Source organism: Phaethon aethereus, assembly GCF_964289735.1.
Source record: "Phaethon aethereus genome assembly, chromosome: 1".
NCBI classification, from domain to species: domain Eukaryota; kingdom Metazoa; phylum Chordata; class Aves; order Phaethontiformes; family Phaethontidae; genus Phaethon; species Phaethon aethereus.
Window position 1 is genome coordinate 189,728,745 of NC_138575.1, and position 114,894 is coordinate 189,843,638.

Sequence of the window (114,894 nt, forward strand, 5' to 3'; positions counted from 1 at the left end):
TTCATGGGCTGAGTCTGTCCACTCCCATCTGCACAGAGGCACCGTATGTGTTTCACCACCAGAGCAAGAGGCCATAAGGTCCTGGCTGCTAACCCACTGTGTGTCAAAACCTGTTCTTCAAACAGTCTTGCAGAAGGCTGACAAGAAATCAATGGTGGAATGAGAATCCGGCAGAGAAGTCAAAGGTGAGGACCTAAGCAGACCATCCATAACACTAACCCAACATGACCAGTCTACAAGTTCGGGAAGGGATGGGAGTTAGCTTCAGCCGCTATCTAAAGAAATGGTGATGAGTGAGTTTATACAAGCGAAATTAGTAATTCCTCAAAGCGCATAAAGCAGAAACTATTTTACTGCCAGAAACGGGGAGAAAAGCCCCGTTGAAGCGAAAAAAACCCCACGAACAGGGAAGATCCACGTATCTGGGAGGCAGGCTCCAGTATGGCCACCGACTGATGGAACTGCACCCCGACGGCAGGAAGGCCGTCACCGCTAGCCACGAACCCGCGGTCCCAAGGCGGGCCGCCCCCAGCCCCATCGCCCCCCGGCCAGGGCGGGGCGGGAGGAAAGGGGCCCCCTCCCCCTTCTCCTCCCCTCACGGCCCTCCCTTCCCCCGCCCTCCACGCCCCCCGGCCGCACCGCCGCACTCACCTGCTCCTTCCGCTGCCGCGCCGCTCCCCGCCGCCTCCTCCGCCGCCGCCCGGGGCGGAGAGGGTGGGAGGGGGCGAGGGGGGAGTCCGTCCTCCCGGGCCTGAGCGCGGAGCGACACGGAGAGGAAGACGAGGAGCGCCACCCGCTCCCGCAGCCCAACGGCCCCCGCCGCTCCGGCCCCCGCGCGCCAGGGCCGCTGGGTAACCGCCGCCACCGCCGCGCGCGCGCCCTTCCCAACAGCCCTCGCGCCGCCGTTGGTGATGACGTCAGCGGGGGGGCTCAGCGGCGGAGGGTCGGGCGGAAGCGGCGGCGCTGCCGCCGTCCTGGAGGAGGGCGGGGAAGGTGGGCCGGCCTGCGGGCGGGGATGTGCCTGCCTGCCTGCCTGCCTGCGCCGCGCCTCTTCACGGGCATCGGTCGGACTGGCAGCTCGCTGGGTTGGCGTTCTCCGGCAGCTTTGGGCGTGACCCAGGCATTTGCCCCGACTCTGTGGTTTTGCCAGTCCAGTTTCCTGGCTTGGGCCGATCGGGATTGTGGGGATGGATGCACAGTGGGCCTGAGGTGCAGAAAACTATCACAGACGGTTAGGGTCAGAAGGGACCTTTAAAGGTCATCTAGTCCAACCCCTCGCCAAGGAGCAGGGACGTCTTCAACTAGATCAGGTTGCTCAGAACCCCGTCCAACCTGACCTTCAGTGTTGCCAGGAATGGGGCATCTACCACCTCTCTGGGCAACCTGTGCAAGGGTTTCACCACCCACATTATCAAAAATTTCTTCCTTATAACTAGTCTAAATCTACCCTCTTTTAGTTTAAAACCATTATGCCTTATCCTGTCACAACTGGTACTGCTAAAAAGTCTGTCCCCATCTTTCTTATAAGCCCCCTGGAAGTACTGGAAGGATGGAATAAGGTCTCCATGGAGCCTTCTCTTCTCCAGGCTGAACAACCCCAACTCTCTCAGCCTGTCTTCACAGGAGAGGTGTCCCATCCCTCGGATCATTTTGGTGTCCCTCCTCTGGACCTGGTCCAACAGGTCCATGTCTTTCCTGTGCTGAGGGCTCCAGAGCTGGACACAGGACTCCAGGTGGGTCTCCCCAGAGTGGAGTAGAGGGTCAGCATCACCTCCCTCAACCTGCTGGCCACACCAACCAGGATGTGGTTGGCCTGGGCTGCGAGTGCACACTGCCAGCTCTTGTCCAGCTTTTAGTCCACCAGTACCCCCAAGTCCTTCTCGGCAGGGCTGCTCTCGATCCTTTCATCCCCCAGCCTGTATTGGTACTGGGGGTTGCCCTGACGCAGATGCAGGACCTTGCACTTGGCCTTGTTGAACCTCATGAGTTCTGCAAGGTCCCACTCCTCGAGCCTGTCAAGGTCCATCTGGATGACATCCCTTCCCTCTAGTGAGAGTCTCTTTCTGGGTCTCATCTTCAGCGCCATTCTTGCATTTAATGAGTGTGCCAGCATGACAACAACTTGTCTTTAAACTTGTATTGCTCCTGACCAAGAGATGACTGTACGTGGAGGAGTTGGCGATCCAGGTGAACCTGAGTAGACCCCAGCTGGTCCTGTGCTGTGCCACATGGGCAAACCTGGTCTTCAGACCTACATTGTGCTGCACAAACCCTTGGCTGCAAGATAAACAAACTTAGCCAGCTAGTTGTAGCGGAGGAGCCTGTGGGCAGCTCCCACTTGGTATCAGTGATTTGGCTACCTGTGTGTTCTTGCCTTTATCTAAATGTGCAGCAAGAAGTTCTCATGTGACCATCCTTTCTGTTTGACAGTGGAAACAACAAATAGGGTAAGGAAATCCTATAATAGCTCGGATGACTGAAATGGGGGAATTTCTTCTAAGGATGGGGTCTGCCCAGCATTCCACGTGTCAATTGGAGGCCCATTCGATGCACCATCTGGTGTTCCCATCATGTAGAGACATAAGATTGTCTATGCTATTTTCCCCCTATAGTGTTATCGCTAATAATAACATTTTAAATGACACCTTACAGAGTCTGAGTGCCTTTCTTACAGGGATTGTAATGGACCAACACCTCCTGGTGCAGGATAACTTTTTCCATGCAGTTTTTTAATGTGTATTTGAGTATTAAGTGCTGGGAAATTGTATTCACAGCGCTGTTGCCATCTGTGGTGCTGTCCTCATAGGAAGCTACAGTTGTAGGTATAGCTATGTAAATGTGGTTGAAAAAAATTGAAGTATTCTAAAATGAAATATAGAGGGTGTAGTCATCCTTTTTTTTGCCTATATAAAAATAATTTTAATAACGCAACAAGCTTTTTTGTTATTATTATTTGAGCTAACTGAATGCAGTCATGCTGAAATAAATTCTATTCAACATCACAAATTTTGAAGAACATGTTGAGCTATCTCTTTGACAGCAGAAAGTGCTTCTAAGCAAGTTGGTTTAATTTCTTGAGGAGGAAGCAAAAATCCGTAAGTTCCTGTGTCTCGAAGCTCCATGGTAAAAGAGTATTTAATGCCAAGATCGTAAGCCCAGTCGTCTGACCCTCCAGGAGCTAAATCTATGTGAGGAAGGGAAAATAGGTAACAGTTATCTGAAACCAGAACTTCAGTTTTCTGTTCAAAAGCTTTCTTTAGTGCTGGCAAGGATACGCTACCGTGCCTGTTGTAGTAAAAATCATACTTACAAATTGTTTGTGCACCAGCACCAGGTTTGTATGTTTTCTTTGTTGTCCTCTTTATAGCTTTAGCTGCTTTCTTTGCCAGACTTTCCTGAAATTAAGTAAAACATTATTAGCTTTATAGCCTTGTGATAATAGTTAATATGCATTCAGTTAGGATTTATCTACACTGTGCTCTGAATCGTGTATTAGTTAAATATATATATAAAGGGCTCTAGAAAACCCACAGAATGTGGTTAAAATTTTCAGCATATGTCCATGCTACAGATTGCATTTCTGCTGTAGCTGGACAAAAAATAAAGATGGGACCCTTACCACACACTTCAGGTATCAAACTGTTGTCAAACCATTTGTTCCCACTTATCTTGTATTTTTCCTTTTCCAACACAGTATTTAAGTCACTGTTGATTTATGCAGTATTGGCAAAAACAGCAGAAAAAGATTTTCACTGAGAGAATTCTACTTTTCAGCCATGAAGAAGACTTATATGCACAGAATTAGTGCATCTCTTTCTGCTTTACAGGGAAGAAGTCACAAATGCATTATTACTGTTCACTCACAACTGCATATTTTTTTAATGCAGTATGTAAAATAGTTTGTTTCAGGAAATTAAACAGTAACTAAGACAGCATAAGAATATATATTGTTTGAGGTTAGTTTGTTCTGTGTTTACATTGCTGGGTTTTTTTAATTTCTTCTTCTGAACACACTGGCACTAGGTACCAATGGAAATACTATATTGGACTGTCAGGGTTTTAATCTAACAGAGTAGGATGCTTCCAATGCATTAATTGTGTACTTTTTGCAGTCCTCTTAACTACACAACATTTACTTTTTAAAATAAAATGTTTTTTTAAAATATGATTTTAAAAAATAAAATATGTTACGTGACGTGTGAGATGCATGAGGTTGAAAGGCAGTAAAAATGACTACAGTGTGTGCAAATGTCAATCCTGTATCTTGATAAACTCTCTTACTGTCTGTCCTTATATCTTATAATATATGAAATGACCTGTCCACCTCAGACATCCACTGTCTTCCCATATGGCAAATCCGAAAGCCTGCAAACCTGCTTTCTGGTCCCCTTTACATGGTTCCTGCTCCTTTCTTACTGCTAGGCAGGAGCCCTTGCTGTAAATAAAAGAATTTCTTGCCTCAGCACTTGGGAGATTAGGAAACACCAAAAGTGCAGGAGGGAGACTTCCTTGCTCTAGGGGATTTGATGTCTTTACATAAGGAAAATATTACTAAGCTGTCCACCTACTCTTGCAGCTTAGTTGCTCTGTGTTAGCAAATCCTGTTTAGCATGGATATTCTTTACAGATCCAGACAAACACAGAGTTTTCTGGTCAGTGGGAAAAAGCAGTGGCTACTTTTTCTGTTTTGAATTCTGTCTTCTAGGAGAGTTTTTTCTGTGTAATTTCATGGCTCAAAAATTCTACATAAGCAGGATATGTTTTTCATCCTAACACTCGGACCATTTTAAGTAAGTATCCCTAGCAAAACTTTTCAATAAAAATAGCAAGTGTCCACCAGAGTAGCTCACTACTTAGATATGTGGAGGGTATTTTTCAGTTACACACCCAGGTAATTTCAGCATTTGAGTAAACCATACAACGTGATCAGGAATTTGCACAAATATATTTTCAAAGTGTCCAAAAAACCAAGACTCTGCTCTTTTAGCAGCGACTTCAGAGCATCAGAGGTTGATGATGTGCTATCATTCTGGAACAACTATTTCCATTTTTCCATAGTCTTCAGAAGATATTTGCTGTGCTAGACCAGCCCAGACTTCTTTTAAGTTCTTAAGAACATCAGGAGAAATCTCGTTTCCTAATTCTTGATCTTCAGAGCACTGTGACTCCCTCATTACAAGCCTAACCAAGCAGGGGAAGAAGTTCTGAAATAAATGTGAAACTTAAAGAGGTGGGAAGACTTGCCAGCTCATCATGGTCTTTGCTTTTGTCCGTAGTGTAAGAATATGGAAACAATACCATCTGGGAGTAAGAGTGCATGGTTATGTATGCTTTAATGGTGTCTTTGTGATGTCTGATAAAGCGAGCCACTGCTTTCACTTCAGGTTCAGACTCTGGGTAGGGTCCACAGTATATCTCCTGACATTCATAGGGAGATGCTCCTTCCTCTGTAACAAAAGAGCGCACAAAAGTGTTAGTCCTTCACTTCTTCACTTCTGCATTTCTGTTTGTCTAATGAAAAAGCAGAGTGTGATGCTAATGCAGAAAAAACTGTGGACTCTGCCATGCGAGGAAATAAGTGTGAGCCTACTAGGATTTCTCACCTACTATATTCTTGGAAAAAAATTGAGAAGATGAAGAAAAAAGAGATTCAAAGACTGGATAAAAAGTCTTAGAGGAGAGGATGAAAATGCTCCATTTAAATTCATCAAGAACAAGACTGTGAGATCCCTTCTTAAAATCTAGAAGTGCTACAGAAAAAAAGGTAGTTCTAAGTGATTATCTCAGGGGAAAGCCAAACTGCCAATTGGAAACCGAAGAAACACAACTCAATTTGAAAATAATATACCAGTTTTTTAAGAATGAGAAAGACTAGGCACTGGAACAAGTTACTAGGGAGACAACTAAGATTCACAATTTTCCAAAGAACTTTCTGGAAGCAGACAGGATCTTTAGTGTTAAATGTTTTAATAAATTGTGTAAATTTACCGCTTTGCTACTATCTGTATTTTAAATGGACATTTTTTCTTTAAATCTTATGCGGGAATAAAGCTCACTGAGTACTTTAACACCCACAAGACTTTCTTCATCCCTGGGCACTGGGACACTTTAACAGATGTCCATCTTCCAGAAACCAGTAATGCCAGTACATCTGCAGAGTAGCAGCCATGTAGAAGCAACGCAAGCTGTTGTCATATGATACAGGAGAGAAGGAAATGTCTTCTGATGCCAGTGATATCTAGGGCAAATCTACAGCATGCCACACAGTAGTGGGGAGCATATCTGGACCCCAAAAACACTTAAAAATTTTGATATATATATATGCATTAGTTAAGTAAAATTTTAAGGGCTCTCTACAGGTGTATTTGGGTGAGAATTAACTGTGACAGAAAGGAGTAGGCGATATGGTGGTCTCTGGCTGTCAATGTTAGGAATAAACCTGTATTTTCATGCATTCAACTGTTCCACAGCTACTGCAAGACCCTTTATAATATCAATGGCTGAAAATAAATCCTCAGGTGACCTACACTCTTGTATGACACAGCTGAAGAAGCAGAAATACATAGTGAAGAGGGCAGAGTATGGGGGAGAAGCGCCAACAGAGGCACAGAGTCTGGAAGACGGAGTCTGGGAGGTCAAAAACAAGGGTACTGGGGCACAGAAGGATGTGGTACGTTTTATGTTCTGGGATTTATGTATAGTCCTTAATGTTGCTGAATCGAAGGGGATTTCACAGTCCATGAAAATTCATCCACATGGAAGTACAAGCAATTCCTGGCATCTATGCGAAATCATGCAAAAATGGCAAAATGGAAGTTTTACACTCTTCTGTTTTGCACGGAAGTGAGTACTGTCCAAGGAAAAAGGTAATGAAGGATCTGTTGGCTGGTAATCTTGGGTTAATGTTCTGTCTGCTTTCCTAAATCCTTGGTCATACTGACAACAGCCAGCTGAGGAAATTACATGGAAAACATGGATAAAACTGGATTCCAGTAAAATTTAGTTCCACAGAGTGAGTGGATTGGTTTTAATGGAGTAATTTTGCTTTCTATTAGTATAAAAGAAACGTGTAATGTTTCAGTGCGTTTAGTATACTTTGCTCTTCATAAAAACCGTGAGGGCTTTGAACCTGTTCATAAAGTTATCTGAGCAGCTGTAGAGGAAGAACAGATAAACGTGGCAGTACAGCTCTGATTAAATGCAATTATATAAACCCTGGAATTTTGTGATGGTGCCAAGTGTATTCAGAAGCAAATCTGAAGACAGTGGAAGTCTGAGCAATTTGGCACCCCTGACAAGAACTATTATATGTTTAAAAGTATGTGAGTAAAAATTAAATTGCAGGTTCCTGTGAATTTGTGTTCATTTCCCATGGACACAGTTGTGTTATTGTATTCAATTGACACTACTAATAATAATTACAACGTTATTATAAACAGGTGAAAGTCCAGCTTGAGTCTCTTGAGGATCCTGGTGAACTGGTGTTTTGCACAGCTGTCGTGGTTTAGCCCCAGCCGGCAACTAAGCACCACGCAGCCGCTCGCTCACTCTCCCTCCCACAGCGGGATGGGGGAGAGAATGAGCGAGCGGCTGCGTGGTGCTTAGTTGCTATTATTACTATATTACTATATATTGCTATATTACAGCTAACAGTAATAATGGAGATTCTACATTTACTATGTTCTGGATCCAAGCTGTTCAATCATTGCTGTCAGTTGCCAAGCAAAGATGTATCTCATTCAGCATGAGCAATATTTTAATGCTAATTAAGAAAAACAATTTTGTTTTTCAGCATTTTGCTGACTGTATAACTAAAAGGAGTAGAAACCTAGGGAGATGCTTAGAGTCATGTGCTTAAGTTATTGGAAGAACCTGACTTTGGTGCTTAGATTCATGTGTACAAACTTCTTTTTTGCTCCTTGCAAGGCGCTGAGGCTTCTCTCTTCTATGTTTTCAACCATGTTTACGAGAAGAGCATACCATGGCTGAAAACAGTAGGAGTATCTCCCTGGTTACTAAAGAAAGATGTTCTGCTTTTGCCCTATAAGAAGGGTATACATTTTGTCCAAAGACATCTTCAGAGAAGAGGCACTTTCTAATCTACCTGTATTCTTCCACTTTTTGTAAAGTAACATAATTTCTCTGCTTCAGAAGTTGTTTACCACCAACAGTGCTTGACAAATTAAATGCATTACATTACATAACCTTTACCTGAAACTAATACCTGTATCACATAGGTTTTTTTCTGTTATTTCTTCAGACTTCTCTAAGTTCTGTTTTTATGACAAATTTATACTGAATATCACTTTTAAATCTATGTATCTGGTCCCCATCTTCATAATTTTGTGCCTGAAAAAATGTATGTTTTTCTCCATATAATAGCCACAGATGGTAAACGAACATCTTTATTCCCATTTTAGCAATGGACTAAAATGACTGAAAGTCATACCAGACATTAGTGTCAGTACTGAGTGAAGCCAGATCTGATCTATAGGGCAACATTTTAAGATAGCTATTCTACAGACTATTAAAAACCTGTCAAGTACTAAAGTGCCCGCAGGTAAGTAAACGTGATGTAGCCTTGACAACAAACACTGAGAGCCGAGAAATCTTGGTCAGCTGGGCATTACTGAAGAATGACTGAGGTCATCAGTTCATACAACACAGTGGAGCATCTACTCAACTGGGTGGTGCAACAGGCATTGGGTGACATGGCAAGGGCTACCTCTTCCCTCTTTCCTCTGTCCTCTCCCCAACCTGCACCTGGTGTGTCATGGTGTGATGCAAGTGGTGGGATCCAGGGTCCTGGTCCTTCTCTCTCTTGTCATCATGCTGGGAAGAGGTTAGTCCCTCATGTGGAGGACTTCCTTGGGAGGAAAAATCCTGGGTTCCATCAAAAAGTATCTCAAGCTGGGGAAATGTTCACCAGTTCATAAGAGATATTCAGCTGCTTTTGTCTTGATATTAACTTTGTGAAATGGTAAATGAAAATGTTTTCAAAATAAACAGTTTTAAAGTCTAAAAGTGAGGCAGGGGTACAATAAGAAGGAAATGATGTCATACCACACCAGTGCGCATCAAAATTTCTGTTCATGTCAGTGCCAATGCACTTGCTGTTACCGTGAGATGAGCGGCTCTTTCTCCACAGCCGATTCTATGGAAACAGACACACAAAGCCATGTTCAGGGAAAAAGCTGAGAAAAACAATGCACCATCTCACTGGTAAGTTAAATGTGACTTCCTACTTGTGCCTCTACAGGTCATATGCCAATGAAGAGGCAAAAGACCAAGAAAGATTATAAAACCACAATCTCATTGCCACTGAGTCTGAATGATAAAAGGAAAGGTTGGGTAGGATTAGAAGTGGTCACATCTGGTCTGATTTCAATGGATTCGGACTGTGGAAGGAGGGCAGAAGACATACTGTTTGGCCAGTAATGTGAGTTTAGGAGTCCAAATCCAACCTTTCTGCAGGACTTGCTGACAGCATGTGGAAAGTTGGAAATTTGCTGTGCAGCTGTTGAGGTCTATATGCGTAGTTATCCAAATGTGAGCCAAGCTGCGTTAAGGATTGAACGAGTAAAAGAGTGGAGGAAATTTTTTTTTTTTTAACTTGAGCAAAGGATCTAAAAATCAAGGAACCATCTCAATGACTCAGAATTTCCAACCAATAAATAAAATCCTGGACAAAAGATACGTGTTGTACCTTCATTTATCTAAACTCAGAGAATGGCCTTCCTTGTGGGAGGAATAATCTCATGACCACTCATTAACAGTGTGTATCTGTATTGCGTACAGTGACTCCCGCTACCTCGCTATTTAGCAAGTTCTGTGCCTCTATCAGGAGGTAGACTGGTCCGATAATTGCAATTATTATACCATAGTTGAAGGTAAGAAAACCGTTATGAATGCTTTAGTGATGTTTTACAGGCAATCCATGTGCGTGAGAGAGATCAAAGCCATGACAACACTTCTGGAGCACTTTGATTTCTACGTCATGCCCGTGGTGAACGTGGATGGATATGAGTACACGTGGAGCCACCCCTCTGTACGTTCCAGGATGGAAATTATGCCCTAAGCATGCACACTGACAGTTCCCATAAATAGCACATGAGTATGTTGCACAGCCTGTCAGAAAATCTCTACGTACAGAGGGGTGGCTCCACGTGTACTCATATCCATCCACGTTCACCACGGGCATGACGTAGAAATCAAAGTGCTCCAGAAGTGTTGTCATGGTTTGATCTCTCTCACGCACATGGATTGCCTGTAAAGCACAGGGGAAACATTAAAAGCATTCATAACAGTGGTTTTCTTACCTTCCTAGAAAGGCATCTGATGGCGTATAATAATTATGCAATTATCGGACCAGTCTACCTCCTGATAGAGGCACAGAACTTGCTAAATAGCGAGGTAGCTCTTTGGTTAGAATTTCCAGGGACAGGGTAGGAGTCGAACTGATACAGTCAATCAGATACACAGCAGTCCTTTAATGTTAATGAGTGGTCATGAGAAAGAGTTGAAGCCTATTAATAGGAAGGTTTGAGATTTGCTGCTTGTATAAATGATAGGAGCCTTCCCTCCCACCCGAAATACCACAAAAATAACATAAATAAAGCAAGCCCAAAAATAACAAGTAACATTTCAAACGGCTGCTGTACATTACATTATTTCTTCTGGTTGCATTGTGAGTTCAATGCACTTGGATGTCAAGAGCCAGTAAGATCTACATTGCTAACTTTGCCTCACAGCCTATTTTGAAGGCTTTAGTGATACCTAACCTGATTGTTGGTCCACGACACAGGGATAAATTTTCACCTAGATAAGTGGTTTTGTTACTATTAGAATAGACTAAGTCCTTAATCATATCTTGTTCTTCTTTATGCCTTACTTAAACCACCTTCTTTCATTTTAAATTCTTCCTAGTTTTCCTCAGGCAATGGACTTCCTCTGACTAAATGAGAAATGTCAATCTTTCTACAATCTTAACAACAAAATTAAATGATAAAGAGTGGACCTATTATAAAGAATGCCTAGGATTTGCTAGAGAGAGCTAGTGATTTTAATGTGTGTGTGCAGATGTCTATTAATGTCAGATTTTAAAATGTTACTTCATGAAGTGATATAGAAATAAAATTTGAATTTAAAACACGTAAGTTAGACCAAGGGGATGGAGAACCTAAATGTTCAGCTTGTGACTTCTGAAAAATGCTGCAGGGACATGTCACTGGCAAAGTGACAGCACAGCTTGTAATTATTTGGAGCAACATGAAAAGGGCAAATGCATTTCTCTCCAAGGGAACCTTGAAGGCTGGGATTATCAGTGGGTCACAAGGTACATTCAGCTGTATCTGCCCCTAACTCCTGCAATCTCTTTTCAAATGTTATAGTCATTGAGGTTTTATAGTTGTGATTGAGGACAGAAATAAACACATTTCTCCTTATTATTATTAACATCATTATTTAGTTGTACCACGACCAAACCATAATTCGTGTTTCGAGGACTCATCTATGTTGTTTCTCTGGCTACAGTACTGGTGATTGTGAAGTCTCAATCTCACCTAGCTTTTTTTTTACTGTGAACTGTGCTTTTGTGAAAAAGTAACAATAAATAATGTCTCATGATATTAACTGAGCAAGCTGGACAACCTTGTCTAGGCCAGAAAGGCCTTAGGAGCCTTTTCCTGGACCATACTAGGAACTGGGCCAGCAGCTCAGCAGAATGAGTTGAACAGAGATGCCTTAAATTCAGAAAGACCAAGGCAACATATGTTAACATCCAGGTGTAAACCATGGATGTTGTATCTTTTGGCATACCTTTGTTCACTATCCTGAGCAGCCTAGGTATTAAAGGTATTAAAGATCAGATGTGACCATTGGTCTGCGACTGCTCATCAAGGCTGGCCAGGCTAAGCACATACTACAGTCTCACCCCATCAGTGATTTACTAGTTTTCATGAGCTGGTATTATGCATGTGGCTGGCAGCTGTTGGTCATGTTCTGGAGGTCTGAAATGAGGGTGTCTCTAGCAGGGATGCTACCTTCAGAAGAAGGTGGCTTGTGTGGCCTCATTCTCTGAATGAGGCAAATCCAGAAAAAAGCAGGACCACAAATAGAAAATGCAGAGGCAGGAGGCAGAGGAGCAGTAGCAGCAGGCACAGCAGCAGGTGCCACCACAGCAAGTGTTCAGTAGAGATTGCTGGTGTGCATGCTGGTGAGGAGCTATGCCATGCCTGGAGCAGGCAGATGTGGTGTACCTATTGCTCTAGGAAGGCATGTAGGGAAGAACAAGGTTGTAGGACAGCTTGAGCTCACTCTGTGTGTCCTCTGATCTACTCCAGTCAGTGCCAGCTGGAGTAATATGGGAGTAACATGGCCACCATGTGCTGCATGACTCGGAGCCAAGATCATTCCTTGGATCCATGTGGCAGTATAGACATAGTCCTAGTAGATTACCAAATACTTGCTTTTTCTGGCATGACCTCTCCACCCCTGACCATTTGTAATTGTAGATGTCTCTGTCGAATTTGCTGCACATACTTTGAAGTTTCTTTCATAGCTGAGGGTACATCTGAGCTCTTTTGCATTCGATCCATATGACTTTCTCTTTCACACACACCCCTCCATCTGCTGACATAGACGTACATGCACACACACTGACTGCTATCCATACAGCTTAGACACAAATCTCATGTGCCAGTGTTGTGGAAGTAATGGATTAAGACTTTACGGAGCTTAGAGTGCAACTGGACAGTGAAGGTATCTAGATTTTTTGCTTTGCTTTGAAAACAGTAATCAGATGTGATTATCTACTCACATGGCCTATGAACCACAGGCAAAAAGCAGGAGAAATCCATTCTCTAGCGTGGATACCGCAGTCAATCCATATGGCACTTTTGGAGTTTTCCTGGCTTTTAGAAAGCTGACAAAAGAGAAACTGTATTAAAATGTCACCGTTGTAAAGCATACCACATAAAAGTGGAAGTGAAAAGGGTAACCAAGATGGAAGAAGAAGTATCTGTCTTGTAGGGAGAGGTTAGACTGATCCTGGGCCAGGATACTGCTCTCAGTTACGTTCGCTTATAATCAGAGCGCCACATTCAGTCTGCTTGCAGCAAGCTCCTAAACATAGACACCAGGACAACAGCAAGACCTGAGGTCAAGAGAATAGATCACCAACTATGCAGGGCAACAAACTAAATTGGCTTTATAGTCAAGAGAGGAGAGTATCCACCGTGCCAGTATTTCATGCCTTTGGATGATGGCCTAGATGTGGTAACTTCTTTGTGACCCAACAAGGAACCTAATGTGGTCAAATGCCTTTGCAAAGGTAATGCGCCTTACTAGAAGAACTTGGAAAACTTCTAAAAACCACAAAAGTATGCCCATAAAAATAGATTTAAGAAAGTGTTCTGGCCAAACCCCATCACTTGCTTACATTAGTACTTGGAAAGATTTTGCAGTAAGTCACAGCTGTACCTTCAGAACATAAAGTGGTCGTTTTTCATATGATGTTCCAATATATATTTTCTGGAGCAGGTCAGAATGGACTTTCACTGTTTCTTCCATCCAATGATATATCTGCAAGGATGAAGCTAGTAAATACATCTTCTCCCTACTGTTCTCCTTCATCCCTGAAAGTGGTCTAGACTTAAATTCATTCTTCCTCCCCAAATCCTGCCTCTTTAGCTGATGGGAAAGAAAAACTATCAAATTCAGACCACTTACTACTTGCCTGTTTCTAATTTATCTTAAAACAATTGGTAAGATACAGTCACAACACAGTCACAGCATATCCCTGAAATTCCTCTTTAGTTCTATTTGGTTAAATTATTATTAATCTAAGTTTTAAATATTTATATGTTGTTTTGCGCCTTCATTTGGCTTCTGTGTTGGCTGCATTTGAATGGCAGTTTGAGGCAATACATGTATGAGAGATTTTGTCTGGTGCTTTGTTCTTCCGCTATGAAGGCATTACAGTAAACATGACTCTCAGTGGTTAAGCAATCCAATGGTAATTATTTACCTGTTCGTTATTTCTTTCCCTATCAACCATGAGACAAATTTCACCCCCTGGATCTACAGAGGTTTAAAACAAAACTCTCTTACTTCTTTCATTGAATGGTAGCTTTCATAATATGATGAAGATCTACGTGGGTTGACTGTGTCATTGACAGTCTGTTTTTCAATAAGTCCTTGAACATCGCTCATCGAGACTCTGAACAACAAAGAAAGAGCACAACGTCCAGTTAAGCAAACGATAAATGTCTTTGCAGAAACATTCATGACAAGAAATGAAAAATGCCTACTTGTGTTGGATGGTCAATTGCCTTAACTGAGCTTTTATGCTATTTATGCTGGATGCCCTGACATAGAAATGGACTTCTTTGTCCTTCTTGATATTTTCAACCACAACAGGTTGCCAGAGAATGACCTGCAAAGTTTCAAAAAACATTTTATTTTTTTACCAAGGTAAGGAAAGAAATTAACATTTAGTAAGTATTTTGAAAATAATCAAAGCATATTTTTCAGTTTAAGAGACCACTTGTAACAAGCAGTTTAATGTTCCCTATGTTGTGCTATAGCGTTCTGCTACTGCTGGGAATGAAACGTTTGTATTTAAGAAATGTTTATAATGACTTCTGCACATAAATTCATAAATCAAGAACAAAGACAGGAACATAACCTTTTCTGAGATAGTATTTCTAGTACAATAGATGTGTTTAGCCAGTGATTATGTTACATGTTTTCAAGTCTGCTGAGAGTTATTTTCCCTGAGGGTGTTTAGAGAATTAATGAAGATCAGACCAGTCTTTGTAGTTATTGTATTCACTGATTACTTTGATCAGGCAGGAAATAAATGCCAGAAGCCGTTTGAATATAAGTCAAGTCAAAGCAGCAATACAGAGATTAGAAATGGGAGGAAAATAAGAAAATTAGATTCTTCTTGGTAAAATTAAATCTTTTAAAATAATAAAATCAGAAGCCAACATATTCAATAAAAGACTGAAACTTTAGAAGCAATAATACCTAAAGATGTAGCGGTGACTGTGAGCAGAAAATTAGGCATGAATTTACAATGTGAAAAAGGTCAACAAAATTCTTAAGTGCATTTTTTAAGAGATTCAGCATGGAGTCGCCAGGCAATAGGGTTTATTTTTTTCCTTCCTGGTGCAGTTGCACCAGGAATATTATATTCAACTTAGGGCACCGTGCTTGCAGGCAAGTATCAGCTGTCAACTATTTACCTCACTTACTTCTCAGAGAGAACATGTCTGCAAAATCATACAGAAAACTCTTCCATGCTTTTACCCAAGACTTTGGAACAATAAACAGTAGAGGATTTGAGCCCTGGATATATTACTGCAATGTGCTATACAAATGGCTGAGCTAGTCTCAGTGTAGCCATCTCAGACGTTATTGGCAGGGTAGCAACAGCATCGCATGGCTCAGCATTTTTTGGGAAACCCAAAGAAGCATGCTGGATGCTTAGCTCCCCAGCACTGATTTCCCTGTTGCCCTGGCTAGCCTGCTGTCTGCACTGGTGTGCACCAGCTCAGATTTAGTTTCTCTTTGGTATAGGCATTCTTTTAATTGAGGATAAGAAAAACTAAGGAACTCTGGATTGACGCAGCTGAGGTGGCAAAAGAGCAACAAATGGGGGTAGATGGGAAACTTCAATAATGTATATGATTATTGGTCTCTTTACCCGTCATCAGCACTGGTCAGTACTGCCTCAGGAGCAGCTGCAAAAGATGCTGTTGTAGGTGTTCCTGCATCTGAGTGTTCTGATGGATGCTACATGCAATGTGTGTGGAGTAAGAGCAAAGTATTTCCTTTGTTTTAGGCTTTTGCTTTACAACTTTTGCAGGAGTAGCACCTATAATTAGCCTGGTAATTCTTCTTGTAAGATGCTGATTTTCAATTGCTGCTTTTTTGCTATATTTTAACCATTAAAATTTGTTGTGAGGTAATTCTTTGCGTCTTCCCTTTCCCATTCCCTTTCCTTTTGCTTTCCTTCTCCCATTCCCTTTCCCTTTTCTTTTTATAACTTGCCCAGTTCATATCTGTGGAAAAAAAATGGCCAGTTTATAACCCTTGAAAATGTTCAGTTTGTGTATTCACATAAGGGACTTGGTAGAAACCACCGCATGCTCTCTCTGCACTCAATGTGCTGCAGTTGTTCTTCATGGCTTCTTGGGGCTCTTGTGCACAGGAAAGTGAAGAATGGCAGTGGTGAGGAAAAGATGGAGGAGGGGAAATTTATTTTTGTACAGTAGAGGACATGACATATGAAGGTCGAAAAGAGCAAGGAAGGTTATCAAAGTTTGTGTGAACTGAAGGGAGGATGCTAGGAAAGACAGCAGAAGACTAGTAGGGTTTTGGGGTGGACATAAAATGAATAGGAGCCAAGAAAGGCAGAGCAAGATCGGGCATAGGTACGGTTAACAGCTCTCAGTCATCTGAGACACATCCTGTAAATTATGTTGGTTGAGGGAATGGTTACTCCTTTGTTGCTGGGTGTTGGCTTCAAACTCTGTGTGATTGGAAAAATGCTTTTGAAGAGGAAGAGATGCCTCATTTTAATTAAATACTCTTTAATGACAGATAGAAGTAGTAAAAAAAAAGTATTGCTTAAGAGATTTTTATCTTCTAAATGCTGCTTTAAGAAAAATACCACAAAAGTCTGGTCCTGATCTTGAAAGCTGTTCAAGTCACATAGGTCCAGATTGCATTTGTCTAAAGTGCTGAGGTTCCATAGCAAAAGTGTTTCTACCTACTGTCTGTTGGTGCTTTGCCAATTTTGCAGTATCTTAGTACACAAAATCAGTGGCAGAAATCTGAGCTCTGATATAACGCAGTACTAGAGCATTATGAAGGAAGGGGCTCGTCATGAATATCAGAAGGTAGCGGAGCAATGAAAACCAAACATTTGCTGAGTTGCTGTATTAGAATAGATGAATGAAAGTGGGCTAAATCTTTCTCCGGGAGTAGAAGCAGTATTAGTGCACTTGGGGGCAGAATCTGGCCTAGAGACTGGAAAGACAGAGGGAACTGTTTACCTCAGTGGTGTTCAGCAAATCCTGAAGGGCTGCAACCTGTTTCTCTGTTTGTGGGAGAGCCCACAAAACTTCATCCCTGAAAAACAAGGGTATTTAGGTAAAGCACAGGTACTTGGAACTACTCTAGGACATGCAAAAGTAGAGAAGCAGGCTTGGCATTTCTTGTCTTCCCTGGCTTGCTGCCATGAACTCAAAGAACATTCAGTGGTGAAGATGCTGAGCCCCGCTCCAGGCTCTGCTTCTGCCAACCAGTAAAATCCGTGAAAGAGGTGGTGCAGAGCTTTGGTGCAAAGCCAATATCTGCTGCTGGACTCCGAGACTGCTCCTGGCAGCTGGCACCAGCGCAAGAGCTGCCAGCCCCAGCTAATCCGGCGTGCAGCAGCACCAGTGGAAAGCTGGCCTGGACCAGGAAGGCAGCGCTCCTGTTGTCCCCCGAGTTTCTTGGTCTCAGTCACTGTTCAGCAGAGACATGAGCCCTCCCAGTCTCCTGCAAAAGCCAAACATGATGTTTTGTAGATGTGCAGAGGCTACTACCATCATCATTCCTACTCCAGTCCAGTTGTTCTGATCTCCTCATTTCTGTCCCTTCTGACAGGTATGGTTTCAGTTGGTTTATACCACTGTCCTCCCCCTCTTTGCCCAGTAATTTATATTCCCCCTCTACTTGAAACCTATGGTCCAGACACGCTGTACATGAGATGATGCTTCCCAGCTGCTGCATGCCTGACTCTACCATCAGTGACAGAAGTTAAATTCACTTTCTGGAAAGGAAAAACACCGCTTTGCATTGTAAATCCAGCCCTGATCTTCAGTGCCCGGCAAGCCATGTAGTTCAAAATTGCATTGGGTAGATAATTAAAATAATTTGTGTGTGTAGAAGGAGGAGACTTGGGGAATGTCAGACCCCTATTTCCATTTTCTGAGCTGGGGTGGCTCCTGGCCCTCTAATCATGTGGAGTTGGTGGCAATGCATAAATCAGGCACTGTGGAAGTCCCTGCCAGCCCTGTCTGCAAAGACTGTCCTGAAAAGAAAACAGGCAGGGCTCTCAAAACTAGTGTTTTCAAGCTGCATAACATGATTGTCACAACTCGTTATTGTGACTGATTTCAAGCAGAGACCTGACAGCATCTGGCAACCGGGTGATTTATCTTTTCTACTTTTAGCTGGGCTCCAAGCAATCAGTTTTGTTTCTTATGTAGAGCCAACAACATGCCAGCCCTGTTTTTGCCCCCACCATCATTTGACAGAGCATCAAAAAGCAATCAGGGATAGGTATGTTTGGCAGTTTTCCTATTTCTTTAGGCACGTGCACTCCAAAGCTTGTGTTTGGGGCTACTTTAAAAGTGAATTTGTCTTCTCCTATCTGGGGGAGTCTGTTCACAGGTGACACCAGAAAAGGGCAGCTACATCTGTTTTCATCCTATGATTCCCACAGCCTGAGAGTGCCATAATGAAGAAGCTGGTATGTACTTGTACCCCATCATTTGTTGCAGAGCTGTTTCAGCTGAGGGTGGTAAGTACTGGACAGGTGGTAGCTAGCAGTGATACCTCTGTAGCTCTTGTTGGTAGGACCTGAATACACTGAACAAGCTAATCCAAGTTCTGCCCTTGCTCCTATAGTCAGGTTTAACATGAGAAGTATTAACACCTCCAGGGAGACCTTATTGTAACCTTTCAGTACTTAAAGGCGGCTGCACTTGCAGCCCAGAAGGCCAACTGTATCCTGGGCCACATCAAAATAAGCGTGGCCGGCAGGTTGAGGGAGGTGATGCTGCCCCTCTACTCCACTCTGGGGAGACCCCACCTGGAGTCCTGCATCCAGCTTTGGAGCCCTCAGCACAGGAAAGACATGGACCTGTTGGACCAGGTCCAGAGGAGGGACACCAAAATGATCCGAGGGATGGAACACCTCTCCTGTGAAGACAGGCTGAGAGAGTTGGGGTTGTTCAGCCTGGAGAAGAGAAGGCTCTGGGGAGACCTTATTGCAGCCTTCCAGTACTTCCAGGGGGCTTATAAGAAATATGGGGACAGACTTTTTAGCAGGACCAGTTGCGATAGGACAAAGGGTAATGGTTTTAAACTAAAAGAGGGTAGATTTAGACTAGATAGAAGGAAGAAATTTTTGACAATGCGGGTGGTGAAACCCTGGCCCAGGTTGCCCAGAGAGGTGGTAGATGCCCCATCCCTGGCAACATTGACAGTCAGGTTGGACGGGGCTCTGAGCAACCTGATCTAGTTGAAGATGTCCCTGCTTATTGCAGGGGGGTTGGACTAGATGACCTTTAAAGGTCAATTCCAACCCAAACTGTTCTATGATTCTATGAAATTGTGGTCATATGGCTTCTCAGTTCCTCTGCTTCAATTTGACATTATACACTTTTTCGTCTGTCTTCTGCCCCACTCCTGTTAGAAAATACCCAAACAAAAGCTTTGATTGTTGCCTTTATACCAATCTCAGAACCAACCCTCCACTCCAAGGCTTCCTTGCCCTGCCTGCTGCCCTGGTACAGCTGGGCATGTTCATCTTGAACACACCTCTTTTCTTGCACTTTCTGTCCTCATGCCTTGCTTCCCTGGTTGCTCATTGAGATTGTCCTTAAGAGGATCCCTCTCATTCCCCTCCTCCAACTTTCTGCCAGTGTCCCACTGGACTCTGTCTATGTTCCCCATCTCTTTTTCCTCTCCCTTTTATTTCTGGGTAAATAGAAGTCCAGCTGCCATCCCCATACTACAATGCTCAGGTCTTATCCTGTAGCTATGACAGAGTGAGTGGGATGTATCACAGTTCATTTTAGATGGTTTTAATATCTTCACCTGAGCTAGTCACTCATAAAAGAAACAGGTACTTTCAGGGTCCAGTTAACCTGAGCTAATTTAGATGTGTGCGCTAAACTGGAATGAATTATAACCTAAATAATACACATATTTTTCTCCACTAGCTGTACAGGAAGATGAAGGGGACTTGTTCCTATGCAGAACTGTGCAGAAAGCCTGCAGTCAGATGAATCCCATCCCAGAGCTCTGGCCACCATCTTACAGATAGACATAAATCAGTGCCAGTTGTCTGCAGGCATCTCAGTCTCTTCACATCTCCTCTCCATTGCATTTCTCAGTCAGTAGGAAGGCCGTTGGCATCACATACCACACAGGCCCACAAAAAGAAGGCATCAGTGTGGATGTGTCTCCCCGTCCTCATAACCTGGCTTCATTTAAACCTTGCATGTTCTTTCTAACATGTCCAGAAGAGAGGCTTCCCTACTTATTTCCAGCTGAACATCTTACCCTGGCTCTCAGCAGGTAACGTCGCTAGAAGAATGCTGCTAGCATCTTCTCCTGTCCTCTTGGACATCTTGCTCTGCCTGGAGCACAGACATCTGCCTGTGGGCTCTCTTTTTCTCCCACCTTGCTGACTCTGCAAGAGCCTCCAGTCTTGCCCTCTCCCTACAAGTGAGCTAGGTGTCTTTCCAGTGCCACCAGCTCTTTCACAAGTCTCACAATGTTCGGCATTTTTTTTAGAAGTTCAGATGCAGTAATCACACTATAACCTTGCAAAGGGAAGCTTTAATACATGACCGTTAAATCCTCCAACACTAGCACTCCAATGAAAGTAAAAAGTCAGATGTAATATATCTCCTTTAAAATATCATTATTTTAGCCATTTTCATAACCGTGGCTGGGAGGGTTAGACTCATGCTTTCCAATGTGAAATGCCATATTGTTCTGTAAGGGTCATATATTCAGTATTTTATTTAAACATGAAATAAATGAACCTTCAAGTAGCACAGAGCAATATTGCTCCGCTGAATTCACCTAAAAACTTGCTTAACTGTCCCGCTGCTATAACCCTCACACCTCTGTAGCAATCCACAACAAAATATGACCGCAACACAAACGGAGATGAAAGAGTCTCTTTTAAAGGCATGAACTCAGTGGTGTTCACCTGTCACAGGTCTGCCACTGGTGTGTGGTGTGGAGTCGCAGAAGTGCTACAAGACATAATTCACTATTATTTGTGTAGGTATTTCAGTCCTGCGAGCAGGTTGTGTTTAATCGTGATTCCTGGAGGTTGTTCAGCTTGTTTAATAACACCACATGAGGGGCTTATCCTTTTAGTTCTACCTATTAAAACCTTGCAGGTTTTTAAACCAGCTGTACATGTAGAAAATAAAAGCACTTTGCTGTCTTCATCTCTGACATATGTTCTCATGTTTTAAGAAAGCATTTGGTTTCAGGGCATTTCTGAAGTTTATCGATAGGTAACAATAAAGCTGCTTCTGAAACATTGTACAAATACCAAAATGGTTATTCAAAAATGATTTATGACTGGAAAAACAATCATAAAAGCTGCTTTAGAAAGAAAACAGATTGTTAGCACTTTCTGAAATGGTTTCTCTTTCTACCTCAAGAAGTAATTCATTTAAGAACTTGTTCTAAGGCAAATGAAGCAAATTATTTTTTCCCATTAAGTTTCAGAATGCCCTTTATTGGCATTCAAAAGCACTGAATGAACAGAATTGATTTGCACTTAGACCGAAAAGAATAGTTTTAATATGATTAAAAACATAGGATTTATGGATGCAAAGAAGACTCAGAATAATTTCATTTCCTCCACCATCTATATGTTAAATTGAACCACATATCCAATTACAAGAGCAATAAATAAATGTCAACCTTTGCCAAATGTTTTCTTATGCAACTTGGAGTTATTTTGCCTCAATACTTTCCCTGTCCCACTCACCACACACTAAAAGCCCAGTAGCACCAGCAGATATTTACCTTGGAAGACTGAAGACATGCTTCTCCTGAATCCAGATAAATAGGGTAAAAAAGAGCAGGTAAAACTTCATCTTCGCAGTATACACAATGAAACCAAATGCAACTGGAAAGCCGAGGGTTCAGGACCCACATTATTGATTTCAAAAATGTTATTTAAAGAGTGGTTAAAATTTAATACCGTCTCTCACCTCAACCCCAAGCTCCTGGCGGCTAAGTCAATATGACAGAGCTCCCTAGGGAGGTCCTGCTCATATTGATGTTGTCCATCTACAAAATGATAAAGTACATTTTGGACATTTTCATACTGACAAGTCACTTTGTCATCTCAGCCTTTGTGTCATTTCATTGCGGCTATGAACCACAGACATAAGAAAAAACACCAAGCACAAAGTTTTTGGGATCCTCTAATATTTACAGAGGTCCAGCAGCGTGCTCTGCATTCAGCACTCCTATAGCACATCACAGGCAAATGTGAAGCTGTGTGAGAGGAGTGGGAGTGAGGTTATTAAGTTCAAATGGAAAAATCCTGAGTAGGAAAGCTTCTTTTTCTGGCTTTTGCTAGCAGAGAAAACAAGGAGCAAATGGGATGTGACACCTACTTTTATTGAAGGCCATTCCTCTAGTTCAGGATGGAGCGCATCAGCTGGGTCTCCATCTTTTGCAGCTGGCTTCTACCTTTTTGGTTAATGCCTGATCCATCCAAGGATTTCAGATTGCTTGTGCTGCTCCATGTTCTCTTTTCTGTGATGTTCTGACATCCATGTATTTTCCATATGTCATACTGGGTTAGCTTTTCAAGAAAATGTACCAGTGACTCTTCATCTTACTATTATTCATTTTTACATGCCTCAAGATTTGCCTCACATATTTTTATCCACAGTTGTCCAGGCAGGACGTGCGGAAAAGCTGAATGAATTTGACATGTCCAGAATAGATGATCTCTATGTACATTATGTGCTTGAACAGTAAATCCAACTTGGCTAGGGCACAGCTTGTTATCATGGTCCAAGTCCTCTGCTTCCATGCACCAACAGTTCCAGGCACGATACTGGTTAGAGAAGACCTCAATGGCAGCCTTATGTGGAGGAGAACTGCTCTAGAATCAGATCCACACTAATGTTAGCTCTTGGCTGAGCGTATAATGTAGGTGCAGAATGAGGGAACCAAACCTGCTGTCTGATATAAAAGATTTTTCAGGTGACGGTTCCCCAGAAACACAACATGGCTTTCTTCCAGAGGGAATTCACAGAATCACAGAATCATTAAGGTTGGATAAGACCTTTAAGATTGTCAAGTCCAACCATCAACCCAACACCACCATGCCCACTAAACCATGTCCTGAAGTCTACACATTTTGTTAATACTTCCAGAGATGGTGACTCCACCATCTCCCTGGGCAGCCTGTTCCAATGCTTGACCACTCTCTCGGTGAAGAAATTTTTCCTAATATCTACTCTAAACCTCCCCTGGCGCAACTTGAAGCCATTTACGCTCGTCCTCTCACTAGTTACTTGGCAGAAGAGACCAACACCCTCGTCGCCACAACCCCCTTTCAGGTAGTTGTAGAGAACAATAAGGTCTCCCCTCAGCCTCCTCTTCTCCAGACTGAACAACCCCAGTTCTCTCAGCCGCTCCTCATAAGACTTGTGCTCCAGACCCCTCACCAGCTTCGTTGCCCTTCTCTGGACACACTCGAGCACTTCAACATTCTTCTTGTAGTGAGGGGCCCAAAACTGAACACAGTATTCGAGGTGCGGCCTCACCAGTGCCAAGTACAGGGGCACGATCACTTCCCTGCTCCTGCTGGCCACACTAGTTCTGATACAGGCCAGGACGCTGTTGGCCTTCTTGGCCACCTGGGCACACTGCCGGCTCATGTTCAGCTGGCTGTCAACCAGCACCCCCAGGTCCTTTTCTGCCAGGCAGCTCTCCAGACACTCTTCCCCAAGCCTGTAGCGTTGCATGGGGTTGTTGTGGCCAAAGTGCAGGACCCTGCACTTGGCCTTATTAAATCTTGTACCATATTAAACCACTGCCCATTGATCTAGCCTGTCCAGATCCCTCTGCAGAGCCCTTCTACCATCCAGCAGATCAACACTCCCACCCAACTTAGTGTTGTCTGCAAACTTACTGAGGGAGCACTCGATCCCCTCATCCAGGTCACCAGTAAAGGTATGGAACAAGACCAGGCCCATAACTGAGCCCTGGGGAACACCGCTTGTGACCGGCTGTCAGGCGGATTTAATTCCATTCACCACAACTCTCTGGGCTTGGCCATCCAGCCAGTTTTTTACCCAGTGAATTTTTTACTCAGATACATTCCAGAAGAAGACTGAGGAGTGAATCAACATACATGCAGTAGGGAGCCAAGTCCTGGGTGTGAATTGGAGAACTAAATTATTTGATACTCCTCACTACAAGAAGGTTGTTGAGGTGCTGGAGTGTGTCCAGAGAAGGGCAACGAAGCTAGTGAGGGGTCTGGAGCACAAGTCTTATGAGGAGCGGCTGAGGGAACTGGGGTTGTTTAGTCTGGAGGAGGCTGAGAGGAGACCTTATCGCTCTCTACAACTACCTGAAAGGGGGTTGTGGCGACGAGGGTGTTGGTCTCTTCTCCCAAGTAACCAGCGATAGGACAAGAGGAAATGGCTTCAAGTTGCGCCAGGGGAGGTTTAGACTAGATATTAGGAAAAATTTCTTCACCGAGAGAGTGGTCAGGCATTGGAACAGGCTGCCCAGGGAGGTGGTGGAGTCACCATCACTGGAAGTGTTCAAAAAACATGTGGATGTGGCACTTCAGGACATGGTTTAGGGGACATGGTAGTGCTGGATTAATGGTTGGACTTGATGATCTTGAAGGTCCTTTCCAACCTAGTGATTCTGTGATTCTGTGATACTGTAGGTGTAGCTTAGGGTTATAGCTATAGCTATACAATTGGGTGAAAAATGCCTGGGAGCAAGCTCTGGAGCTAAGGTTAGATAACATGGACTAGGTTGCATCCACCAAGCTCTGCTAAAACAGCTCTGGGGTGGTCCGGATCAGAGCCAGTGCTCCAGTCAGGCAGGCAATCAGGGCTTCAGAGCTCGAATCCAGTCCTGGCTCTTTTTATTTAGAAGGGCAGACCTGCCCTAAGCAGCCAGACAGCTACGTTTTAGATGGCTGAAGTCAGCAGAATCACGCTCCCCAGTGAGTACCATGGGGTTAACGTCTCTCTGAAAATACACCAACACTGGCGTTAGGCACATACAAAGGGAAAGAAAAAAAAAGGCTCATGGGAAGCTAAAGCACCAACACCTTCCCTAGATTTTGTAATTCCTATTTTATCTTTTCTAGATGTTGTTCAAACAAATAGGAAGTTCTGGTAAGGTACAGAGGCCGTTCCCGGCAAGGGCAGTGGGCAGTGCTCTCTCACGGGGGTTGATTTTTAAACCAGTGGTTCAGATGTTCTTTCCTCATGTAGGCAAAAGGAAGCACCAACAGAGGATAAAATACAGGAGGTGAAACTTGGTCATCCAGGCACACTTTCATCTGTAAATGTCTGATGCACAGATATGAACTTAAAGAAAAATTGGATTTACTGAGATAAGTGTAACAGAGGAGGTTGAAAAACCGACAGAGTGGGGTTGATGTTAACAAAGGAGAGAAAAGGATCATATTTCTCTATGTCTTAAAGTGTTAATTAAGTGGGAAAAGGGAACACTTTCTGCTATCTACCTAAGAAGAACGTTTTGGACAAATGGTAGGTGTCAGACAGTTTTGTGTGTTGGTTGCTTTTCCTGTGGGTTGTCCGGATTGTTGTAAAGAGATGGTTCACATGCTGTTTGAAAGCTGCTGTTTTCCTACCTTGCTTTTTGGTTTCTGGTATGCACTGGAAATATTTCACACACAAAAAAGGAAAAAATGGGTGTTTGAGGAAACTAAACGCACTGGAGGAAATTCTGAGGGAAGGACAAACTAGAGTCTTGTGATGGTTAAGGCCCTGCACAGTTTAAAACACAATAAACAGAAAAATAAATGTAGGATGAAAGATCAAAAAATAAACAAAAAATAAAATGGACGATGTGACTGACCAGGAGGCAAAAATATATATCCCCATGCCTCTTGCTTGTCTGAAAGCCTCAGAGATCTCACAACTCAAGGTAGGACACAAACCCGCTGCCTCTCAAGAGTGTACGGGAGATTGCTTATTTGGATCAGTCGTTTTTCTGCTTTTTTTTTTTGTCCCTTCCTCACCATTTTTGGTCACCAACCTTGGGGTACTAAATGGCAGCTCCACACCCGCTCCATCCCAGCACCACCACCCCACCAGCTGCAGCCAAACTGAATCTGGGTGCCTAAAATGAGATTCCTGGTCAGTAAGCACCTCCATTAAGTGGGCTGGAAAGCATGGAGATTCCCATTGCAAAGATATTTGTGCTGTGACATACGCCACACACGAAGACAATTTCTGTGACCATTCAGTCTCCGAGCAGGTCAGATTTTCTTTCCATATATGATCTATTTATACTGTGTTGCTGCAGTTTGCTCTAATGAGCAACCAGCTATATGTTGATTACCCCAAAGCCTCGTGAGTTGCCGAGGAGCGCTCTAGCCATACCCAGGCAGAACATCAGTAAAAAAACCCTACTGATGTAGTAGGAAAGGTTGGGAATGTATTTAGACACCAAACTTAAGCATTAACTTCTCTGCTTTTGCCCAGTTGTTAGGGGGTGTCTTTATCCTTTGACTTATGTTGATATTCCCGCATCTGCTCGTCTCATCCTCTTAGGAAGAGAGAAACATCTCTAACGTCAGCCCTTCCCAGTGCAGACCGCTATACCGGAGCGAGCCATCTCGTGCCACTTGCAGAGGCACTGCAGAGAAGCGGGCGCTTTTCTGGAGCAATTAATCTCCTGTAGACATCTCAGAGGGTGACGTAACGCCTGGGTCTATTCATGGCCACCGGAGCTGGGGTGACTCGCTTGGCGGTAGGAGGCTGCGTTCGTTCCGGTGAATCCCATGGATTCTGCCTATCTCCCTCCCTCAGGTTGGACACTTCAGGTTCTTGTTATGGTCAGAAGCAACATGTGGTGTTCCAGGCTGCAAAAATCATAAATTAAGATATACTTGCTCTACCTACAACAGTAAAGTGTTTATTAACCTGCAAGAATTTCTGAGAACCTGGGAAGTATTTCCCAGATAAGCTGGGAAGAAAATGCAGTCTTAAAAAACACTGTGAAGGGAAACTATAAAAACAATTGAGTTAATCAAAACATTTAATTTTGATAATTTCAACTGTTGTTTGATTTTTACTCAATTTCAAGGCTTTTTAATAGTTTTATGGAAATCTAACTCACATTTCTATGCTCTTTTTTTTAAGACCTGAAGGAAATAACATTGTATTTAAGAGCAGTTGCAAGGGGAGATTTCAGCCATTCCTTTCTTGAATAAATATATTTTTCTCTAATTGGGAAATTCATCAAAACTGATCCTTTCCAGCAACCTTTTTTGCTTCTGATGAATCAGCATTCCCTGATGAACAGCTGCTTGGTCGAAAATTGTGGCTGAGTTTAAAGGTTTTGCTGCACCTGTATTAGTTATTACTCCTACACTGGGTAGACCATGGGCTATGCTGAACTGGTGCCTGCAAGTGTTACCGTAGCAGATGCTTCCAGAATTCTTGCAGTTATTGGGGACAGTTTGTTCTGTGTTTGTTTCTGTTAACTTTTAGAGTAGCTTTGGGACATGCACAGGCTTTTATTTAAAAAGGGATTATCAGGTCCTAGTTTTCAGAGCAGATAATTAACAAAGTAGTCTCTTGATTTCTTTGTTGAGAACTACGCGTGTGGGAATTAGGACTGGCAGTATACAAAACTTCTTGGTGCCATTACTACATTGCTTTTTAAAGGACAATCATATTTTAAAGGCAATGCTAAAGCGGTATTTCCATTCTTTTGGCTGAATCTGCTGTCTCTCCCCTCCCTTGTCCACATTCACATGTAGTAACACCAATGGCCTCTGGAGGCTGCCGAGGTGTTGTACCTCACCCAGACCAGGCTCTGGCACATCCTCGTGTGGTGATTTAAGACGTCAGTGCCCAAAAAGGTGGCAGCAGAAGAGGCCAGGCACCCATGTTCCAGCTAAGTCAGGGTATCTGTCATTGCTCAAGCATCCTCTGCACCAGCATACGCTGAGATGCTGGGCCGTGCCTGGCCGTTGTGCTGGGCTCCTGCAGCTGCTCTTGCTGGTGAAAGAGAGCCAGACCTCAGAACGTGGTCAGATAAAACAAGCCAACTGCTTGAACTGCTGCAGCCAGACGGTCTCGAGCGGTTGCAGCAGTGCCACTGAGTAATCTCCAGTGGCTCCTATCAGTGGCACCCTTGGCTTTCAGCAACCAGGTGTCACAAGATTTCCTCTAAGCTCAGCCAGGACCTAAGTGTGGCTATCCTCTTTGATCCTGGAGCTTGCACAGTACCCAGCAGCAAGATTTTAAATAACAAGCCTCATCCTCGTATTGGGATTCTCGGATCGGAGTCTGTATTTCAGCATGTGCCAGAGCCCATGCTAGGTTGGCACTGTCTGTCACAATAAACCTGTTAACAAGCACACAGGAGGGGCAGGAGGAGGGAAGGTCAGCTGTTATCAGCAGCCACATCCCTCAGGTCCTTTTACCTGTTTGGGATTAGCATATTCTGCTATTGTTTTGATCCTCCAGAATCCTCTTGTTTCCAGTTAAGCAGCAACGAGTCCCTCCAGGGATGGGTAATCACGCCGATGGATCCATGTGACGGAAGAAGAACACAAAAACCAAATGAGTCCGTGCTGTCCTTCTTGGTTCTTTAAACTCAGATTCAAATGTGAAATTAATCTCCTGAAAAATACTTACAGGCTCTTGCCCTGTTTTTTTGTGTGTTATCACTACTGATGAGGCCAAAGGTAACCGGTTAACATCCTTCCTGCATGAGGCAAAGGATGACTAGAATCTAACTCAACTCTGATCTCTGTTGCTTGCTGTGCGACACAGCTGAGTGCCGTTGCTCATGAGCCACACAAGGATGCAATTAGTTTAACAGCTCTTTATTATGAATGCGGCAGAACAGAATTAGAACTCAATTTACAAGTCTCCCTTTCAAACCCATTCAGCTGTTAAGGCTGCATCATCTTTCAGTTTTCCAAGGCATATAATTGATAAATGATTTCTCCCTGCACACCTCAGCTCCTCATCTTTATTCATGAACCAATTAATCTCTGTAGGACACTGTGATCATTTACATACATGGCCAATGTCACCAACCTCTGTCATTTCATTCTGGAAATAATTTTGCAGCCCATGAAACCACCAGGAGGGGAAAATCTGGACTATGTCTACATTTCTGTGGTTCTGGCATTTCTCTCTCACATCATTTCCAGATATAAAAATCAGGTGCTACCTGTGCTAGAAAACGATGGGATAACCTGGGAGGAAGCAGACCTCTCGTCCCTGGGTAAGTGCTGTACAGGCAGTATGTTCAGTTGTGGCTGATACATACGAGCAGAGGCTGAAAATACATGTTCACTTTGCGTCTTTAAGTTATGCCAACCTACTTCATTAATTTTTTATTCTACTCTCCTTGCTGTTTAGCTTTCCAGGGTCAGCAGAGGGAAAGATGCTGTAGTGTATGTGCTGTTTTGGGGAGGTGAGGAGGTGTCTGTACTGGTTAAACGCTTTCTTCATGAGCTTTGTTTCCTGAAGGTCTATTATCAACTCCCACACAAACAACACATTGTCCAAGCGACTCATGTTTTCTTATTGCCAGTAGGTATTGATTTATTTGCCAGTATCTTGAAAAGGAGCACTTGCAAAGCAAGTTTAACTTTGTTAATCAAAGGACATCAAAGGGAGCCAGAGGAGCACTCCAGGCAGAACTTCTCAGCACTTGAGAAGGGTGCCCCAAGTACCACGTACAGAGAGCACACTTCGGCTAAGGTGCAAGCGAAGGGATGCACACCCGTCCCCCTCTCTATGTATATAGGTACGTATGTACGTATCAGGAACGCAGTTAGCCCTGGAGCACTGATGCGCTCTGCCTTCCTTTGGGCTTTTGGAGGATGCCAAGGCCTGTTTGAGGATGCTGGCGAAGAGAAGCTCCTGCCTGCTTTCATTCACCCGTCTCGGCTGGTGCAGCCCCCACCTCAGAGAGGCCCATCTCCACTCTCAGCCCGTGCCGACCGTCAGTCGGCGCAAGCGGATCCACGCTGCAGAGAGGCCCACCACCGCCCCAGCGGCACAGCTCTCGTACAAACGCATCCCAACAGGCGCTTGGCCTTTCTCCTGTCCCCCCGCGGGTGGGGAAGGGGAGGGCTGGGCTTTCCTCCAGCGCACTCTCAGCCTCGCGGCTGCGGACCCCCAGCAAAGCAGCGACACCGTCGTAGGGCTGCCCCGGCCCCGCGTGCTGCGGCTGCTCTGGCAGCTGAGGGCATCTGTGCTGAAAGCTTCTGCGGTCTTCATCCAAGGGCCACACGCTGAGAGCCCCGTGATTCCTGTTTGGGGTGCCATTTCCAAACCTTTAGGAGATCACTGTAGCCTAGAGGGGGATGTCTGTCACAGTCCTGGGTGTCCCCCTGCCCAGAGCTTCTATGAGAAGTGCGGAGTGAAACCACTTTACGAGAATTTGTTCCTCTGCTAAGATCAAAGCCTCCAGGGTGCTTCTGAATGGATGCCACCAGGCCAGCAGAGCCTGAACCTGTATTAGCAGGTTGTTCCCATGTGTTGTAAAGCTTGGCGAGTCAAGGAGGTTTCTGACAGTACAGGTCCTGTTAGCACCGTTCACAACCTCTACAATTACCAGAAACTATATTCCTAGAATTTGGCTCCAGCAGCGAATTTGGGAAGTTTCTACAGGCATTTGACTGTTCTGCAGGGTCTGATCACCACGTGGGCAGCATCACCACATGTTGGTCTGGGAAGGATTATGACTGAAGCTTTATGGGGTGCTGCGGCCACATTTCCCTAACATGAAATCTAATCTGACAGTGCAGCAATCAGTGGAGGTAGGGCTGGTGGTGAGGGCCTGCGTCCCTCCTCAGAGATGTTTTCACTGATGTGGCGGATTGAGCCTTTCACTGGCACGTTACTTGACCACAGGACTGTTTCACTAGTACCCAAGCAGATGCAGGTCTTGAGAAGGCATGGAGAGGTTGATGCACCTAAGGCTTATCCACCACCTCTCAGACGTGCGGGGCGTTCTGCTGCAGGGCTGCAAAATCAAGGGAGGACATCTTACTGAGGGGCTGGTCAGAAGACATCTCCCCACCTCAGTGACAAACCAACATGTGCTCTGAGGTGCCCGGTTTGCTTAACTGCAGTGAAGAGCCAGGGCAACTTCACAAGCTGCCAGAGGTGCCTGGCAATGGGACATTGCTTTTCTGCCTGCGTGAATCAAAGCAGCACTGTGCATGTCAGTCGCCTCCTAGGAGAATTCCTGGGTGGATGTGTGGGGTTTCTCTCCATGCTTTGTCTGTTTACAGGTATTCATTGCCGTATTCCTTTAGATCCTTAGCACGTGCACTAAATGAGTGCCTGCCCTGAGGGAGTTCAGTGCTTCTGTGCATGATCGGTAATGTAGCTTTCTGCCCTTTTCACAAATTTCAGACATATATCATTACCTGTGAGCACATGGCCTGTGGGAATTCTGGCCCTTCTCGACCCGGGAAAATTTATCATGGGTCTGTAATAGCAATAGTAGCTTGCACCCTGGGAGCAAATTAGGTTTTCTGTAAGATATTGTTGCCTTTAAAAAGTGATCAGGGCACAAAAGGTGAATAAGGTGCAATGAAAAACAATGCTTTAAAAATAGTAATTTTACTTCAGAGCTGTGTATTACTTTCTGAGCAGCAAATGAACCATCAGGAGAACAACATGGTTTTCCTGGTGGCAGAAGAGAACAGCCACTGATCACTGACATCTGTAAAAGATATGACCAAAATGAGAACGTTATTAAGTTATTTTGGTCCTAATTCAGAGTTTGCCTGCACTAAGCGGTATAAAGTCTATCACCTTACCGGCGCACAGAGCTCCCCTATTTACTGACTTATTTAATGAAGAGCTGCTTAGGTTTCTGTATAAATTTTAGCTCTGATGTTTCTCACCACACAGCAGGCAATGAGGCTCAGGCATTCAGTGACGCTACTCTTTGCTGCTCGCCTTGTCCGCTTGCCTGAAAAGTACTGGACTTAAAATGGCTGAGCAGCTTGGACTCCCAAATTCTTGACAAGTCCATTCTCCAGGTGGTGGATGGGGCTGCCAGAAGTGGCAGAAGATGGGGTGCTGGAGAGTCGCAGTAGCAACTCAACACATGGGTTCGCAAGAGGGGAGGCACCAGGATCCATTTCTCCATCAAGCTGAAAACAGTGATAGCCAAGTGCTTGCTGTAGCACCAGTGCTGCGTGTGGGTTTTTTGCAGCCATCTGCCAAAGACAGGGTCCTGTTTTCCAAATAGGAGCCAGACCGAAGCTGCTGCATGGTTAGGCAGCAATGAACACCAAGACCTGAAGTTTGTGATCAGGCTCGCATCAGAAGTAAGCTGCACTTGGAAAGAGGAGTGATGTCAGGTTGGTGCTTTGGTTCTGTTCTGTCTCTGGAGGGAGTAGAAATATGACTTTATCTGTACAAGAGCACAGCAGCCAGGCATACTGCTTGCTATCCCCTTTCTAAGGCCAGAACAGATGATTTCTAGCCAGGATAGATGATTTACAAGAAGGTGTAAAATCCTCATCATGCACCTAATTACGCTCTACTACACTATGGGGGAATATTTCCTTCTGAGTCCATCTGGTGATCAGACTGTACCCTGAAGCATGTGGATTGATTGCCCTCATGGTTTTTTCTCCTACTTAGTATAACTGCTGATGCTTTATTTTTATTCATATAAATGTCTAAGCCTTTCTGAAGCCTTGAAAATTATGATTAATTGTGCAATAAAAATCAATAATGGAAGTGCTTACAAAGCCAGCTTGATTTGGAAGTGAATCCCAAAGACAGCTGCTTTCTGTAAGAGTGGTGGAAAAAGTTGGATAAAAGCAAAAGCAAAATATTCCAGATCCTGGGGTGTTTCTTTTTGATGTTTGCCATGGGTTTAACCCTTTCAGCAGCTGCTGGGAGCTTTATCACAAGCTACTATTACCAGTTCATGAAAGCAAAGCCTCAAGTCCATCAAAAAACCAAGGCTATCCAATTAACCAGAATCACAGAATCATAGAATCACAGAAGCACAGAATCATTAAGGTTGGAAAAGATCTTTAAGATCATCAAGTCCAACCATCAACCCAACACCACCATGCCCACTAAACCATGTCTCAAAGTGCCACACATTTTTTGAACACTTCCAGAGATGGTGGCTCCACCACCTCCCTGGGCAGCCTGTTCCAATGCTTGACCACTCTCTCCATAAAGAACTTTTTCCTAATATCCAATCTAAACCTCCCCGGCGCTACTTGAGGCCAATTTCTCTTGTCCTATTGCTAGTTACTTGGGAGATGAGACCAACATCCATCTTGCCACAACCCCCTTTCAGGTAGTTGTAGAGAGTGATCAGATCTCCCCTCAGCCTCCTCTTCTCCAGACTGAACAACCCCAGTTCCCTCAGCCGCTCCTAAAGTGCATTGAAAATTGAAAATGTTTATACTGCTGTACCAGACAGTGGCTATTCCCACACCTTTGGGTCCATGACAGCTTTATTTTTCATTGGAGATTATAGAGATAGGGATGAAGATCTGGTAAGGCACATACTGTAGTATCCCTGCCAACAGCACCTACTCCCTTTTGCAGGAGCTAGCGTTTTGCCTAGGGTTATATATCCCAATTTTTCTCCATTTCCCAGAGGAGAGCATTTTCGGAGCGCACGCGTGCCTGTCTAAAACTCCAGATAGAGTGACTGCCATCTCGTGGTTAGCTCTTCCTTGCTGCACTGATGCCATGGCTGGTGCAAAGCTGCAGGTCGGGGCTCACAGGTAGTGTCCTAAAACGCAGCCTGGGGGTAGGGGACTAGCAACGGGGAGGGCTGTGTGGCAGGGTGCCTGGCTCCAGTGGTGGGATGCTGAGGAGGAGGAAAAGCAGCCCCTTTCACAAAACATGCTTCGAATAACATCGTACATCACCCGGCCACTCTCCAGAGCCTGAGCTAGAGGCAGGTTTTGATCTTGGGGGCCCCTGAAGTCTTAGGTCTTGCCTATGGGAAACGCATGATGTGTGAAAGACTCCCCTCCCTGCCTCTCTCAGCAGGCTCCTCTAAAAATCCTACCCCCGTGCAAAAAAAACTGAATTGCTAAGGGCTGATGAATGGGAAATGCCTGAAAATCCCTTCTTCTCCCTGGGGATAGCAAGTACCTAGCAATAGCAAGCATTCACTTGGGATCAAGGGAAAAGCACCCCCTCTCACCCCTCACAGTGCTGTGACCGTCTCCTCTGTCATCTACTTCATCCCTCACCTCTACCCCTGAGTCTGGGGTGAGGGCATCTCGCTGAAATGGGTAATATGGAGCAGGGCTGCCTTCAGGCAGGATTTCCTGGGCCTTCCAGATCTACACTGTCTACCCAGCTGAAAAAGCAGTTTGTGAACATACACGTATGCATGCAATACACACAAAATACAGGCTCATCCCACCCGAGAGAAGTGCTGTGGTCACGGCTTCCGCCTGCAGTTTTCTCTCTCTGGTTTACCTCTGCAGGACCCCCAAGTCAACATACGGGATGAGCAGCCACCTTTTCAGTGCCACCCCTCTTGTATGACAACGGTGGGTCCTACACCTGAAAAGAGGAGGAGCAGCGTAGGGGCCCTGCTCTGGTAACTTCCCCTTGCTGGGCAATAAGCTGGGGTGACGTCTCCACCATATAATGCTCGAGATGTTCTCCTCTGCCAGCACTGGGAAATATTATGACCAGGCGGAATGGGTCTTAGGCTGCTGTACCTTTCCCACCCTGTATTAAATATATATTAGTACAGAAACCAAGTAGCATATTTGCTTAAAAAAGCAAAGTTTATGGGTATATGAGCAAAGGGAGAGGATGACGGGTGTTGGGCTGAATGAGGAGAATCGTACTGGGTCAGGCAGCAGTTCCAGCCAGCACAGTGTCCCATCTTTGGCAGTACGTCAGAGTGGCATGTTCAGAAATAACCCAGGAAATAATTCTTCCTGCTTTCTGCAGTCTGTGTTTTCAATAACAATATGTGAGAGACATCTTTAGTGAGCCCACAGTTGTTTTCTTTTAAATCTGTCCCTATTTCACCTATATGATACACACTTCTCCATTACTAAAAGCAAAGACCACACATTTGGCTTTATAGAACATTTTATTTGGAGAGACTTCTCACATCATTGAATATTGGTTCTTTATTAAGGCAATTCTGAAGGGGCTAGAGGGGAGGGAGGGGGAGAGGGAGGGAACTGAGACTGTGTCAATGGGATTGCATTAAGGCAAAATTCCCTCCTTCTGCATTTCACCACAGTAGAATCCACATAAAGGCCAGAACAGTAAATGACTTATGCCAAGGAAGAGATTCAGTGCAAATATATCCCACTGACTATCCGTAGACAGGGCTAGGTCCTCGACTGAGGCAAATTGACAGCGCCTGGTCAGCCACAAAGCTATGCTGATTTAGCTCCACTGAGGATGCCAGCCTGGGTTCAGGGAAGCATTTTAGTATGTGTTTCATATGCAAGCACAGATTTAAATGCTCTCCTGAATCAGGGCCACAGCCCTTTGAGTGCAAGTCTGTGAAGTTAACAGAGTTTAATTTTTATTCGCTACATAAATGTGTCATTCTGTGTCCCTTTGGCTTACTTCTTATTGTATTGCTACTAAGTGAGTGTATCCCCTTAGTTTCTTTAACATGGTTTTCATTTCTATCATGCTTTGCAATTTGCTTGTGTTTTAGGCGAATGATGAGGTAAGAATGAATTATTCTTTGGAGATCACTTGCAAAGGTTCCAGAGTTGGGGTGTTCTTGGAGGACCAGGTTACGGTATGGTTTTTTCAGTGAGTAGTAATGTACTCTGTGAGTAATGCCACTGATGGCAGAGGCATAACTTTCTGGGAAAAGTACTGCTCAGTTCACATACCAGCAACACATCGCAGATCCCAAACACATCTCTGTTTCCACAAGAACTTACTAAGAGGATCCTACTGTCCCAAAAATATAGTCACTAATACTTGCATTGGCTTGGGGAAACCCCTTTTGTTATCCAGGTGCAAACCAAAGGAAAGTATGGCAGAAATGCTACCAAAAGCATGAAGACATTTTCAGGCAAAAGCAGTATATAACATTTCATAATCCTAAAAGCTGTCTGTACCTCCCAAGGCAAAGATCTCCAGGTGGCTTCTAGCAGAAAACCCTAGTATCCATTAATAAAAGGATATGTATTGGCCTCGCTGTTGAAAACTTGTTCAGGAATATGGAACACTTATATCTAGCAAAGTGGAAAAGAAGGCAAAGAAATCAAACACATATTACTGTTCAAACCAAAACATTTCCTGGATACACGTGGATACACAACTTTTGTATGATCCGGAACCGTGTATAACATTCATGCCTTAAAAGCATGAGCAACCTGCATATTTCCTTGATACGGAGAAGAGCATCCAGTTGGAGGGAATCAAAAGGGTGAATATGAGGCATCAGTACAAGTCTTTTGTGCTTTAAACTTTCTTCATGCCTTTTCCCATAAGGCAAGCAAACACTGTCATGACCATTTTGGGTTTTACTTCAACCAGGTCTTCTGGAAGGGCATAGACTCTTGCTCCAATTTTTCTTGCCATAGAGATGGCATATCTGCATTGCAGCAGTGAAAAAAAAAACACAAAAAAACAAATAAATAAATTAGGGCAGTAGCATTCACTTTCCCTCTGTTAAGAAGTTTTTTATATGATCAGTACGAGAATGGGTGGGGAACTTTCTTACTGTTTCATCACAATTAAACTTTTCTATAGGAATGTATGAGACAGGTTCATAGAGAACTACATTTCTAGTAAAAGGTGGAGTGTATTCGCCGATGGTTAGCACACTGATTATCTGCAGCATGGAAGACTGCAGGTCAAACTCTGGTATGAAACATTTAGTTTCCCATCCCCTGAAAAATTATCCTCATAACCAGCCATTCTGGTCTTGCTCCCCCTCGATCTCTGCAACTCAGTCTTTGCACATAAACAAATTCACAAGGATGGAAAGCAGAAGGCTGTTGTTGGTGATCAGTTCTGTTGGAAATCAACATTCAGGGACTTCTGCCTGAGTCATATGCAGAATTTGCAAGCTGGCCTTCCCATCTCCCTGCTCAGAATGCACTGTTGCACAGCTACTGGCTGTTCTCCAGTGGGTATGTCTCTTCTCTCTATTTTTTCATTAAAAAAGCTAGAAAATCCCAGGTTCTTCCCACTGCAGAGCACATACATTTGTGAAATTCTCCCCAAAATGCACAGAAACAAGTTGGGGGATGGGGGGAAGGGTGGGGAAAAGAGGAAAACATCAGCAGAGGAATGAAGAAATTAAGTATGGAGAGAAGCACATGTAGGATTGTGAGGAAAGAAAAAGAACAGATGGTAGGAAATGGAAGCGAAGAAGAACAGTGGGAAAAATCTTTATAAAAACGATGGCAGCTCTGCTGTACAGTCATCCTTTTCTCTGTTTTAGTTGCCACATAGCAAAGGAGAAGCTAAACTGATGATCAGACCAGGAGGTGATCTGTATAACTTTGAAAGGAAAGGGAGATGCCCCCGGGATTGGCTCTCTGCTAGGAAATGGTTTGCACTCAGGAAAAAAAAATCAATATCCATATCCATAAAACCAGTTTTTTAGGCATGAATCCTGTCCTCCCCCTTCTCTCTAAAATATGCCCTTGTTCCATCTGTATGTGACTAAAGAGGTATCATGACCTCTAATCACTGGTTTCCATGGCTTACTATTGTTGGCGTTGTTCCCTGATCTCTGAAAGAATTTTAAATTGAATAAGAGAAAATAGGAACTTGTGAAGCCAAGTGATTTTGATCCCTTCAAGGGAATTATAAGGCAGGAATTATAACATTACACACTTCATTTCCACTGATAGTCTTTTTTTACTGCCTAACTCCTAGCCTTCATGCTTCTAACTCTGGAGGTATTTCTCAGCTGAGAATGATAGCAGAGCATATTTCAAAGACAAAGTCAGGCAAGCCTGAGCAGATAACTTCTGTTAAGTGTCACTTGGCACAAACGTACTTAGCATTATTTAGTTTTTCCTCATCATTCAGGTCCTCTGTTTTCAAGAGGTCGTATTTGATTGATCCTGGTTGAATGGCATCAATGAGATCCAGAACTGGCATGCTGGTGCTGATTTTGCTATCCTGCATAGATAAAAAATACAATTAGATGCAAGAACAGGATGACAGATCTCCCACAAAGCCAGAATCTAGGCTGAAGAGCAGTGGACAGCTCAGTCAAATACCATTTAGATCTTCACAAAGGGCTGCTTAGCATCATTTTTCATCTAAGGCAGACTAAGAACCCTTTCAAGGATTTTTATTTTCCCCGATGGATGAGACATCATTAAAGGAAAAGATGGGGTGCTGGGCTAGTGAATTTGCTTCCTGTGGGGAGATGACACTGATACATGTCTACTGATGGGAGGTGCAAGGGGGACCAGCTGTGTGACTCCTGAGCTCACTACGTGAAGTCTGACGGATCTGTCCTCGTCTGGTGCAAACTGCTGATTTACACCCACTGAGTATTCCCCAGCTTGGGAAGTCGCACAGATGCGTTAGCACAATTGGAAGCTCTCTGGAATTGGTTTGTCTCTGTGTTTATATGGTACCTTGCAAAATAGGGCAAGGTACCCCTGAATGGTACTACCAGATTATAAAGGTATTGCTATTGTTCTTTTTAATACTGTAATTTGTAATTACTGTTGTTTAATAATCAGCAGCACAGCAGTTCTTGCTTAATTCCAATTCCTGGCTCCATACTTTGATTTCCTATGTCAAACTGGCATTCAAGGTGTTTCCTGTTACATTCGTATCATGTTTCTGTTACCCTTTCATAATAAAGCCTCTTGAATAAAATCTGTATATCTGAACATTCCTTTAAAAGGGAATGAAAAAAAATCAAACTACGTAGTTAATTATATCCTAATGTAGTGTGTGTATATGCATATATACATCTATATACAGGCAACGTATATAACATACACACAAACACACTGAATAAGAGATTCCTAAGCAGACACTTCTAACGAAAAACTATACCTTGAAACTGGAGATGGTTGAATCCTTCCCGGCTGCAGTCAGTGTCTCATTGACCCAGCTGACAATGATTTCATCATTGACCTTCTCTCCACCACCAATGTCTTCAAGGATACTCAGGGTGTACCTTAAGAGGGAAGCCAGGATACCTGCATTTGCTTAAAGTCTACTGTTACCTCAAAACCATCCTGTACGTGCGCAGCTTGGCTGGGATCACCCCAACAGTCCTCTTAGACCTGATATTCCCCTGCTTCCCACTCACTCATAGTGTATATGAATTATATTACAACATGGTAATTGATCTAGTGGGTCTAATTCATCCCCAATTCCCTAATCACTGTCTTGGGAGTGTCAAAAGTTTTTGATACTCAAAATTCCTAAAAGGTCCCTCTTAGTGGAGCTCAGTGTAAATGACTTATTCTCATGGTGCTTAAAAAAAATAATCACTGGCTTTAAGGCCAGAAGGGAATTTTTATGGTTATCTAAGATTATCTTTCTGCATAAACACAAGCGGGGAATATTTTGCTTATATATCAGCATATACCTTGGAAAGACATTCCAAACTGATGGCCATCCCTAGATTAATTACCTACCTGATAAACCTATACCTTGCTTTATAGACTGGTATTAGTCTGTATTCAGTTCCTAACCACTGGGTCTCTTTACACCCAATTATGGAGCTCTTAAACACACACACAAACACACACACACACACAGAATTCCATTAAAGTGGGGACAGCTACTGAGTTGCATCCACTTCAGGTAGCAGATCGCAAAACTTCTCCATCAATTCCTTGTTTCTTGATACAGAGACCTTTCAACTTCTTTTTCTCTCTTCCACGCAGTGAACATTTATTCATGCTATACAGATAGTGACAATAATAATCTTCTGCATGAGCCGACTGTAATGGCCTTGCCCACAAGGTAATGTGCTTTCTGATCGCATCCCTGACTAGGAGTGAGCAAAAGGTTACTCTGTCTTTGCATAAAAGTGCAAACAGAGGAGTCAGAACGCTGTAGCCTGTAGAGCTTTCTCATTGATAGCATCAGGAAACTATTACAATGCAAACTGAATATACCAAAACACTCTGAAGTTTGGGTCTGACTGCCATACCTTCTCATCAACTGCCAGATTAAGGCCAGCGTGAGCGTACGGTTTCCTTCATTCAGATCTTGCCCAGCGATGCCAACAAGGGAAAATTTGGCTTGATTCTTTCCCAGTTCCACTGCATAGTTGCAGTTTTCAAGCTGTTAATGACAGGGTCAATTAGTGAAGTTCAAAAATACAGGAAAAAAGAGACAAGACACTCTTACTTTAAATTGTTTGGATCGCTCAGCCCAGATCCTCCTGGGCAAACAGGAGCTTTGGGGCTCTGTGATAATGCAGCTATTTGACTGCCAGAAGCCAGTTCCATCACAAAAATACCATGGTAAACACTTAACATAGAAGGAAATATTATATGTCATCATCAGGGCCTGAAAAACAGATTACCCCGGAAGATACAAATCTATGGCTCATGGGTTCCTCCAGCATCTGGCATTGCAGTGAGACAACGGATTAGTGTCCCAGTCAATATTTTAGGTCAGTTCATCACTCTGGCCTAACTGGATGGAATTATTCATCTAGATAGCTGGGAGAAAGCTTTGTATTTAGCAGCAACTCTGTGATCGGTTCTTGAGGCATCTGATCAAGAATGTTTATCATCACTGTCTTTATTTGATGCGGAGGGCAGTGATCCAGACAGCTGCAATTAAGCTGGTGCCATATGACTCATAGTGAAGATGTATAATAATTGGTGACTACAACAGTAGTAAAAGTGGTCTGCAGACACAGTTTAAAAATATTGGCACAAAAGGTGTCAAATCTTTCTACTTTACAAATATTGTTCACCTGTCAACAGAGCCAGTGAGTCAAATGCATGTTCCTTTTTCAGGATGAAAAATTATTCACTGACTAGACAAAAAATCATTTAATGTGCTGTACTTGGAACTTCAGAGCGACATGAGTGCCCACATTGCTGTTTGAAATTATACTGACAGCCTTTGAGGATAAGGCATCGCTACCGGAGCTATTTCAGCTTTTTGTACCTTCTTCATGTTGCCACCCAGTTTAGGATATGGTGGTTTGTTCACTCTGTTCCAGTCTACTGGCACTTTGATCTTTTCATAGAGCTGGAAGATAACCAAGGCATCTGACAGGTCACTGGAAACAATTAAAAAGATATATCATTGTCCAAAGAACAGAGGAAAGGAACCAAACTAAACTATTCGTAGAGGTAGACTTAGTTTCCTAAAAACAACAGAGAGGCATATATTCTTACAGGGTCCAAAAGTTTTTATGGTTTTGTAATCAATTTGCTGGCTGTGTTTATCATCTGAAGGAAGTGTAATATCTTCTCTTACCTATATAAGTGATTTACACGTGGATTAACACCCAGGGAGTTCATCCAGTTCCTGAATGTCCTCTCCTCCCTTGTCTCACCTAAAACAACAGATACATCAATCAACAGGCCTGCAAAACACGACACTCCAGTAAAATCAGTGCCTTGTGATGAAACCATAACTCAGAATTTACAGCACGCTGAACCGTAAACAGGAGACACTGGTTGGCATGTGAAATAAGAGAGAACGGTGCAGCATGTAATATTTCTTAATGCCCTATATATTACAGTATTTAGGCAGATTGGCCTTGAAATGCCTTCAAAAATTCAAGAACAGCCTGTGCTCTAGCATGAACAGTTTCACTATGAGGCTGAGAAAGAAGGACCTGAAGCTCAGCAAATGATCCATGCAACGGTGGTCTTGACCCCAACCCAGAGCAGGCAGGCAGTAGATTCATGCAAGATCTGATTTTTAAATTATATTCTCAGTTAAGGGAATGCCAGATCAACTCTGATTTCAGCTAACAAGCATGCTCAATAATCCGTACTGGTTCAGACATCCCACAAACATTTTTGTCTTTTAACATGTGCTATCCACAGAGCAGACCCCCAAAATACCAGAAGCTACATGCAGGTAAAGAGCAGCCTTCCTTTCTCCAGGCTGCCTGTGCTAACGGTGCAGTGAATATATGTCTGAAGGACATAAGGTTAGATTAACGTATCATCAACTCAGAGCTGGGGATACTGGCATGGGTGGCCAGAAATACCCTTTATTTGCATTTTCCTTACCTTCAATAGAGCTCCAGTCAATGTCCTGGTTCTCTGGCTTATGCAGGGCAGGGTATTTGTTGAACAAGTTGGCGATGAAGGCCAAGTTTAGCTTTGGGTTCCCCCGGACAACATCGGTGGCCGTGACGAACTGCCGGCAACCCAGCCGCTCCGCCTGCTGCAGCATGCACTCTGCTCGCTGGACGTCGTCCTTCTCCTACGCCATCAGAAAATGGGGTCATCAGCCTCATCCCACCACCTGGTACTGCATGCAAGATCCACTCAGGGTCTCCGTGTGTGGAGCTAGGTGTGGGGCTGTTAAAGCAGGTGCTTGTCTGATTTATAGCTATTTCCTTTCCCACTTTTACTAACGGCAGGTCTGTGTTTTCAAATGGGCTTTGCCTACAATCCAGCCATCTGACCATATTGCTTTTACACTCATGTTCCATATAAAAGGGGATGGTTCCCAAATACGTATATAAATAATATAAATAACCATTTATTCCCAAATAAATGTATTTAAATATACTTGTTACATGTTAGTAGTTTAGCAGTGTTGTTCAATTGTTGTTAAGGTTTCAGTGATAACATCTAACTAAAGGCAAAACACATAATGTAATTCTTTGAAAGCTTTGATTTCTGAAATACAAGATCATGTTGCAATGCTAAAAAGAGTTTGCTTGTTCTGGCATCCTGGTGCAACCCTGTGTTGACCAGCAATGCAAGTAACAGACAGAAAATATTGGCATTTACTCTAGACTTATCTCATCTTACCCTTAATCCTGACATGTCAATAGTAATAGCCGGAATGCCTTCTTCATCTCCCTTGGGGGCAACTTGGTTCAGCAAATGGTAATAAGCTCTTGAGTCCTGTGACAGACAGAGAAATTAAAGAGAGGAAAAATTACATCTAAAGCTCAGGTTTTGCATGCCAGTGCTCCCCCTGAACAATGAGCCTGCATGCTTCGTTTTTATTACATCAATCATTGGGCTACATAATTAAATTAATTAAGCTGGAAGCATTTAGCAATTCCTACTTTATGCTGTATTTGCCAGATCGATTTCTTCCCTAAGCCAATATATATATGCTGCAGGGCACTCAACGCACGAGACAAAATGCTGTGTGTTGCACTCACAAAAAGGACAGCAACAATGAAGAGATATTAGAATTGACTTAATATGAACATTAGATTAGAGATAAGGAAAAGCATACCTTTATAATGCTGTAGAAGTCAGGCTGCTAAGCATTTAACAAAAGAAAATGCAGAAAGAGAAAGCAGATATTTAAAGCGGATTTCAAAGCAACGCTGGAACAGTCATGGAAGAGAAAGCATAGTTTTCAAGGACAAAAGTTAAAACTGACAACAATATCAGCATTTTTCAAGCAAAAGGGCAGGAACAAGACAAGAATTTAACATGTTGTGGCTTTAATCTTTTGTGAAATGTAATGTTGCTTCCATGTGTGGAAAATGTTAATGTCACTTCAGAAATAACTCAAAGAACTGAAAATAAAGCTACATGTTAGTGTCTAGGGAATTGACTAACTAACCCAACTAACACTCTTCAGAATACAAAGCAGATTACCTGAATTATTTTAAATCTTATACATCTGCATTACTACCGACCATATCTAGAAAGTGGTTATTTGTAACAGAAGTGAGGTGGGGAGACACACTTAATTAGAGAACGGCTGTAAAGGCTGAAGTCTTGGTCTCGGAGAGGTAAATGTGTGCCTTATTTTCCAACTGTAAATATGGTAAGTGTGATTTATCTTTCAGTTGCAGATAGGATTTAGTCAGTTGCATTATAGTCCTCTTGGCCAGCCTACAGAAAGACGGCAAAGACTTCATCCCCTTCCCTTTCCATGGATGTTCTCCAGTCACCTCCACCCAGTGAACCAAAAATCTGTTACAATAAAAATTGTATTGTTGAATGTGACTCTCAGACTCTCCTGTTGCCTTCCCTGATGTTTTTTTCTGTATGTCAAGTAAGACACAGTAAATGACTTCTCATCCTTCAGTCCCTGGTGAAGGCTGCAGCCAGGCTTCTCTGGAGTAGGGCTTTTCCCATGCTATGCTGGGGATGGGAGTTCAGGTTGTGGCTGGTGAGGCTGGTGTGCTGGCTAGCCCCTGCCTTGCCTGGAAGCCAGCTCAGACACCGTCTCCAATATACGCCCGACAGCCCTGTGCTGGCTGGACCTCACACTGCAGTGTTAGCATCTGAAGCTCATCCGTGTGCACCACTGAAGTTCAAATACACCTGTCTAGGAAAAACAAAGGTCCTACAGAGAAAGCTCTGCTGAAATCTCCACCCGCAAGCCCATGAACTCCCATGTACATGAAATACGCTGCATGGACTGGAGACCCCTCCTTGCAAGTGCCTCCCCATCTAGCTATATTATTTTGAATAGTCACACTGAATTAAAACTTGCAGGTAAGTGCATGCAGGGTTATAGCAAAGGTTGGGGCAGAGGAGCACATAACCCAGGTGCTGTACTGAGGGAAAGATCAAGTGGAGGAATTGGAAGAGCCCCATCCTCCTTACCTACACCTAGTTACATGTCTGGGTAAGGTCCAGCCTTTTCTAAACCAAAGCCAGGTCAAAAGGCATTTAAGGACATTTAGGAAGGAAGAGAGTAATAGAGGCTGGGAACTGAAAATACAGCAGTAGAGTCCATATGCCATGTCCAGAACCAGCAGCCATTCCTTTCCCGAGCATTTGGTATGCTGGGGCTGGCAATGGTGACTGGGAGGTTGGGAGGAGGAGGAGGACTACTACTGAGCAGAATGGTGAACCCTACTAAAATAATTTTATGTACCCAGCTCCATGTGTTCAGCAGAGCAGTCTCAGCTGCTTAGATTGTTTCAGTGCACAATCCCTGTTTGCAGGACAAGGAGTTAGGTGTGGAGCTGCTGTTTTGCTATTGTTGGTCAGTGTTTCTCATACCTTGATGTCTGAGCTGAAGTTGTTGACTTTGTTGCATCCTGCATTCTCCAGGTGATAATTTGCCCACCTCAGCAGCAGTTCTTCTGGAGACAACTTCATCAGATCCTCCAGGCTCTCTCCTTCTCTCAGAAGAGCGATCAAGGCTAAGCAGGGAAAAAAGTAAAAATTAATGATGTTGTGAATACTTGTAAAGAATGTATAACTATTACACATTTTGCTACCTTAGTTTCTAAAAGTGAGCAACCAAAGTTCAAAATTCAAAGCTGGGTTAGCATGACAGAGGACATAAACAGAAAAGGGGTCTCATCAATAAAATGAGGATAAGGCTGTTAGTTGTGAATCTAGTAGCGGATCATACAGAAATGCAGGACAATTTCAGTGTGGTCTCAGAACAACCTGATTTCCCTGCCTCAGATCTTAATGAAAAGATGATCATAGAACCAGAGAATCATAGAATCATAGAATAGTTTGGGTTGGAAGGGACCTTTAAAGGTCATCTAGTCCAACCCCTCTGCAAGGAGCTGGGACATCTTCAACTAGATCAGGTTGCTCAGAGCCCCGTCCAACCTGACCTTGAATGTTTCCAGGGATGAGGCATCTCCCACCTCTCTGGGCAACCTGTGCCAGTGGTTCACCACCATCATTGTGAAAAATTTCTTCCTTCTATCTAGTCTAAATCTACCCTCTTTTAGTTTAAAACCATTACATCTTGTCCTGTTGTAACTGGTCCTGCTAAAAAGTCTGTCCCCATCTTTCTTATAAGCCCCCTGGAAGTACTGGAAGGCTGCAATAAGGTCTCCCTGAAGACTTCTCTTCTCCAGGCTCAACGACCCCAACTCTCTCAGCCTGTCCTCACAGGAGAAGTGTTCCACCACCCTGATAATTTTTGTGGCCCTCCTCTGGACCCGCTCAAACAGGTCCATGTCTTTCCTGTGCTGAGGGCTCCAGAGCTGGACGCAGTGATATTGAGCACAGGGGAAAGATGAGAATGAAAAAATGAACACAGACTTTCTGCAGCTTAGATGAAAGAAATCTCAGTGACCTTCACACTGAAACTGGATGAACACAGGTATTCTGAAGAACTTATACATGATTGCATGGGCTCATGGGTCAGTAGGGTTAACTCATCTGTCAATTGGAGAAGATACCCTATTTATACAGAAGAATTAACATAGTGGTTACATTCATAAAAGAGGGAAGAGGCAGGAGGGAAGGATCAACCCTTGTAACTGCAGGATGTCCAGCTGATATCTGGACCATGAAAGGCTTTAGAACAAGTTTTGAAAAGAACAATTAATAACATAGAAATTAATTGTTGTTGTGATAAAAAGGGAGAGTGTGTCACACTACTCTGATCTCCTTCCAATATCTTTTGTCATTCCTTGAAGGAAATATAGATTTGCTACATAAAGGAAACAGTGGAGACCTACTATATCTGGAGTTCCATAGATAATTTGATATAGGGTGCTATAGGGTTAAACTGAACTAGAAGAAGATAATAGAAGCATTTGAAAGTAGACAGGGGATTTTATGAAGGGAGCAATGTTAACACTGAGAGAGGTAGACTGGAAGAAAGATTCTTGTGGAGTTGATCATGGATTGATTTTTGGATTAACGTTTTCATTTTTTTTGGCATCAATTATCTTGGCACAAATACTAAATGTGCTAAAAATTTGATGATGATACTCACTAGGTGGCATAGTCGATACAGAAGATGATCAGGAAATCAGCAGAAAGAACTAGATGACCGTAATAAAAATGGAATGTAATTTAATAGTGCCATGTTCAAAGACATTCCCTAGGGAATTTATATGAATAACTGCTATTAGCTAAAAACTTATACAAACAGAGGATGAGAACAACTTGAGTGTATTAGATGTCTTCTGAGGTACTCTGAGCCACCATGTGATATGACGAGGGGAAAATCAAACATGATATTACTGCATGTCAGGTATTTCCCATAGAGGTTGGGATGTATTACTGCCTTGATACCATGTCTTCATGAGAGCTCATTGGAAATACAGTGTCCCATATTCAAGAAAGGGGAATTTCACCTGGAACAGCTGCAGAGAAGGGCTATCAGGGAAAGAGAGAACCTGAAAAGAAATCAAAGTGATCTTGGTTTGTCTACCTGACAAACTGAAGTCTGAGATGAAAAGTGAAGGAGAAAATAGCAGAAAGGGAAAAAAAACTATTAAGCAGGGTAAGGCTACTTACAAAGGAATGGGAACTGGGAACTTGGAACTCTGGAAACTGGAGGCTCTGGCTATGAAAGGGATAGAAATGTGCAAGGGGTGAAGCAATGAAGGGAACACCTGCATGGTAACTGGAGGAAAGAAGTATCATTGTTGGTTGAGTGGACTGTCCAGAGGCTCAGGGAACAAAGCAGCAAGATGAGGTGCTGTGTGGACTGTGTGTACACACCCACAGCCTCACACTGAAGCCATTTCACACAGAACTTTGTCATCGGTGAGACACATCTGTAATGGTGTGTCCTGTTTGGGGCTCCCCAGTACAAGAGAGACATGGGCAAGTTTAGTGGAGAGAGACCAAGACGGCTGGGCTGGAGTATGTGATATATGAGAAGAGGATGAGAAAACTGGGTTTGTTTAGCCTGGAAAGAGGTCTGAGAGGGGAACAAGTGTTGTCTTCAACAATTACATAGGGGCCAGAGCTGCATTTTCCCAGTATGCACAGCAAAAGAATGAGAAGTTACAGTCACAAGGTGGAGGAAGGGAAATTCCAAGTAGCTATAAGAAAAAAAAAATCACAGCAAGAGTGGTTTGGCTCTGCAACAGGCTGCCCAGAAAGCACTGGAACAGGCCCTGAGCAACCTTATCTAACCTTGAGACCGGTACTGCTGTAAGTGGGTAGCTGGATGGCTGAACCAGAGGACCTCCAGGGTGGACTTACAGAGGTTCCTTCCAGCCTAAATTAGGCTGTGATTCTATAATTCTGATTTCACAAACAGGATATGTTTGGCAATAAAGAGTAAGAAAAGAGCAAAGCTTCCTGAATGCAGCGTAGCATTTCCTTATCCCAGATTTAGTGCCAAAACACCAATATACCTGGGCGTATACCATCATTCCTGACCCAAGGAGCATGAAACTGGCTCTGCACATACAAGCCTACACAGAGCCTTGGACGTTGGTGTGCTGGAACTTGTGAAGAGCAAGGGAAATTAGAGAAGTGAAGAAGACAGGCAACAAATATTTGAAGAAAAAATAGAATTAAAATTTTTTTGAGAGCACTTTATCCTAAAGGCTGTTCAGTGATAACAGTAGAGAACTGAAACAAAGATCCATACATACCTTCATTCCTGCTGATCTCTATATCAGCAAAGAGTCCAATTTTGATGACTTGCCATAAAAGACCCAAAACCAGGTAAGGTTTCCCTTCTTTTAAGTCTTCAGCTCCAATATTAACAACATGGCACCCTATGGCTGAAGCAGAGTTCAGGGCCAGGTTCAGATTTTCCTAGGGAAAGAAGAGAACTTCCAAATAAAGCAGTAACTGGAGAGTTGAGGATATGGGAGAGCACAGTGAAAACTAGTGAAATCTGTGAGCAGCTTCACTGTGAATGCATTTACGTAAATATAATCATAGAATCATAGAATTGTAGAACCGTAGAATCTTCAAATAGTTTGGGTTGGAAGGGACCTTTAAAGGTCATCTAGTCCAACTCCCCTGCAAGAAGAAGAGACATCTTCAACTAGATCAGGTTGCTCAGAGCCCCGTCCAACCTGACCTTGAATGTTACCACGGACGGGGCATCTCCCACCTCTCTGGGCAACCTGTGCCAGTGGTTCACCACCATCATTGAGAAAAATTTCTTCCTTCTATCTAGTCTAAATCTACCCTCTTTTAGTTTAAAACCATTACGCCTTGTCCTGTTGTAACTGGTCCTGCTAAAAAGTCTGTCCCCATCTTTCTTATAAGCCCCCTGGAAGTACTGGAAGGCTGCAATAAGGTCTCCCTGGAGCCTTCTCTTCTCCAGGCTCAATGACCCCAACTCTCTCAGCCTGTCCTCAGAGGAGAGTTGTTCCATGCCTCGGATCATTTTTGTGGCCCTACTCTGGACCCGCTCAACAGGTCCATTTGTTTGGACAGGTCTTTCCTGTGCTGAGGGCTCCAGAGCTGGATGCAGGACTCCAGATAGGGTCTGCCCAGAGTGGAGTAGAGGGGCAGAATCTCCTCCCTCGACTTGCTGCCCATGCTTCTTGCTATGCATTCCAGGATACATGTCTGGCCACTGGGAGCAGGGGAATGCAGAACCTCCTGGGATTACAGGTAAATTCTGTGTCCCAGTACAAAGAGAGAAAGGAGCTCTTTGGCAAAGGTGAAAGACACCACGTCACAGGGCAATGGAGCTTAGAGCATACGTCAGCACTCACAGTGACATCCTGGCTCAATCCGGGTTATCAAATCCAGGCTCTCCCTATAGCTAATGCACAAGCACATGTTCAAGTGCAGACTTAGCTTCAGCATGGGGCCAGCTCTCTTCCACTCAGTCTGGCATACATGAAGGAACGCAGGAGCTACAACCCAGTCCAACTGGCAGATATTCCAGGCTCGGCTCTCCCTAACCACTATGAATAAGTTCTAACACCTAAGACACAAATAAGTTGCTATCTGGCAATGTATACAAAAAGCACATGGTCATAGGAATTAATATGAATAAACCTGTTGAGTTTTTAACTTTGCAGTTTAGCCAAGGCCAGAACTGGTCAAGCCTGGATATTTTCTTTTTGAACTTTGGAGTATGGAGTCCTGGTCTGCGAGTGTTCAGTGGAAGCAGAGGGATTCTGTTATTCACAGTAAGGGCCAGAATGAAAGTGATGTTTCAGGAACGTTATGTTCCTTTGCCACTTCCTTCCCATTTAAAACAAAGGGTATAAGAAAATCTGACCCACAGAACTGCACTATTCAAAAAAGTGACTTGGTAAACAGAGGCCAAGTAAAGCAGGCAAAGAGCCTGGAAAATATAATTTAGCACACAGATTCACAATTTTTCACATGAATTTCATCACTGCTGGCATGACAGAGAGATTTGATTAGATACAAAATGCAGAGAGAGACATAGTGTAAATTCTCATAAAATAGAAAAATTGGAGCATTTCACATTAATTACCTATTCTCCACCAGACAGCTGTAAAAGGGTTACGTTAAAGTGGAAGCTATATTGATCAAATCATATCTATGTGTGACACAGATTGATCTGAGCTGCATCACTAAGCTATGCTGCTGACCAAAATGATTAGAACTGAAAAATGTGGTATACAGCATAAAAATCCAATTTAATGGCTTCTGAGCTTACTTGAGCCTCGCTAATGTTCCATCAAATCAGAGTAGCTGGGGGCTAAACTGAGTTAGGTTCATACCTATTCCATATATCTATTTATATTCTGTACCCAGTTACATAGATGCTGTTCATATAAAAAGATCTCCCTACATACTGCTGTGTGAGAAACGCAATAAACTTTAAATAGGTGAAAATTAGATTTTTTTGTCCAATTTTTAAATCATATATATGTGCATGTAATAGAAATAAAGAAGGGATTCAGCAGTCAAGATGAAATAAGATGGATTGTAAAAGGCAGGCAAAGGCTATGGTCCCACTTCAGGCATGTTGCACACCATGGTACTTCCTGGACCACAGTTAATATTTTGGTAAAGACATCAGATTGCAGCACAGCAGTTGTAAATTCAAGTCCATGGCCATGCCTGTGTGACCTTGGATGTGAGGTTCAGCCTTCTTGAGAGCTACTCCAACTGGAATTGGTCACTGTATTATCTGGTTGCTCTTGCATTTGTATGGCATCTACCACAAAGGTATTTAAAGCTTTGAACTGATAAACATTATACATTGGGTTAAGTGCAAATACAAACACAATTTGTTTAGTCAGATTGCTCGTATGTTTGGAAAGAAACAGAAATATAAGTCTTTATGTTTTTATGACATGGACCTGAGCATTTCACTTTGCCACAAACAACTTTGCCTGACTGTGTTGGGCAGGACCATGGTATCAGCAGCCTTTCCTCTAAGTGATTGTAACAAAGCATCTGAAGGTGAAAAGCAAAGAATCTCATTGTATTTTAGTACCTGTATTGTGAAGGGCGTGAGTTTCTTTTTGTTGATTGTTCTCTCATCAATGGTATCTGGCACTGAAAAGTTGATCATCTTACTGAAAATAAAAGAAAAAACAACAATAAATACACTACTAGCTATGTGTGCACAAAGTACAGATATAGCATTTGTCAAATTGCAAACCCAATACGCTATGCTGTAGGACAAGTCAAAGAGCTGGAGAGTTACTGAACAAATATAGGTAGTCAGCCTGTTTTTACACATACACACAGGCACACACTCAATAATCAAGCAATTCTTTTGGGCCACATGCAGATTGTACTACAGGTGTGAGGCCAAGAATGCCACAAGGTGAAGCTGTGCAAGAAGTTTATTGCGCAGAAAATTTCTGTGAATGCACTCACTATCTTCTGCTGCTTCGTGTGAACCCTCAAAAGTCCTTGGATAAAAATAAAACCGAGTAACTCCTCAAATTTCACTGACTTCATCCTATTGCAAGGGTCCAGAGGCAAGGAAATGCTCTCATTTAACATGCAAGCAGCTTTATATTTTTTAAGATAAAAGAAGGAAAAAACCTAGCATTATTAAGGCCCTGAATCTACAAAGATTCATGAGCTTCATGTAAAGTCAGCAGCTTCCATTTAAGCAGAAATGTGAGTTTCTGCAGACTCAAGGTTCCCATTTATGAGAAAGATAGGTATTATTTACCAAAGCACTATGCCATCACCGACCGCCTGGAAGAGGTCATCTGTTTCTGGATTCATAGGGACCACATGTTTACAGTCAGGGTCCTTCTCAAGGGCTTTGTTAATCCAGTTGACAAAGGCATACTTTTCTTCCTCTGTGGACACAACATCAAATTCATCAGTTTGCTGTGCAATGCCTCTACAATCATTTTTCTTACAAAAGCAGAACTCCTCAGGGAGAAGATTCTCCCACCAGTGTGACCGATCAACAAACCCCTACAGGGAAGAAGGCTCTGAGGAGACAAGCAAATGAGCTAAAGACAACAATGGGCTTGAGCTGGTTAATACTCCTTCCATACTCCTTCCCACTGACTAAGGTTTCCTGGTGTCATGAGGGCAGGCATATTATAGAGACTGGTAATGAAGTTCACATGATTCAACTGTATGCTGCAATTGCTGTGCCCTGCTAAGTAATTTGGATTTGCACCATAATTTGAATGTGTTGTTGTATCACTCTGCTAAATCAAAATCCCATGTAACTTCAATTAAGTTCAAATAAGTGAATTCTGTATTGTACATTACACCCTCCACATGTGGAATATCTAGAATAGCCTGACCAGGACTGGACTCTGACAAGGAGCATTCAGAGGGTAATGGACAAATGTTCCCTATAGTCCAATGGGGCTGTAACGTAGCTGTCCTGTACCAGCAGCAGGTCATACCACCCCCAGTAGCTCAGAAAAGGTGTCCTCTGTGCTGAGGTGGGTGGAGACCTTGGAAGCATCCTCCGCTCTCCCCTCCCCGGAGAGAGACAGTTCCCCACCCTTGTTCCTGGAGAAGACAGCCAAGGGTGGGACCTCCTCCCTGTGGAGCTCCTTCGGAGTGGAGCAGCAGAAGCAACCATGGCTGTCCCAAACCTTCAGCTTGGAGAAACAGGCTGGGAGAAGAGCCCTGATGGGGTCGTGCCCTCTTTAGAAAAAGGTCAGGAACCATTTGGTTACAGGTGAGTTGACAGAGACACTACCAGACTACTGGTGAAATGTGCAAGGAAATGGATTAGCAACAGCGGAGAACCCATGCCTTGCCTCATCAGTCAGCAGGGACAGCAACAGGCCAGGCTTTGTGGGGCTGCCGCTGTGCCGGGAGGCTGTTCTCCACCAGAGTGCAATGTACTTAAGGTAAGGGAAGCTAATCCAGCTGGAGCTTCGTCCTGTAACCACAGCTCTGTCCACCCCAGTAAACCGGCTCATGATATTTTTGACGAAGACTGGTGCTTTGTCACCTTCACAACTCTTTGCCTTGCACCAGCCTCGCCTGAACAGCCACCAAAGCTCACCAAGGCCAGAGCATCTGGGTTTGTACCGAGATAAGGTGCAGATGATCTCCAGGGGCAGACTTGTTCCTAGTTGCTATCCAGGTAGGACAGCTGTACCTACCTGAGTAAGAGTGTTGTGTGCCAGCACTGGACTGCTCGGACGTCCCACCGATAGCACAGATCCCCTCCTTTTTGTTGATTTGTTTTCGGAACGACTTAGCAACATCGTCACTCTTCAGGTTTTGGAAAATCTTTCAAGAACGAGAGGCAATTTTAAAATTTCAGCAAATTAAACCAAGCTAAAACATTGCGCTCTTGGACCAGGAGACACACCCTCTCTGCTTCATACATGGGGAAGGACAGCTTGCAGGTTATGTAGTGGGTTTCTGTGTAAAATCTGTGTATCTATCTATCTGCTGTGGTAGAACAGGATCATACATAGCTTTTATGTTTTCAAAGCAGCGAACAAAGACCAGCTAAGTAACAGAAATGTATGTGGTATGAAACCACGGAGCTAAAATATGCAGGAGGAGAGCCTTTAACAGTTTTGGATTGAAGAAAGGACAAGTAAAACTCTGTTTCTCCATCCAACAGGAAATTCCACTATTTCAGCATTTGGTTTTGTCCCAGTTCAGACCAGAAAAAGAAGAAGCTTTTTTAATAGAAAAAATGTCCCATAAAATTTTCAGTTTCAATCTGCTGAAATTTTTCATAGCCATCTAGCCAGAACGTAATCTTTCTGCAACTTACAACTGAAAAACTTCATCCTGCTGCATCAACCAAACTGAAAGATATTAAGTCTATTCAATAGGCAGCTGCATTCATGTAACTTGTCCCAGTTAATTGCAGGATTTCTAGTTTGGTTACCTCCTGCTCTCGTCTTTTCCAGCAAGGGGACTCCTTGGATTAACCAGGTGCCCATGAGACCATGTGCTTGTGCCTCTGCTGTGCCCCGGGGACCACCTTGAGTATCCCGCCTGGCATCTTACTGAAATAAATAACATCTTACTTACAGAAATAAATTCATCAAAACTGATCCTGCCATCCCCTGTGGTTGTCAAATTCTGAATGAGTTCTCTGGCTTTATAACCTGGGAGAGGTAGGTTGGCTGCCTTCAACACGTCTGTTAAATCATTGGCATGGATGAAGCCGTTCCCACTGATGTCTGCAAAGATTAAAGCCAACATTTAGATTCTACATCAGCCCAGTGAAATTTTATGCACACAAAGGCTGTTGTTCTTATTTTACCTGGGGAAGGGTACATTATATATAAAGATTTGGCATCCTGAATTTCAGTATTTTTAAACACTGTGTTGTCATTCACACACAAGAAAAAATTACAATCATCATTTAACAAACAAAAACTCAGTGATGTGAGTGTAGATGGATATAATTGATTTTCCAAGGTTTACATATAGACAAACATGTGATTTATAGAGGGAATATCTTGTCTACAGAACAGCTAAAGAAAATTAAGTCAATGCAATACAGAGTAACACCTTACACGTGCAGATATTCATAGATATAACTTGTGATTTTGGCCTGTTTTCTGCATCAAGTATCATCAGAAGTCATGAGTTTAGAGACTTGGAACTGCATATGGTCATCCTTAAAATAAAAACTTGGGTGTGTGTGATGGTGCTAATACGGATAGTCCTGCTGAGCCTGTTGCAAGATCTGGGGTAGGATTTTATGAGAAGATCACCAGTACAGGTTAAATAGTCCTTTCTTCTCCACCAGATAAAAAAGGAAACTGAATCTATTACGTGGAGAGGTTCTGTTAAAACACTATGGTTATGTACATAGTTTTATATATATAGTTACATATGGTTATATATTTATATATGGTTTTTATATATCTGTGTGTTTCTTGTTCCGCAGACTCGTTTTCCCCAGCCCAGAGGCTGAGGTGATTTCAAAGCAGCCTGTGGCGATTTCCTCCGTGGTAAGTTGCAATGTGAGTCACTTTTTGCATGCTGCAAAAAGGCACTCAGCTCTCAGCATCACTAGCACGGACTAATAGAGATTGCAAAGAGCATCCTATCCATTTCTGAAGTCATACAACAAAAGGATCTGGACTGGGAGAAGGAAATGTCTGTGAGAGGAACGAGAGCTTCCTTCCAGCGTTTGCCTTGTCGGTGCATTGGGTGTACGGGGCACACGTGGTGACCAGACGTTTAAGATTGCCAGCCTGGACTACTGTGTGCTCAGAAATCAAAGAACAATCACCTGAAGAAGCAAGGTCAACTGATTAACACTTAATCCAGTGAGGCTGACAGTTCTGCTAATAAAAGTTAAGCGAGCTGTGAGAAGCGCAAGGACCTTTTCTCAGAATTTGGGTAGGCAGTGATGGGTCTGCATGACTTTAAAGGAGAAAAATCAGATGAGACCTTTAAAAGCTTGGAAAGGAAACACACACTTCAAAAATATACGGGGCTTGAAAGGTCATAGTAAAGAGATTACAAATTTTGCAGCCATTTGCACATTTGTCCTCTCCAGACTCTTCCCCCCCAGAGGGAGTACTCAATTTACATTAAAATACAAATTTTTTGCCTTCCAAATAATTCGTCAGGAACAAACAATATTCTTAGGAAAACTCTTCAGCGTATTTCCAACATGGCTTTCAGTACAGCTTTTGAGGTTATTTCATAAACCCTGCTGCTCATTGCCCTGCCACCCCTCCCCGGTAAGAGGCCGTTGCTCCGCAGCATGCTGCTGTGGTTTCATCTACAAGGTCTGCAGTGGCAGGAAAAAGACTTTCTGTGGGTTTTGTGACACAGCAGGCCAGCGCTGGAGTAAGCTCCATTTCCTCACAGCTGGTCAATGCATGAGAAAAGAGCTTGCTTCACACTTCTGCAGCGTCGTTCCTGTTTGCTCTACTCACCGACTTTGCCGAAAGCCTCTCGTAGCTCTGCCATCTCCTCCTCCGAGAAGTGAGCTGTTGATGCCATTTCTTATTTCTCCAAGCGGCAGGCCTGCAAGAAGGAAGCACTTGCTTTTTATCTGGTGCCTTTTTGGATTTGTAATCATGGTGAAAGAGAGGGGGTTTCACTTGGATTTTCCAAGTCTTGGAGCAGTTCCCCATAGCTGAAAACCCAGCTAATCCCAAAATCAAATGAAGGGGTAAAATCCTGCATACGTGACATACAAATCCATGTCCCTCCTGTTGTTTTGCCAATCCCTGCTCAAAATCCCAACAGTTTTATTTACACTAATTTAATTGGAATTAAATCCTAACTTTTGTTGGATTTTTGTTGAATTGGGCTGGAGCCCCAGGGGATGTGTGCACTGCCTACCTTTGGGTACCCAGTCAGGGGGATGGTCACCCCTTACGGGGTGGATGGATGAAGAGAAGCGCCTTCACAGGGTGTTCAGAGCACGAGGTCAGGCTTCCCAGAGGGCTACTTCTCTTCTTGGTTATGGGGAGAGTTTAGAGACTCGTCCCTCAAGGTACCTAAGTTAGTGCCTGAGGTTGGGTGGCACTTTAGGAATGGGTGGCTGGAAGGAGTTTTCCTGCCTTTCCTCTCATCAGAGATATAAAGCAGTAGGAAGGATTAGACTTTCCCTTTCTAGGCACCTTTCTTAATTATCAGAAAGGGAAAGTCACATCATTTAATACACTGCCAGAAGATGCACATTATACTCCTCTGCTTTTTCATGCGCCTGTTGTCCTTTGCATCTATTCATGAGGAAACTGTTCAGGAGAAAGACTATCTATTATTCTGTATTTGCGAGAATGACTCTAGTGTCCTATGTCTCTTTAAGTATTAATTATCGAAGCAACTATTTAAATAGAATAGAAGCCTGAGTTGAACCTGGAAAGTGGTTACTGTAGCTACAGTGTTCAAATGAGGAAAAAAAAAAATCAGAAATACCTCATTCCCAGACTAAAACCAACATTGCATCCTGGAGGCTTGGATTCCAAACTTTATAGAAAGATATACAGGGATAATTTTTTAAATTACAGATTTGCTATAGCCCTCTACAAAGACACAGAGTTGTGTACAGCCTATCTGGGCTTCAGAATTAATGCTCTCCTGAACTCATGCAGTGATTCCTTGTATCAGTGGGAGCCACTATGCGCATGGCTTTGAAATAGCCCAAAGGCAGTCTCATGTGGTTGACTTTTTTGTCTGCTGTATCGTGCACCCTTCATCTGCCTCATCACTGTGATTTTAGGGTGAGGACAGCTTTCAGAAAAAAATCTGTTCATTCACTCCAAGCTTCATAAGTAGAGAAATGCAGCATAATCCATAATGCAGCTGCTCCTGGGGCATGAGATCCCATGTGCAATTTTCAGCACAACAGAGCTGGTGACTGCTACTGAAATACTAATATAATATTAAAAGTGCTTCTAACCACCATACTTTCAAGGATTACTTGTAAAAATCCCTGCGATCCACTAGCAATGTGGGTTATGTATACTAGGGTAAAATTAGATCCATAATCTTCCTCCTTCATCTTGGTATCCTTCCTGCCTCTGATTCTTCTCTACCAATCTTTTTCTGTTGCATGCTGTGTGTTTTTGCAACATGTGGATTACCTAGAATGCACCTGGACACATGAAAATTTTACACTAGCAGCAAGAAAATCCATATTCCACTGCAAGATCACCCCTTCCAGTCCAGTCACTTGATCCAGCACTATAATTTGTGACACAACTTTTAACAGCATTAAGACTGTTCTAGAGCTTAACAGATAAACACCACAGCTTGTTGCCTATAACATTACTTTTGCAAAGAGCTTTATAACCTTGAGAAAAAATTATCACCAACATAAAATGGACTTTTCTTGATTGCATAAGAAGTTGTGGCCTCTTATCTGTAACTAACTGATCTGTTAAATACAGAGAATTCTATTAATAGTACATATGTTTACATGAGGGGAGACCTTATGGCTCTCTACAACTGTCTGAAAGGAGACTGTAGCAAGGTGGGTGTTGGTCTCTTCTCCCAAGTAACTAGTGATAGGATGAGACAAAATGGCCTCAAGTTGCACCAGGGGAGGTTTAGATTGGCTATTAGGAAAAATTTCTTTACTGAAAGAGTGGTCAAACATTGGAACAAGCTGCCCAGGGGAGTGGTGGAGTCATCATCACTGGAGGTGTTCGAAAAATATGTAGACATGGCACTTCAGGATATGGTTTAGTGGGCATGGTGGTGTTGGGTTGATGGTTGGACTTGATCTTAAAGGTCTTTTCCAACCTTAATGATTCTATGATTCTATGTGTGGACATTTATAGTAATAACACATAACAGGATGAAGGGCTTTGCTGTAATGAAACCTTCTGACAACTTTTTTAGGTTAATATTATCCAGTCTGTTGTAAAGGTGGCTATGCTTAGCCAAGAAATCAGATTAATCTCTGCATCGAGTGTGAGAACTGGTCCTCGATCACCCAAGGAGTACTTGTACTTGGGTGGTGGAGGTATAGTCACTGCCTGCTCCAACACATGACTGACTTTCTTCTGCATTTTCATTTTTTCAAGTATCTCTTGATTTTAGCCTGTCAGCTCCAGCAACTAACATCACCTGGTATCACTAACTCAAAATCCGCTCTCTGTTTACGCAGCAGTGAGATTCAGACACGCACCCTCTGTCAGCCCAACCCATCTGCACAGCTCTTTTGGCAGGTCAAGTGTATCGTAACTCATCATCATTCTGAGGGTTTGGCGCTGGTGCCCTTCACAGTACATCTGCTACGTAAAATCCATACCATCCCTTTATAGCCACCACCTCTACACAGCTTCAGGGTTATCTCTAGCCCCAGGTTTGGCAAGGGACTGCAACAAAGGAGGGGAAGGAGCTGCAAGTCTTCGCTGTGGATCTTCTAGGCTCACCTTGCAGCCAGAAGACCTCTGTGAAGTGCATGAAAGCCCTCAAATTTACACTTAATTAATCAAACCTAAAATTTTCACATTAAAGGTTTTAGTGTTATCCACAATTAAAAGTTGCTGTCATTTTTCAAAATGTTCCAGTAGTAAAGAAAACCAAAACATAGGGAAATTGAGAGAGTAAAAGTCCAAAGCTTTAGAAACACACAGCAAAAAGGAGCAAATCCACTTTCAAGAAGCTACTTTTCAGTATATAAACTGCTTATTTTGCTTAGATCATTAAAAGTAAATGATGATATTTAGGTACATAGAAATGTAAAATGCTTCTGGATGATGGTGGGGGAGGTCAGGCCCAATATTTTCCTTCTGATTTTATCAGCCAAGAGCAGACTTATTTGTTCCTAGGGGTCAAACACTTCCAGCACTTCACCATCCTCAATGCAATCTGAAAATACCTTGGGCATCCCATCAGGAGGGCATCCAACGACCCTGGGTGAACAGTCCAATTACTGACAATCCACAGAGCACTGTAAGCATATGGTGCACTGCGCTGCTCCAAATCATTTTCAAAATCAGTATGAAAAGACAGATGCAGGGAAAAAACTGCAGAGGATGGTGTAACAGCAAGGGAGAGTATGTGGAGGTGATGAGCAATATGAAGAAGCAACAGCTTCTTTGAAGGGAATAGCTGTTGAGGAGCTGAGGGAGGAGCAAAAGGAAAATCAGCTGATGAGAACCAGGCGATGGCTTTGAGCACAGAGATGTACAGCAAGAAGAAAAGAGAAAAGCTGGGCAGGGGTGAGGCATGGCAAGAGGGAGGGGAGTTTGAGAAGGAACAAATGCAAACAGCTTAGCTATCAGCACAAATGAGATTTTGAAGGTCAGCAGCAGATGGGAAGACGGATCTTGAACTTGGCGTGATCGAAGATCAGTGGTAGAATTGAAGTTCCTTAGAGAGAACAAGATGAAAGTCAGCACATGCTCAGATGTGGAGGCAGGATGCTGAGGAGATGACAGCTCCATGGGTCAGAGCAAGAAAGACAGTGGAACTGCCAACAAGAAAGAAATGGAAGGTAATAAAAATTCAGAAGGAAAATAAAACACTCCTTGAGACAGACTGAGCTTCAGCTGTCGTCAGGACATCCAGATTACACATTGCCTGGAAGTGACACTTCGTTCTTGTTTGCCAAACAGCATAAACCCCCTATTGCAAAAGCAAAAATGAAGTTGTGCAAATACACTCATTCCTCCCCAGAGTTACAGGTTAATGTAAAAAGGGAGAATGGTCTCACCTAAGCTGCAGAGAATCATAATAAACTGATATCAAAAGAGCCGCTACGAAGCGCTCCCTTTCTTGCCATCATTTCCAGACCGATACACTACATCTGTGCCGTAAAGCCTCCTTTTATTTGACCTTATCCTCAGAAGAACATACTATCACACTGGTGGTTTAAGAGATCTAATAACAAACTATTTTCATTCTGGAGTATAAAGGAAGAACTAAAATAATCTCAAACCTGAACATTACTGCTAAATTGAAACACAGCGGTATTGATGTTCTTTCATCTCTTTCCATTTTGAAGCCATAGTCTGAGAAGCTGCCTGGTTATGTATTACTTGGCAAAGTGTGCACCCACCATGCAATATAAATAATAAATGGCAAAGCCATTAAAACCTAAAGGTTTCCAAGACTTGTATTAAATGCTTACCTTGTTTCATATTTTCCTGCACGTCTCTGGTGTTTAAGCTTTATTGCAAGCAAGGCAATGAAAACCTCAAAGATGTGAAACCACACTTTACAGCTAGGCATAAAGTTGTACCTTTCCCCAAAGCAAAAAAGCAAGTTTAATGGGGCAACATTACATTTCACAAGCACATATTTAAGTCATTAGGAATGACTTAAATGTGAATTTGGTGCTGAGGAAGTTGAATAAATTACTAATATTTACTCACTTTCTACCACCAGGGCTTTATTTTGTTAACGCACTAGTACTTTTTAATAATACAATAACCCTCTAGCTGTTGGAGAGTGATCAGATAAAGGATTGCACGTGTGTTTCCTGACATATATTAATTTCCCTATTTCTTCTGCTATCTTCTCTTCAAACTTGTTTATTTTTTCTGAAAGTGATGAAACAAGAGGCACTCGCTGTTGCAAAACATAGAGTTGCATGGGGCAGCGTAAGACTGTGTCCCCCTCTGCGCACAAAGCTCTGCCTTTTACTTTATCAGAGCTCACAGCTCCAGTTCCTTCTCTTTTCTCTTTCTTCTCTCATCCATAAATTCAATTTCCAAATGTCCGATTTTCCATAAGGGTTGGGGAATACTTCCCCAGCTCTTTTCTGTGTTAGCCTTTCCTTCCTAGCTGATATCAAAGAGGCAGCACCAGCCATCCTCCCCCAACGCACAGCCCACTCTGGACAATGCCGCCAGCAGGCAGGAATAAGAGAAGTGGCCTCAGAATTGTGCAGAAACTCTTGTGATAGATCTGAAACATTTTGGAGGCCAGAAAAATACATGGGAAAAGGGAGTATCTTGAGCATATTCAATCTTTGTCCCATACTTCTTACACCTTTGAGGCCCTCCTCATTCCTGGTCGCTCATGAGAATGCCCCTGATAGGATATTCTTCCCCAGAAACATTTCCTTCTACCTTTCTCTTATAAGACCCCACACATAAGTCCATATATCCATATGCATTTCTGTTCAAATTATGTGTCTCGTTCAGCTGATTTTCTACAGTATGGAAGGGCTGAGGAGGAGACAAGAAAAAAAGAAGACTTGTGAGTTGGGTTCTGATAAATATTTCCCTTCTGGAGAAAAGTTTTTGTTATTTTTGTTCTCACTAAGGGGTGAGAAAAAGAGAAATTATTCAGTGGATCTCATGTTGAAAGAAGAATAAATGCTTAACCACAAGAGTGTGGCCTAGAAGTTCCTCAATTTTAAAGTTTCATCTTGTGCTCATCGGCAAAAAACATCAACTAAAATGCAACAAAGTCATCTTGTAGGCAGTCAGTTTTATAGCTTATCTACCAATTAAACTTCATATTCTGAGCATACTTGTTGTTATCATGCTTCTCCCTCATATATTTATTATTCTCTGTTGTTATTCTTACAGTTCTGATGAAAATAATGTGCTTGTATCCCTGCACTAGCAGGGTGATCCATAGTGCACCCACAGCAAAGCAGGATAGTGGCATTAATGCTAATCCCCAGCCTTCCTGCCAGTTTGGAGCAGTGATAAATTGCAGCGATGACTCTAGGGTATCCGTCCGCCTTAGACAAATAAGCAATCCCATCCATGTCCTTTATTCTTGTTTGGCATCACAGTTTCCAAGAAGATTGCGTGGACATTTTTTTGTGATTGATAGCGTTTTTTTCTGCTAATGATGTAAGATAAAAACTAGAATCCATATATTTCTTCCTCACCGTTAAGCTATTCAGATAGTCAGCTACTTACAATGACTGACAGCATCAGTAAACAGCATCAGGTTTTGAACCATGTGTCAATTAGATGCATTTCTTACATAAAAACTTGGAAAATCATTGAAGAATCATGAAGAATTGCAGCATCTTTGAACAAGTGAGGCGGTTCATACAAAAAAAAGTTCATTTTTCAAGATGGGTACTTAGTGGTATGACTATTTCCCTATTTAAACAGCTACAGCTACACCCATGGATAAAAGTTTTTTCTAATATCTCAAAGATGCTGAGTTAAATTTTATAATCCTAAAGTAGACAGAAACATACTTGGCTCTATTAGCAATGTGTAACTTGAATAGTACAGTACCTTCAATCTGGGTGGGATCTTGCTGTTTAAATCAGCATAAAAAATAAATACAGAGAGTCTTTCTGAAGTTATAGCAAATAGTTCCTCCCTGGTACATGATAAAGATTCACAGTTTAGCGCACAATAAATGACACCCTTTGTCTCAAAGGCATTTTAAAAGACTGGTGCCTGCAACAGCAAAATCTCACTGTGTATGCAGAGACTGGAGCTGTTAAGCTGTTGCACTTCACATATTTTATTTTGTGTACAATTTGAAGAAATACAGAGAAAAGGCATTTATTGCTGTTCAGAAAGCAACATGGTGATACCCATGAGTTACTTTCATGATGTTCCGTTTTATAAAGGACCTTATTTGTCAATGCGATGCCTGAGTCCTAAATCAGATATGAGTCAACAGGGCTTAGGAAGGGAAAACCCACAGAGCTTGTAGAGAAATGGAAGTGTCTTTCCAATATACCACTCAGTGGCAGGGAGTGCTAATCCTTCAAAGAAATGAAGACGTTGAAGAAGCAGAGCTATGAACCCGTAAATACTCTCCTTATATGTCTTTTACCTGTCAGATACATCCTACCAGGGAGACAGCATGTATGTGCATATTATTTTTCAAGCAAAGTCTGTAGAATTTCTTTTTTAAAGTAAAAATTGATCCAGCACACTATGTTTTTTGTTGGGTCACTTATGTTTTCCATCCCTTTACCAACACAAGCTAGCTAGGTTTTAAGTGAAAACATTTTTCCACAGAAAAAAAGGAACATTTTGATTCTCAAATGCTTTCCAGTGATTTTTTTTTTCTTTGTTTTTTTTTTTCTTTTTTTGGCCAAAGCTGGTTTTCAAACCAAGCCAAATTGACAAACATCTTCAGTCATTCAGCAGATGACTTGTCAAATTTCCTATTTGACAAGGAAAGCCCTGACTTACCCAGTTCCACCTTTGCTAACTAAAGTGGGAGAAGAGGAGAGCATCTACAGGGGCTGCTTTGGATACGGATATGAGGGGTTACCCCACCTCTGCCCCATCATGACCGGGGTGGCAGATGGGACACAAAACCCTGGGGCAGACAGATAAAAGCCTCTCTTCCTGCTCCTGTGAGGTAGTCATCATACTGCAGCCCAGTGGCAGCAGGTCAGGTCATGAAGTACTGACTCAGTCCCAAATGTCCTGTGAAAGCCTGGTATCTGATAGAAGAAAAGGAGAACATGGCCTGTTTCCAGCTTGTTGGCAGGAAAACGGTTCCTGTGTGCATGGAAAACATTAAAAGCATGTTCCAGCTGTAAAAAGGAGGTGGATATATTATTTTTAGATACAAATGTATATTTGCATTTGACTGATTCCACCTGGATTTATGAATCTGTTGCTTGTTGCTCCCATGCTGGCAGCTGTATTCTGTCCTCAGATTTGCAGGACTCCTCACTAATTCCAGCAGGGATTCAGAGGGGCTTAGCAAGCCCCTGAGTGATCAGGCCCTTCCACTCACCCAACCAGACCAGAAAACGGACAGCACATCTGAGCACAGCCCTCCTTACGGGCTGTCCTGCTGCTTGGGACCCCTCCTGCAGCGGTGCCACGCCGGGAGCCGTAGGGTCTCTGAGTGTGCAGTGAGGGACCAAAGTAGGAACTGGAGCAGCAGGAGGCACAGTCCTCTCATGCCCCTTTCCGCTGAAGAATAATTTGAGCTTATGGTGTGGCCCCTGAGCCCCACTGCCAGGTACCTCGTGGCAGCGTGCCACCCTCCTCCTTGCGGGCACTGCCTCCATCTCTGGGACACCCCGCTTGTCTCGCCCAGGGGGTCCTACAACTTTCCCCTTTGAGAGGTGCAGAGGTGCACAGAGCCACCAGTGCGGGGCCACCGACTCCCCTACAGCTCTATCCTAAATGCTGTTTCATTTTTTTTCATAAATATTTTTCATTTTGATAAATACGGTGTGTTTTTTTATCAACATTTCACTGGAGTCTGCTGTTTTGCATGAAAGGGCTAAGAGTATGAAAATCAGCTACATTTCTGAATGCCCTGTACTCTCCTGATGTCCCCCATCTCCTTCCTTCCCCTTTATTCAACCACTTTCTAAACTTCTTTCATACATTAGAAAAAAATGTATGGTGATGACTTTTACTGTAGGATTTCTGTCAAGATATCCCTGCTCCATGCTACACAGCTGCATTTTAAGCTGCTCATGACTGAAATCAGAAAGAAACAAGACTGAAAAAAAATCAGTAGCGCAATACAGCACAATGGTGTGTTCTGTGAGCAGGGAGAGAGAAACAACAGCACTAGACTTGTTTAAGTACAATGAGTTTCATGTAGGATCTCAAACATTTTATAACCGTAGCAGTATTCAGTCCAAACCTTTACTTGATTTCCATTGAGGAAGCAGATTCAAAAACAATAACATCATACCTTTTTTTGACCTATTGTGTGAGCACAGTCTTCAGCTTCTGAGCTAAGTAAATCTGGACCTCATGGTCAGGATTGAAGCAGAAATCCCCACGCTTGTTACCAGCAGGCAGGCAGGTACCTCCCAGTCCCTCCTGGCTCTAGCATCCCTCCTCAATGGAGTTTCCCACCATGGAGGGGGTTTCCACATCTCCTGTCCACTCAGGAGAGCTTTCCCAGCCCCATCCCTGACACTGGATAGACCCTCTGGCCCTATCCTGGGAGGACAAACCGCTCCTGCGTGACAAGCAAAAGGGAAGGAGGGTGATACATGCTGGAGTTTCTCTACATGAGAGGTTTCAGGGCGTGATCTACTTTTATCAAGATGATCAAACAGCTATCTGCTGAGCACCCATCTGCACTTCTGATGGCACAATCTCGCCTGCCATTTGCTAGAGATCATCTTCACTTGATATCTGCAGCATTGAAGGGTCAGCTGGCCAACGTCTGTGACTTTGGCTAGACTAAAAAAGACCTGAGGTCCCATTTGCTTGAAAAGTCAAGTTACTCACAGGCTTAAGGGTCAGTTGTACAGACAGTGTTCAAACCAAATGCACATGCTGAGGAAATCACTGTCTACTGCTCTTACAGGGCAAAAAGTTAAGCCCAAAGGCACCTGTTTGCAATACTACTGCCTAAAATGTCTGTAGACTTGCAAACCAAGCCACAGTTTATCTACAGCCTGAGCTGAAATCCCAAAGAAGACAAGGGACAAGCCCGACCAGCTTCAACAGTCAAGATCTAAAAAGGCAAATATAATGCTAGGACCACCACATATCACCATTTTTAAAGCAGAATTCCCTACTACAATCAGGCTCCATCATCAATCAGTTTGATTTATTCTCTGGAGAGTAAAATCACATTTATAAAAGCCTAGTATGAATGTCCTAACAGGCAGCAGAGTGTATGGTAAACAATACAGGCCAAAATACATTAGCTTTATGAATCAGTGTTTTCCATCACTGGAATTAGAATTACCCACTTACAGGGATTCACTCTGCAATCTAAATAATAGCTTCTTACTTTATCACAGACTGCCAAACTAGTGGAATGCCAGCAAATGTAAATTCAAAGACTACCACTCTGCTCAGCAAAGACCACTCTGCCCAATTAAATCCTTCAAACACTTTCCTGAAGGTCTGTAGAAACACCATGCACAAGACAATCGGAAAATGCTTCACACTGCAGAACCTGCACTGCTTTTTTATGGTGACCACAATTTCCTGTGCAGTTAAACTGCTCATATGCACAACAAGGGCGGCTTGCTAAAAAACCAGTAGGTGCTGTGATCTTACCTCCCGGGCTCAAATGGTGGGTCCAAATGGCTGGAGTAAGTGCTCAACAGCTGCAAATCCAATGGAAAGGGAAGAGCTTCTTTAAAAAAAAAATAAACCTTTTTGTAGGTTGGGGAACTGCAAAGTAGTATGTTGAAACCGGTTGCTGCCTGACTAGGAGAATCTTCCTTTTCTGCAGAGCAAGTAGTCAAGCCCAAGACTGCAAGCCCAAGACTGAGCCCAAAGAGGGAAGTGACTGGTGACAAAACGTCATAGTGAAATAGATTTTGTCTTTATAAGGAAATTTACCCTTCTCTGGTCTCCCTCTTCACCTCATTACTCCTGCAATAGGGCCACTGGCATGTACCACTTCCTCTTCAGTTTTACTCCTCTTTGGTTCCATTCTCTTTCACTAAGCACATGCATGCGCACGCACGCACAGAACACCTTCTCTCTTTGGCGACTAAAACCAGCCACGTTTTAGACTCACAGAACAACAAGGTCTGCAGTCCAACCCCATGCTCAATGCAGGGCTGGCTGCAAAGCCAGGCTGGGGTGCTTGGGGTGGTGTCTCCAGGGATGAAGACTCCTCAGCATTTCTGGGCAACCTCTGCCAAAGTTTGATGGCCCTAGCTGTGAAAACATTTTTTTCCTTGCGTGTGGCTGGAATTTCCCTTGGTGCAACTTGTGACATTTTTGTTCTCAGTATGCACCCCTGACAAAAGGCCAGCTCCCGCTTCTTTGTAAACTCCAGTTATGTAGGTGTAGACACCAAGAAGACCCCTCTCCTCTCCAGGCTGAACAAGTCCATCCCGCTCCATCTCTACTTAGACCTTGTGTGCTCCAGCCCATGACCATCCTGGTGGCTTTCTACAGTTTGTCAAAGCCTTTCTTGTATAGGAGAGCCTCAAAGAGGAAACAGTGCTCCTGATGTCACCTGACACCAATTTCACAGACATGGTTTCCAGCTACACTGAGGGTCAAGCGTAAAAGTGCTTGATGGATGCAAATATTACCTGTCTTTTAACCCTGGTGACGCAGTGTTGCAGAAGCCTTAACAGAACTGAAAACACAACATCAATAGATAAAAGTGATTCATCAACCCCATGGGGGATTTTAAGAAATGTCTTGCCTTAACAGCAAAATTTCCACCACTTTCCACAGGCTGAAGAATCATCCTTCAGCTTTTTTAACAACTTCTGTTCTTTTACCTCTGAAAACAGGCAGCTGAAAAAATAACCAAACTGAAGGGCGTTAATGAAAAAGCTGTCATTCACGATTCGTCAAACCAGCTGGACCATTAGCCACATGCTGAGGTAGAGAGCTTCAGGAAAACCTTGTCATGAACAAAAGCCCATAGTCAAGATCCATCCTTAAGCACATGCACGTTCACTGTATTCAGAATTACTTTGAAACATGTTCCAGGCATTTTTGATTACTTCCTTCTATTAGAAAAATACCTCCCCTATGGTATTCCATTATTTGATAGACTGTGCCACGGCTCCTCCTCTTTGTTTTCTAGGATGTTTAACACCAATCTGATGATTTGCCCCAATTTTTTTATTACAGACCTTTTTCAAATCCTTAATTATTTCTGTAACTCTCCACAACATCTACTTAAATGCTGCAATACCTTTTCTGAGATAGGGAAGAGGGCACCAAATGGATGCATGCCTTAAATCTAACATCTTGCTTGCACAGGAAAACTAGGGGTGGGTGTTTCCTTATCAGAGATGTTTGCTAAGCACTCTTAACATCCTCTCTTGAGTTGTTATAGCTTATGCAGAAGGTAGGTGAGAGACTCAGATTTTCCACCCTAGCCTATGATATTTTATATTCCTCTCACTTAAACTGAGCTCAGTACTGTGTCACCAGCACACAGAGCTGATTCATACCAGTACATACCAATAGGCACCAGCTGTGCTAAAACAGTGCTCAAACAAGCTTAGAAATACAAGAATAGTGGGAATGAGATTTAAAGTATGATGGATTTATAAGGCAAGTATAAACAAAAGATTTCAATGTGGACCATGAATCCCTTTCCCTTTTTCTGCCTTATTTCAAGACCTACTGGAATGTTACTGTGTCTACCTTATAATGCTGTCTCACCAAATGTTACTAAACTTAAGTAGTTTTTACATATAACCCCACCTGAAGTCCTGTCACGACAACGCGCTATTTAAATTCTGCACTGTGCATCCTTGAAGCATTACACAAACAGCAGTTTTACTGGGCAGCATTGAAATACATATTTAACTGGTATGGTGGAATAGTTAACTCCTACCTGTACCTGGTTAATTGTACCTCTATGATGTTCGTTTGTGGTATTGCCGACTATGATTATATGACAATGATCTCCCTAATGCAATTTCTTACACGGGACAGGGTACTGCAGGCAATCATTATAGTACTGGTTTCCTAGAAGTGTGTTGAATCGTAACTCTTCAGTATAAATAGCTTGTATTTTGCAATAAAGTATGCTTACGGTAAGCAACGTCCGGCCCCGCCGCCTCGCCTGCTGATGGGCTCTCGCCTTCCTCCCCTTCACCCATGGGTGCCTTGGGGAGCCTTAGGAAGGGCGGTGGCTGCCCGCTTTCTCCTGTCATCAAGCTTGGGTATTTCTTAGCAAGGTAAGCAGCAACCCAAAAAGCCTGCGGGAACCCATTGATCCCCTTCCCTCCAATGAATGGGAATTATATTCGGAGGAACTGGGGCACCAGCCCAAGGAGAGGTACGGCAGCTTGGCAGCATTGTGTTCTGGCAGCCCGGAGGGGATTTGCAGGGACCCCCATCCGAAGGTGCAGCTGGGGTCTGCTGAAGGTGAACAGTTTCCTCGTGGGAACTAGGGAAGGATATTCCTGCCGTGGTCTTTTCTGGCACGGCCACTTCTTGGCTTTTGTGTTTGTAACTGCCCGCTGCAGCCTCCCAAGACCTGTGCCTTCCTCCAGGATGCTTCTCTGCCAGGCAATGAGTTTCTTCCAAAGCCACATTTTGCAAAATGGCATTCAAATAATGCAACGCTTTCCTTGCCTCTGCTTGATGCAGTCACAGGTTGTGGACATGTCCTCCATCCAAAAAAATACACAGGGTGGGAAGGGCATGGTGGGGAGCAGAGCAGGGACAGCAGCACAGTTCTTCCAAGCTGACAGTGGAAGCTTCCTGCAGACCTTGCAAAGTATCTTTGCTTTAATGACAGCACAATTTTAAATGAACCCTTTGAGCGGAACCTCCTGTCCATGAAAAACTAGGGCAAATAAAAATTAATGGAAATTATTTAAAAGTGATCTCATTTAAACAAATAATATCTTGCTCTTAGATAAGTACAGAGGACCCAATCTAATTCCCACTACAGTTTGATGCGATCTGAATCACACCTTTATTCCGTGTGACCCTGTTCTTGTTCCTATTAAATCAGTGACACTTCCTATAGCCGCTAGTGATTTAGGCACTGAAATGCCTGCCTCGTTTCTGAAAATGGACCCTGAGAACTTAAATGCTGTTGAAAGGTAAATGAGTCCTTGTGAAGCAGGAGTCATTACTCTGATGGCATGTGCTCAGGTGGGGGTGAGGTAATTTGACCTACTGCTGGGACTGTCTATGTTAGCAATGTATCCTGAAATGCCATGTGTGATCTCTGCAGGAGAGAGAATACTAAAGACTGGGGGTTTTGCAAGATGCATGTGAAAATAATGCCTTTTATGCTGTATTCTTCCTGCATTACATCCGCCAGAAAAAGTCTTGAGAATGCAAAGGAACGGTGGGTGATCCCACTGAACCTGTTATGACATGGATACTGGGGTCTTTTGTGGGTGGAACAATGATATCATGAAATATCTGTTGGTGCAACAAGAGTGTCTCGCTCTTTGTCTCAATCAGTTCATGTAGGAAGGAGTGGAGCAGACCTACCCTTGCCAGGTTTCACCTCCAGTTGAAGTCTGACACCTCAGACATGGAATCAGAATAGGTTGGGTTGGAAGAGACCTTTAAAGGTCATCTAGTCCAACCCCCCTGCAGTGAGCAGGGACATCTTCAACTAGATCAGGTTGCTCAGAGCCCCATCCAGCCTGACCTTCAATGTTTCCAGGGATGGGGCATGTACCACCTCTCCGGGCAACCTGTGCCAGTGTTTCACCACATTCCTTGTGAAAAATTTCTTCCTTATACTTTGTCTAAACCTACCCTTCTTTAGCTGAAAACCACTATTTCTTGTCTTATCACAACAGGCCCTGCTAAAAAGTCTGTCCCCACATTTCTTATAAGCCCCATTGAAGTACTGGAAAGCTGCAATAAGGTCTCCCCAGAGCCGCCTTTTCTCCAGGCTGAACAACCCCAACCCTGTCAGCCTGTCCTCAGAGGAGAGGTGTTCCATCCCTCGGATCATTTTTGTGGCCCTCCTCTGGACCTGCTTCAACAGGTCCATGTCTTTCCTGTGCAGAAGGCTCCAGAGCTGGAGGCAGGACTCCAGGTGGGGTCTCACCAGAGCGGAGTAGAGGGCCAGAATCACCTCCCTTGAGCTGCTGGCCACACTGCTTTGGTTGCAGCCCAGGATACGGTTGGCCTTCTGGGCTGCAAGTGCACATTGCCAGCTCATGTCCAGCTTTTCACTCACCAGTACCCCGAAGTCCTTCTCAGCAGGGCTGCTCTTGATCCCTCCATCCCCCAGCCTGTATTGATACTGGGGGTTGCCCTGACCCAGGTGCAGGACCCTGCACTTGGCCTTGTTGAACCTCAGGGAGTTCACATGGGCCCATTCCTCAAGCTTGTCCAGGTCCCTCTGGATGGCATCCTGTCCCTCAGGCATGTCAACTGCACCACTCATGGGATCTCTGACCCTCCATGCCACGACCCACCAACCCCCATGGACCTCTTGTATCGGCATTTGCAGCAGCACCCTGCACAGCTGCTGCGTGGAGCCAGAGGAGGAGGGAGAAGGTAACGTGGAGGGTGATGGCCCATGCCTACACAGATGTGAAGAAAATGAAGGGAAACCTCTGCCACATAGCAGAGCTGGTAACCTCCAGTGCAAATCAGCAAAAAGACGTTTATTCTTGGGCTGGGAGGGACATCTAGGCTTCTATACTGGCACGTCTGGAGACAAAGGCACATGAAAAGAAGTGCTCTCGTACGAAAAGTGTGGTTTTGGTGGAGCCATTCTGAGAAGCAGCGTCTCTCCAAACCTCACCCTTTCCCCTGGAGCTGGGCACAGGAACAGGCAGGAGGATAACATCCTGCTAAACCTAGGCTGGGAGACTGGTTTATGGTTTTACATGCTTGTGCAGCTTTCAGTTTCCAAACCCATAGCTCTGAAAACCTGCCTTTGAGTCTTCTAAGGAAATCTTATTTCAGTTTCGCTGAGAGGACCGTCTTATTTAGGAATCAAGATGAGCCACAAAGATCAAACAATCTACGAGTGGACTGTTTCCACAAAGCAAAGCAAAAGATCACTCCTAAGCAGGGGGTACAACCTACAACCAGCCTAGAGAGATTGACACTCCCCAAAACATACGTGCAGGGGCCTCAGAGAGAACAGTGCCTGCTGGCAGAGGAGGAGATGGGGCAACGGTCAATCGCTGGCCTTGGAGCAGGTTGTTCCCTCAACAGAAGGAGCCAAACATCCCTATGAAACAAAAAGCAGATAGTTCTGAGGCCAGGGCTGAACTTTGGGCTGTCAGACTTGGTACCCAAGTCCCAAAGTAATTTGCTTCAAAGAGATCTCCCACGCTGAAGCAACCAAGTGTGTCTGAAAGTTTTCCTTATGGCCCAGGCCCTTGCCGTAAGAGCTTAGCCTTACTTAAAAGGCATAAGGAACAAGATTCATTTCCCAAAAGCAGTCTGAACTTTGGAGGAGAGGCATTTAAGCAAGTGAAAAAAGAAATAGCAGGGGAAAAAAAACCTCTGTAAAATGAAAGCAGTGATAAATAAATAACATGAAAGTGTACACCCCACTACAAGTTTAATAGGCTATGCCCAGCCATGAATTATTCAGCACAACCATCCATTTGCTGCAACAGGAAGTACTAGTGAAATATTAATAACGGTGCATGAGCTAATCTTAGGTTTTACTTGGTTGTGGGGAGAGTAGAGAAGGTTGGGAAAGCCCAGCCAATACTGGCTCTCAAGTTTTTGGGGTTTTTCTGCATTCCTGTGAAAACCAGAGTTTTGGTTTGACCCTGACTCGGCCCAAAATCTGTTTCTGAGCTGTTCTGGTTTTCTTTCAGGAAATACTTCACCTTTGTGATTGGGGGGAAAAGTATGGGAACGTGACTTTGGAGGCTCAGCTGGGCAGAGGTTTACAGGAGTAAAAAGCGTGGAGAAACAGATGCAAAAAATGATTTATTTTTAATTATAATAATTATGACAGTTTTTTTGCAAAGCTAGGAGGAAAAAAAGTCATGATTTTTGAAAATCTGGATCTGGCAAAAGCTGTCTCATAGTTAACCAACCTTCTCATTTATCTGTCACAGTTAACCACCTCAATTATCTCAATTTTTGGTGAGTGAACCGTAGGTGGCTTTGGCACGGTAGCAAGATGGGCTTCCCCAGGACCTCTCCCCTGCCTGCTACGCGGGCGCAGGGCTCTGCCACGTGCCCGGGGTGGCTGCGACGGCAAAGATAAAGCACTTCTGCCGAGAACCCAGACGCTGCCTTCCCACCACCAGAATTTCAAGTACCTGCCTTCTGCTGCGAGCTGGTGCGACAGCAGGGAAAAAAAAAAGAAACATTATAAATGAAGCTGCTCTCCCAAATAAATTCTCTACAGGTGGCTTTTTTCCAAGAAAAGAATAATCCAATTTGCTTCGGATCCAGGCAGAAATCTGCACACAAGCATCTGTAGGACTGAACAAATCGTCGTGCGCATGCAGGCACACTTGTGTATGTACCTTCTTGTATACGCTATCATATGTTTTTAAATGTTGGAAATTTTAACCTCCTAGGCTGTTTGCTTCACTTGTAGCTTATTTTTCTTTCCCCCCTCCCCACCCCCCGACTCTGCTTCTTTAAAAGCTATATTCCTGTATCTCTTCCTCTTTTTTTTTGGCATGTTTCCCTTTATTCTCTCATTTTGCCTTGACACATTTCCTATACTTTTTTCCCTTCTCCCTCTGCCTCTTGCCATTTTCTCACTCCCTGACTCCTGCACTAGCAGTTTCTGCTTGCCGGCGCTCACGCCGTGCTCTTCTGCCAGCGCTCTTCATAATATTTCTAAGGGTACTCAGCTCCGAAGCCCCACTTCTTTTTGCAGCCTCTCACCTGCATCTTCCAATCCTGGGGGTCAACGGCCTGAAATTCTGCACAGAAACTGCTGCTCGGAAACCCGTACAAGCAGTTATTAGTTCCCTGTTAGGAGGGGAAGTTTGCCTCCCCCAGGAGGAACTTGCTGTCTTTCTACAGCACATCAAAAAAAAAAAAAAACCCCAAAAACCAAAAACAAAACAAAACAAACCAAACAAACAAACAAAAAAACCCAAACAAACCAAAACCCCAAAAAGCAAAAAAACAAAAAAAACCCCAAAAAACTCTCAGTACAGAATCTGGAGAACAAATGCCCGAACCCAGGGGGTTTCGTTTCCAGCCTTTGCTGTGGCTGCCTCAGGGGGACTCGCCACCCTCCTGCGGATGAAGGATGAAAGCCAGCACGAGGCTGACCGTGCGCTGCGCTGGCTGACAGCCTTTCGCTCAGAAGGAACATGTTCTGCATCGACTGAAGCTGTGGGAAGACAAAAAAGGTCGGGTTTTTTTTGTTTTTTTCTTTTTTGGCAGAGGCATTAGGAGATTAGTATGGAAATTAAACACAGGAGGTATCTGAGGTCAGGCTTTCCGCAAAGGTCCTGAATCCAACAGCCTCTTAGCTGGTGTACCTCTGTTTTTGGAAAAGGAATGCATACAAGGCCACCCTCTTTCCCAAAAAATCTAGTCACAGTAATGTTTTCACATGGTGATGAACCTCCAAGACACAGCTTGTATTTGGGATGAATCCTTTCTATGGTATATATAAACTAATAAATATGAGGGGAAAAAGCTTGGGAAGGGGGAGACATTTCTGCCCCTCTCTGCCTGCTAGCAATCATGAGCACCGATTACAGCTGGTCTTACCTGTAATTCTGCTTCAGCCCAAGCCCCACAAAAACCCAGTTATGATTCCTTCACGTTTTCAGTATCATATTTTCTTATCTCAAATAAGCAAAACCAAACTTTTCCTTGCATATTTTTTTTTTTTAACCTTGCTGGTCAAACACCTTCCTGTCCTAGTGGTTGGCATTGATACTTCTTGGAAGCTCAGCTGAGAGAAGGTTGAAGAGATGTGGGTACGCTCTGCAAGGCAACCAGGGCATGGCCAGTAGCCCTGCTGCCACTTCCCCTGGCCAGGCAACTGAAGTTGTGCCACGGACAAGGCATGGGTGCACAGGGAGCCTGGGGCTGGTGCCTGCCCTATGGCAGCAGGAGGGAAGAGGGAAAGCAGGTGGTCCGTGGACAGGGCGATGATGGAGCCAGACCAGCTTCCTAAATAGCCGAGCACCATTCATGGAAGGTTCTTCTCTGCCTCGGTCTCCTCTGTGCACCCCATGGGGGTTAACTGAGGGCACAAGGAGAAGGGATGGGCACCAGGAATACCACCTGAGCAGTAGGATTTCTTGGTGCACCATCAATATGAGATGATTTCCTCCTGCAGCTCTGACACCCCACAGTGCTGGCGGTATTTGCATGCTCCATGGGCACGAGGGCCAAGCCAAGGAGGCTGCAATATAAGTCCTCTGCGGATCTCCGCAGGCAGGAGTATCTACACATCCACCCTAGGGTTGCCAGTCCCATTCTGCCAGGCACGTTCCCACCAAAGCAGGTGGCAAAGACGCGCCTGGCAAGTGCTGCCATGGGCGATATGTATGGACTGGCCATGGGTCCACTTCAGAACCTGAGACCAGGTACAATGAGACAAGTTACTGCTCAGGGGTGAAAATGGCCTCCATCACTGTGAAGTGCTGGCCAGAAACTGTCTGCCCTGGCACCTCAAGTTTGCATAGAGGAATGTGTAATGCAGATGGGAATTTTTCTTCCAGAATGCTCAGCGTTTTTTCCCCTTCACATCCTTGTGTCTTCTTTGTTCCTAGGTTTGGTTTCCACAAGAGCTCCTGGAGCCTCTTGGGCACTGTGGTTCCAGGAATGAAGACGGACAGAAGATAAGAAAGCTGCAAAGGGCTTGCAGCTCTCCCAGATGAAACAGAGAGGAAGGTAAGAGAAACCAGATACAACAGACAGACAGAGGATGGTTTGCTATACCACCATCATTCAGAGAGCTGCAAAGGGTTGGGAAAGAAGAAAGCAGAAGCATCTTCATTTTTTATTTCAATCCCCTTTGCTAGCCAGGGCTGATGGACAGGCACACAGGAGAGGTGGAATGAGACTGAGATAAAAGACTGGCACAAACCAGCAAATAGCTCAAGTGAAAGAGGGTTCAGAGTCAAGAGTGGCAGGAGCAGCCTGCCTGCTGGTTAAACTTGCTTTGGCTGGTTTAATGCTCCTTCAGGCATTTCTTTGCCTTTTCCTACCTGGTGAGTTATGAGCTTCACATGAGCAGCAATGAGCTTCCTACATGACAGTAACTCTAAATCCTTTTCTAAGCTTTAGTGTGGAAAGTACCTAAGTTTTAGGTATAACAAAATATGTTCTTCAGCTCTTCACGGTATTGCGTATTACATAGCTGAGTAGTGTGTAATGAAGTATCTGCTTTAGCTGTTGGAAACACTGGACAGCCAGACTACAGCAGAGACAGGCAAAATCTCACACCAAAGAAAATCCCACCAGTTTGCCTAGTCCCTCTCCCTCCTCTGCACGTGACCTGTTCCTGCAACAGCAAGAGGAAGGGGAAGAAAAACGGGGGTGGCTCTGACAGCCTGAAACCATCCCCTACAAACCAATCTTCTCCTGACCCATCTCACAGAGCATTAAGACCCACCATGCTCCTGTGCAGCACACTGATATGGTGTGTCCTCGACTGCATGCTGCAGGTTCTGACTTGCAAATGCCGTTTAAACAAGAGGGTTTGCAGGTGCCTTTGCAAAGACTAGATTTAGTTCAGCCTGTTTACATTTCCCCAGTAGTTTCAGCTGTATGTTGTAATCTCCGTTTCCTCCATGGCTGAAGAGCTCTTACCTTTCATTTTAAAAATAAGTGTGTTTCCACACCCCAGTGAGATTTCAGTACTGTGGGCTTGTCCTACTTAAAACTCATGGACACCTTTGGCAGCTGCATTTCTGGCCATGGCTGCATCAACGAAGCACCATGAAGACAGCTGGCATGGGAACTACAATGCTGCAGCTACTCTATGCCCAAGGGTATGTTCCAGCAATGAATGCAAGAGATGCTGACTCATGAATGAGAGAAATTACTGTGCAGGTAGTAAGATCCTATGTACCAGCTACTTTGCAGCCTCCCCGCAAAGCTTTGTGGTCTCGCTTTCTTCCCAGCACACAGGTATCTGCAGCCACAAACGCCAGCTTTTACTAAAGGCCATTTTTTCAGCAGGTCTTCCTACCTGCCCTTGCAAAATAAGTCAGCATTTAAGGAAAGGCTGCACGCTGCCCAAAATTTCTGGGACATGCCACTCTATCAGTTCTGTGCACCTGGGCAAAGGCAGGAGAGTCCTCAAATCCCACCCCAAGAAAGGCTCTGAGAGGAAGGATGAGAGGATAAATACATGGCAGATACATGGTGGTCACAGCCTAAGAGGATACCTCTCTTGCAGCTACTAGGTTTCCCAATGAGGTTACCACTGGTTGCACAAAAGCAGTTAACTACAGTGCATGTAGGCACTGAAGACAGAGTAGTGCAGAAATACCCAAGTTTGCTTAAAGGAGCTAGCTCAAACGTTGGTAGCAACTTGGCTGCTGCTGACTAATGTATTCTACTTCTCTTATTTAAAAAAAAATATGCATTTTAGAGATACATATCTGAGAGAAATCTCTTATGGTTTGAAATAATGGTTTAACCATTGGACAGTCCTTCCTCTTCCGACTTTCTGCTTGTCTCTGTGGGGCATGTAATTATGAAAGTAGATATTGATGAAGCCTGGACATTGGGATGTAAATGAGAACCTCACACAAAGGTAAATGTTTGGGCACCCCCAGCTTTGCAGCAAGGGCAGTCAGCAGGGGTTATATGAAAATCAGCGTAAAATGCCAATCCTCACCTGAGGGCTGCTTTTGAATGGGCTTGAAAAATTGTCTTCTCATGTATGTGTGTAGCATCCACACCAAAACACTGGGGCTCACTGGTATATCACAAGCATTAAGACTGCACTACCTTTTTAACTAAATGAACACCCAAAATTAAAAGAAGGCAGGGGAAGGGTGGTATTTCTTAAAAAAATATGATTAATATTAGCAAATATTTTGATCCTTTCTGATACTAGAAATCATATGTAAAATGTGTCAGTTACCCTGTTACTTACAGGAGATTGAAGGGTCTAAAGGATCTTTAGTAAGGACATTTTTCGTCTCTGATTGACTATAAATCCCTTTCTCATTTTGTGGGAAATACCTCTCCTTTTGTAACTCTTTTTTGACCTAGCAATCTCTCGGAGGCAAACAGACAATATAAGTACTGTGTTTGCAATATAACAGTAAAGAAACTGATTACTGCCTTATCCTGTAAAGCATTCACCATCATTAAGAAGGAAAAGGTGCAAAACATTATTTTCTTTTTGTTGGACTTTTTAGTTTTTTTAATATTTGTCCCAAATGCCCTGTCCATACTAACACCTCCAGTACTCCCTAAAACCCAACAACTTTTGCAAATATCAGGCTTCCTAGTGACATGAATATTCAAAGACAGTTTCTTCTTAAAAAATTATGGTTGGTGTTAGTCCTGAGAAACATACTGTCATGAGCACGGGAGACCTTGAGGTGGCCGATGACCCCACCTCATCAGGAAGGGAGTAGGACAGTGTTAGTTCCTCCACCCCAGGGTCCCCTCGCACCATCTCTCCACATGGTATCTGTGTTATTACTGCACCCCTTCACAGGCAGCAGATGCCCCCGGGCATATCACTTGATGGCACCACAGGTCTCTCCCACTGGGTACAGGGGAGCCTGTTCCCACACTCAAAGACGGCTTCTTTACGGGGGCAATCCCACCAGCCAGCTTGGCAAGGCATTTGGCTTTGGGTACTTGGTGAGGAGGATGCTTTCCTCTGATGCTTGGTCTTTTTAGCAAGGGGACCTCATCCAAGCTAGGAGTTACTCTACCTACCCTTACAGTGGAGCAACTGGTGAGGACAAATCCCTCCTGATGAGCAGGGTCCAAGCCACTGGGAAAGCATGCTCATGGAGAAATGGAAAGGTGGGTATTTTAAAATAGAGCTGCTAGGAAAAACTAAGGATTTTTTAAAGAACGCCTAACTACTGCGTTTCAGTTCATAGGCACAAATACATGTTCTTGCTTGTTGTGTGTCCCTGCTCACACTTCCTGTGTTAATCACAGTTCTGATAAGCTTCACCCATTAAAGCCAAGGTAATCAAGTCACCACCATGCAAATGACTTCATTGTACCTGCCAAATGTACTTCAAGCTACTTCCACTTATGTTGTGTGGCCTTTGCTGTTTTCTCGAATCTCAAGTGGACGTGGGTGAACTCTGAGATCCAGAACCCGAGGACTTCCAAGAACTGCTAGTCTGCAGGTCTTCCAGAAAGCCTGGATTCATCGTCTTCCCTGGCACCTTAAATAATACAGTACAACTGTCTGACAGTAGCTGTTCAGCTCTTTCAAGACACTGCTCTATTTTTTCCGTGTCTTAAACTAGGTAATCTGAAACCCAAGTTTTATTTTGAAAACTCTGGCCTGGATACACAGGTGAAAAAACTGAGGAGCAAAGTCATGACACCTGCCTGTACATAAAGACAGCAAACATACAGGTCAGGGAAGAAGAGAAAAATAGTCTGCCAAAGCTAACTAATAGGAGCCAGTTACATTTTCAAGAGTTTATTACCAATATTTCATGATAAAAAGCTCACAATCTGAATTTCATATTTGTCTTTACAGAACGTCAGGCAAGCAAGGACTGTATAGAAAACAACAGGGCATAAATGCTAGAAGTCTTTGCTGATACTTAGGAACACAGTTGCTTTCAAATTTAAAAGTAGAGTAAAGGTTGTATAGCTTGAGAAGAGATTATGATATATGGCATAAACTATTTATTTGCTTGTAAATGCAATGAAGCATTTGTCTGTAAGATACACTGAAATCTCATCTTTTGAGTTGCTCCCATAAGCAATAGAAGAAAAATTATACTGACAACTTCTTAGAGTAAATCATTCAGAAACTTGTTTATATAAAAATTAGAGAATGTTGTCATGTATCTTGATATAATCATGAAAAAAAAGACGTTTCTAAAGATACTATTTTTAGGTATGCCTTCAGTGATTCAACTTGAGACTTCTGCTTAAGAGCAGACACTGGGGTTTGCGCTTTTCCTTGTTATTTGACATCATGACCATATGAAACTATTATTAAAACAAAAAAAGAAGCAGTAACTCTGGCTTTTTTCAGCATTTTTTTCACTCAATTCCACTCTCACCCAGCATACTGCTCCCTTTTACCAGTACACACAAGAAAATGAAACTTTTTTTGGTGTTTTTTTTTTTCTGCCCTGAGAGGGATAAGCAATTCAATCCCAACATGGCAAGAAGCATTTATAAAAAGTTAACAATACTGCCTTCACTTCTGGGTTAGGCAACATAACAGCACAGTGACTGGAACTGTAATGAGGAAAGAAATTCCACTTTGATATGGCTTATTCCACTAATTCTACTTAGAAATATGGCTATTTCTGCTTACAGGCACAAAAAAAAATTGTTAAATACTCAGGTCTCTGAAACAAATATTTTTTTACTGCAGTTTTACAGGGCTTTATCTTTGGGGAAATCAATTCCAGAAATGAGGCTGACCTCCTTTTCCAAAAACTTTTGGACTCACTGATTTGTGTGATGTGAAAGGCATGTGCTGCCACTCTGCTGTCCCAAATATTTCAACGCTACAGTTTTAACCACGCTTTTCCATCCTGTGGTACCTGGTTTGAACAGGCTGATGAGAAAAGACCGTGGCTATGTTGCCTGGAAGGGACCTCTGGAGCTCACCCACCCAAATCCCATGCTCAGTGGGTTACATTAAAATGCAATGCTACAAGGAAAGAAACTTTTCTGATGTAAAAGCATACATGCTTACTTAGCTCATATGTATGAGTGTTCCCAGCGAAAACGGTCTGCTTTCTGCAGGATATGGGCTTGCAAAAACAAAATGAAATGTGTTGACCTTCTGAGATTTTCCTTAAAGAAAAAACCCTCTAAAACAACTTCAGTGCCTTCCTGAAACAGTAGTAGTCCAGAGTGTGCATTCACAATCTAATAAAGGTCTGCTAGTGCTGAAATATCCCAACAGGAAAGGAAGAGTAAATACTGAAGGTTCAATAACTAAAACTAACAAAGATAAATAAATTTTAAAGTAGAGAAATGTTAACTAGGGAAATATGTTAAATATTGATTCAGAATAAACCTAAAAAAAAAAAAGGATGATCACAATAGAAACAGATTAAATATGGCTAAAGCAGATTACAAATAAATAAATTAGGTTTATTCAAAATGCTGATTGATGGACTAGCTATCTTCCCATAAGAGAGAAGGAAATTGGACTAGCTGTCTTCCCGTAAGAGAGAAGGAGATGCATGCCCGGCAAATACCAGATCTAAGAAGGAAACGAGGGAGCCTACAGTCATTTACATGGGAAGTATTCCCCTCGCTGGCACTGAGCGTCCGACTCGAGCCCCGAAGCCTTTGTGCAGCAGAACCAGCCTCAGGGCTCCGGAGAGCTGGCTGGGTTGGGGGCTCTGCTCAGGCACTCTCCAGAGAGCCTCTGCCCATGGGCAACATAGGGAGAGCCTGAGAAAAGCAAAATACTGAAAGTAGCAGATGTTTTCTTTGCAGAGTCCACCATCAACTTAGAAATCCATCCCTCAAGTCCACCTTGTAATGCTATTACCAGTTTGTGAATTTTCCAGTTATATGCTCCCTACGTCGTCAATACTAAAGGTCAGTAGGAGGACTAGCAGCATGGTTCTAGCTTCTTCATGAAAATCATTCCGTTTTGGTAACCCACACTGTTACAACTGCAACGCCACAGGCTTGGGGAAGAGTGGCTGGAGAGCTGCCCCGCAGAAAAGGACCTGGGGGTGCTGGCTGACAGCCGGCTGAACATGAGCCGGCAGTGTGCCCAGGTGGCCAAGAAGGCCAACAGTGTCCTGGCCTGTATCAGGAATAGTGTGGCCAGCAGGAGTAGGGAAGTGATCGTGCCCCTGTACTCGGCCCTGGTGAGACCGCACCTCAAATCCTGTGTTCAGTTTTGGGCCCCTCACTACAAGAAGGATGCTGAGGTGCTGGAGCGTATCCAGAGAAGGGCAACGAAGCTGGTGAGGGGTCTGGAGCACAAGTCTTATGACGAGCGGCTGAGGGAACTGGTGGTGTTCAGTCTGGAGAAGAGGAGGCTGAGGGGAGACCTTATCGCTCTCTACAACTACCTGAAAGGGGGTTGTGGTGAGGTGGGTGTTGGTCTCTTCTCCCAAGTAACTAGCAATAGAATGAGAGGAAATGGCCTCAAGTTGCACCAGGAGAAGTTTAGACTAGATATCAGGAAAAATGTCTTTACTGAGAGAGTGGTCAAGCATTGGAACAGGCTGCCCAGGGAGGTAGTGGAGTCACCATCACTGGAAGTGTTCAAAAAACATGTGGACGTGGCACTTCGGGACATGGTTTAGTGGGCATGGTGGTGTTGGGTTGATGGTTGGACTTCATGATCTTAAAGGTCTTTTCCAGCCTTAATGATTCTGTGATAATTGGTACTTATTTCATCCAGCCCTCAAAACTGAAATGTGGATTCTGGATAACAAGGAAGAGACTATAATTTCTGATGAATGATTGTATTTTCATGAGAAAAACCTGCAGGTCATCTGTGAAATAGATAGATAAATATGTAAATAAGTAAGTCTGGTTATTTAGCAGTCATACCAGTTACATGTGTGCATGCAGAGGAGCAGAAGTAGTTTTTATATCCGAGTTCCTCCTCTTGATCTCCTGGCATGTGCTCCCAACACAACCCTGCCTGTGGTTCCTTGCTGCTCCTTTGTCTTATTTTGCATGGATGATCAGAGGGTATGAGTTTTCTGAGGATTTGTTTTTTAGCAAGGGCTACCTGAACTGTTCATTGCACACGGGAAAATTCAGGAATTGAAGATCTGGTGTAGAGACAGTGGTGGGATGCAAGAAAGAAAGAAAGAAAGCATTAATGGTGAGGAAGCACTGCATGATGTGCTGGTGTGGGAAAAGGGAGTTGCATCTTGTTTTCTAACTCAGAACTAACATTTATAGTATACTCCGTTACGGGATTGCCACTGTTGCTGACCTTCTCCCTCTCAATGAGTACATCTTAACAATCGTTAAAGGAATAGAGGGATAACCACCCAAGATAGATTACCAATGGAAGGGATCTGGGCCACAGTCCCTCCCACGTGTCTTGTCACACCAGACACCTGCTCAGATGGCTGTGCCACTACCCACCTGCTGTCACGGCCCCTGCCGTCGTTGTGGGAAGGGTCTGGAACAGAAAATGGAAAAAGGCTCTTACCCCACCAGGGAAAACTCACACAAGTCTTCGAGTGAGATTATGTTTTAAGTACAGCTCTTGGAACTGTCTTTTATGCTGAAATAAAAATAAAGATAGGCCTTGATCTTGCAAGGCCACCTTATTCCTCTCATCTGAAAGGAGGAAAAATCCCAATCCCAGTGAAGCCTGGAGAATTTGTGCCAGGAGCCCCTATAAGAGCAAAATTTTATCCCGCTCACAGAATACAAGATGTGAAACTTCCTTGGGAAAGGAAGGCTAAATCATACTCTTTGGTATTTGACAAGTAGGGTTTTCAGTCTGGGGTCCACATACTACCTAGCACTGGCCCACACAGCCCATACAGACACCGCTGCAGAGCCAGGAGACGGCACTGCAGGGTAGGCTTCCCCTACCACCCCTGCCAGTGGGTACCTGGCAGAAGGGACCTGGCCAAGCCCAAGCGCAGTACCATCATCTGCTGTACCTGGGCCAACCCCATGTCCCACCTGCCAAATGCTTGGCTTCATGCATGTTGGGGAAACTACTAAGCCTGCTGAAGTCAGTGCTCTGGTGAAGAAAAATTACAGATTTTGGCAAGGGGTTGTTGGATTATCCCTATTGCCAGTCACAAAATTCCACATTTACCTTCAAGGGAAGACAGCAACCCAGTATTTCACTGTCAACAGCATGAACACATGCAAAATGTTCCATTAGGAGGACTCAGGTATCCTTCTAGCCTTCCTCAGGTTGTCATCTTCAGCACACACGCCTACATCTGACCTGGGGTCTTGAGATTGTCTGGGGTTCCAGGTCTGGATGCTCACCCTGGTGGTACCCTAACTCCAAAACCCAAAGGCAGGCATGAACACCCCCCTTCTGCCTCCCATGGAAAGGGGTGCTGGGGTGGGAGGTGGAGTGTCGCACAGGCCAGCCCTCAGGTCCTGTGCACCACATCTCGGTGCAGATGCAACCGTCGCTACTGCACAAAGATGGTGACACCAGAGGTCCTGCCCAAACGAGCTTACAGCCTAATGGGGGACAGCTCACGATATTGCACAGCGCGCACGTAAGGTGTATTTCTTCGCGGCGACATTTTGCTTTGCATCTCACACTGCTAAGTGCAAGAGCCAACAATAAAAAAATCACTCGGGCACAGTATTGATTCTTGAATGACAGTTACGTAAAAAAATGTAAATGCTTTGGTGTGTTACATAAATAATTCCCCTCTGGCATCTATTATGCACATTGCAGCCATACCTTTTAATTTCATTTACGCCATTCCTTTTCTGGAAAGACATCCAAATTTTTCCCTCAGCCTACTCCGCTCACTTTATGCAGTGCCATATTTGCAAAGGAAGAGCAGAAGCAGAGGCAAGAGAGGGAAACTGGTTGCTGCCAGCCTGGTGGGGAAACGTTAACCTTGCAGGCAGGGGACAAACAGCAGAGTCATCTGCAACATGCAAACCAGCTTCTTCATTTCCAAAGTGAGGCAAAGGATATGCCCTTCAGAAATTCTCAAAACTATTACCGCTATAAAGAAGTTGTCTTTAGCGGGACCCTGTGGACAAAAAGGAATTTAAAAAATAAATACGAAGATTAAATGTATCAGCTAAGCAGTTTTTGACACAGAAAACCATGCTGGGCGGTCAGTGTTCACGTAACGCAGATGCGGGCTACTCATCAGTCCCTAAACGCAACCTAAAGAGATCACTTTCAGCTAACGGAGATGCTAAAACTGCCTCCACTTCGGTGTCCCACCCCTCCCCGCCCTGGTCCACATTTTTAAGTCACTCACAACAGGCTTTATAGCCAGGCAAGATTTCTCTCACGCTTGACCAAATGGGGTTTGCTTGCATCAGGACTGCAGTGCCGGGTCAATTTCTGAAATTTAATTGTATTTCCGAGCTTAATCTGAAGAGGTTTGGCTCAGCCCGACCCAGTCTGCATTAAGCAGCACCAGGTTTACACCCGCTGTCCCATCCCGCCGGCGCACCCGCAGCCAGCGGGGGCTGCTGTGCCTAGGGCAGAGTGCGAAAACAAAAGCGGCCGAGCCCCGTTTCCAGCCCCTCCGGAGCTGTGCGGTACCCACGCCAAGCCCCACATCCGCTCACCGCCGCCCACCGGACCCGGCGCTCCGTGGGACGCCCGCACCGCTCCCCGCCGCCGCCGCCCCGGTCCCTCCCTGGCGAGGGGCGAGGGCTCAATTTAATTTTTTAAATAATAATAATAAGAAGAAGAAGAATAAACGATCTATGATTACAATTATTAGAGGATAGTTACCAGCGAGGCGCGGCGCTGCAGCAGCCCCCTCCACCAGCTCCCGCCGCCGCCGCCGCGCCGGGCGGCACGGCGTGCGCCCCGCCCACCCCGTATGGCCACGCCCCCTCCCCATGGGGACACGCCCCTTCCCCCGGCCCCGCGCGCCGCAGTAGAGACCGGCTGCGAGGCGGCGGTTCAAACGCCTGGGCCTGCGGCGGAGAGCCCCGGTTTGTGGGGGTGAGAGGGAGGCGGCCTCTGCGCGGCGTCCCCGAACCTTTTTCAGGGCTGGAGTGACCTTACACCAGATGTGGGGGACGCCTGGCCGCCCCCGGCAAGCCCCGGAGGCCTGTGACTGAGAGGATCCTCACCAGCCCTGAGAAGGGTGACTTTCCTGGGAGACTGGGCCCAGAGGGCCCCTCAGCTCCCAGCCTGAGGGCTGGGAGCGGCCTGTCAGGGATGGGTAGGAATGGACAAATCAAAGCGAGAAGCCCTGAGCCTGTGTCCCGTGTTTTGAGACTGAGCTGCCCCTTCTTGGATGGGAGGCAGGACCAGGCTGGTCAAAGGTTGGTCTGTCCTGCTTGTGCTGGGCAGTGCTGTGCAAGGTGCCTTTTAAACAAAGGTGTAGAAACTATGATAAGGAGAAGGGAAAATTTCTACTTAAAGAGGGGAAAGATTTCAGGGTGAAGAGCAAAACCAACTATAATGTTGTATCCTACTAGTATAGCGTATTATACTGTACAGTTACTATATTGCTCAAGAACATATGTTTTTTAAAAGGGTATCTCTGTAACAAGTTTTGCTCTAAGCTGATACAGAGAAGAGGTGCTTTTTGCTGATCAGCGTTGACCTGATTTTGATACTGTGCAGCAGAAAGTTCCTGATATTTGGCCATGGTTGGAGTAGAATACAACTGTATCAAGGTTTCTTTTGATCCATGTCTGAGGTCTTTCTGTGCAGCCCTCTCTCTTCATGATATGTTTGTTGTAAATTGTTTGCCCCTGCTATCTTCTGCCCTGGACTTTACTCTTCTCCCATAGCAAGGTCTCTGCCTGGCAGGGTTCATCACAGACGCCTTCTTTCTTTTACTCCTGTATCCTTCACTCTGCTCCTGCATATTCACCAGGCTGAATTTCCCCACTACTAATTTTTTTCTTACCTTCTTCAGCATTGATGAGTCTTGTTGGCTCAACTACCTAGTGTCTTGAACTAAATTAGAAGTACAGTAGTGACCACAGCCATGTTTTTGTGGCCACAGTCTTTATACTTCTTGGTTCTGCTTTCATTTTGATTTTTACCTAGAATTTCACTAACTATAATGGCCAATTTTATCTCATGAGAAAATCATGTTCCCTCTCCCTTTGGCATGCTTTTACCCTTCCTGTCTCTAGCAGCTTGAACAACCCTTATCTTCCTTCCCTGCCAGAGCACTGGGGTTTCTTGTCGCCACTGCATTTGCTCCACTGCCCCCATCTAGTCTCCTGCTTTACTTCTTATCCACCCTGCTCATCTCCATAACTTCAGGGTTTCCTCTGGTGCTTTTGCCTCCTTCCCTGACTCTGAACCAATTGAATGTGCTGTGTACATTTGCTGTCAGGAGTTCTTTCGCTTCACTTTCATCCTAGGCCTTCAGTTCTTTCGAGTCTGTTCTGTCCCCAGGTAATGTGCAGGCAGTGCTCCTCAAGGCACTGATTTCTTCTTAACCAAATTTGTGAACATTTCTCACCATCCTTGATCTGTCAACCAGTTTCAACACGGTTTGCCTATAAATGAGAGAAAACAAGAACATTTATCTATCTTCAGATGTGTGCCCTAACTGGCTGTGCCCTCTATGTCTTGATTTTTATAGAAGGTGGCTCAGAGGTTGTCTGAAAGGTTGTAGGGTCTCCATCCTCAGGTAAAGCTCTGAGTAATCTGCTCAGACCTCATAGTGAGCTCAAACCTCATGAGCTGTGAGCAGGAGGTTGGACTAGAGACGTCATGAGGTATCTTCCAACCTGAATTATTATCCTATATTATGATTCATGTGGCAGATGCCAGAACCCTTATCCTGAAGAGGAAAGAGTGGAATGATAAGATGCAGTATATCACCAGGGAAGTCCAGACATAGCTATAGTGTTTTATTCCTGTTCTTGAAACTCATCTTCTTTGGCTTTTTAAGAAGTCCTGCATTGTGGGTGTTTTGTTGTTATTGTTTGGTTTTTTCTTAATGTTATATTCTTCCTCCTGTGCCTCCAGTTTATTGCAAGGATGCTGTCCCTAGTCTCTGGTTAACATCATGAACCATGCCAGATTGCAGCTGTTTTTGTGTAGTGGTAGCTCATCTTGTTGCAATGTTTGACCATTTATTCAAACTCAGCATGGCTGTAACTGAACTCCAGGCTTCCTCTTCAAGCTTCCCCTGCTTCTTCCTTTCTTATTTAACTGTCATTCAAGTCCATTAACTAAGTGTCAAACCTGAACTCAGTCCTGCTTATACACTTCAGGACTGTTTGTTCTTTTCATCACAGTATTTCTTTTCATCACTTTATATAACGCTACACTTCATTTAAACTAATCTTCTCCACATGCAAATTTGCATGCAAAATTGCACTGAAGTTTCAAGTTTATATACTTTCAAATTAAATTACTGAAATATTTTTTTGTCGAGAGATGTCCTTGCTTCTAGCTCTATGTGACAATTTTCTTAATCTTCGTAAATCTTCCTATGAGCCATTTCCTGATGGCACTTTCAGTTTCTCTTCAAAGTTACCTTCATCAATGCTTTCTCTGCCGTGTTTTCCTTCTGATTTCCAGTTCTTTAGGATTTAGTCTATATACTGTATGATGTCTTATATGTTTTTAGCCCTACAACCAAAAAAAACCCAACCCAAACTCTGCAATTTAGGATGTAAATAATCTTGAAAATTACTGTGAATCAGAGATTTGCTAAATTTGGCTACTAATAAGAGGATTTCTGAAACCAAATCAGGGGTTCTTTGATTGAAATCTGTGTCATTGTATGCATTCATGGAATAATAGGAAGGCAGAAAGAAGCATAAAATTGCTACTTGCAGACTTGGCCTTTTACCAGGGTTAACTGTTGCTCTTTTTCAATAGGTTTATCCAGCAGAAAACAGTTTGCGGGAGCTTTCAGAATGCTTGACTTGGGGTGTTTCTCCGTTTTACTGTTCCTCCTTCCAATTGCCTCACCTTTTGTGACAAAAGTGCTGAAAAACATTAAGACAAGCATTCCAAAGTTAATAGAGTAGCTCTTTTTTTTTTTAATAATATTACTGATTTATTTCCTGAAACACTAACGGTAACTAAAAAAACTGTTGAATCAGTCACTAAAAGAACAAATGCCCTTTTTGGCTACTTCTCCTGCTTTATGATTCTTTTATCACCTGGTTTATCTGAGTAGACATTTATAGTTCAGCACCTTAAACTAGAGGTGACTATTTCTTTTGTTTTGCCTTGTTGTCAGATTTTTCTGATTTTTTGAAATATCTTTAGTCATCCAGCAGGAACAAAAGCAAAACAGAAAATGGTTGAGCAGCTAAAACTGCTTTGTAGACCTTTGCCTCCTAAGCCGCCATCTAAACTGTCTACACCAAGAGGGAAGGTTGGTAAATTGTACAAAGACAGTTCTTGTAGTGCATAGTTTCAAATTCTGTGTGTTCTCTAAAATTAACATAGAAGATAGATTGGAAGTTAAGCTACTAGTGCAAAACAGTGTGAATTAGACTGCAGTATGACACATATGACTGCATCTCTTGGGAGGGTCTTCATGTAAGTCGTGGAAGAGTCATTAGGACAAGTGCTAGAACCTCGGTCTTCCACCAATCAATCAGGCTTGAACACTACCCACTGGATAACAGAGGCATTCCCCCAGCTCATCCAAAAATATGAGGGAGAACTGAAAAACTGCTGGTCTCAAGAAAAATTAAATTAGATCCCATGGAGTCAGACCACAGAGGAAGTGAGATTCAGACAAAATGAAAAAAGATAAGGTTTTGGGGGATGATCCTGCTCTTCTCAGAATATGCATCCATGTAAAAAGACATATCTTGGCTTACATTATTTTAAAGTCATCAGGGATTTCTAATTAAAACAAAGGACTTGCAGTGCCCTGTGATTCAGAAATAACTGGGCATTTTGTGTATAGGTGAATGAAAAGCTCTTTGCAGTTTATATAAAGTAGCTATTGATTAAATATTTAAGGACTAGCCTTTAAAAATGAAAGTGAAAAACAATAACATGATCTGTAATCAAAATATTTTTAATCTAAGTAATTAAAAAAAAAAAAAGCTGGAAACTAGGCACCAATCCTGAAACCAGATCTGTAGAGAAGGACCCTGGCATCTGAACAGGTTCACTGACTTCAGTCAAAACTGCCAGGGCCCAGGATCTGCTGTAGAAATTTAGCATACAGAAACTTTACAATGTTTTTTTCACAGAGCAGCACATTGGAATAAAGTGATAGCATGAAAAAACAATGCTGTCCCTAGAAACTGGGCTAAAGAGACCAAAGCAAGCTTTTCTTTCTCCCATCTAGCTTCTGTAATTCTGCAGGAGTATCTAAACAGCTAAAATACCTCAGTCTTCACACAGTAAATAAAGCAGGCTAACAGAAAGAAAAAAAATGAAAATTATTTTTATGGTGTTTGAAATAAATTATAAGTAGTTTAACTTTTTGTTTTGTTTTGTAAGAATACTCTCATACTATATTTTTTATTATCATTATGTAAACCTGACTTTAAAGGAACAACAATAATATATTAAAAGTAATACCTTTATAACAGTATTAAAAATAGTAAGGAAAATTCATTTAGAGAAGTAAGGTTGAAAAGTCAGAAGATATAATTATTGGCCGTTGAGATTATTAAGACCTTTGGAATATTATTTTGAAAGGCTGGTAAAATCTATTTCTGTACAATGCATTTCCAGTGTGGTGCTGTCTAAACAGATGTAAATATTTCTGGCTCACTACCAGAGCTGTGCTTCAATGATTTAAACCATTTTGAAAGTGATAGATAAACCCTTTATCCTGAAACAAAGTTCTATTATGATGGCTGTCCTTGTAGTAGTACATATTAGTGATGGATGCTGTTTATAGATTATGTATTTATATAGTAAACCTGACAAGGATCTGAGAGCCGCACAGTAAAGTTTGTTCGAGGATTGTTTCTCCAACTGTAACCATTACACCTGAAAGATATTTATGCAGCAGCATGCCCATTGATCAGCAAGCAACTCTTCAGCAATGGTAATTCAATCATCTTGGTGGATGGAATTGTTTTGTGCTTCATGAAGTGTGAGACTGAGACCTGAGAGCAGGAGCCATTGAGCCAGGAAAAAAAGATAATGTCGTGTGGCATAAATGTCTCTTCCCCTGCAGGGGAATATAGAAAGTGAGGACGTAACACTATGAAGCAGTTGACTGAAAAGGCAGCAAAAGGCTGGAAGCTGTCAACCACAGTGGTGGAGAGCAAGAAAGCCCGCGAGATAAGCCAGTGGTTCCAGCTTTCTTTAAGAGCTGAGCTGCAGCAGAGAGCTATAAAGAGTGACTTCTTCTTCAGCCAGTCCCTGGACATGAGTCTTCCTAGCAAAGGGAACAAAGCACCAAGCTTGTGGAACTACACGCACCAAATGAAGGCTTAGTAAGTATTTCTTTGTTGATAAAAATGTTCAGGACTAAATGTCTGCTGGGTGCAGTACTGTTTGGAAATTGGGGACTAGCTAAGGAATCAAGGGAACTCGAGAATGAGGTCTTTGGAGATAGTCCTGGCAGCAAAGTCCATCTGTTGTGTGAGGTGTACGAAATGAACCTCTGCCTCAGCGGTGTGGGACACTAGTGCTCCGTGTCATCCCACCACACACTAGTCATTAAATGGAGGTGAATAAACTAACAAAGCAGAATTTCTAAGCTTCTTGGTAATCTGTGAAGAGAGGTAAGCAATTTCAGTGAGTTGTTCAGCTGGCTGAAGATCTGGTTCACTCTCTGAAAAGTCTTTCCCCTTTTCTGAAGAGAGGAATTGTATATCCTATTGTATTGCTCAGATGATCCAGGACAGGAGCAGACAGACTTCTGACTGTGGTGCTTCAGCTGCATGCCTAACAGTAGAAGGATGAATCCAGACCTTAGGGGCTGATAGAAGTGCTTCTGCACAGGCATGACCAATTCTGTGAAGCTGCCTACTTGGGAAAGGTTCTGCAGTCACTTTTGAGACAGTTTCCGGAAGCTGATTCACCTGTTCCTTTCACAGCTTGACTACAACTGACCTCACTTGTATTATCAAACTTAAAACAAGTCCACTCCATGGTGCTTTTTTGAGATGGAAGTTCCCTGAATGTTTGTCCCTTTCCCATTCAATAGGGTTAGCCTGAAGTTTAGGTGTTATAGGGAACACTATGGAGCATACAGAGGAACAGGCACTGAAGGAACCCCATCTACTTCTCAGGTGAATGATCTCATTCTGCATTCTCACGTGGCACCTAACAGAATGGATTCAGGATCCCTAAATAGGCAAACTTGTCGGCAATACAGATGGCCACATTTCACACAGTAGCATATACATTCTTCTTTAAACTAACTTCTACTTAACTAAGGTACCTCAGAAAACCTACCCTTTCAGTCTTGCTTGTTATCTAACTCTTCTACTGCAAAGAATCATAGAATCATTTAGGTTGGAAAAGACCTTTAAGATAATCAAGTCCAACCACTAACCTAACACTGCCAAGTCCACCAATAAATTATGTCCCTAAGCACCACATCTACACATCTTTTAAATACCTCCAGGGATGGTGAATCAACCAGCTCCCTGGGCAGCCTGTTCCAGTGCTCGATAACCCTTTCCATGAAGAAATTTTTCCTAATATCCAATCTAAATCTCCCCTGGTGCAGCTTGAGGCCATTTCCTCTTGTCCTATTGCTAGTTACTTGGGAGAAAAGACCAACACCCACCTCGCTACAGCCTCCTTTCAGGTAGTTGTAGAGAGCGATAAGGTCTCCCCTCAGCCTTCTCTTCTCCAGACTAAAAAACCCCAGTTCCCTCAGTCACTCGTCATAAGAGTTGCGGCTTTAGATCCTTCACCAGTTTCCTTGCCTTTTGGACACACTCCAGCACCTCAATGTCTTTCTTGCTGTGAGGGTCTCAAAACTGAACACATTATCTGAGGTGCGGCCTCATCAGGGCCGAGTACAGGGGCACAATCACTTCCCTACTCCTGCTGGCCACATGATACTGCACATCATTCAATATAGTGTGTAGGTGAATTCCATTTGTGTCGAAAAAAAGAGGCTAACATATTTTGTGATTGGCAGTGCTGAGATGCTTAGTCTTAATTGTTTGTGCATTTCCTCACATTTTCCAGTATGGAAGAATCCATATGGGGCATAGAGAATTTGTCAGACAAATTTTTCCTCAAAAAAGATGCCAGAGTATGCCTCATTATAAATGTCTTTTTTTCTCTTGTCTTCAGCAGGCAGGATTTTTGGACAATACCTAATTAGAGTGATAAAGAGTAAAAATGATGAAAATGGAAAAGCAGTGTCTGACAGTTACATGTCAGTGCTCAAGGGCAAGTCAAACAGACAGGTGCTTCCCTCAGCAATGAGCATATATCCTGCAGTCCAGTGCAAATCCAACCCAAAGATACATGCCTGTTCATCAGATTTGCCACGGACAAACACAAATCCAACTCAAAGACCCCCTTCTTCAGACTCAGTTCCAGCCTGTCAGTACACAGCCGCAGTTTGACCACTTTTCTTCTTGCCCAGTATGTTTCCAACACAGACACGCATTGATCCTTGATCAAGACAGTAACCATGGGCGAATACAGTTCCAGCCCAAAACTACAGATTTCTGTGACCTAAGGAGAGGTTTGATTCTCTCTGAAGCAAGTTTCCCAACAGAGAAAGTGAAGCAAATAGGTTGTAGGTACTGACCAGGTCTAGTTCATGGTAATGACGCTTCGTGTTGGTCTTTACTAGGTATTACTGCAAGCAGAATTAACCAATATGAAATTATTCCTGTCTACTCAAGCAGCCAAATGCCAAAGCAAAGCAAAGAGAACAACATTTTTTTCTGTCCAAACTCCCAGGAGACATTTTATCATTACTAAAAATCCTAGTGGGCCTGATAGCTTCCCATCTGGCAAAAATCATACGTTCTCTTGTATGAAGCACCAAGAATTACAGAGCACTGCCCCTGCCCATTTTGTTCCTATATTTACACCGGAAGGTCTAGCTGCAGGTTCATCTTTTCACCCTCTGCCTCTGAAGACAACACTCAGAAAGCCGCTTGTTTCCCACTACAGCTGTGAAGTCCTCAGTAGCCAGGTAATGACTGAAAAGAGGACCTTGCAGACTGAAGTTAACACAGGATTTTGTCTGATATTGATTTGCCACTATTTGAAACAAGAAAGCCTGAGCAACAGAAGATCCTCGGTAATTAATATTAAAAATCTTAGTACCTTTTCATTGTTCCAGTATTTTACTGAAAGCTTTTCCTAAGCATGTCTTTCAGGGAGAAAAAAACCCCTGCATTGATATTTGTGTGGGTACTAGAATTTGCCCTCATCACTTAGGAAATACACAGAGCAAAATTACAGCTTGTGATAACTAAATGAAATGTTAGATTTAAGATAACAGCAAATGATGATTTAAATGTGTGTAACTTTATTGTAACTGATGGTATAAGGCAACTGTAAGAAGTCCCACTCCATAAGACTTTTAAAATTGTGGGCCCATCTATCGCCAGAATTTAGGAAGGATATTCTAACACTTTCATGGGTCTTTGATCTGTATCCCTGTATCAGGTATAGCCAACTAATTCAATGCAAAATGAGGAACAGATGTGATTATATTGATTTTTTCAGATCTTTGCAACTACTTTGCAACAAGATCTTGCAAAATCTGTACTTCACTGATACTTATGCAGATAGGTGATCCAACAGACTATTACCATGAAGGTAATGCATTATGTGTCCCAGCCCAGTATTGTAAGCGATCCTGGGTATTTTTTTTTTCCTTCAAGGCAAGTGCCCTTCAGTCAAATTCCTGAGTGCTCAAGCACACGGGCACCACTGAATCATATTTTCCCCTTTTTTTTTATTTAGGTATGATAATGTGTGTTGGTAGAAATGTGACCCAGCAGATAGGACTGTGTTCTGTATTTCAATTTTGATAGGAACTTCTATTTACTAAAAAATTAAATTAAATGGCAAAAGTTTAAACATAGAATATAAGGTTGAGTTATTACTTAATTTTTGCTAATGTTCCGTGAAAAATGTATCCATACAGATAAAATAATGAGCGTCATTTAAAGAATGAAAACCAAAAAACTTGTCCTTTTTTGCTTGCCCCCTCATTAAATCATTGTGTGTCTTTTTCCCTGTTTGTAAGAAATTAAAATGGGCTGAGACCAGTCTTTTGGCCATGCTGGGATCCTAACATGACTCCTAGACTGCAGATTGGTAGTATTTGCTCTATAGTGTAATGTAGCTCTTCTATAGCAGAAGGCTTTTAGTGCCAAGGCAAACTTGCTTCCACTTAGCTTTCATGGCAAAAAAGTATGTTCAGAGAGAATGAGCTTATGTCAAGTTTCTGTAAGCCTGGCCTTCCAATGCAAACTGCAAGAAGTGTGGCTGGTGAACTAAGCTGCTTCTCCAGTCATGGTCTCATGTTATGCAGGTTTAAAAATACTACTGACGTCTTGTTCCTTCCCCTGCCCAACACTGTACCATCCAACTCTTCAGTTGTGCTGAAACAAGTGTTTGTGTGGCCATGCTGCAGACCAGAGCAAGAAATTTACCCAGCTGAAAAAAAAAAAAGAAGCTGTATTTATTAAACTCATGGGGGGAAGTGTTTGCCGCATCCTTCTGCTGTGGTATTGTAGAAGCAGGTGTACAGCTATTTCTGTACTTCCACTATAAATCATTCACATGGTGGAAATGGCATTTTGATGTGTTGTAATGATATAAAAGGTGAAAATGCAGTCTCAACTAATTGTCACGCTCTAGTTTTGCCTGTGCTTTGGCACAGTGATGTGGTGCTGTGGTAGTTCTCACTGCTGAAGTGTGGTTCTGTAGCACAGGTTGTATGGACACATCTTCACGAGGGCAGCCATTCCACTGGCAGGAACTCTGCTGTGCTCAAAGTTTGAGAGATGTGCTGCATCTTGGAAGAAAAAGGCAGCACTTCGAGATTTTCTGATGGACACTTTCACAGAATCACACAGAATCACTACGGTTTGCTGCAAGGTTCATGTTGCTAACTGTATCCAGTCCACCAAAATCTGTGAAAGGCTAAAAGCAGCGTTGTATGGTTAACACAGACTTTGCTGCTGACTATAGTTTGATCCAAACTCTTTGCATGGGTAGGAATACAGTTGCTGTGTCACCACGGACTAAAAAAGTGTTTCTGAGGAAGTGGATGATAACATGTGGAGGTTTCATCCTGCTGAAAAGGTGCTTTGTCAGAGGGGTACTCTGATGTGTTTCTTTACAGCAGCATTGAAAGAATAAAAATGTAATAGATCCCAGGCATTCTCTAAGGCCTTGTGTCAGCCTCTCCTGTCCCTTTCAGGGAAGCCATCAGAGTTAGGAATAGCTGATGCTGTAGTGTTCCCTTCTCCCTCTCTTTCTCAGGCAGGTGCACCCTTTCTTATTCCTAACTCTGTGTTGTCCAAAACTATTTCTAAAAAGTTCTGTGAAGTTTGCAAACCACTGCTTCCTTCCATGACAGTGAGGCAGACTTCATCAAATCTAATTGAAATCTCAAGGAGGGAGTTCATCTCACCTAACTTTCTTTTAACTAAAGTTAATAATTTAATCACAATTAGTAATTCATGCTTCTTCCTTAACCCATGAAGAGAGGGACAGAAACTTCCAGAAGGCAATTTTTACTACCCCACTGTAAACATCTAAGATGGGTAAACAGAATCAAGCACAAAATAGATGCTTGCTTTTGGACCATTTATAGTAAAATACAGTTTTTCAGTGTCACTTGCTGGCTGACGATGTTATATACCCATGGTCAGCTGCAAAACTACATAAAATGCAGCAAACCATATTAGTTGTATTTTAAGCACAGAAACTCATAGCTGTTCACTGTAGCCAGTGCAGAGGCTCTGTACTGGTTGCTTTACACTGTAAATACAGTGTATGGTGACTGTGGCTGAGAGGAGAGAGGTACTTGAGACTGATTGTGAGAAACAGTAAGTTGCATGTACACGGCTATTAAGTTATATGTTTGTTCACCAGCTGGGTCTGGTCAGGAATATTATTATTTAATCTCAATTTTTGAAGCTGAGAATGCTTTTTTTGTGAAACTGTGTCATAATATCCGCATTACAGCATAAACCATTTTATGATTGTCGTGGGTTGACATTGGCCGGCTGCCACACCCCCCAGCCAGCCACTCGTGCACTCCCCTTTCTCAGCAGGACAGCGGAGTAAATAAGACGCACATGCATGCCTGTGGGTTGAAATAAAGGCAGTGTAATGAGAAAAGCAAAGGCTGCACACAGAAGCAAAGCAAAAAGATATTTACTCAGTACCCACCAGTGATGTCCATCCACTTCATGGAAAGCAGGGCCTCTAGTACAGGTAGCAGTTGCTTCAGAAGACAAACACCTTAACCACAAATGCCCCCCTCCAAGGGGTGGGTAATGGGGTTGTGGACAGTCCATAACAGTTCCTCTCTGCCACTTCTTCCTTACATTTTCCCCTTTTCCAGCATGGACTCTCTCCCATGGGATACAGTCCTTCAAGAATTGCTCCATCATGAGCGCTTTCCACAGGGTACAGTCATTCAGGAACAGGATGCTCCAGTGTGGGTTGCATGGGCTGCAGTTCCCGCCAGAAAGCTGCTACGGTGTTGGCTCTGCATGGGCTGCAGGGTGGATATCTGATTCAATGTGGTCCTCCACGGGCTGCAGGGGGACAACGTATGTCGCCATGGTGTTCACCATGGGCTGCAGGAGAACCTGGAGCACCTCTTCCCCCTCCTTCTTCACTGATCCTGGTGTCTGCAGGGTTTCTCTCACATTTTTCCCATTCCTCTCTGTCACAGCTGCTGTGCAGTGTTTTGCCCTTTTTAAAATACATTTTAAATACATTTACATGCTTTGGTGGCAAAGAAAACCAACCACATGCTGGCTGTATTAACAACAGCATAGCCAGTAGGTCGAGGGAAGTGATTATAACGCCATAGTCAGAACTTATAAAATCACATCTGGAGTACCGTGTCCAGCTTGGGGCTCTCCAGTATAAGACAGATATTGACACACTCTGGCAGAGGCCCACCAAGGTTGTCAGGGGGCTGGAGCACATGACGTGTAAGGAGAGGCTGAGACAGGTAGGTTTGTTCAGCCTTAAGAGGAGATGCATAAAAGGAGTTCCTACTGTTGTCTTCAAGTAGAGTTAAACTCTTCTCAGAACAGCAGAAAAGGTAACTAGCACAAGTTGGAAAATGGGAAATTCTGGTTAGATACAAGGGAGAACTTTTTCCCCATGAGGTTGGTCAAACACTGGTGCAGGTTGGTGAGAGAAGTTGTGGTTTTCCATCCTTGGAGACACTTGGGAGTCAGCAGGAAAAGGCCCTGAGCAACCTGATCTAGGCCTGCTTTGAGCAGGGAGTTTGGTCAGATGATCTCCCAGAGGTTGTTGCGTTAAGAGGCAGAGCAATTTGGCAGAAACTAAACTCCCTTGCTTTCCAGTTGATCCTCAGATATCAGAGGGACTGGGGGCGGCTGAGCTTAGGTTCTGAATGATGCCCAAAGTTAGCGTTAGTAGTCCGGTCGTGCCCAACACCTTCATTGGACTATCACGGGTCCAGATGCGCTACTAACATCACACTACCTGCTCAGCCGGACACCTCCTGAACTAACATGGCCGCACTCACAGGTACGGTCACGTTCAGGGACAACACACACACGGCTGAGTCAATCAATAGTGTGATTTATTGAAGCAACAGATACACAGGTTCTTTGGATTGCCAGTGATAAATTCACTGCCTACAAAGCACGTGCAAATGCCAAAAATATGAGTAACACTGCTTGGCTATAAACGCGTTAAAAGATGTAAAGTGACTCTATATAGAGATTTCTAAGTTCCCCGGGAAGGCACTTGGTATGACCAAGTGTTCGAATCTTACCCAACAGCGTCCCGATGGGGGGGAAGAGAGGCTCAGCCCGTCGACTGATCCCAGAACTTAGAATAGTACACAACGATGGTGTCTTCCCTAACATCCAGCTCGTAAAACACTATTTTATAGTGTTTTACTTTGCAGGTGGAGCTTGAGTGACTCTAGTCATACATACCTTTATCAGGATTGGTGCAGAATTCTCTCGCTTCGCGTTTAAAGGTACAGACTAGGAAAAATTCAGTGCGCACACTCATTGAGGAGGGGTCGCACCTTGGGGGGGTGGTAGCTTTTGAGAGGGGTGTGCGTTTTAGTATTATAATGATATTATAATTAGCAAAGTCCACTCCAAGTACAGCACTTCATCAAAGTTGACAGGTCCTTGACCCAGGGCATCGCAAGCGCATGTACATACTGTGTACTTATCAATGTACATCCTTAAACTCCCCTGTTCACAGAGCGTGGCCGCGATGTCTGCACTCCACTCCACCCTCCATGTAATCTCTCCCAGAGTCAGCACACCAGGTGCCCCTGATGTTGCCAACATCCAAGGCCGTTCAGGGAGTCTCCATGGCACAGACCCGTTGTACATTAGTGCTACGTTCCACCCGGTTTCAAGGCTGTTCTTAGAGGGTAAATTTCCAAAGTACCCCTCAGCGATTACTCCACATAGGTCCCTTTGATTCTATATCATTCTTGAAGCTATAGAAGCTTTAAAATTGATCTCTTGTGTTTAAGTTCTTTCTTACTGCACTTGAATAGTTGATTGGCCTTTTGCACTGTAAGATTCTGAGCCACAGGTATAAAGGAATCTAGTTCTTGTACATGCAGCATGTCTTCCACCGTTATTTTGCACTTCTCTTTAGTAATGGCCTTGGAAGACAAAACTGGGAAATCTGGTTCACCAGCAGAACTTTTGCAAGAGGAAAAGAAAGAAAAAGTGTATACTATACATTACTTAAAGCTACCTGAACTTGAAAGAGAAGAGGGACCCTTTACAGGTAGGATCAAGAAGTATGTCACTTTTGAAAGAGAAACTAGATGGATGACATGGGTTGACAGTCATAAAATGGCATTATGGGGAACAAGATTCTCATAAATGCAACATGCCACTTTTAGACTCTGGAGGACTACAACTGCTACATCCTGTTGTATTAGCGAAATAGTGGAATTGTAACAAATTAATCTGCAACCTTGATTTGTCATTGAAGTGTCCATGAGGTTGAAGGTGCAAGACCTAAAGCAGTCAGGAGAAGAATGCCTCGGTACTTTTACTGTGTCTCATTTTCCTTCTGATGCATCCTGCATAATTTTCATGGCACTTGCTCAGCACTGTACCTATTGCCAAAGTGTAATTCAACCCCAGTTATGTCAGCACTATACCAAGTAGTTGTCAGATGCAGAAAATGAGAGAAGGTGCCTCTTGCTTTTGATGAGGAACCAGAGATTTAATATTTCATGGTTTCTGGGAATTTGCCTGCTCATCTAAACTTTGTTTATTGGAGGGTCTGAACCAACAGTTTAGTCTACTAGCTGAACAAGCCAGAGGAAGTTTCACCCAAACTCCCATGTGGGATCCTCTGCCAGAATTTATGTTCCTGCCTTCATGGAGAACACAAATCCATGGGAGGTGGCGTTAGGAAATGGTTTTCTAAGCCACCTTTATGTAAATGGTTTGTAGGCTTCACCCAACTGTCTGCTGCAGGCTTCCATTGGAATAGGAGTTGCTATCTGGACAAGCAAGCTCCTCCTTGGAGGTAGATAGTGGATTTCAGCTATGGACTTCAATATCCAGTATCAATACAGGCTGGGGGATGAAAGGATGAAGAGCAGCCCTGCCAGGAAGGAAGGAATTGGGGGTACTGGTGGATGAAAAGCTGCACATGAGCCGGCAATGTGCACTTGCAGCCCAAAAGGCCAACCACATCCTGGGCTGCATCCAAAGCAGTGTGGCCAGCAGATCGAGGGAGGTGATGCTGCCCCTCTGCTCTGCTCTGGTGAGACCCACCTGGAGTCCTGTGTCCAGCTCTGGAGCCCTCAACACAGGAAAGACATGGACCTGTTGGAGTGGGTCCAGAGGCGGGCCACAGAAATGATCCGAGGGATGGAACACCTCTCCTCTGAGGACAGGCTGAGAGAGTTGGGGTTGTTCAGCCTGGAGAAGAAAAGGCTCTGGGGAGACCTTATTGCAGCTTTCCAGTACTGCAAGGGGGCTTATAAGAAAGATGGGGACAGACTTTTTAGCAGGGCCTGTTGCAATAGGACAAATGGTAACGGTTTTAAACTAAAAGAGGGCAGATTTAGACTAAACGTAAGGAAGAAATTTTTCACAAGGTGAAACCCTGGCACAGGTTGCCCAGAGCGGTGGTAGATGCCCCATCCCTGGCAACATTCAAGTTGAAGATGTCCCTGCTTATTGCAGGGGGGTTGGACTAGATGACCTTTAAAGGTCCCTTCCAACTGAAACTATTCTATGATCTCAGAATAAATATATCTAGTGAAGGGGTGGATCAGAAATAATTGATTAGGGATTTTGGGAATAATTCTAGCCAGATACATTGTGCTTTAAATTAGCATCATTCTTAAGTAAATGCTGTGTGTAAATTAACTGTAAATATTCCATTCCTTTTTCCATGACCTTGAAAGAATTGGTATTATTGTTCCCTTTCCTGTTCTAACATCTAGAAAACCTGTTGAAATGTCAGTATTCACAGTGAGCTTGCTTGGTACCTGAAAATGTTATGCTGTGATATGGCTCTGTTTGGCAGCTCTGATAAGAAGTATCCTATGTTTTTGTAGCACTGTGGCACAAATTTTGTCTGATACCTATTTATTTTGAGGTTCTTTGGTACCATATGCCTAAGAAGTTTAATTATCAAATCGAACAGATTGTGTCACTTTATTATCCATTTCTGCAAGTGTGACCAAAATGGAAACTGGCAATGACAGACACAGGAATACCAGAACCATCATCACAAGCAAACCGTGCTGGAATTTCTCTTTCTTGGTATTATAAAATACAGTTATTGATTTTCACGTTCTTGCCAGCAATACCTTTATGTGGGTGTAGAGAAAAGTATTTATAGACCTTTTTTTCTCTTTGCTGTAAAGTGTACAGTATATGAATTCCTCAGCTGTATAAATCATCTCCAAAGCATCCAAATCAATGGAGCTACTCCCTGCTTTACCATCTGAGATCCTCAAATGACACTCACCCTCCTTATTTTACTCAACATATCTATACTTTGCCTAGGGTTTATTAAGAGAACTATTTGCTAACACTACTGTAATTTTGCTGACTTTTTGAGGGGGGAAAGACTAGTCATGTCAGGTTATTTTTAGTAGACAAACAGGCCTTGCCACATACTAAAAAGATTCTTGGTTCATGGTCAACACTGGTGAAATCTTCTTTTTTTATGCTGCATCTGTTCTTCTTTTGAGGTGAACTACTTAAATAATTTAAAATTACTTAAAAGTACTTAAATACCACAGCATTGTCCCAACCGTACAAGGGCCTGTTCACCTTTTGCACGTTGCAGAGAGCTCCAGGCTAGCCTTGGGTGGGCACACGCATCCACGCAGTAAGATGCAGCTACACGCAGGGACACAGAGCGGGTCTGCAGCCCAGTCAGCGCAGCCCTGCTCATGCACAGCAATGCACTGCCATGGTTGTGCTGCTTCTTTTCTGGAGCAGGCTGGCTTCAGTTATTCCTAGAGTCTCCCCACTGCTGCCTGAGCTCTGAAACACCATATTACACAGCATACATATCTTATAACTCTATGCAGCATCTAAATGCAATGATCTCTGCATCTTTGCTGAGGCTTCCAATATGAGAAATAAAGATTTCGCATATCACGCCTTTTTTTTTTTTTTTGTATGGGAGAAATGAGAAACTTGATGCTTTGCTGGTGTTGGTGTTCCATTCCTGAAAATCCACCATGTGGAGAAGCTCCAGAAGTCTGGGTCACTGTGTCTGCTGTACAGAAGTGATCTGTGTGTAAAGAAATTGCAAGATCAATACACAGAGTCATGTCAAACATTAATAGCAAAATGAAAACTGGGGAGGGGCCTCATTTCAGAGTAAGTATTCTAGTGTTCCAGATCCTGTTTGGCCACCATTAATAATTAGTCTAAAATTTTCCAATGACATTGAATTGCAAAAGTAGTCAACACTTCCAATTTTCTTTTGAATGTCTTAATTTCTATTTTGCAAAACTTTTTCTTTGCCTAAAGCACATTTCCTTTGAAATGTCAGTTTATTTATTAAACCAGATTCAAAAAATTATTTAATAATAACAACAACAACAATAATAATAATATCTTCCTAAGTCCTCAAGACATTTCCATTTGCTCAGTACACAACAAACCTAAATGTTATTGACATGGCTTTCTTTTGGGAACTATGGTAGATATGGAAATAGGTTTTTATGCAACTCCACAGTAAGTCTTGCTTTTGTGATTAAACATGTAATTGCAAGCTCCAGGAAAAGTAGTACTTTAACTAGGTGATCTAGAATTATTAGATTAATAGAATCATAGAATTATTTAGGCTGGAAAATGCCTTTAAGATCATGAAGTCCAACCATTAACCTAGTACTGCCAAGGCCACCACTAAACCATGTCCCTAAGCACCACATCTACATGTCTTTTAAATACCTCCAGGGGTGGTGAATCAACTGGCTCCCTGGGCAGCCTGTTCCAATGCTTGATAACCCTTTCCATGAAGAAGTTTTTCCTAATATCCAATCTAAATCTCCCCTGGTGCATCTTGAGGCCTTTTCCTCTTGTCCTATCACTTGTTACTTGGGAGAAGAGACCAACACCCTCATCGCCACAACCCCCTTTCAGGTAGTTGTAGAGAGTGATAAGGTCTCCCCTCAGCCTCCTTTTCTCCAGACTGAACAACCCCAGTTCCCTCAGCTGCTCCACATAAGACTTGTGACTGTAGACCCTTCACCAGCTTCGTTGCCTTTTGGACACGCTCCAGCACCTCAGTGTCTTTCTTGCTGTGAGGGTCTCAAAACTGAACACATTATCTGAGGTGCGGCCTCACCAGGGCTGAGTACAAGTTGATGATCACTTCCCTACTCCTGCTGGCCACGCTATTTCTGATATAAGCCAGGATGCTGTTGGCTTTCTTGGCCACCTGGGCACACTGCTGGCTCATGTTCAGCCGGTTGTCAACCAGCACCCCCACGTCTCTTTCCGCCGGGCAGCTCTCCAGACACTCTTCCCCAAGCCTGTAGCGTTGCATGGGGTTGTTGTGACCAAAGTGCAGGACCCGGCACTTGGCCTTATTAAACCGCATGTAGCTGCCCTCAGCCCATCGATCCAGCCTGTCCAGAGCCCTCCTGCCCTCCAGCAGATCAACACTCCCACCCAACTTGGTGTCATCTGCAAACTTACTGAGGGAGCACTTGGTCCCCTTGACTAGATCACTGATGAAGATATTAAACAGAACTGGCCCCAGTCCTGAGCCCTGGGGAACACCGCTTGTGACTGCCCGCCAGCCGGATTTAACTCCATTCACCACAACTCTTTGGGCCCAGCCATCCAGACAGTTTTTTACCTAGCAAAGAGTACACCCATCCAAGCCACGAGCAGCCATAGTTTGTTGTTGTTAGAGAAACACCACCCTAAATTTGCCCTACTTTTAAGCTTTTTATGATCCCATCAGCAGACTAGGACCAAAGCAGGTAGCCCACCACCTTGTCCTTGGAGGAGTCAAAGAAAAGTATCTATCTGCTTGAATGGGGAGTGTGACCGGATAGCCAAACCCCTTCTTGTACACAGGGCCCAGGAGCTGCTGCCTCCAGAGCACTCTCTGGAGAGGGGAGGAAGGCCAGAGATGCACCTCTTCTCTAGAGCCATTGTGTGCCAGCCCTCCTGCCTAGGCCCACCAAGGAATCCCAATGCCATCATCTGATTTAAGCCAAAACATGACAAATTTCCAGGGTTCAGCTACTATTTCAGATACTCTGACCGTTCACACACCTAGAAACAGAAGTGCTGAGAATCGAAAAAGGGAAGGGCTTGCACATGAGGCAGATTCATCACAATTCACACAGTTCAGTATATGTAAAAATATTTGTTCTCAGGGTTATCATATTGCTTAGAAGACAAAGTGCTTCTGGCTTTGCTTCTACATTCTCAAAGGTAGTTATTTAAAATCAGAAGGAATTGTTGCAGCTGTTTGCCAGATTAATGAACTTTGTTCCATACAAGGAACAAATACTTGAGATCTCCTATGTGTCGCTCATGAATCACACAGTTTGAAACCATTCATCAGCATAACCAATTTGAACTCAGCATAACTCATTTGAACAAATGACAAAATCCTTCAAATATCACAGACTGTCTTGTTCATACTACATCTTTTGAATGTTTTGCAACTGCCAACAAGAACACCTGCAATGGGTTTTCATTTATGCTGGAAATATTTTTCATCTTTATAACAGCATTTTGTAGATTTTTGTTTACATCCAGAAGAATTTTCATTTTGGTTTTTAATTTTAATGAAATATAGATGATGCTCTTTGTCTAAAGTCATCTACTATTACCCTGGGAAATATTCAGCACTAAATCATTGTTCTTCTTGCAAAAGAGATTCCAGGAATCTAAGAAAATTCTGAACTCCAATGCAGTATATAAATCCTGTTTCATTATAATAATCTTCATTGTTTACATTCACGTACCTATTTATTATAACTTAGATTTTATTGTATTGTGACCCTTAGATTTAGATTTTATATGACTGCAGGCAATTTAATGGGTAGTGTATGTTATGTAGATATACTTTACTGTGTATTTGTCATAACCCAAGTCTGGTTTACAAGGAACTAGATTCTAGATTATATATATTAATGTGTATTTGGGATTATGTGTGACACTAGTTAAGTATTATCTCAGCGTCTACGTAGTTTGAGGTGATGTGTGTGGCAATAACTCTGTACTTTCCTGAGGAGTCATTATAATGCAGAAGCAGTGTTCTCCTAGCTGAGTTTGTATAAAAATGAAAGCAATTGTTTAATAAAAGGGCAACAAACTAAAAAAGGTTTTCACTACTTGGGCTCTGGTGGTGTTTCAGGTCCTCTCTAAAGTGTGAGTATATCTTTCCAGCACAGGAAAGACATGGACCTGTTGGAGCTTGTCCAGAGGAGGGCCACAAAAATGATGAGAGGGATGGAACACCTCTCCTATGAGGACACGCTGAGAGAGTTGGGGTTGTTCAGGTGGGAGAAGAGAAGGTTCTGGGTAAGAGCTCTCTGGTAGGAGAGAAGACCTTGCTGCTGTCAATGATTGCAGGTGTAAATCTTGTGTGTCAGTGTCTGTGCTCTATTACATGTGGGTTCCCTGATCATCTACATTGCAAAAATATTCATTCATCCCCATTTTCTCTTGGTGTGAGCAAACAGCTTCCTCTACAACAAAACCCTGTGCTGTGGGTGGTTCATTGCAGAGGCCAAACCAGTAAGCAGTATGGACAAGACTGCACCTGCCTGTCTCCTTTTTCCATATTAATTGAATGATTTAGGGCTTGGCACCCTCTACCCTCCTATATACTCTTGTACACACTATAAAGACACCAGTATGGTAGACTTCAGGGAGGGTCCTTACTTTATTGCAGACTCTGCAATCTGAAAGAAAACTACCTTGCAAAATAATAAATTATGCATGAAAACAGAGCGGATACTCATGGCCCAGTGCTATGCACTATAGGTGCAGCCTCCCCTCAAGCAGGTAGGCAAGCAGTGTGCGCATATGCCACGCCGTATCACATGAGCTGTCGCCAGGGATTGCTCCGTGAGTGGATAAATTTAGCAGAAGGTCCAGTTTTGGACTTGTGTCCACCTTTAAAAAAGAGAACAGGTTATTTGGATTTGATGGAAAAGAGTAGGAAAATGTGTAATTCACTACTCCTTTTGTGGTTTTCATCCATGATTTGAAAAACACTGCTCTTTCAAAAGCAGAAATATTGCATAGGATCATAGAATATCTCAAGTTGGAAGGCACCCATAAGGAACCGTATGAATAAGAGCATCATCCAGACACTCCTTGACCTCTGACAGGCTTGGTGCCGTGACCACTTCCCTGGGGAGCCTGTTCTAGTGACGGCCCACCCTCTCAATGAAGAACTATTTATCAGGTTGGGTTTTAGGATCTTTTTAAATGCAGACCAAACAAAATATTTTTCTGATTTCCTTTCATATGGTTTTAGCAAAAACATTCTTCAGGCAGATGGTGGAGAATTGAACCGCAATACATTAGGATGCGACACCAGAAACAAAACCAAGGTTTATAAAGGGAAATGCTGGACAGTCTTTACACCCAGCAGCACTAGCAGCTCTGCTTTGCAGTTCTCAATCACAGTGTTGTCAGTGATACAGTAAGTGATTCTGCAGTAATGCTTACAGGAGTTAGCCATACCTATATATACAGCACTTGTACTAGCTAATCTTACAGTATTTATTTCCCAATTCTTCCAGAGTAGTTTACTGATAGTAGAAATAAAGAATACTTGTAACAGCACTGTGACATGCTTTGTGATGGACAGACAATGTTTTTTCCACTCACTGTCCCCTTCCCTCCTCAGGTGTTTAATATGAAAACCTTCAAGTCTTGATGCTCTGGAACAACCCCATCAGAGAAATCCCTAATGACATTCACAGACTGAAGTCAATGAAGAAATTTACAATTTCCTTCCATTTGCTGTCACATCTTCCATCTGGGTAAGACGTTTTTTATTAACTGAGAGGATTGCAGCATTTATAAGCACAAGCAAGGATTTCTGTCTTGATTTATCTTATAATCATTCACTAATTTCCATTCTAGCCATGCAATTAACCCAAACAAAAAAGAATTTCTCATAGTAGTAGAAGACAGAAGTACTGAAAGTTAATTGTAATGCTTGCTAAAATACCTTGCCATATTTAATCTTCACTACATAAATGTACTAGTCAGCTCTCGCTCATTTTCAGTAAATGGACATTCTAGCTGAAAATATTTTGAGAAAGAATGGTCTTATGGCTTCCATTCTCAGCTCTACTGTCTGCCTTTGTGTAGCAGGAAAAATAGGTAGCATTTTAAATCCTAGTCAATACATTAAAATATGACTGTCCTATGGAGACTCTGGAGTACAGAAGCAAAAGTCCCTTTCTAGAGTATTTTGGAATGCTAAGACCCAGCTTCACCTTCCTGGCTTTTGATATTTAATTGAGGCACCCATCTTAACATCCACACTGAGTGGACAGAATACCTCTAGAAGTCATCTCAGCTCATGTAAGAACTGAAACAGTTTTGGATGCTGAAAAGAGGCATCATACTTTTTCATTCTAGGTAAAAAAATAGAGGCCTACACACTGTGTAGCAGTTAGGAATGGTCTGAGCTCTAGGGTTGGACTAGGTAACCTCCAGAGGTTCCTTTCAGCCTAAATTATTCTGACTCTGTGATTTTCTGTCATTTGTGTTTCTAATGCATCATTCTGTTTTCTTTCATTGTAGGTTGTTTTTATTAGAAGATCTCCAGTACCCAGACATTGCCTATAATGATTTTAGCTTTATTCCTAATGACACCAAGAACCTCAGGTATATAAGCAACATAAAATCAAACCATCTCATAATGCTGTGGATGATACTCGGATATTAATTTTGCCAGTGCATACATCGGGAAGATTCACTGTACCTTCTGTCCCCTCTTCCTAATCCTGTCCTTTGTGAAAGGCTAATTTAAACAAAAACAGTTAATGACAGTTGCATACCTGAAATAGCTGTGGGTAGAGGCAGCCACTGTTTGCAAGCATCTTGATGATAGCTGTAGGTTGAATATCCCCATGCAAAACACTATCATTCTCTCATTTGGACCATATATGTGTGCACGTACTTGATTTGTATGATGAGGAAAGAGAAGATGTATTTCTAAACCACGTGTAGTCGTTTCCAAGCAATAGGAAGTGTTGGTGAGACAATAATTAAAATGCAGCTCTGTGGAACCCACCAAGTAGAAAGTGTAGAAAAGGAATTACTCATATATGAGGCTGTGTTGCTCTTTGTTGCCCTTAATGTTGATGTTCTCTGTGTACGTCTAATGCATTCAGATACACCCATCCCTGTCTTTCAAGATAACCCAGGTGTTTAAATCATAATTAGAAAAGTATGGTATGTACAATTGTGTCCAGTACGTAAAGTGCACTCTAAGAAATGCATAGCATTTTATGCATATATGCTATCTTCATTTATTTAATCAAACGGGAATTAGGATATTATACAACCATGGTCAAGGTAGGATGTGGCGTGAACAGTCTATAAATCCCTGGTGGTCCTTAAAATTACAGAAAACTTGGGTGTTTGAACATTGAAGAGAACCAAGTCTCTGCTTTGCCATCTGGGGTTTTGAATCCTCCACTAAAATTTCTCAGAATAGAAAATAATTTCATATACCCCTTGTTAGGGAATGAAAAGATTCAGAGCCAACCTCAGAAGCTCACTCATCTGGCTGCCCTTTGCTTCTCCAGAAATAACCTAAAGGAAAGATACACAGACATCACAGAAGATACTAGAAAAATATTGGATGAATAAGTAATACAAAAATATGTGCTGTTCCCTTGCCCCCTGGAGGAGTTTTGTGTGCAAAAAATAGGCATAGCTGGCCCCTAATCTACAAGGAATTCTACAGTTATTAGGAGAGTGGGGGTTCATACTTGATCCACTCTTTCACATGAAATTAATGTTGATCAAAGGTTGCTATTGCATGGTGTGTGTAACGGTTTCCCTGCAGGTCCACTCAGTTCAGATTTTGAGTATATCTGGGTGAATGTGAGACTACATTAAAGAAGATTTATCAGGCATGAAAATACTTTCTTCCATTTAATGTTCCTAGGATTTTCCACTGCCACCTGTCCTCCAGCCAAAATGTGTGTTGCAGCTTCATGTTGTGGCTGTTGTGAAGAGAGATGGACCTGAAGCTTACAGCTGAGACAAAAGCGATGTCAGCTCCATTTCTGGGAATTGCAGAATCATTTTCTTCCCTCCCTCTCCACCCTGCTCCACTGTACAGTACATCTTTCTATTTTTGATGTGTCTGTCTCCTTCTTCCCCATGGGAGCCATGCAGACTGTGCATTAAGGCTAGAGTAATTACTTCTTTGCAGTAGCGTGGGCCTTTGCTAAAATGGAGCTGAGGAAGTTTAAGCACCTTCCCCAGCGATGAACCGCAGTCGTTTTGAGGCCAGACAATTTCTTTAATTTGCATTTGTGAGTGAGGAAGTTGAACTGTTGTGGGTGTGTATATTGTCTCAGAAAGGTGACGCAAAGTTTTTTGACCCAGTTTCTTCCCCATTATAGTTTTACTGTCTGTGATTGCTGCAGTGGACCTTGGTACGGCAAAGGACTTCGGCTCCAGGAAAGAACATATTTAAATTTGGAAGGCTTCCTTTTTACTTCCATGCCTGCTCATCATCATGCCATAGAAACTTCACATCTCAGACTGAAGCTTGACTGCAGTACTTTGTGGAAAGTGATCTGGATTACAGCAGAGGAACTGCAGATGGGATAAAACAGTTAAGAAATACAAGATCCCATGTTATGTTATTCTGTTGGACAACCTGGGACCCAGCTGGAGTGATGGAATCACTTGCTGTGTACTGTTGCTATATCTTTCTTATAAAGTGCTTTCAGCTCTGAATGGTCTGTTTCGTATCAATGAATATATAGTTGAACCAAAAGGAAAGGCAGACTCAGCCCTATGTAAAATCAATGATGTTATATGCTGACCCTGTGTTTCTTCCACTGATACCTGGCGAGGGATCAGATTCTTGTCCACTGCTAGCAGTTTGTCATTTTACATCATAATACTTTGCATTGCTTTAAAAAAAGGGATAACTTTATTCCTGGACTACAATTACATGTAGGACTGATTTGTCAAAACTACGACGTTTTTGCAGGATATAGAAGGTCTTTCTTTGCATTTCTTGTAAGTATATTTTGTTTACTATAGGAAAAAAATTATATTTTTAGTGAGTTCCAGTCCCTAAATCTGAAATGCCTGATGTTTTTTCTAAATATAAAGAACAAACGAAATCCCCTTGCCTAAGTGATTTGATGATGACGGCAGACTGGAACAGAACTGGGATCAGAGCTCCAACTTCTGATGTTGTACCCCTTAACCACAGTTCTGTTCAGTAATGGCTTAGTTGATGCTTTGTGTTGTTTCCCACATTGTATCAGTGCAAGTGGTACAATATAAAAAAATAGAGAAACTCAAGTACCATTTTAATAAACAAAACTCAAAACCCCCAACCCTCTGATTTTATTATCCGTCACTTAACAAGACAGATGCAGAATTATTAAGTGCAACAGATTTTCATATCTTTCGGTTAAATGTCAAAACCCAGCATTCTTTCACAGCTGTACTTCAATGGTTTTGTTCTGATCTCTGTAACAACCATTGTACCTGTGCCCCTTCCAAGGCAAACATTTTTTATGTTTAAGGATTTTTATCATGGGTCTGTAACAGACTTTGGACCCTGATGCCCTGAAGTCCGTGCCTGAGTCTTCCTTGACTTTGGAGCAGCCACAGCTACAACCTGGGCCGAACAGTGGAAAGGGACGGTTGCCATATCTTCCTGGTATAGCCTCGTGGGACTTGCCCAAAACCTGGTGCTTTCACAGCCTTCAGCTGGGAAGTGCCCTGGATTTGTTGTGTGCCTGAGGAGCTGCTCAGTATTGTGTGACTTGAGGCTGGGAAGGCTGGTAATGGCTCTTCATAAAAGTTGTGTGTGCAACATTACAGAGGCCGTTGGTACGTAGAAGGAGAAGAGGGGAAAGCTAAAGGAGAGATGAAAAACTGATGATACAGGCCTTCTTTGTACCAGGCACTCCTATGGACAGATGGACACCTCTGCTCCAGTGATAAGAGCACAGAATTAGTCCCGAAATTATTGTTGGATAACATGTATCGGTATCACCAGAGGCAGAACCCAACACATGGGCTTCCTGCTTCTGTGAGAATGTCTTCAACATTGGGCCACAAAGGCAGGCGCCTTCTGCTGACTCCTCGCTCTGGCCCCATGGATCTTGCACGCCCGATGTAGCTGTACCAGTCCCCCTTTCCACCCCGTGCCTTCTCCCTCCCCATCACCCCTTCTGCTTTCTGGCACACGCCACTTCATTCCCATTGACTCGTGGCTGGTGAGCTCTGCTGGGATATGGTTCTGAGGCCTTGAAGCCACCTCAGCCTACGAAGGAATGCTTTTTACCTCCTGGTAAGTGCTCTGACCTCTGCACAGCTGTGCAGATGCAGTTTCCTTTCTCCCCTCCTCCTCCTCAATTTCGAGTGAACTCAGTGTTGTCTTCGGTCCCCACAGAAAGGTAACCCCTCGGAGCGTGTGCAGCCGTGAATCTTGCGGCAAAAAGTGCCTCAGGGAGCTGCAAGGAGAATTTAGGTGCCCGTGGACAAAGGCCAAACCAAGGATGCGGGTGGGCTTCACGCAGTTAGCTCAACACACCTGAAATCTGGTTTCTGTGGAGCTGAAGGATTGAAGTAACTTTGTGGCTCTTTCTCTACTTGCTCTACTAATTGTAGTGAAAAATTCAAACTGCTTTGCCTCTGCTTGGATTTTCACGGGAGTCAGTTATTTCAGCTGAATGTTCTCTCACTGCAGGTACCCAGCTACAGGCTGCCAGAAACGGGGACAGGCAACAGTGCGGACTGGGAGCAAAGTTAGAGAAATTTAAATGCAGGAGCAGAAATGGATGTAGCAGAAAGGGAACTGAAAGAGGGAATTCAGAAGTTTTAGTAGAACTCATGGGCATTACAGTGAAGAGAGAGGATCTGAAGGAGTTTATGACAATAAGCATTATTCAAACATAGAAAGCAGGGAAATGTGTCACTTGCATGACGATTGCCGTTTGCTAAGTGTTAAACCTTCACATACAGAGTAGAAAATCGATTTAGCAGTTTCAATGCCTACCACAGAGCAGGTGGTCTGAACAACCACCCCATGATTTTGAGACAAGCAGGACGGGAAAAGCTCCATGATACAGGAGGAAGCGGGGGGAGGAGTATTTTTCTTTACAATTGTCTGGGACTGTGTCCTGGTTTCAGCTGGGATAGAGTTAATTTTCTTCATAGAAGCTAATATGAGGCTGTGTTTTGGATTTGGGATGAAAATAATGTTGATAACAGACTGATGTGTTTAGCTGTTGCTGAGCAGTCAGGGACTGTCCAGCTTCCCATGCTCTGGCCGGCCAGCGAGCAGGCGGGGGGTGCTCGGGGAGCTGGGGGGGGCACAGCCAGCACAGCTGACCCAGGCTGGGCAAAGGGATATTCCATACCATACGGCGTCATGCCCAGTATAGAAACTGGGGGAAGAAGAAAGAAGGAGGGGACGTTTGGAGTGACGGCATCTGTCTTCCCAAGTAACCTTTACCGATGACGGAGCTCTGCTTCCCTGGAGATGGCTGAACACCCGCCTGCCCATGGGGAGTGGTGAATGAACTCCTTGTTTTGCTTTCCTTGCGTGCGTGGCTTTTGCTTTCCTTATTAAACTGTCTTTATCTCAACCCATGAGTTTTCTCACTTTTACTCTTTCGATTCTCTCCCCTGTCCCACCATGGGGGGAGTGAGTGAGAGGCTGCGTCCTTTTTGGTGCCCAGCGTGGGGCTCGAAGGGCTTGAGATAGTAATGGTTGCAGGTCACAATATGAGTTTATTTGATTTGCATCATGCTCTCGTCGTTGCTGTACGTGTTAAGGATCGGTGTTGGTTTCTGCAGGCTGCTGTACTCTGCAATGTTTAGTAATGTCTTGCCTGGGAGATTTGTTTTTAGGACACTGACCTGGAGCTTAATGTGGTATCTGAGCTCTGTACTAAAGCCGTTACTGTATTTTGGCTACTATCTTGTGGAGACGATTAGCAATTATACTTCTTCCTCTGAAAGGCTTTTTATGGAGGAAATGCAGAATGGTACCTTTGCTACCCTTTATCATAATGTTTCCTCCTTCATCACAATAACTTTTCAGTATTTTGAACACCCTTGGCTGGTTAGAATACCTCTATTGCTCCTTCTGGGGCACATTGTTTCGGTTTTGTCTAAGGTTGGCAAGCAATTTAAGAATATCACCCGGAGATCTGCCCCAAGGCTGGACAGTTATGAATGGCAGGGTGTGTGGAACAGCATGGGCAAATGCCTGGGGCGGTGGGCACCTCCGGTGTTTTGGAGCTTCGCTCCCGAACAAGCGCAGAATCCTGATAAACTAGCAGAATATTTGGAAGAAGTATGCTGTCAGCCTGGCAGCTCCAAGGAGACACAAATCATTGCCACGTGCTGGGGCCTGGCCCATGCCTACCGAGCTCTATTTAACACTATTCAAAGGGGAGAGAGGCTCTCTGGGTCTGATGACAATGTGACGGCGGGCACTGCCACTACTCCAACCCCTGCAACAGGCACTGTAGCTACTCAGACTGTTGCAGCTGAAACAGAGAACCAGCCCGTCCCAGTATCAGTCGTCCCTGTACAAAAGAAGAAATCTTGGAAGCGGAAGTCAGCTCGTTTAGTAAGGGACAAAGAAGCTTTTTCTAAGAAGGAGCCAGAGGAAGAAATTGAGGAGGCAGAGTGCTCTCAAGCAGGGCCATCACAAGAACGGAGGAGGGAAGAGAGCAGGTCATTCCTTGAAGAGGAGGAAGAGGAAGAATTCGTAAAAGAGACGGTAACTACCCGATCTCTATCCCTGAGTGAATTGTGAGATATGTGAAAGGATTTCAGCCATCGTCCAGGTGAGCACATTGTCACCTGGCTGCTCCAATGCTGGGATCATGGGGCCAGTAGCCTGGAATTAGAGGGTAGGAAAGCCAAGCAGCTGGGATCCCTTTCTAGGGAAGGGGGCATTGACAAAGCAATTGGAAAAGGTGCACGAGTCCTCAGCCTCTGGAGACGACTCCTGTAGGGTGTGAAGGAAAGGCATCCCTTCAAGGAAGATGTTCTATGTCACCCAGGCAAGTGGACCACCATGGAGAAAGGTATCCAGTACCTGAGGGAGCTAGCTGTGCTGAAGGTGATTTATGGTGACTTGGACAATGGACAATCATTCAAAGATCCAGATGAAGTCAATTGCACGTGACCTACGTGGCGGAAGTTTGTACGGAGTGCACCACCATCATATGTCAACTCATTAGCAGTAATGGCCTGGAAGGACGGAGAGAGACCAACGGTGGATGAATTGGCTGGCCAACTCCGGCAATACGAAGAAAGTCTCTCTTCCTCCCTACGGGCCTGCATCTCTGCTGTAGAGAAACT

General features: G+C 43.5%; 2 protein-coding genes across 3 annotated transcripts; both read right to left on the reverse strand.

Annotated features, from left to right (window-relative positions):
• Positions 1-2,999: 2,999 nt before the first annotated feature.
• On the reverse strand, positions 3,000-21,911 carry CPB2 (carboxypeptidase B2; the record flags this gene model as incomplete). Its single annotated transcript, XM_081998092.1, has 11 exons — positions 3,000-3,184; positions 3,311-3,395; positions 5,245-5,447; positions 9,064-9,154; positions 10,151-10,267; positions 12,818-12,922; positions 13,480-13,581; positions 14,110-14,218; positions 14,310-14,434; positions 17,064-17,139; positions 21,841-21,911. The coding sequence occupies 11 exons, from the start codon at positions 21,909-21,911 to the stop codon at positions 3,000-3,002; spliced, it is 1,269 nt and encodes a 422-aa protein (XP_081854218.1).
• Positions 21,912-36,367: 14,456 nt separating this feature from the next.
• LCP1 (lymphocyte cytosolic protein 1) lies at positions 36,368-56,308 on the reverse strand. Of its 2 annotated transcripts, XM_082004438.1 has the most exons (16): positions 56,131-56,308; positions 54,260-54,411; positions 53,368-53,497; positions 51,954-52,086; positions 51,261-51,342; positions 48,469-48,634; positions 45,158-45,300; positions 43,425-43,451; positions 42,986-43,081; positions 42,233-42,428; positions 41,466-41,544; positions 41,151-41,265; positions 40,177-40,310; positions 39,066-39,189; positions 38,044-38,168; positions 36,368-36,624 (listed from the first exon to the last, which is right to left on the reverse strand). In XM_082004438.1, exons 1-16 carry the CDS (start codon positions 56,195-56,197, stop codon positions 36,492-36,494), a joined length of 1,902 nt encoding a protein of 633 aa, XP_081860564.1. In that variant the 5' UTR covers positions 56,198-56,308; the 3' UTR covers positions 36,368-36,491. The 2 variants fall into 2 exon arrangements, with proteins under 2 accessions (XP_081860564.1, XP_081860565.1); XM_082004439.1 differs by lacking the exon at positions 43,425-43,451.
• Between the last annotated feature and the right edge of the window lie 58,586 nt (positions 56,309-114,894).

Bases quoted from the DNA above. Each gene is read 5' to 3' on its own strand.
- LCP1 (XM_082004438.1), bottom strand. From the start codon at position 56,197: ATGGCATCAACAGCTCACTTCTCGGAGGAGGAGATGGCAGAGCTACGA. The intron at 41,266-41,465 runs GTAAGAGAAGAT...AATTGTTTCCAG, and splicing joins CGTGTAAATCACTTATATAG to TGACCTGTCAGATGCCTTGG. The intron at 40,311-41,150 runs GTACAAAAAGCT...TGTCATTAACAG, and splicing joins TGGGTGGCAACATGAAGAAG to CTTGAAAACTGCAACTATGC.